The sequence below is a fragment of the Numenius arquata genome, chromosome Z, assembly GCF_964106895.1.
Source record: "Numenius arquata chromosome Z, bNumArq3.hap1.1, whole genome shotgun sequence".
Taxonomy (NCBI): domain Eukaryota; kingdom Metazoa; phylum Chordata; class Aves; order Charadriiformes; family Scolopacidae; genus Numenius; species Numenius arquata.
The window spans coordinates 560,962-703,973 of record NC_133616.1 but is presented as its reverse complement, the minus strand read 5'-3'; the positions used below and the strand labels follow the sequence as shown (position 1 = coordinate 703,973).

At 45.7% G+C, this 143,012-nt stretch overlaps 2 protein-coding genes across 4 annotated transcripts in view; one reads left to right on the top strand and one right to left on the bottom strand.

Moving 5' to 3' along the window:
• LOC141477016 (thioredoxin-like protein 1) overlaps window positions 1-13,382 on the bottom strand; it is a 15,940-nt gene extending 2,558 nt beyond the window's left edge. The window contains exons 1-7 of one of the 2 annotated variants that reach the window (XM_074166028.1): window positions 13,158-13,382; window positions 11,283-11,379; window positions 10,071-10,244; window positions 6,556-6,678; window positions 6,097-6,166; window positions 5,308-5,480; window positions 3,839-3,943 (exon numbers count right to left, since the gene is read on the bottom strand). In XM_074166028.1, the coding sequence (XP_074022129.1) occupies window positions 3,839-3,943; window positions 5,308-5,480; window positions 6,097-6,166; window positions 6,556-6,678; window positions 10,071-10,244; window positions 11,283-11,379; window positions 13,158-13,255 (840 nt within the window). In that variant the 5' untranslated portion in view covers window positions 13,256-13,382. The remainder of the gene's footprint in view (window positions 1-3,838; window positions 3,944-5,307; window positions 5,481-6,096; window positions 6,167-6,555; window positions 6,679-10,070; window positions 10,245-11,282; window positions 11,380-13,157) is intronic. The other variant, XM_074166027.1, reaches the window with a different exon arrangement.
• An 11,312-nt stretch (window positions 13,383-24,694) lies between these two features.
• On the top strand, window positions 24,695-111,528 carry LOC141476903 (WD repeat-containing protein 7-like). 2 transcript variants are annotated; one of them, XM_074165810.1, is made up of 27 exons: window positions 24,695-24,853; window positions 26,018-26,124; window positions 26,437-26,515; window positions 27,061-27,235; window positions 27,674-27,750; window positions 30,520-30,639; window positions 30,817-30,962; window positions 31,815-31,917; window positions 32,515-32,656; window positions 33,170-33,418; window positions 34,765-34,985; window positions 35,700-35,895; window positions 36,089-36,303; window positions 39,967-40,736; window positions 40,994-41,082; window positions 44,599-44,688; window positions 46,579-46,697; window positions 47,971-48,094; window positions 52,416-52,529; window positions 68,923-69,144; window positions 79,938-80,124; window positions 87,008-87,125; window positions 88,152-88,301; window positions 88,480-88,562; window positions 92,358-92,457; window positions 109,322-109,426; window positions 111,325-111,528. In XM_074165810.1, the coding sequence occupies exons 1-27, from the start codon at window positions 24,695-24,697 to the stop codon at window positions 111,526-111,528; spliced, it is 4,464 nt and encodes a 1,487-aa protein (XP_074021911.1). The 2 variants fall into 2 exon arrangements, with proteins under 2 accessions (XP_074021911.1, XP_074021912.1); XM_074165811.1 differs by lacking the exon at window positions 44,599-44,688.
• Window positions 111,529-143,012: the final 31,484 nt, after the last annotated feature.

Below are 143,012 nucleotides of genomic sequence, written 5' to 3'. Positions count from 1 at the left end.
CCTCATTGTGTCTGCCCTGAGCAGGTGCCCAGTGCCACCAGAGGGACAATAAAGAGTACCACTTTGCAGCCCATTCTGGCTACATGCTAAAAGGTGACAACCAAGAACACTAAGCTCCGCTAAGATATTAAAAAAAAAGTCAAGTCTAAAAAAAGACTTTTCAAGAGTATTTCACAAACTGCAGCTCAAGCAGCTTTACAAAATTCAGTATAGGCTGAAAAAGGAGTTACAGAAAACAATTTGTAAGAGTACTATATGGCATGCCTTTAAAAGATAAAGTTCAGGGTAGCAGTGGGACAGCAGTTTGTAAGACTGGAAGGTAAAGAGAAGTGTTTTAAGGGCAGGTTTGGAGCAGGGAGCAGAGGGGGAGGATGAGTTGCTGAGTCAGAAGGTAGAGAAGGCTCCTCCTGACGGTGGAAGGTGCAGAGAAGGCGGCTCTTGCGGCAGGGCTGAGATTGCGGGAAAGGTGAAAGAGATGCTAGGTGAGCAGAGGGAGCAAGGGAGGGAGTAGTGCAAGACCACTTCAATCTTATTATTGCTTTTTAATTTCTTCTGCCTTTTTAGTTCTTTAGAAATGGGAAGTTAAGCTGAAAAACAAACAAACAAAATGTTACAAGAAAAAAAAAAAGCAGCAGCATGTAGTGCAAATAAGTAGCTCTGAGTAGAAAGAAAGCCTTCATTTAAGAGGGGACATAGAAAATATTCCACAACCCGTGGCTATTCATCTATGCCCCAACCTCAAATCTGAGCAGCAGTATGTTTCACTCAGTAATACCAGAAACGAACAAGAAATCTACTAGGCATCAACAGTTGCATGCTCTTCCAAAACCAGACGCACCTTTACAAGCTCACCACAAGATTCACCAGAACCTACCCAATACTAAGCTATCAGGCAATACTAAGAAACCCAGAACCGCACCTTTCCTCTACTCTTTTAGCTGTCTGCCCAAAGGATTCCAACTAAGAAATGTCTTTGTGCATTGGAAAAATCTCAAATACAGTCTCCTGTAGTCGTTTGCATGATCAGTTACACCTTATTTCAGGCCTTGTGTGGCCCAGAAACATTTCTGTCCCCCTCTGTCACTCCGAAGACTTCCCTCCTCCCCAGAGGTTAAAATCAAGTTGTGCAAGGAACAGGATACACACAACACGTTAAAACAAGTGTGAAAGCAGCTTCTATAACTTTACTTGCTCACTCCATCAATACCAACTACATGCAACAAAGGGAAGACATTTTTTCGTGAGCCCAATCAATACTGGGAGAACCTCCGCAGGGATGTGGCAGCCCCATTGCTGGAGGTTTTCAAAATGGGACTGGAGAAGGTGCTCAATATTCTCACTCAGGCTCCCTTTCCCATCAAAGGTGAGACCAGATGATCTTTTAGGGGTCCGGTCCAACCTGGGCTGTTCCGTGACTCTATCTACATCCAAACTAATTTGAGGCCAAAATCACTAATGAAGGACTGACTTAACCATACCTGCTTAGGGTTTCTGTTATTTTTCAGAGTAGATGAATTTTAGCTTTGTGTTTGGTAGCATAATTAACAGAAACAATGCCTCATTTATATTAAACACATGAACCGACTCCCTGATCAAGAAGAGGTGATTCTTCTTACAGCCCTGTTGCTGTAAGCACAGCACTACACAAGCAACTAGGAGTTTTCCTTGACTGTTTGAAGGACACAGGAGCTGCTGTTCTGCACCTCAATCATCAACTGCTGAGCACTAAGTGCCTGTACCTAAGCATGCCTTCAGATCCAGCCCCAACTGGGAAGCAAAATACATTAGCCTGATCTTTAGGAGAAGTCATTCAAACTAATGTGTTTGGGTTTTTTTTTTTTTTACTTTGAAATTGAACGTGCATACAATCAGCTGAGCACCACCAACGTGATCAGTGATCAATCACAAAGACACAACTGGAATCCCACCCATGTCCACTTCTTATTTCAAGCCCTTCAAACCAACAGATTTTACAAACACTCCTCAAAAACTCGGGGCTGGGGGGGAAGCATTCCCCCCTCTTGTTAATCATATCACAACACTATTTCTGTCATAATTAGAAGAGGAACATGAACAGTAGAGACAGTGAGATGAGGGAGCGAGACAGATGAAAGCAGTGAGGAGTAGCGTGGGTAACTACTCAAGGAGATGAAAAGAAAAATAAGGTTTCCCAGTTAATCTACAAGCCTAAATATAATTAATGCCCAACGCTATATTAAGGTTTCATAACTGACAGCATCACTGGAAGAGAGGAAACAAAAGTTAAAATTCCTAAGAGCGCTGCAACTCTGCCAGACTACACATCCCATTTGTTACGGTGAAATATTTTAACAGCCTAATATTAAAACTACATGTTCAGGAAGCAAAGCAGGAGTACTGCACATAGCATTGAGGAGTATTTGAATTGAGACAGGATCAGCCACTTCATAGCCCAGTAACGCCTGCTCTTCTATTTAAGGCCGTCCTGACCAGCTCCTTAACACCCTGATGCTCCCAGCACAATGCTAACACCACAATTAAAGAGAAAAAAAAACAAACAAAACACTACTTTAACAATCAGAACATCAGGTTTAAAGAGTGCACTTGTCGACAATAAACTTTCAGTACTTTTGAAAGCAAAACTAATTTACAGAGAACTGAAAGCGACACAGAGCTCAAAATCCCACCCCCCTCACAAAGATACCAGGAAATACCACAGATCACGATATTAAAGTAGCAATTGCACAGCTCATTGCAGGGGATGCCCTAATACCGTAAATACTGACAAAAAAGCTGTATAAACCAAAAAATGTAAGCAGATTATAAATCAATTAACATGTTTCTAGTTTTGGAAAGGAAGTTCTAAATATCGGTAGTTCTAAAAATGATATCCAGTTAATTTTAGTACATTAGAAAAAGCTTTTTCAAATACTTCGTTTCATTGAAAAGCAGCAAAACCTGTAAACTTTTATTTATTATTACCCCCAGAGATATATTTTACATGTAGAAGTTAAGACCAAGTTTTGACATGAAAAGTTTCAAGTACGTGCATGTTGGTGAGCATTCGTGCTTTTAACCTTTTGAAGTTACAGGTAATTTGTGCAATACGTTCTGTGGTGCTTCCGATGTTTCTGGTCACCCACACAGTAGGATTTGCCCTTTTAGAAAGGCTACTAAGTTTTAAAGCAGTTTATTTTAAAAAGACTTACTACATTTTGAAAAGCTGTAAGTAGCTTTAAAGTTTCAACCCTTTCAAACGCATTTCACATTCTCAAAAAAAAAAAATAATCACGAACTGAGAGTGCCTTTTTGTTCAGCGCTAGAGTGTCTGAAGTCACACCGTAACAAGTAACGAGTGGTTTGCTTCTTCATTCCCTCTGCAGATGTTTAATATAACAACACCTTGTGAGCAAATATTTTTCAGCTCTCGAGCTGCATGTTGCCCCGTGAATCAATCTTTCAAAGCAGAAGTCAAGTCAATCACGAGTCTCCCTAACTTGTCCATGCCATTGCTTCTCTACTTCCTGAAAGCCACCAGAAAGCAAGTTTCGAAATGCAGACGTGAATCTCACAGCTGTTAAAAAACCCCCAACGCTGTCTATAGTGTGTATAACTTGTCAGTCCCTCAACTCTTCATACCTACATTCTTACCAGTTGTTTTTAAAAAGCTGACAAACTAAAACTTTTAAGGAAGACCGAACATCTGCAAGATAAAGCTACACATTTTCTTTTGGAAGCCAAAACTACCTTAAGTTGTGGAATTGTAGTAACAACCAAGTGTATTTGGTTTTTGAGTCAGTTTAAGTAATTTTAAGTCAGTTTAAAACATTCCGAAGTGCTTTTAAGAAAGAGGACTCACTCGCTTGAAGTCATTCATATTTGTTGCTTGGACTGGAGTTCCAATAAATGTGAAGTATGTAATTCTTGTTGTCTCTTCATCACCATGATTGGATTGGACAAACAACTACAAAACCACCAAACGTAAGAGTTAAAACAGTCCATCCCTGAATTAATAAATAAAACATCAACATTTTGGAACTAACCAAATTAACACACTTTCCAATTATTAAGGCTTCTGTAACCTTTAGAGAAGCTACTGTCCTCCTATTTTAAATAATGATTAAATAGAATGCTGTTATTTCCCTGGTAGTTTGTTAAAAACCCCACAAAGCTTGGATTTTCCCAGCTTCTGCTTCTGACCCGAGACCACATTCAGCAAGCAAAAACAGGATCTAAGAAGTCAAAATTCACTATTCACTGGAATCTGACCTGAAGTTAAATACTAATTTAACTGTGCTTGCTGAAGCTCCTAAGACTGTATGGTTTACAGTTTGCATAATTATGTGTTTTACAGCATGAATACTAGGTCTATGAAGTTATTTTAGGGTTTCAAACAAATATCAAAGGTGTTGGGTTTTTTTTTTGAAATATGAACTAAGGAATCATTGCTGGAACCACTACACCTTTTAGTATTAGTAAGGAACTTGGAGCGAGAAGAGCAATGAGGTGTTTGTGGATGTTTCCGCACTTCATTGTGAGTATGGAAAAAGGACTGAGTTTTGTGCAAGAGGTGAACTGCAATGCGTTCAGAGATTCTGTCTCAGGAACCATATGAAGAGTTCAACAAGTAGAGACACAAACAAATGAGGTCTTAAATCCCAAATGCAGGTTTAGGTAGGAAACTAGGGGAGTGCTACTGCAGTGCCCACACGCAGAATGCAAACAAACAGAACATCTATTTAATCACCTTATCACTTGTCTGGTGTTTGCACATCATCCTGCCTAAAGCTGACACAGGATTTCATTAAAGAACAAATACGTAACTTGTACTTGTCAGCACAGCTTTGTAGAATATAAGCCTACGTGACCCATCTCTATTTCATTTGGGGGGAGATAAAGTTGGTTGCAAAGGTAATGCCATAGAAATAACAGACACAAAAAGGAGGTTTTTTAGGTTCACCTCCCATTACATTTAAAATAATTGCTAGTAAAATATCGCTAAACATGAAAGCAGTTGACAGATCTAAAATGCAGTCCACAAACAGCAATTCAGAAATTCACCATAAACCTTTTACAGAAGAAAAAGCATGATGAATGAGAGTGCATCAATATTTTGCAGTTACCTGTAACTGATAAACTGGTGATTTCTGAGGCCAGCCCACTAAAATTTAATTTAATTCAATCAACTATATTGCACTTAAAGAGTCAGAACACCTATGGGAAACCTTTCCAAAGTCATTTGCAATGAAATCAACAAGCATGCACACTGTTTTAAAAGCCTATGAAGTTTTCAGCCTGCCCAGAGCTCAGGACAGAAACTTTACTTACAGTTACACTGTTAACATTCTGAAATTTTACATAGCGAAGCTGGACAATACCATCTTCTTTAATATCATCTGGGGTCAGCTCCAGGGCTTGAGTTGGCTCACTTCTTTCCGCTTCTTCAAAATCCATAGATCGAGGAAGGTTGATAAAGATTTTTATGTACTTTGGACCCTGCCCTGTGTTAAAATATAGGAGTGGTGTTCCATTGTTTAAACATATTCTCAAAATGCTGCTTGAGAAGCCCTCGCTTATCCCAGTCTCTAGATATCACTCGAGGAAGGCAGGAGCTTCTGTACTTCTAGTGTTTCTCTGCCAATTCCACATCACCACCCTGGACATTGAAGGACATCCAAAGCTGCACTACTCGTCGACGAGTAGTCAGGGACAGAATCCCACAAAAAAGTCCAATAAAATGTCTAAAAGTAATAGTTTTGCACACCTGAACATTTTATGTCATTTTATAATGTAAACTGAGTTACTGTAAAAACTAAGCTATGCCTCTCAATAGCTCTCACATTAATTCTTGAATTAAATGTAATTTCCTCTTTGCAGCAAATCAAACTATAGTAAATATTTATAGTTGCAACACACCAAATACTCATGCACCAGGGCAGTGAAAAGTGAATGAGATCATTTGTCATGTAACTCATTAACAACAAATTTACTGAAGCTACTGTGGGATTCTCAGGAGGTAAATGGTTCCAGGGACAAGAGTGACATTTTTAGAAAATTCAGTTAAACACGGGCAAAGCTTTGGTTTCAAAGATACGATTAAACAGACACTTCACTCACCGTTATCTGGCCCCTGAAGTTTCATAGAATAAAGCTTGACAGGTTGACTAAAAGCTACAGTAATAAGCAGCTGTGGAGAAAAAAAGTTGCTGTTAAATACTGTTTTCATCATTCTTAAACACAAACATAGCACAATAATTAACTAGAAATAAATCTGAGCTCTGAAATAAAATTAAGTACTATATTCTAGGATTCACACATGCACTAGTCTGTCACTTCAAAATATCAGCAAATGCTACTCTGCTTGGAATTTTTTTCCATACATAGAGGGATGTGAAACTGGAAATGCTACAATGACCTTTGTATGCTAATTTTAATTATATCCTACTGCCTTCTCCCACTCTTACTTACACTACCATAAAAATATAAAGTAGGTAAGTTCTTAAGAAAAAAAACAAAACCCAAAACTTGCGGACCAGACCATCACTGAAAATATCACACTTAAAGTATCTACTGTACCTGCTCGTCACAGTCTGATTCCAAGTAGGTAGAGTCTTTACGTAAACAATTATCAAATCCGTGCTCATCGCTCTCATTAAGACATTCACAGCCGGCTTTATTGATAAATGGCATTAAATCCATCTGAAAGTAAAAGCAAGAGCATTGCCGAGTGCATGATAAGTGCGCCATGAACTCATCGGGGATTAGTAAGCATTGGAATGAATGAAATTCTTCATTCAACAGATTAAAATAACAAGACACATAGAAAACCTCGGGGGTTTACATCAAAAGACATTACAAACAAAAGTGACAAACACTAGAGCACTTGGATGTGTCCTGTTCATAACAATATTATTTCCCCTCCATGCAAAATCCTGCGCCCCTGGAACATTGTGCTTGCCATTCCGAGAGTAAGAAAATGGGCACGGGGAGAATTTTCAGATTACAGCATCCTAAGTCACACCATGGCACAGACAAACTGACACTAGGCTAGAGCCATCATCAACTTCACAGGAAAAAAAAGTAGACAGAAATGGGTCTCCTCAAAAATATACTATATATCACAGAACAAATTAAAACACCACCACTATAGTTCTTACCAGGCTTCATATGCAAAGCTAGTCCTACTTTACTTCTTTTTCAGTTTAACGCTCAGCTCTTTTGTAAAGGGTCCAACTAAAAGCTTTAAGATACACACATTCTCAGATCAAAGCAGAATGCTATGCACGGTCCAAGCCTCAGCCATTTAAAAGGTGTCATTATTGCAGAGGCAGAATAATGTGTATCAATTTCCAGATAATCAGAATTTTTTGCCTGCAACTAAAGTAAACCAAGTCCAACAGAAGCACAGTAAACCAGGCTAAAAATCAAGTATTTCAGATGTTAAGGCCTGAAGACACAGTATCAATGTCTCACACTGTAATAGTACAAACTCGAGATCAGTGTACAGACAGCAGTCCAGAGGTAAAAATGTGAAGGAGCTTTTAGGATGACACTTAAAGGCAGATATTAGATCCCAAACAGTAATATCTCACTCTTGGAAAAAAAGCATACGCTAGCTCAAAGATTACTGCATACAATTCAGGCTATAACTTCATGATACAAACAGAATCTGAAAATGGGCTGCTGAGAGAAAAAAACCTCAGTTCCCATACCCCACTTCCCTTAGCTCTTGCAACTACGTTAATTCTGAGCAAAAAATACTTATCCCCCTCCCAAAATCCAAATGAAAGCTGAGCCTGCAACTCCAACACTTGGTAGAGAGAAGGAACGCACAGCTACAAGAGTATGAGGATGCTCTCCCAGAGCCCACAGCAGTCCAGTCTGGGTCAAGCATAACCTAAAATAGCATCTCAGCTACAATGACGGGTCAAATGGAGCTCCTGCTGGGCCCATAGAGCCTGGACATACTCAGGACGCAATTCGTGGGGGTAAGACACCACCTCTTACGAGATTAACTTTTCATAGAAGATGGTGTGTTCATCTCAAAACCGATCTAAGCAGACCGGTGCTCGCTACTGGAATGATTTTCAGCATGTTTAGGGCTCCAAAGCCAACAAGCCAAACTTTCCTCTTCTGACATTCCCATAGTTCCACAGAGGATTTCACAATAATTATAAAAGTAAGCGTTCACACACAGAGTGAAGCGCAACACATGCCATGGAACAGCCAGCAAGTAGCCGAACTGCTAGAAATTCAAGCAACCCGTGCCCTTGCAGTTGATTCAAATGAGAAATACTCATCTGGATTGGCACTCTCCTTACTTGGCCTGACAGGATACGACCAGCTAGGAATTTAAAACACTCAACCTCCAAAAAACCTGGTTTTGCATTTAACAACAGAATTTGGGGTTCTACAGATTACTCATCACAGCTAAGTTTAAGGCATTAGATTTGCTAATGCAGAGCACTATGTGCACTACAGCGACGAGCCAAGCACTCAGCTGTGACATACGATTTAAGTGAAACGTAACACACCACAAAACTAATTGTGCTTATACTTTGGGCAGAACAATAGACAATCCTGTTTAAGGAGTAATATTACACCGAGGGTTGCTTGGAGAACACCACCTAAGAGGACAGCTCTAGGAAAGCGTTTTGTCACATCAGAGCTCTCATTTACACGCATTTGTCAGTGCCGCTGGCAGACAGGCTTAGGATTTGTAACGCACAGTTGCCTTGAGGAAACAGGAAAACAGGCATAACACAGTGAAAATCATTTCCTGAGAGCACCAATATTTCTGGTTTGCTGGTATTGCTCCCTTATGGAAATTTTGGCCAAAAATTCAAGCATCCCTATAAAGTTTTGATTTACCTAGAAGACATGGGCAAATCACGCAATGATAAAAAAAAAACCAAACTTTCATGAACACAATTTTTAAATTCTTTGGAAAAATTTTAAAATCAAGTTTTAGTTATGAGAGATTTTGATGCGAGGTTTAAAAACTATTGCATCCGAGAACATATATTTAGAAATGTTCACTTTTCTTTTTTACAAATTACTAAAAAGTTACAAGTTATTTGCTTAATTTAGATTATTTGTGAATGCCTGATCAGCAATTACTGGAGTGACACGCAGTGCCCCTGCAGAAGCAAACCCATGTACATTAAGCATTAAATTGAAAGCAAATTCACAGTCAGCAAGAAGCAATTCTTGTACATTGCTCAGACAGGGCACGCAATCCTTTCCAAGTATGCCTGCGACATATTTTTTACTTTATGTATTTTTATATCCTTGCCGTGCTTTTACAGGCAAGAAGAAATCTAAAGAGAACACTGTATAGCACCACCCACTTTTGTAAACATTAGCAATTAGGTGAAAGAAAATATACCATGAGATATCGTTTATCTAACAATCCCCTCCCAAAAGCATCCTATTTTCAGGGCAAGCTGCTAGAGAGGAAGATGGAGCTGAACGGTTCTAAAGGTTAATTCCTTTGGCAACATGGCAACAGAATCTCTGCCTCTCTCTTTTTTTTAAAAACAAAACAAAACAAAAACAAACGATGAAATAAAGAGGATTAAAGAAAGGGTAGGGAGCAAGAAGAAAAAAAGGAAAAATATAAATGATCCTCCCACCACATAAATAAGAGAGGATTTCTTAAGGAAAATCAGAGCAACTTTTCAACCACGTCTAACAATGTCTTTTTCCATGGACGTTTTTACACTTTAAAAAACATTTTGGGAAGACACACTGGGATGTCTGAGAAAAAGAAAGAAGCAGAATACGCAGCTACAGCAAAAACTTAATCCAAAAACCTGAAACTCACGATTTTCATGACTAAGGGCTACACATGGATATTTTTCTTAAAACATTCTACAATTCTATAACCATACGTACTACATACGTATATGTTAATCATTTAATTTTGGCTGAAAAAGGAAACCCAGACAGGTGATCTTCTCAAAGCCATGGGGACTTGCAGTTTTGACTGAAGTACTATTATTTGGCTTAGGGTATGTTTAAAAAGCAAGAGATATTTTGTAAGTGTTCAAGTTACACAAACAAACAAAACCATGTGAAGAGATACATACATATCCTTTTGGGATATCTGTATCTTCACTGTTTCCAGGATCATTCTCCAGGTGCTGTTTAATTTTTTCTTCTAAGCCCACAGCATCTGCTCCTTGATATTGGTCGATTCGCACTTTGTTTCGGAAAAACAGAAACGTCGGCGTTGCTGATATATTATTGGTAGCAGCTGTTCCCTAGAAGGCAGAGATGAGTTACAAGTGTTACCTCACAGAGAATTACCAACAGCAGACAGAAACATCAGATTGCTTCACCTACATGAGAATGCACACACAAGATATTAATCAAACTACATCACCCCAAACACCACAAACAATATTTGTTGTTTTATAAACGGCTTTAACTCAGACAACCATTTCAAATACATTTAAATTCTTCAGATCCTCCTAAACCTTTACATATTTGGGCATTCTTTGAATGGACTTCACGTTGTTGGTAGATTTGTTGGTACACTCACTTGCTCTCAGAAGTGGAGAATGGCTTATTTTAACACTTCTCTTTTACAAGCTTTCTTTATGCCTGCAGTCCTTCCTCTCCCAAGCCACAGAGATGCACACCCAGGAACTGCAGCCATTCGATTTCTACCTGTATTCATACCTGGTATGCACCCGTAATAGTTTTTCCCCAAACTTTCCATAATTTACTGTCATTTGCAAACATTGTTGCCATTTTTATATTCATCTCGCGCCTTTATAATTTGTAGTAATTCAAGACACTTCCTTTCAACACACTATTGTTAATTTTTGTTAACAACCCTTAAGTCAATCAATAGCTCATCTGCAACACAGTTGTCTGTTAAAAACAGCTAAGGAGCACTTGAGAGGAATCTCGTCCCACTAATCAGATCAGTTTATTGCATTTTTCATTTTGCTCAATAATTATGCCACTATATGTTTGGAAAGACTTACTCTTTTTTATTCATACTGGTGCTATGCCTACATTTATCAGTAGTATCTAAACAGTACAAGCTGCAGGAACTGTTAAACCGTCTGTACACTGCTTACATGAAGGACATCACCACTGCAACTATACTTCTCAAAACAAAAGTGTTGTCTGTTCACATCTTTGTGCAGATCCTGACTTTGAGAATTTCACAACACGGCTATTTGTGATTCACCAAATGTGTGAACAGCCACAGTTTTTCTTCAAGTTTCCCATCCACTGCATTACCCGCTCCTTTTCTTACGACTGAAAATATGTTTTTGAATACCAACCTGGCACTGATGTACATCTACTTCCAAAAACGTTGCCTGGGGATATTTGTTACTCAGAGCATTGAAAGCCGGGGCTATCCTTAAACAAGGGCCACATCTGTGAGAAAAAAAAGTAAAAATACAGTTTAAGTTAACTCAGTCTTTCTTTGAAAAACGTCTGCCCCGAATAGAATTAGCACATTCATCTTCTTACTGATATCCTTGGTACACGTAAAAATAACCTTCCTACCTGGCTGACAGATGGCGAGCAATCCTGGTGATACAATTAAGAATGACATTTAGAAACACATTATGAAGTGTTAATTCCCACTTCCTCAGACAGCTTCGATGTCACATGATTAGCGTCACCTATTAATTAATACTAACTTCATATTTTCATCTAATGGGTTTAGCTCCTGCATCTTTTACTGCGAGCCAAGTCCTGCTAACCAAAGTGACATAAGGGAGGGCAAAGAGTTGCCTGCTTTTCCTGAAACAGCAAAAAATACTCTTAAGAGAAAACTAGTCCTAGCTCTGCACGCTACCTCCTGTGAAAAAACAGTATCTACAGGAAATACGACTTGAACTATTTAACAGCAATAACGTATCAAACCTTTAGCAGGAATCATGCAATTCTTACTATGTTAAATCTCACCTACTACAACTATAACCAGCTCCTACCGTACTTTTTTGACCCCGATAGAACAGACCTGGCTTCTGCTGAAAAACACCTATTTATCATTGTACCTTTGCTGGCGTAGATGAAGTGTACACAGTGTACAGTGTACTCCATTCCTGCAAAGGAGTATTCTCACTTTTCCAGTGACCACTCAGACGCACAGCTAGTGATTCTTGTGGCCTCTTCTACCCAAATACAACACCTTTCACAACACTAGACCTGAATTCTTTCAAGCTCCCAACAGCCATTGAAGTGGAATGGTTCAACCGTACATATAAATAAGGAGTGGAAAGATAAGGGAAAAAAAAAAAGAGCATAGGCACTAAGAGCAAGGACTTTGACAACAATAAGGTGCACTCTAAAGCCCGGGACACCCAACACTACCGCTGTTCTCCCCAATTCCGCAGATTACTGTGAATAACCAAATTGCTGAAATTTCCTTTGGTCACCAGTTCACTACACCACAGCCATACTTCCAATCCCTGCAGAGTAAGGGGGAGGGGGGGAAAGAGCATATCTGCTTGCCCTGGGCAAGAAGGACGAGGACCTAGCTAAGTTTTATTAAGGTGGAAGATCGTTTTTAACAGAGACCAACCTAGATGAAGTTTCCAGTGCCCTCCTGACCTGCAAGCAGGTTTCAAGGCAAGGCAGCGCCCCGTCCCCTCAGAGCACCCGCAGGATGACAGGTCCATAGGGCAGGGGAAGCCAGCTCTGCCGCAAAAAGGTGAATTTAACACCAGAAATAGGACATACCATTCCAATGCCACGGCTACATCCACGTGCTACAGTTAAGGAATGTCACTAGTGCTCAAAAAACCCCAATTAGTTGGCAGGTCTTACCTGCAGCAGCTGGCCAGGGACCAAAAATGATACAGCACTCCGCCACCTAACTGCACGGCACAAGTTTGAAGCTTTGCCTCGCCTCAGAAATAAATAAATAAATAAAACCACCCACCCAAACCCCCCTCAAGGCCCCACACGGCGGTTCTCGAGTCTCCTCAGCCCCAGGCCGGGGTGACGAGGAGACGCCTCCCGGTGGGCCAGGCCCCGCTCCCTCTCTCCCTCGCCTCAGCGGGAAGGAGGCCGCGGTGAGGGACATGGCGGCAGGGGCGACGCGGGGAGCGACCCGGGGCGGCGTCCGCCGCCCCGGGTCGCTCCCCGCGCCGCCCCTGCCCCCCATGAAGGCAGGCGGGAGCCCGCATCCCGCCCTCACTCACCCCCGCATGGTGAACTTCACCACGGCCAGGCGGGAGCCGGCAGCGCTGAGCTCGGGCTGGAACTCGGTGTCGTTGGCGATCACCTTCACCCCCACCATCCTCACCGGGCGGCGGGGCCCGCGCTGAGGGGGAGAGGCGGCGGCGGAGCCGGCCTGCTATCTGCAGCGTCACGGCGGGAACGGGGCAGCCCGGCATGCACCGCAAGGCGCAGGCGCCGCCCGCCGCGCCCGCTCCCCGCCCCGGTCCGCCGGGCGGCCATCTTGAGGGCGGGGCGGGGAGCGGGCGCCGCCATTTTGAGAGAGGGCAGCCAGGCCGGCAGCCATTTTAGTTAGGGGCAAGCGCGGTGACTGGTGGGAGCGGAGGTGCGCCATTTTGGTCTAGGGCAGAAGGTGGCCGAGGAGAAGAGGAGGAAGAGAAAACGAAAAAAGAAGGAAAAAAAAAAAAAAAAAAAAGAATAAAGAGGAAAGGGTTGGGCACCGCAGCTGGAAACACCTACAGAGCCTGGCCGGGCTGGTAAGGGGCTGGGCGCCACCCCCTCCTCAGAAACAGGAAGGAGAACCTGCGCTTGGCCTTCCTGTTGTGGGGCCTAGGTCTTTGCTTTGGCCAGAACCGGTTCTGGAAGCATAGGAATTCAGAATAAGCCACGTGTTATCCTGCGGGTCTTCTGTTAACAAGAATTAAAACAGTGAAAGTAGGTCTTTCCGCTCTGCTGTGATTTTTAAAGATGAGTGGAGCAGCACTGACCAATGTTAACTGCTGAAGCTGCCTCTGAGACTGCTAGCACCAGATGTATGAAATCGGCAAGGAAACTCAGTTGTCAAAATACCCCATCCCGCCTCCCCGGCAGCATCCAAAGCTCGCTAAGGTGTGTTTCTTGCTATTAAGAGGTAGAATCGAGGAGCTGCTGCTGCTGGTGGCCAGGCAGTTCCCACCACCTCCACAGATGGCGATGCGGAGACCTCTCTGGGAGACGTGGCCTGGTCTTTGACCACCCTCAAGGTAAAAAAGGTCCTCCCAAGCCTTCTCATTAATGTGTGCATTGGTGATGCAGATAAACCAGCACAATTAATGGTTAAAGTAACAAAATGAAAAGGTTTGATGTTTTTATTAGTACTGTATTATAAGAAAACTTAATGCTTTCTGTAATTCAAAAAACATCCATGAGCCTTTTATAGCAGCTACTTTAAAACAGTTTCTCTAAACATGAGAGCAAGGGAAATACACCTACCTCTGTTGTGATACGATGCCGCATGGCTTCCACCAACATGGGCTTCAGGAATTTATTATTATAGGACAAGTGGAGACTCTCTGTTCTCCCAGCTGAAAGTAATTCTCATGGTAAATAGGCTGCTGTTGCCGATGGGCATCTGTTCCTCTTGGATGACAGGGATTCGGCACTCACTTGCCAGGAGCCACGTGGCTGCGAGTAATTCCTCTCTACAGATATATTGATTTAGCTCGGTTTTATCATCAAAAATATATCAACGTGGTAGCAATGTTTATCCCTACTTCTCTACTCCACAGTTGAACTGAAATTGTTTTCTAATTCAACAGCAATAAAAATTTGGACCTGTTTTGTCTTTTGGGAAGTGGTGGTATGGAACATACCGGATACTGGTTCCCATATAGATAATGTGTTCGGTGCCAGCACGTAGTTGTGAAGTAATTTCACTATTCTAATTACCTCTGGCTGAGAGAAAATTATTTCTGCAGCTGAAACCAGAGAGAATAATTTTCCCTTTCTGTCCCAAACAGCTGTGATGTATTGATGTGCCCTGTTAAAGAGCTGATAAGAGAAAAGGAATGCACCACTCACCTGCTGTTAGGTGATGCGTATGTAGCTAAAACTAATTGTTCACAGATATAAAAAGCTAAAAGTATTGTTTTGGTTAAAGAAAGAAATAAACCTTCTTCACGTGCTCCACAGAACAAACCCAGCCATCTCCAAGCCCTCTCGGGGGCTTTCACCTGAATCATCTGGGGCTGGAATTCCCTCAAAACGTGCTAACTTAAAAACTGACCTATTTTAGTGTCACCTGCAATGCCGGGGGTCGGAATTCCCTCAAAACGCGCCAACTTAAAAACTCTCCTAGTCTCGTCGCTATTTTTTGTGACATTATGAGGACGACCATTCCCTTTCGCAGGCAAAAAATTGGATTTTGGGGTTTTTTTACCTCAGGGAACCCACCTACAGGCGCTCCCTCTCCCGGCCGCCCCCCCCCCGCGGCGCCGGGGGTGGGGTGGGCCGGGCGAGGGAGCGCCTGGTTTCCATGGCGACGCCGGTTGCCTCTGCCTGCCGTCAGTCACGACGGCCGGGGGCTTTGCGACAGCGGCGGTGAGGAGTCACGGCAGCCGGCGGTGTGTCAGCTGGTCGCCGCACCGGGCGAGGGAGAGCGGCGCCCGGCCACCCTCCCCACCGCCCTGGCGGGGATATAGGTGAGTGCCCGCCCGCTACCGGCAACCTTCGGGTAGCGGGTACCCTCCCCGGGGGCCGCCATGTTGTTATGCGGGAGGCGGCGGCGGCACCTGCCTGGGGGCGATGGCAGCGGCCCACAGCCCCGGCCGCATCCGCACCGGTGGTTCCTTGCGGCGGGAGGCTTCGGTGGCTTCATCTGCCTGGGCAGTGCTGGGTACCTGCTCTCCACCGTAAGGCTTGCAGGTCTCGGGCTTGTCATTTTAACAAGTTTTAACCCAAAATGCACCACCCTGCTGCGGACACTGGGCTGGTGCTTGGATGTGTCACGGGAGTCAGTAATAAGTGACCGATTATTAATGGAATGGAGAGCTCTTCCTCTGTTAATGGAAAGTTATCTGAGGAGAAACTCTTCATACAGAAATAATCCTTTGTGGGAACTTGAATTTCTTTTAATCCCAAATTTTCATTATGTCGCGGCCTTCCTAATTTATTTCCTTTTTTTGTGACAGCCATGGTATTATTGGCAGCCAGGGATATGATTTAGAGTTTGCTTTGCAACCGCTTTGGGTAACTGTCCTTCATGTGATCGTGACAGCTTTAAACAGGAAAAATATGTGTGGATTTTATGTGTCATCAAATTAAGTGCCAGAAAAACCTGCAAATGGCTTTCAAAAGTATCTCTTAACTATAATGAAGGATTTAGAGTCCCAAATTGTTAATTCTTTTTCGTGTTCTATAACCTTCTAACTATATATAGGAGTTGTGGTTTTTTGAGGGAGGTGGGATAACCAATCTTACCTTCATATGCTTTGAAATGGGGCTTTTGTAGTCATTCACGCAGCTGGGCAAGGGGCAAGCACTAATCATTCATTTGGGTCGTCGCTGTTATTACCACCTAACGATTAAGGAAGAGCTTGCATCTTAACTAGTTACTTCTCAATTTCTGTTTTGGAACACAAGTTTGTATTTGTTGAATTTAATTTTGGTCCTGAGTGTGTTGGGAAGGTTTGACAGTAATGTTTATGATTTTTTTATTTAGAACACTGTAATATGTAATGGCCAATTCAAGACGGAGCCCTGTGAGAAGTACAGTCTCGGAGTGCTTGAAATACAGCTATGTTAATGATGTAGCACTGCAGTTTGGAGATAGATGTTACGGATACCTTGACTAGGGAGACCTAGAGGTACTGGCTGCAGAGTGTTACAGGAAAGCTCCCAATTTAGGGAAAAAGCAGAGAAGACTTGAGATGATGAATTTTGAATCAACACAGTGCATGGGGATAAAAGAAGGTCAGGTGCCCATAATCTTTTAATCCTTGATCAGCATATTGAGAAGAACAGTCTGGTTTGCTAGTCGTTATTACCTGGATTGAAATCACCTTTTCACTGCACATAGATTTCCGTGTAGCCTAACAGTTTCAACCAAGTTCAAAATAGTAGGTTAGTTCTCTCCTGCAGATATGCTCAGTTCTGTTTTAATGAGTAGGGTTAGCGAGAACAGTGTGAATATTCATAGTAGTAAAGTGAAGTGTGTTGTGTTTATGAAAGTGGGGCATTGGGAAGTCCTTGCACCTCTTGCTTGTGCAGGGCTACATCAGTTCTCGCTGATACCTGTTGGGAGCTTTTTGAGTGTGTATCGGAACAAGAAAAGTTGACTGTCAAAATGAATGTAGTCCTAGTTGAAGTCCCCAGCTGCTGTCCCATTGTGTGTGTATTTGTGTGTGCATGTCCACGTGCACGGGGGTGGCACTAAAACTGCTGCTGCTGGCATCAGGAACAAATTGTTTCTTGACTGTACAGCTAAAAAAATTGATGGCATTCTTCACCTGTTTCCTTAGGATACTCGCTTAGTGGAAATAAAAAGAAGTATTTGAAAATGTATTATAAGTAGTCTTCAGCATAGTATTGCAATAATTCTATTTTTTTTATTGATAATTCAATGTTTATTTACTCAAAATTGTTTATTTCTTGTTTAAATATGTGGGTTCTGATAGTGAAAGATTTCTGCGACTCTGGCTAAAGTACTTGATTTTCTTTTCCCTGCCTCATTAATCCTTTTTCTTCATCCCCAATGGAAAAGTTCATTTGTAATTAAATTTAAAATCATCACATTTTTATAAAATGCATTGGATTATTCAAATGGAAGCCATGATGTAACAGAAATGAGCCTTTACCATAAATGTATGATTGTCTTTATGTAAATGGTTTAGGAGGGGTGTTACAATGCTTAACTAATGTCTTTTTGAATGAAAGGTTCTGTCTGTGTGAAAAATATTAGGCATAAAAATTGCCATTTGCTTGAAAATACGCAATCCACTTAAAAGGTTTGTCCTGATGTCATGGATGGCAGCCATCTCTGTACTTATTGGTAGCAAATCTGAATAATAACATAATTTAAATTCTGCTGAAAATACAGAAAATGGCATTAACATGTGGTAAACATTGATAGGGAAGGGAATGATTTATTCTTAACCTTTCTGAGTTGCTTTGAACATAAGCACAGTTACGTTTATTTAAAAGCAGATGTTTATTTGGCAGCCTTTAATGGTTCATTTTGGAGCTGTTACATACCAAGTGCGTATATGATAAAGAAACAGTCAATTCATAGATGTGGTTTTTTGGGGAGGTTCTTTCAGTGGCCACACATATCCTAAGATTAATTCTTTATGCATTTGTTCTAATTGAAATAAAAGTGTTTGGGAAGAGCTCGTCTTGGCTTTTGCTGTGCTCTGTTAAGGCAACTTACTTACCTCTTTACCTCTTCCTCTGAAGAAGCGTTCCCCGGCGCTGTGACAGAACATGGCACTGAATACTTCAGTATTCCAGGATGTTCTCAGTCTGTCTTTGGGAGACACCACTGTGACCTGCTGCATAATTTTGGTTATGCCTTTATTTATTAATTTCGGTAATGCCTTTTGGCTCTCTCTGCTGGAAGCATCTCCAGTCCTGTGTGCTTTTCTTCCTTCCTCTCCTTTAGCTTCGTTTTCTACTCGCGCAGTCTGCAACATCATTATCCCTGCTTCTTTTTAAACCTTTCCCCATATGTCTACGCACTGGGATATATGAGGGCAAGGAAATCTACCTACGCATTGGCCACAACTGCTTCTCTTTCCTGGCGCACAAGGCATGGAAATGGTACCAGCTAGAGGGCTATCTCCACTTGCTAGTGGCAGGTGTTGGAGGAAACTGGTTTTATTGTCCCAGGGCAACACGGAGGGGAAAAGTCACTCTCGCTAGCTGCTGGGCTTCCTACCGTAAATTGATTTTGTTTGGGTGCTTTTTCTGGCTGTAAAAATCCTTGTTACGGATGCTGTTGCAGGGTAAATAACTTGAGGCTTGCAAGGTTTAATGATGTCTCGAGGCTTCCAATCATGACTGAAGGTTGTTGGAAAACTTGAGGAAATTGCAAATAGAATGTTCCTGTTTCAGGAACAGTTTGTATACAGGTGGAGGAAGGCTTCTGGATTTTTTTGCCTGTCTCTTGCTGTCACTTGGAAAGATAAAAGCATATGCAAAAAGCAGACAGAAAGGAGTGCTAATCATTTTCTGAAATACTGGAATTAGTTTCCAAGCGTAAGTTGTGGCAGAAGGTAATAACCTATCTGATAAAGGCTTAGAATCCTGCTGTGGTTTGTGTGCAGACTCTTTGTTCAGGTGTTATTCTGACTTGCTGCACATGAGGTTTATTTTGTGGGCCAGATGAGGCAGAAGACCAGAAATATTACATGACTCAACCTTTAATCTGTTACAGAAACAATTGTCATAAAGCTCTCTGACCGTGCACCTGACCTCTGTTTTACACTGTCCCACCTGGTCATTCCCCTGGTTTATCTTGAACAGTGGCCTACTGTTAACTCTACAATTTTCTGTGTATCTGCCTTGTAACTTCATCATCAGACTTTGATTTGAGGTGACTGTTATGTTTGCTGATTGTAGTTTGGTTCAACAAGTTAGCTGTGAATAGTTTGTCATCACTTATTCGTCCTGAAAGTGCTAGTTAGTGTACAGAGGACTGTGGCACGATAAAAGTGTTTACGTGAGTCTCTTGGTTCAGTATTTAATATGTTGTACTTAAGAAATCAGTTTAATAGCTTTACTGAAATAGGAATTTATCCCAGATTATGAAACTTGCCTAAATACCAGCCTTAAGCTGTGCAGTCGAAGGAGTCACTCAGCTATTCTACCAGATTAGCATATTATTTTTAATTTTTTTGGATCATCTGCTAATCTAAAGAATCGCTGTCTCTTTAAACACAAAGAAGATAACTGAGATGTACATATATAACTCTAAACGGATTATATTTTGATGCTACTGCACAGAACTGTGCATGGTCTGGGGCTTCTCGGGCCAAGGGAGACACGGACTCGTCGGGATGATGAGCCTTTCCACCTGCGGTTTGGTAAGGGTACAGCGGCAAAAAAACAGACAGCTAAAATTCTTTAGTTTGAATGAACAAAAGAATGGGAGAATAGGAGACTGCGTGGGTTTGGGGTACGTATGGCATCTCTCAGGGTGCAAAGGGCCTGAAGAAGAGGGGTTTCGCTTCCACTCCTGTCCTTGGTGTCACAACTTTGCGAGGCACTGCAGGGGATGGTGGTGCCGGATTCTATGTGGCAGCTCTCGCCTCAGGAAAAGCAAATGCGAGGGTGAGAAAAGATCTTTTGTTGTGGGGCAGAGAATGAAAAAGAGCCTTTGCTTTTGTCAGGTCTTTTCAGGAAGGTCTTTTCCCATATCCCTGCATCATTTATTTATTGGCTCTTTTAAGAGAGGTAATCTGAAAGTGAAGCAAAATAAATAGAAGTGTGCTTTTATACATATATATACACACATACCCACACCCCTACAGGCATGCGGTAACACAAACTCATCCTTTTATTGTGTGTTTGGGGGAAGGAAACTGGGATTGTGGCACTTCTGGAAGTGACAAGATCAAAACGGAACGATCCCAATGAAGACAGAGGGGTATTAACTGGGAAGAACTCGACTCACTTTGACATCTCCATGTTCCAGTTCCCTTTTCTGTAAAAATAGTTTATTCTAGAGAGGTATGAGTAACTAAAGTGTGGGATTTCATTTGTAACGGTTCACAGCATGCTTTTTGACTATTTGTCAATGGCTCAGTGTGTACTTGCTACTCTAGTTTGTCATCAATGATGTAAAAAAAAAAATAAAAAAATTATTGATTGTTTACAGACAATAAGTGAGTTTGGGTTTTTGCAGGGGATGTATTCGGTGTTCGCCAGTGATAGAGGAGGGTTGTTCTTTGTAGACTGAATTCTTCAGCTGTTAAGATGAGCTTCTGGTGCTTTCTGAAAATGAAGTTTTTAATGAAGGCATTGCGGTACCATAATAAAAAACTAGAAGGAAAGAGGTAGCTTTTCTTTTTGCTCTCTCTTCCCCTAACGGTTAATATGAAATATTCTAAGAATTGTGTTTCTCTTGGGTAAAAGTTTTGAAATGTGAGTACAGAGGCCTTTAGAAAGTATTTTGCTGTTACTGTTTTTCAGTGCTTTCTCTCATGTTTTTCTGCATGGAAATATAAAATACAGTAGGTTACTTGTATGTGCTGGTACTTTTGTATGTTGTAATATTCTTCAGTTTAAGTATATATCTATAGTGCTGTCAGTTTTAAAGTACTTATAAGTAGTTTGGGTGGAAGAGCATTAAGCTGACTGAAATATTTCAAGGAACACTTTTGTGCAATTTTGAACAATTTTTGAATATTTATTCAAAACTGCAGCCATTTGCATCAGTGAAACAATCAGGTGCCACGGAAATACCGTGACTTGGTTCCTGACCTGTGAGCAATAGGAAATGAAAGGAATGAGAGGAGACTTTTTGGTTGCTTATCAGCTTTTTCAGCTTTGAAAATGTTGATGGGTTGCTCTATTAGCCGTTAAAACTTAGTTCACAGGTTGCACTGATGATCAAATGGCATTTACAGTCATGATAAAATCCCCTTGGAGGAAGTGTGGTCAAACAGGTCCTTTTGAGCTCTCTGCTACCAGCGTGACCCCTGGGCAGGGGGACCTACAAAAAGTGGCTGGTGAAAGAGTGAAATGGGTGTTCTTGTTTGGTTTGGCAATTTTTTTTTTTTTTTATTGCCTCTTTTTTTATATATTACATCTAGACACTTTATTTCTGGTTTTCACTATATTTTTATGATTATTTCGCTATAAAACAAGACTTCTTAGAGTCATAGCTCTTTAGTAAGGTCACTGTATTCTTTAATTTTTTGTACTTTTACAGTTCTGTGTTGTGGTCACCCAGACAGAACAATTGATCTCCCATTGCATAACAATTAACACTACGTTTGCAGGCATGTTTTACAGCTGCTGATTCCAGGGGAGCTCACAGTATGGTGCAGTAGATTAAACGTTTGATTGCTGGTCTTTATTTATACTTGCTCATTAAATAATAACACAATAAAATAAATAGTTGTTAATAAAGATAGTCCACTTGGATGCAAGAAATGAGTTGGCATAAAATGGCACTTGATAGTAAGTGATATTACTGTTTTACTGATACGGATTTTGTGGAAAAAATTAAAAAACCACATTCTGTGTCTCTTCCTTTCCAGCAATTTGAGGCTCGGTGGGTCCCACCGGCCCCGGGAGCGGTTTCCCAGGCAGTAACACTAAGCTGTGCATTATTCTGCTCCTGCTGCCTTCCCTTCCCCCATTTTTCCATCTACGTTAGCGGGTTCGATTGCTCGGGCCACGGAGGTAGTTCGCTCTAGGAGTACAAGCAGCATTGGTCAAAATTTAATTAAAAAAATACTTTATTGAAGAAGTTGCTTTGTAATTTTTATATAGATGAGAGATGACGTTAATTTCTGTTGAACTCCATAGCGTAGTTCAGGTTGGAGGTACAGTAAAAAGCAGTGTTGTGAAATAGACAGTATTTTTGATGCGGCAAGCACTGGTGTCAGTGTGGGAGTCACCACTGGGTAGTGTAAGATCAAAAGTCAAATCCGTGGCTGGCGTGAGGAAGATTTTTGTAGTTGCCTCGGCTTATATGGACTCTTTGTCTCAAAGGGGAGACTAAGGCTCGCGGGGTCGTTTTCAGTGGAACTGAAGATTACTCAGTGAAATTCCCACAGCAGCGTGAAGCTGGTGCTTGGGCTCCCTTGAAGAAGAAGTGGTTTGTGTGGGTTTGGCAGCGGCTGGGGTCTGATGGAGCATCGCAGGGACGCAGAGCGGGGACTGTCCTTATCGCAGCAGGGAAGGACAGTTGTAGCAAGGGCTTAGCATGACCTTTGTATTTTTTTTGGTCATAATTCATAATTTTTCCACCTCGTTTGAAATGCTGTAAACTAGGTTTACGTGTCTGAACAGATGCAAATATTGCTGGATCACTCAAGCTAGAAGAGTATGTATGTATCTATAGAAAGACAGGAAAATACACATTTTAAAAAATATTTCTTGAGTGAATTCTGCCTGTGTTTGGTGTGTTTATACTCTTCTAAATTAGAAATTCTGCTCTGGTTTGAGCCGTGGTAAGTTCAGAACATAAACCTCTCCAAGATCATACATATGGAGGATTTATTTTATTTATTTAGCACAACTGTTTTGCCCACTCGGTTATCACAAAGTGCTCCAAGCAATAACTTCCCATAACTCAAACTGGAGAGAACTGACAATACATTGCCAAGCTCAGTATAAGCAAACTCAGCTTCAGGGATCCTACATTATAGAAGCACTTAAGTGGTTGGCAAACTCAGAATGTTGCTAACAAAAACAGTGGTTTGTTTGGGTGGTTAAGTCTTGTGCTAATCTCCCTAACTGGTTTTTTTATTAGGACAACATCAGTTCCTATGATGTTTTTTTTTCTCTGTGAAGTTATGTTTCAAACATGTCTGTTGTTCTGTATTTCCCAGTCACCAAGAAAATCTTGGCTTTGTGACAGATCAAAATTTCACCATGTTATTTGTGTCAATATATTTATAAGATACTAAATGTTGCTGTAAAGATAGTGGTGCATCTATTTCCTGTTGGACAGTGGCCAGAATCTAGTTCATATGGCAATTCATGGCGATTGCTGGATTTAGTCCTTTCCCAGTTTTCTTTAGTTCTAAATAGCGTCGATAAAGGTAGTAAGGATGTGTTTTTTCCCCTCAAACCACATCTTTTGATACTGATACTCCAATTCCTTTTCCCTCACCCCAGCTTTTGCTGACGGGTGTCTGCCTCCATGGAAGGCAAGGGTATAGGAGTGAATCGTGAGCTGCCGACATGGGAGAGGTGTTGCTTTGGAAACATTTACCACTTGGGCTCAGAAACCAGAAACTGAAAGGTTCAAAAATAACATGTATTTTTAATTAGGCTGTTTCTAATTAGCTTTTGTTTGTTTAGTTAGCCTCTTTAGCTGAGGGTGTGAGGGGGAAGGAACTGTCGGAGTAAGAGTATGAATTAAGGAACGGCATTAACCCTGACAATGATTTCTACCTCTAATTTCACCTAATGCAGGGTACTGCACATTCCAGCATAAATATCCATTTGACAAAGCTATACCAATGCAACACTCCTAACAGAACTGTATTTTTGAAAAGTGCATAGTCATCTGTAGAAAACTCCGGGGCCTGTTTTTTTGAATAAAAGTTGTTACATTTGCAAATGGGGATGAACTCTTCCATTGGGCGTGTAATAACTGCTGCAGCCCCAGGACTCAAAGCATTCCTGACTTCAAAATTATTGTAAAAGGAGTGATTTTGGCAAAAGTAACTGTGTGCATAGGGAGATGCTATTTGGTAAAAGTATCTATGTGTGTAGGAAAAGACCACTTTGAAAAGCGTCTTTTGCAAAATGTGTAAGAAACCAAAATTGTGAAGTTATAATACTATCATGGTTCACTGTGTTTTTCAGGCGATTGTTAGAGAATGTTATTTAATTCATATATGAAAATAGTGCGTTCCCTGATGAGAGATGATTGTACACTGTATTTTATTTGAAGAATGGCATATCTAGTGACTGTTTCTTTTGTATAAAATATTTATGAAGTCACTTCAGACTAGTATTTTAGGATTTTGTGAGGATAAGAACATGCTAAATGCGGGACTGGCGTATCTGCTGAGACGCAATATTTGTTAACCTTGATTAAATTGACAGGCGTGAAAGCAAAATGGCAGGGAACAGCCTGGTTCTGCCCATCGTCCTGTGGGGCCGCAGAGCCCCCACACACTGCATATCCACCCTGCTGCTCATGGAGGACACCTCCATGATCGTCACGGGCTGCCACGATGGACAGATATGTCTCTGGGACCTTTCTGCGGATTTGGAGGTAAGGCTAAAGTCTGTAGGATCTGCATTCTGTGTCTAAAGTGCGTATTGTAGTTGCCAGTGTGATTTTATTCTTTGATAGAGCATCCATTCTAGTCTTGAGTTCTTTCTGTGCCCTCTTCACTTGTCCTTCCTTCCTCCCTCTCATGAGGCCTGGATTGACACTTAGAGACGGTTTTGCTCTTGAACTTTGTTGCTGCGCCTGCAGTAATTTTTGGAAGTAATTACTTCCTCTTTTGTGGAGCTGCTCTAAACTAGTTGGCACTTTCGAGTTTAGCTGCTTAATATTGTTTTGTGAAAACAGATTCCAGTCACCAGAGGACTGTACTTGGAGAACTTTTTAAGGTTATTATTTTAGCCAACTTTTTTTTCCATGAAAACTGAAAGAGAAGAAAAGCTAGTAGCAGAGATGAAGGTTGATGATTAATTGTTTAATGCCAGTGGCTGCCCTAGAGTTGAAATCTGCAAATGTCTATTTGGAATATAGTCTTGTAGTTTGCCATGTTATAAAGGGTTTTAAACTCTTGGAATGGAATAGCAAAGCAGTAATCGCATGTAAAATAAACAGCACGCTTCAGGAAAAGTTTATATTGAATACCTAAATATTTGAAAGTCTGTGAGTTACCCCCATAAATTATGTTTATGTCTGGTATATTTAAAGAAAAGGAAAAAGCGACTAGTTCTTTCTAGAAAGGAGAAATAAAGGACAGTTTTCTTTTTTTATCTTTAATCTATGCATGGGCTTTATATAAATTTATTTATAAATGTATCAGGTTGTGGTACATACTGGATTTGGGCGGGAACTATTGTTGCAGTAGAACACAATTTTTTTTGTTCAAGTTGGGCCAAATTCAGCCTATGATTTAAAATTATTGATAGCATGTGTTTGATGCAAAATGCATTTCTTTTCCACAAATTTGCATTACAGCATTAGGTAGACGCCATTTTTTTTCCGTGTACTAGAGCAGCATTCTGTGCAAAACTCTTTCAAGATTATGTATCTGCTGCTATGCTAATTAAATGTGTGTATATATATATATATATATATATATAAAAACACATGTATTGATATAATACAAAAAATGGAGATCTGCAATATGTATGTTCTGGTTAAGTAATAGTGCCTCTGTTATTTTTACTTGACATTTTATTTCCCTGATTCTAGATTAATCCCAGAGCTCTGTTGTTTGGTCATACAGCCTCAATTACTTGTTTATCAAAGGCTTCTGCTTCCAGTGAAAAGCAGTATATAGTGAGCGCATCAGAAAGCGGGTGAGTTCCCTGAGGATTTATTAATATGCAGATGTGTTAAAGAATGGAAATTGAGGGTAGAGATCACGTTTGCACATGTGGTATTTTTCACTTAAACTAATGTCTATAAATATTCCAAATGGTGGGACTTCTCCACTGTGATACCGAGGAAATTTTGGATTTGTGTCAGGTAAATTCAAGAGGAAAAAAAAAGTCACACTCTGCAACTTTTAAATAAAATACACTTTGTACGCTTACATTTTAGCCTAGATGATTTAGCTTAGAAGACTGGAATATCTTCCCTATAGTTTTAATCTGCTTTTTATATTTTAGGGAGATGTGTCTGTGGGACGTGAACGATGGGAGATGCATCGAGTTCACTAAACTAGCCTGCACACATACGGGCATCCAGGTTAGTGCTTTGTGTATGCTTTACAGCTCCTGTTCCGTATTGCAGAGCGTGGATGGCTATAGATCAGTAACAAAGCAAGGCTGGTTTGTTTCTTTTTAGGCTTAATAATGACATTATATGCATACTGGAGTATCTCTTGGTTTATGCTGTGTCGTCAGATGCCCTAGAGCTGGAAATATGTGCTGTGCTTCAGTATTGGGGGGGAAAAAAAAGCATAATTAACGCGAGAGGCTGGAAAGAGAGGAGGAGAAGGAACAGGTTTCTGGAGGAGTACTGCTGGGGAGGTGGGAGCATGAGGATGATCTCGGCAGGGAAGGCTGAGGAAGGCTCCGTCAGGTCCAGGAGCTGGGTGTGCAGGGTAAGGGCTGCCTTGGGAAGGGGATAGGAGAGAGGGGGCCTCTGCAAAAAAAACTCTCCTCAGCAGTGCACAGTAGTGATTTTTAAACATTAGAATATACTTATGAAATCGTGGTTTTGATGAAAAATGAAGTAATTGGTGCCTCACACGGAGTATAACCTTCTGTATTTTGTTAATATCCATGTAGTTCTATCAGTTTACAGTTGGGACTCAGCATGAAGGGAGATTATTATGCCATGGACACTATCCAGAAATTCTTGTCGTGGATGCTACCAGCCTTGAAGTTCTTTATTCTTTATTATCAAAGATATCTCCTGACTGGATCAGCTCCATGACTATCATTCGATCCAATAGAACGCAAGGTAATTAGTTTTGTTGCTTTTGTTATGGTTTTGCCTCCCTGTAAGAGAAACACTATTTTCAACTTTTTCAAGAACCTGGGGAGGAACTAGAATGTTGCTGCTTGTGATTTTGGGCAGCACCCAGCAAGTACTATGTCTGAGAACAATACTAGAATCAACTGCGTGTCCTCCCTATTTAATTTAAGCCCTGGAATTAATTAAGAATGATACTGTAAACACAGACCCATGGAATCTGTGTTTGTGCATGGGTATATGTGCTTCTGGAATACCACTTTGCGAATGAACGTTTGATTTTTTTGAAGCAAACACTTCAGGAATGTTTTGATAAACTTTAACGTTGAGGTACTCTCGATGTATTTTTGTACTCGGATATGCACAAGTGTGCAACAAAATGAAGACCTCCTTGTACTTATCAGCCTAATGTTTGTTTTTCCCCAGAGGATACCGTTGTAGCGGTTTCAGTGACTGGCATCCTGAAAGTGTGGATAATAACCTCTGAAGTTAGTCGCATGCAGGTAAATAAAAGCTTCTGAATTAATGATATTTCCTGTTGTGATGAAGGGAGAACTTCTGTTAATGGTGTTTCCTGCTCTCCCAGCTCCCTAATAATATTATGTTTTTTTTCCTCTTTGCCATTTGAAAATCATCTTCCTTGATTTTGCTTTACTGATTCTTCAGGTTACCAGCAGAACTCCTAATCTTTCTCGTGTTTGGCTCAGAGAACTTATTTCAAAATTAAGAGTAGGATAATCTCCCAATTTCTACAAGTCTCCTGTAACGACTGTCACAGTAATATTTACCCTTCAAACTGATGTGGATGCTGTGCTGCATCCATAACTTTATTCAGTACAGGCCAAACTTCTATGTGCAGGAGCTTGCAGTGTACGTACTCTTTAGTTGCAATAGGTGATGCTAATAATTACATGTTTACTCTGTCTAGTACAGGTAGAAGAAATAATTCACAGAGTTAAAGCTTGACCTGTACTGCATAGGAATCGTGTGTCTTTGAATCCTGTGATGGCATTATCGAAGTGACTTCATTTTTTTTTTTTAAGCTTAAGTTCTCTAGCTGCATTTCTTATGCTCTTAAAGATATCTGTACTTAATTTTTAAAAAATCTTCATTGTATTTTTATTGTATCATACTATATTACAAATATTATTGAATTTAGTAGTAATATTTTTAGTATTAAATTTAATAATAAACATAGTATTTTATTTGAGACAGATAAGTGCGCTGTGGAGATGCCTGAAGGCTTGCTGAGCAGGGAATATGGTTTTAGGAATATTTGTTATTAGGGGTTCTCCACAACTCTGTTATTTGGCAGTTCCTGCCTTCCTGTGTACTAATCAATAGAGGTCCTAAAGGAGGTTTGCTACAGGTCTCGTAGACCTCTGGCAAATCAGCTATTTGCAGAAACCTCTTGCAAAAGATACACCTTACTGTAGATGTTTAGCAACTGTGGAAAAACAACCTTATGATACATAAATGAACTATTTTTTTATGGACTTGTTTATTTCCAGAATATTTATAAGGCAGAATCATCACAGTTTGCACTAGCTTGGAAGACCAATGTAATGGATTCCTTGCTTTTCACCCCATCAGGGGACAGGGATGGTATTCCCTTTTTTTTTTTGTTTCGTGGTTTCAAACTTGCTGAGAGTATGTTTGCTCTCACAGCATCTTCTGGAAGCCCTCATCATGCAGCGAGTGGTGTTTTAGCAAACATCTCAGTTAACAGTTACCCTTACAAAGGCAGCTGGGAGCAGCGAGGAGTATTGGCTGTTATGAACTAAGAAACACAAAGACATAACCAAACAGAAGCTTATCAGAGTCTGGTCTGTTTGGGCTGTGGGGAACCTTGAGAGAAGGAAACGTGAGCTGAATCTGCTTAGTTTTGCTGACTGTCTGGGCGGAAGGTAATTCACTGACAGTGATGATACTAAATAGGCACCACTAATCTGTGCAGCTGGGCAGTGTGTTACACTTAAGTGACAAAAAAGGATACCACATGCTCTTGCAGATCTTCTTATAAGAAATAATAGAATAAGAACTGCTACTAGTGTTTGGTTTTTCCTTTAAAGTTGGCCATCTGGTGTCTTATGAAATGGCATCGGCCTGTTTCCATCACGTGGACTCTGTCATGTCCCTAAGTTCAGTGTGAGCAAGAAGAAAAATCAGCTGGGTATTTTCTGATTCCCATCTGTATGTCATTCTGTGTAGAGACTCTCAGCTTCAGACGCTGCTGGCTGTCACACTGTCTGAGCACTTGAATGATTTCTGTGTAGGACAGAACACTTTCTGCCCATCTTGAAGATGAGGAAATAATATTTCAGTAAAATAATATCTTGCCACAGTGATGTGTAACAGAGTAAGGAGTTTTGATCTAGAACATCTGAGTCTCCGCTTCTGCCTTCCTTGCCTGGCTATCCTGATTGTCTCTGCCCTGTCTCAATAAAGAAGGTGTGTTTTTATGACAGTAGAAGCTTGGGAGCTAGTTTCTGTGTGTGCTGGGTCTGGACAGGTTAGCAGTGACCACCAGTCAACCAGAAGAGAAGGTTTTGCTTTGAGGCGGGACAGGTTAATCAAGGCACAGCACTGATGTGATAGACCAGTCTGAGACTCAGACTCAGCGCAGGGTGTTTGGCCAAATGGTCACGAGCCCCTGCTGTTTGACAGGGATGGGTTGAATCTCAGAGGAATGTGATCAGCAGTGACTGAACCTTCTCCTCTGGCCAAGGGCAGTCTCCAGCTGAAACCTTGGAGACTTGCTCGTGCCAGTGGACATAAGGAAGGGAAGGAGCTCGAGTATTCAGTAGTTCAGATCTGTATTTGTTCATATACATAATGCTCATATTCAGTACGTGTGCCTGATTATGGCTATATCCATGTGCTGGCTGAATAAAAATGACAACCTCCTGTTGGGGTTGGTACTTTATGTCTCTGCAGCCAACTTCTTACCTAGCGCTTCCTCAGTTCTGCTTTTCTGCTACGCTTGTACTTGGGACAGTCTGCAGACTTGACTCTTATATCACGGGAAAATTGGTATTCAAGATATGATAAACCCATGGAAATATCGAAATAAAACATAAATATTTATTTCAGTTAAAATTTACAGAAATGTTGACAAGCTCATGACTTGAGCAGATTTAAAACTATCAAGAAATGCCTTTTTTGAAGCTGTTATTACAGAAGGTAATATGGCTCTATTTAATTTCGGATTGAGAAGTTTAAATAAGATGCAGTTAATTTAAGGTTGGTTTTGTTTGTTTGTTTGTTTTCAGGATACAACACCGGTATTTGAAGAGGAGTCAAAACCTATTTATTGTCAGAACTGTCAAAGCATTTCTTTCTGTGCGTTCACCCAGCGGTCGCTGCTGGTAGTGTGCTCCAAGTACTGGAGGGTAAGCGCTGCCTGTTTTTCACCCAAAAACTGATTTCATTAAACTGCCAGTAAGACATTTTGATCAAGATGCTCTAAGTCCTTTTCGTGTGGCTGTATTGAAACTGAGATTAGCTGCTCTCTGGGTGTGTTAATCTGGAATTGGTTAATGACAGCAGACTTTTCTGTTCCTTTTCAGGTTTTCGATGCTGGAGATTATTCCCTCTTATGTTCGGTCCCCAGTGAAAACGATCAGACCTGGACTGGGGGTGACTTTGTGTCAGCTGATAAAGTGATTGTGTGGACGGAAGATGGGCAAAGTTTCATCTATAAATTGCCAGCCAGGTAGTCAACAGGGAAAGACTCCATTTCGTTATTTTTTGAGATAAAAACACAAGCATATTTGAAGAAATATTGAGTATCTTTGGCTTTGATTTTGTTAAAAAAAATCATACGGATCTTGCAGAAACTAGTATTCCGTGAGCATATTTTAAAGCCCCTAAATGTATCGTGTTGGAGCAATGCTCAGTAATTTAGATTGCCTTGACCAAGATTGCCTCACTGTTTTCTGAGATTACACTAACTCTTTTTCACTTCCTGATGGAGTTGTGTGATGGGAAGAGGTGCATTTTGCTGTTGGACAAGTGTCATAAATTAAAATAAAATAAAATTTCAATATTTCCTTAACCAGGTCCAAGTACGGAAGAAATAGGATTTTGCTATATGGGGTAGAATGTTAAAAATGATTGCATTATTGTAACAGAGTACTCTCAGTGCATTGAGGGAAGGCATGAACAGCTGAGTTTGTGTATGTAAATGTGAAAATACCTAATTTTAAATTAATTTTATATCAAAGAGGTTAAATGCATGTAGAATGACAAAAGTAAAATAAAAAACTACCCCAGTTTTCTTCTGACATCTTCATGACACGCAAACATCTCTCTGTTCTGGGTAGGGATAGTTTTATCTTGGACATGAATATTCTCACGTTAATCAGCTATTAATTGATGAAGCATACCCTGTACTTTAAAATTAATGATCTGCTATACACTCTATAAACAATTGGGGGGGGGGGGGGGAAGTATCGTTTAAGGACTTGGGGGTTGTTTTTGCTTAGTATTACTTAGCTAGTGATGTAGTAATCACTCTCTACTAATATAAGGCTTTTTGTTCCTTTCTCTCTGTTCTTAAACCCAGCTGTCTACCAGCTAGTGATTCATTTCGCAGAGATGTGGGGAAAGCAGTAGAAAATTTAATTCCACCTTTACTGCACAGTGTGTTGGACAGAGCAGATAAACAGGTAAAATCTTTGGGGTTTCTTTTACAGCCTACATCTCTTTTTTAGAGAGTTGAAACACACATACATCATAACCAGTTTTTCCTCTTTCAAAGTAGACCTTTAGGATTTCTTCTTTTGCTGAAGAAAGTAGACAGATGCAATTTCCCTGCTGTTTGGGTTGGCTCTTGTTGGTTTTCAGATAAATGCAGAGGTTAGTCTCCGGTTAAGTGACTCTTCAGTCCCTGTATACTAACAGTTTATCATTCGTCAGTGCCTGGAGAGTTGGAAGTCAGGTTGTGATGTGCATGATGATTAGGCAATAACTGAGCAAGAGCTTTAGTATCTGAAAGCTTAAATTCTTGCAAAGTAAAGAAAATCCAATTTTGTGGGGCAAAGTCCTCTTTGAGCTATACTTCATTTTATATTGTGCTGTGAACTGCATCTGCTATAAATTAATGCATCTAAGACTGCTGTACGTTTAGTACTTAGACCTATATTGCTAGGTATAAGTAACTATCTGATTTACAAATGCTGTTCTTGCAAATCTATCGTAGTAAATTTTGAGGTTAGTACATGGTTTGCATGTGTTCTGAAGTGTTAATTTACGTTTTTTAACAGCTACTAATATGCCCACCAGTTACTCGCTTCTTCTATGGACACAGGGAGGTTTCCTATAAGCTGCTAATCCAAGGGGATTCTTCAGGGAGACTCTGTATTTGGAACGTGCCTGATACTCTTGAGCAACAGGAGAGTGCAAAAGGTACACCTAGTTAACAGTTTTGTTGCCAAGCCCTTTAATGGGCATCTCTATTTTTTGCTATGCGTTTCAGTGCTGGATATAAAGCACTGCTGCTTTTCCTACTAATCCTTGAAGCTGGGTTTTTTTTAATTGTTAGCTTCTTGTAAGAGTTACAGTAACTTAATTTTTCCATATATGATCAAAATCTTAATTTCTATTAATATTTTTCAGGTATTAAGTTTTAACTGTTTTTTTCCAAATATTAGCTATGGTCGTTGCTGTCTGCCTGTGTAACTTGTAGCTTAGATCATATACTTATCCAGTTCTCACATATGTTGTTTCCGTGTTACCCAGTTGGTATATTAATCTCCAGTGTGTACTTTTTACTGTGTTGAAAGTATTGTAACATGGTGTGTTTAAACTTTGAGACCTTCTCAGAAAAGCGTTTCTAATTTCTGTTCTTGATTTATTATTTTATTAAATCCTTCTCCTGCCTCACCCCTTCCTTTTTTCTTTTTTTCCCTTCTCAAGCAGGACTGCAAACAACAACTTCAGTATCCCTCCAGGAAGCTTTTGATAAACTGACTCCTCGCCCTGCTGGGATTATAGACCAGTTGAGCTTAATCCCAAACATCAATGAACCACTCAAAGTTACAGCCAGCGTGTACATCCCCGCGCACGGGCGCCTGGTCTGCGGGCGCGAGGATGGAAGCATCGTCATTGTGCCCGCAACACAGACCGCCATAGTTCAGCTGCTGCAGGGAGAGCACATGCTCAGGAGAGGTAGGAAAAGAAGGCTGGGTTACAGCGTGGGCTTGGCACTTACCAGAGGACACTTAAGTAAGACCTTTCTGGGATGCAGGAGCAAAGACGTGGCAGGGCACATCTCCCGTCTCTCTCCCAGACTGGCTGTGGCACCGGGTGTCAGTGCGCCGGGGAAGGTGGTCTTGGGAAAATACCGCCTCTAACAAAGCACTCCTCTCTGTGTATTCTGTAGTTAGCTGGGTGTTATACCTTGGCCTGCTGTTGTATATTTTGGTTCCAGATAACATTATTTTAATTCTTTTGTGATCATAGTTTCAGAACAAATATTTGGGGTTTGATTTTTTACAAATGCTGATAAATGTAAGAGACACAAATATTTTTCTGTAAATATACCTACGAGCTTGTCAGTTATATACAAGGCTGTCGGTTGCACTGTTTCCTTTCTATAACTGATTTACGTTATATAATTTTCTAAAAAAATCATATTTTTTTTTCTTAACATGAAGTTGGATTGCCTCAAAGTTGCTGCATTATTCCACAAATAAGCATTGGTGATTTTTATACTCATAAAGTGCCCGTGTGTCTTCTACATAAGATTTGCTGTGCTTGCTAGAAAGCATAATCATGTAGAGGAAAAAGTTCCTCTCTGTCGTGCAGGTACTGCCTAGAATACCTGATTCTGGGATTTAATTCATTGGGCCTGTTTTGTCAAATTTGCCATCTAAAAAGATGGTTTTTATAAGCATCTTTTGCAGTAATTAAAAGGTTGGAATGAGCATGATTTAACTAATGTATTTAATCTCAGTGAACAGAAGACTCGCCATTCTTGCTGTGTGTTCACAAAAAATATTTTCTTTTTTACATTTAAATGCGATGTCATGAACCTATTCTGCACAAGCACCAAATGCATAGCACCGCAGACTCTCATGCCACTCTTGTGGCCAGTACAGAGTAAGATTATGCAATTTTCCTGGTACTGGTCCTTTTCATTATAACCTTGGATAAATTCATGTTTGACGGAGAAGGGAATTTATTTTTTCACATCTTTGTGGCCTTTTAAATTATTTTTTTCGGGGATTTTTTTTGGGGGGAGACAGAAGCTGTTTTAAGACAGCTGAATTGCATTAAAGGGAGGTTGTACAGCAAGACAAAAAGAATTATTCAGTCCATGTCCAGTAAAAAAAATTATGAACGTTTTAAAGAGAGGACTAATTCTAAAAGAACTTCCGTCAAAAATTGCAGTATGTCTGTATTTATTCTTTTAATCAAGAACATTGTTTTGAATTGTTAACTGTTCTATTGAATTATGTTTTTTCTCTCTCTCTTTTTCCACCCCTCCTTTCGTCCCTCACCTGATTTCTCAGGTTGGCCACCTCACCGGACTCTCCGAGGCCATCGAAACAAAATTACATGTTTATTGTATCCTCATCAGGTTTCTTCTCGTTATGATCAAAGGTATTTGATCTCAGGTGGTGTGGATTTCTCAGTCATCATATGGGATATATTTTCTGGAGAGATGAAACATATCTTCTGTGTACATGGTGGAGAAATTACACAGCTTCTAGTTCCACCAGAAAACTGTAGCGTAAGTTCTACATAATACATCTGATAACCTGTCTCACACTTTCCGTAAATGGTACAGCTCCTCAGACCCTCCTTCAGAATGTGAATGGAACATGAAATACTGAAGATTTAGCACTGATAAATGTATACACCAAAGAGTTTAATTGTTCTGTTGATCGTGGTTTTGTTCCCATCATGTTTTAGCTATGTAAAGGATTAAAAATAGTAGAAAAACCGGATATGAAAGCCTAGCTAGCTAAGGAAATGCTTGGCATTTTATGGTATAGAGCAGGGGAGGATTCCCATGACATGGAAGCAGCCTTTCCCCTGAAGGTATTTGGAATTCGTCATAGGCAAGCGTCCCCCACCAGGTAGCTCATAGGATTTAAAGGCAATTTTGACTTTTGTAACTTGCATGAGTAGGTAGAATTTAATGAACAAAATGACATTGACTTGCTTAAAAACCGTGGTTTCTATTTTGGCTCAATAAAACAGGGTCTAATACCTGTTTGCTCATTGTGGTGTGCAAGAGATTGGATTCAAGAGAATTGCTGCAAGTGAGATTGTGTTTCTAGTGAGCTCAGTGAGTTCAGCCATAGACTTATGTGCCTGGGTATTGCTTATAAAATAGGCTGTTGATTACCACGCTCGGTCCAGTGAAGAAGAGATTAAATGCAAACTGTCCCCATTACAATTAAGATTTATTTTCTTTTTCTTTACTCTTTCCCTTTGTTAGGCAAGAGTCCAGCACTGCGTTTGCTCCGTTGCCAGTGATCACTCGGTAGGTCTCCTGAGCCTGCGGGAGAAAAAATGCATCATGCTGGCATCCCGGCACCTCTTCCCTATTCAAGTCATAAAGTGGAGGCCTTCCGATGACTACCTGGTGGTGGGATGCTCAGATGGCTCTGTCTACGTCTGGCAAATGGATACTGGTAAGGTTCAGTTCAAAGATGTTGATTAAACAATTTTAGGAATATTAGTTCTAAAACCAGCTGTTAACACAAGGGAAACTTTTATGCATTGCATTCTGTGCTGTTAATTATTTTCACCTGTTGTTGTACTTGTGATATTTTGGACATTCCAAACTGGTTTTGCTTAAACTCCTGCTTTTGAAAACCTCTGTAGGTGCTCTGGACAGGTGTGTGATGGGCATAACAGCGGTGGAGATCCTGAACGCGTGTGACGAGGTGGTGCCGGCAGCGGTGGACGCCCTTAGCCATCCCGCTGTCAACCTGAAGCAGGCCATGACTCGGCGCAGCCTGGCCGCTCTGAAGAACGTGGCCCATCAGAAACTGCAGACCCTGGCCACCAACCTGCTGGCTTCCGAAGCCTCTGACAAGGCAAGTGGCGTTGCAATTTGTCTGGTTTTAATGCAGGACCTGAAATGTTTATTCATAAATAATTGATTAAAATATGGGAGGCCTTCATCATTGTAACTGAAAGGATCTTATCCAATGCTCTCTGAAAATTGAATAGAAAGACCAAAACTGGCTTTACCTGGCCATGGGTCAGTCCTAGGAGTTCGCTTGGCTTGAAAAAAAATTATCAGCCTTTTTCAACGTCATTCAACGTCACTGCGCAGTTTCCACTGCAGGTGGTGTTATTTAGAGTTATGTTTCTCTTAATTTTTCTCTATTTTTGTGCTCTCAGGGGTAGCGCTTTTCTCACTGGAGTCTAATGCTTTTAAACTTCCTCTTTGCTGTCTCTAACTCTGTGCTGCTTTCACTGTCACAGAATCACAGAATCGTGTGGAGTTGGAAGGGACCTCTGGAGATCATCTAGTTCGACCCCTCCAACCCTGTCTTTTTCCTCAAGGTTCAGTAAGAACAGAGGTTATGCACCATGTAAACTTGTCTCTTTCTAGCTGGGAAGTAATATAGTTTTAATATCAACAAACACAATCCCTTCCACTTATCTCCGGGTGCTGTTCCCCAGTTTATCTTACTGCTCATGATGCCACCTCCCATTTCAGTGTGCATTCTACTGTGGGTTTTGGAGGTTGTGTTTATTTAAAATCCGGATTTAGCAGCATTTTGTAGAATCTGGCATATTTGCTCGATTACATACATTTTAATTATGTAGTTAATTTGTAGTACTGCTGGGTAGACCAGGAGTCAGGCTGTGATCCATACCTATCAGAAGCGAGTCTCACCCTTTTGGTTTTGTGCCAACTTTGAGGAATGGAATCGGCATTGATCTGTTCCTTCCCTCTTCCCCCGACATTGAACATGCTTTATACGCTCCTGCAGATCTTGCTAAAGGTGGAGCTAGAGCTTGATTTTATTTCAGTTTGGTAATTGCTGCTGTGTGACAGTTCAGAGAAGGTATTACTGAAATATATTTGCAAATAGATATAAGTGGAGCCAAAGGAACTTAAATGCTGAAAATTAATTACAACTTGAAAAAGGCTTTTTTTTTTTTTAAGTGTTTAATGCTAGAAGATATTAATGGGCTTAGTTGATTCCTAAATATTTCAGTGCTTAATGTTTAAGGAGTTTTTAAATTATGTTTTGTGGTTTCAGTGATAAATTCAAATGGAAGTGTGTGTAGTAACTCGTGAAAAGCATTCATTAGCTGTTCAGAGCGCTGTGTGTCTGTGTATAGAGAGCGCCCAAGCCACGGCGGGTTCGTGTGTGTTCATTTAGAGACAGAACTCCAGTTTACGTGGATGTAACAGAGTACAGCAACAGGCTTCTTACTGGCCTAAGCAAGAAGGAAATGCTCGTAGTAAGATCTCTGCACTTCTGGAGTCAGAGGGTGATTTTTCTCCATCCTGGTTATTATTGCACAAGTTGGAAGCACCTTAAATATTTTGAAATGTGGGGAAGTTTCTTTATTAAGAACTCGTAGTGAGTTGTTTTTCTGAATTTATTATCTCACAATAAGAAATAACTTGGATTTTGATATGTGTAAAGAGTAATTTTTACATTTCAACGTTATTTTTATTATTCTGAAGAGCAAATAGAGTACAATATAGCACGTATCCCAAGAAAAGCTAGTACAGTGTTTAAAAAAAAAAAAAAAAGTTAAGAAACCATGACAGGAGGACAGAACGGTACAAGAATTTGTTCTGAATATCCCGTCAATTTTAACGTGCCTAATTATTACTCAGTCTGATGGATTTGGAATGACTGTCTTGAAAGGTAACATGCAGCTAACAGCATCAGCTTGCAGAGGTGGAACAAAAAGGCAATCAGTAAATTTTAGAAACAGGCTTAACTGTCGCTGGCAGTTCAGCCGGTGGGCTCAGTGGCGTGTCACTGCTGATCCCCAGAGCAGAGCCCGAGGGAGGAGCTCTCTCGGGGGCTTCGGTTTGGCCAAACACAGAGAAAAGATACGTCCTGACCTTGTGAGGGATTTATGAACTTTGTCACAGGAAGACTGTGACCCCTGGCTTACATCTTTATCGTTCTGTTAAAGATTAGTGGGCAGAAGTGCAAAATGCTCTTGAAGGAAACTGGGAAAAATACCCTTGGAGTTGCGTGTTAGTCTCGGGGGGTGGCCACCTTTGGCAATGCCGTGACTGCCCTGCTCACGTGTGCTCTCACTGGTGAGTCCGGCCCTCTGCCACTCATCATAACTGGTTCCCTAATGAAGGCCTGTCGGCGTGGCCAGCTGTTACGGTTGTGTAGTGTGTTGGTGCTGTTCAGCAGCGTTCCCAAGCCCTGGCACAAAAAGGTGGTTGGTGTCCCGCTGCCGATTCCCAGGCCGTGGCCGGCAGAGAGCAGCAGAGCCCTGCACAGGGACCGGCACCGCCTGCACCTTCCCGGCTGGATTCCCTTTGGAAAGGGAATGTCACTTAAAGGGAGCTTTCCTTGGAACAACACCAGCTTCTCTCTACAAATACACGTGTGTCCTGCTGTGTCCCGTCCGGCCATGCCCATACGTGCAGGTTCCTCACACCTAATGAAGGTGTTGTGTAGAATCACACAATTGCCTAGATTGGAAGGGCCCTTTCAGGTCATCGAGTCCAGCCTTCAGCCCAACACTGACCAAAACCGCCGCTATACACAGCACAGCAAAATGTGTTCTATACCAGCAGTCAATGATGATTAATAGCTAAAATATTTTGGTTACATTGTTGGTTTTAGCTTTGCCATTGTGACCCTTACCAGAGACCGTTTCATAACAAGTTACCTACATTACATTTTGAGAAAAAAAAAATAGATTTTCTAAATAAATGAAGAATATATCAGTAAATCAGTGCATTGCAGAACACAATTTGCAGCTATTACTTATTGACACTTAATTATTTCTATTCTGTTTTCAATTATCCATTATTTGCTTCTCATGGGAAGTTTATTTAATCAACATAGTTTCTTCATTCTCGGAGTTGAGCACAGAAAGAGGAGGAGGATTTGGCTGTTTGCTGATTGTGGTAGGCTCTGGCTGTTTGCTGGAAATGTGCTTTAAAAAAGACCGCAGAGAAAGGAAATGTTTAGAGACTATCAAACTGAGAGTTCATACTAAAGTTAAGGTTGTTGAGTTATTGGTGAGAAAAGACATAGGAGCCTTGACTGTCTGGATTTTATCGGTGATAAATATTAAGAACTTATGGGTTAATTCTACTTGGTTGATGTTTTCTAAACAAACCGTTCAGCCTGTATCAGTTGTGGAAAAAACAGTTTAATAACTAAATATTGGAATTCTCTTTTTCCTTGGCATGTAACTGTTATCTTTCAGAATTCACAGGAAAGAAACGTGAACTTCTGTCTTATCTAGAGAGCTCTATTTATCTGATAAACTTCTGTAAGTGAAATTTATGTATTTTAGGGGCATAACACTTGATTGCAAGTCTGACATTCCTGACATTGTGAAGAGTGCTGTGAAATTCTTTGCTGATACTTTCATAATGCTTGTCGTAATATGTTTTATACCCCAGAGTTTTCAAACTTTGATCATCCACAGCTTCTTCAATTTGTGAATTATTTTTGTGAAAAGTGTAAAGAAAGGAATCCAATTGACACTTCGATTTTTTTTCTTTTTTTTTTTCTTTTTTTCAGGGGAATTTACCTAAATATTCCCATAATTCCCTGATGGTTCAAGCTATAAAGACTAACTTAACAGATCCCGATATACACGTGCTGTTCTTTGATGTGGAAGCCCTGATTATCCAGCTGCTGACAGAGGAGGCCTCCAGACCCAACACTGCACTCGTTTCTCCCGAGAATTTACAGAAAGCCTCTGGTGGGTCTGATAAAGGGGGCTCCTTTTTGACTGGTAAACGGGCAGCCGTCCTCTTCCAGCAGGTCAAGGAAACAATCAAAGAGAATATCAAAGAGCATCTTCTTGATGATGAAGATGAGGATGAAGAATCACTAAGACAGAGAAGAGAAGACGGTGACCCAGAATATCGCTCCAGCAAATCTAAACCATTAACTTTATTAGAATATAATCTAACCATGGATACAGCAAAGCTTTTCATGTCCTGTCTTCATGCCTGGGGCCTGAATTCTGTTCTAGACGAGCTTTGCCTGGATCGTCTTGGGATGCTCAAGCCACACTGCTCTGTGTCCTTTGGCCTCCTGTCTAGAGGGGGCCACATGTCCCTGATGCTTCCAGGCTATAACCAGCCTGTGGGCAAACCCCCGTATGATGGCGTGGAGCTGGGCAGGAAAATGTCCATTACAGAAGGCCTGGGCAAGGGGACGTATGGTGTATCACGTGCCGTCACCACTCAGCACCTCCTCTCCGTCATCTCGCTGGCCAACACGCTGATGAGTATGACCAATGCCACCTTCATTGGAGACCACATGAAGAAAGGTCCCACCAGGTACGGCAAATAGGCCCTTGAAGTTGGGGTGACTTGCTTTCCCAGTCTCTGCTTTAATACAGCATTTTATTCTGTCTAATTTTACTCTGGGTTTTGATGTATTAAATAACTATGAAAACCTTTGGTACCTACATGAAACTGAGTGTATTTCTTCTTTCCAGACTCTGGTATTTTTTTTATGCCAAGATAACGATGTTGGGTTTTTTTATCCCCCCTATCCTCCTCCTTCTCCCCCTTCGTGTCCATTTTGTGTTTAGGCCACCTAGGCCAGGCACTCCGGAGATGGCAAAAGCGAAGGCGCCCCCTTCAATTTCAAGTCATGCAGCCCAAGGACAAATTAAACAAGGTAAAAATCGCTTCCTTTGAAGCAATTTGATATGTCATTTCAGATTCTGACACTGAAGTTATCACCTTGCTATCAAGTGATAAAAATATTGCTAGCTTTTGTGTGGGAGGAAGAAGTAGTGTAATATTCTAGATAAAAAATGTTAATGACTGAAGTATTTCTAAGAGTCAATACAAGGTGCAGATACTGTCATGAAGTCATTCCCTGACAATGGATTTTTTTGCATGTTTATGTGCTCCCAAACATGCTGGTGCTGAGGTGTAAGAGGTTTAAAATCTGTAACTAGGGGCTAGACAGACTAATACAAAAAGCGTTATGTATGTTATGATCTAAAGCATAAAGGTAAACACATGTAAGTAGTATGTATATATTTCCTCTCTTTTTTATGAAGAAATTATTCTATTTAGCACTACTTCTACCACTGCTGCTATTGTCATCACTTGCAGTTAGGAAAGATGGCAGCGGGTGACACTGAAGGGTCCTTTAATAGTCTGCGTTGTCTCTTCCGTAAGTGTAATAACAGTTAAGTACAAGGTATAGAACCTGTGATGTAGAAGAAGGATGTACACAAGATTAGACATTACTTTTTGCTGGAGTGGAGTGGGGACAAGAGCTTCCTTGGAGAGGTGACAGAGGAAGAGGAGGCTTGCTGTCTAAACTAGAGCTGCTTTTTGATGGGGCAAAATGAGCTGCCACTCTTAATACCAAAGGTAAAGTAAATGTAAACCACCACGTTGGGGCCAATTCTGACTCAAGCTCAAAACTAAGGAGTAAGGAAACTGCTGGGAAGAGTGTGGGGCGACTCAGGGGGGCAGGTGGGGCTCGTGGGGCAGGAAGATAACGCAGATGCCTGCGGTGCCCCAGAGAGGAGGGGCAGTACTTACTTGTGGGGGCACCAGGGGAATGGAGTCTGCAGGGCACCAGCTGAAGATTTCTAACGGCTTGGGGAGAACATTGGTGTGTAACCTTTGTCATACGTGTTTTGCTATATGATACAACAAAGAGGAAAAGTATACGCATCATTTGGTTATTTTTTTTAGTTAATCTATAAAGCAGATATCCTTCAGGACTTAATTGCAATTTTCAGAGGAAATTTCAAATATCTTTCATTTTTATCTTCTATGAAAACTTTGTCTTTTCAAGCTATATGAATTCAGAGAAATTTGCAATGTGTAAATTGATTGCATTTTGCAGAATACAAATACTTTGCCACTGTTATTTACCACCATGTGCAATCTTTAAATATGTACATTAAAGATATATGTACATTTTTAAAAATATCTTTAACTTTGGACCTGCTCTTGTATTAGAGAGTTAGGAAGCACAACAGGTAACTTATACATCAACTGTGTGATTTTCTTCACTCGTGCAAAAAAAAAAAAAGGGAGCTGTTTATATTTGAGGAGGAAAGTTGCCCATCAGCAACATTTGTGTGTATTCTTTTCCTAAATATAAATATTAACTTACTGTGATCTCGGGTTGCAAAGGGAAAATCAGTTTCAGGAGTGATACGCCTCTAAGCCTTTTCCACGATCGAGTGTGCTGTGTAAATAGAGAAGTAGCGGTCAGTAACAAAGCTGAAGTAAAAAGAGAAATCAGGGCTTTTATCCCAACGTGTGGGGCTGGTTTGGTTTCTCACTTTGCTTTGTTTTTTGCAGCCATTTACTTTTCCTCCTTGAAAGAGAATTATTTGAAAAGTCAGGATTTCTCAGAGATGGTGTGTATATGGCAAAGTCAATGCAAGAAAAAACGTAACTAGGCATAGAGAGGGTTTGAGTTTTGTTTTTAAAGCTGTAGTTCCATTATGATTTTCTTTCCCAAATGACAGCTATGTCATTATCCTTTGAAATAGCTTTGCTGATTTTGGGGGTAGACATAACTTTAGTTCCCCAGTGGAAGTATTTATAACTTCAAGAGAAACAGTTGATAAAAATGAAATTGTGTGCTTTCAAAAATACAGAAAAATACTCCTGTTCCCAAATTTGTCATTTTTTTCCTGTGCCTGGTGGCCCATCGCACCCTCTCGGGGAAGGTGAGTTTGGTCCTTAGTGCCACCCTCGGGCCATGAGTTCCCTCAGCGTCTTACCTTTACATCCCACGTGCTCTCCTTGCAGTATATCGCTGCTCATGTATTTCCAGTGCTGCCGTTCTTACAAATTAATTAGAGACACAATTAATGACATGCCTGATGTCCATCCGTGTGACCTGTATTTGTGCCGGGATGAGCAGGGCTCTGTGCTGCTCAGCCCCAGCTGCTCCCATTGCAGTGCTTTAATTACCGACGCTGACTGCAACAAAACCAGGCCAAAAAGACTTTCGAGTAAGACTTTAGTTCCAGCATGGGATGGGTTTGTGTTTTTACAAGCAATCTTTTTCATAAAATAAATAATTTTTTTAATACATCTACTGGAACTAGGTTTTGCTGCCATGCAGTGATTTACGCTGGTCATCCCGTCACTGCACACGTGCCGTCAGGATGCATTTGCGTGGGAAGGATGGAAAGAGTAGTTTGGATGCAGATGTCCCCCAGTGACAAAAGAAGTCCACTGCATGAAAAGCAAACAGACCCTTCGGGAGACAATGCGGAATGGGTTCGGGAGCTTGAACCCATTGTTGTTCCGCAACGGAATAAAAGAGGGGGATTAATTTGGAGATGCTTGTGCATGACATATGGTAATCTCTCTATAGGAAGGAAGTGTCAGAGAGTGACCTCTAAATCTCCGCGCTGACCTCGGCTTGTAGCATGTGTATGCCATAAGGTCTGCGCGGCTTTTCATGTGGTAATATTAAGTCATGAGGCATTAGTGGGAGTATAATGTTTAGAACTGCTTTTAAATTACATTTGCAGCAAGAAATGCTGCAGTTTACAAAATAAATGTCCCAGACACCGCTGTGAGTCACACGCTGGAACCGTGCGCTCGCCCACGGGACACTTTGTCTGCTCCTGCGTCCTACTCCCAGCCCTTTCTTTGCTACAGGGTTAAAATTATTTGAATGGGGAGACATTTAAAGCGAACCCGCGTTAAAACTAGCCATCAGGAATACGTTCTGGGGCATTTTGGAGTGACAGATGGAGCAGCCCAGGCTTAAAGGGGGTTATTTGTGGGGTAATGAATGAGTAGTGCAAATTCCAAATCTACCAAAACAGGGGGAAAGCAGCGAAAGAAGCAGCGAAACTCCTGTTTTTAAAAATCATAGTAAAGCGTGCTGTCAACCCAGATCTAGTTATTTAAAAACACGTTTGTAATCGCTTTCCTTACAGGTACTTGTGTCCTTTCCAAACGTGCCGGTTTGTGTCAGTGTGTGTGTGTTCTCTGCAGTTGCATGTCCTCCTCTCTCTGGCATCCTACTTCCTGTAAAACCTAGACTTCTTTTTAAGTTTAATATTATCACAGTTTCCTCCAGCTTTGTTTTTCATTCTTCAGTGATACTAATCTGTTTTTCAGAAGCTGCTCTCCTCACTTTCCTTTGTTTTTGTTTTTTTTTCTCTTTATTTCTTCTTCTTTCCTCTGCAAGTCGCTCCTGCTGTTTCTTCTAGCACTGAAGCTGGGCACTCTGGCTCTGACACTGCTCCTGCTTTACATACCTGTTTCTTAGTCAATGAAGGTATTCTTTTCTCACTTTTTCTATTTGTCTTTTACTTTCAACTAATGTCCCTTATCATTGTTATGACATGACTTTAATTTGATCTGTGTAGGAATTTTTCTTTGCAAAGAAAGAGAGGCGGAGGGGGGGGTTGTATATTTTGCATTAAGGCTGGTAGAGGGTGCGCAGATCCCGTTTGCGCGTCTCAGGCTGTCTGTAAATTCCATTCTCAACTGGTGTGTCAAAGATGACATTTCGGATCTTGGGGGGGTTTGCTGTTGTCTTTTGACGTAAAAATCTCAGCCCCTTGTAAGAAAGGGAAATGCCCACGGGCAGCGTGTGGCGTGTCCCAACTCCAGCTCCGGGAGCCGCTCCTCGGGAGGAGGCTCAGCCCCAGCTGGGATGAGCGTGGAATGGGGCTTCTGCTCCCGAGAGGAGAGAGCACCAGCACTCTCTAGGCCATGGTACAAATCCAAAGACTAAAAATGTAATGCTCCTTTCAAAATGAAACAAACAAATCAGTTATGTGCCATTTAAATATATATTTTTTTTTGTGTGCTTCTGACAACTTAGTGTTTATTTAAACTACTTGAGTTTTGTGCTGGGGTTGATTATCTTTTCTAATAAATATTTATCCATGTTATTAGGAATGTTTTCTGCCAACAAGATTGGCACAAACAAACGAGCCCCCTTTGTGTCCCTGTTGGCAAACTGCTTTAAATCAGGATTTTTATGCCTTATTACTTAGCTATAAATTCCTGCTGTCATATATCTCAAGTAGTAGAAATGTGCTCTCTTAAATTGGAAATTCCCCTTTTTAATCCACTTTTCTTTAAGGAAAATTGACTTAATGATTTCTTTTCTTGTAGCACCATGACGAGCTCTATTAGTTAAAATATTTAGATTTTTCTGCTCAATATTGCTGACAGTCTAAAAATGTAGATCTATGTGCTCACCTGAAGCATTTCTACGGTTTCTCAAGTCAACGTAGAGCATAATACTGGAAGAATTGTTTTGCGTAGAGTACTTTGCAAGCATTTTTAGAAGCCGTGTTGTTTGAGCTTGACACGCTTGTCTTTCCTGGGTGTGACTCCCCCCGTTGCAGGCTGGTAGGAGGGATGCCCTAAGGTAAGCTGGGGGAGTCACGCTTAGATGCAGAGACAAGGGGAGCAGGCAAACACGTGCTTCTACGTATTTCCATACCTGTTAAAACAGACAGAAAATTCTATGTAATCTTTCCTGTAGTAATTCATATGCTAAGTTTTTGTAATTGAGTTATATCACACTTGCACTTAGGACATGAAATATTGTGATAAATAATGCTAATCATGGTTTGAGCAGGGCTTCGAAGTCTTGAGCTCAGAACCATGGCTTAGGCTTTTTCCAAAAATTAGCCATAATGTTTTGGGGATTTTTTTGGTATGTAGTGTGTACGTTGAGTGTATTCTTAAGGATGCAAGTTTAAAATCCAAACATTTGACTAGATGCTCAAGTCCTTTTGAGAGGGCCTGGGGAGGAAGAGGGATGTTTGTGTTCAATCAGGACTGATTTAAGGCTGTCTGCTGCTGTCTCATGTGCCCCTTGCATGTGTTTGAGATCTGAGCTGGAAAAGCTCATTCCTGTCCCATACGGAAGGCACATGCACTGTACATTCCAGCCACTGAGGTCAGCTGGAATCTGTAAAGTCGGGGTGCAGCCCATGATGGGGTGGGCCCCAGATTCCCATGACAGAAAAGACAGTTCTCTTGCTCTATTGGTTCTATTTTTATTTGTCTCCCTCTTTGTCCCACCTTCTCCTGAAGATGTCCTGTGTACCAGTGGCCAGTGTGAATTTACTTGATGGCATTTTCAGACTGAAAATTGCTTGGGTGTTTGTTGTGTTTATCTCCCCGTTGTGGTGTGTTTTACCAGGGTGGAGCCAGCTCGCTGCGATGCACTGCGTGATGCTCCCCGACCTGTTGGGACTGGATAAATTCCGCCCTCCTCTGCTGGAGATGCTGGCTCGCAGGTGGCAGGATCGATGCTTGGAGGTGATTGCAGTAATAATTTTGTACGGCTAGGTTTTGGGAGGTTTATGTTGTCCTTTACTGATCACATTTTCCCTTAATACAAAAAAAAAATCTATAATTTGGTTCAGACACAAGTTCCTGCAGCTTTTATTTCAGATCTAGTAAGTTAATTTTCCAGTTAACCTGTCAAAATGTTGCAAAAGTGATCGTGTCTAAATATACATATATATTTTTACCTTCTGGATGCTGTATGTATTTTTTAAAGAACTTACTGGATTAAAAACTTCCATGATTGCATTAAGAATCTTATTAGGATTAAAAGACCATACCCTGTATTTTTTCAAGAGAGTGCTGAATTGCTTGATTTTTTTTTTTTTTTTTTTGGAGCATGTGTACAGGAGGCAGTAAAAGGTTTGTCACCGGAGTGTTTGATAAATGACTAGTGGGCCTTAGGACTACACCTGTGCTGGTCTGGCAGAAAATGTGCTGAGTGTGCAACTTTCCACGTGGGAAGGGAGCAACGGAGCAGGGCCGGGGGCTGTGGGTCCTCGGTGGTCCTGGAACTTAATTGGGAATAGGTTTTTTGCTACCTGATCACCTGTTCTTTAGCTAGATAGGATGTACTGGGAGGTGGCTTCCTGGGAGGGTAATTACTTTGAGACTCATTAAAATTATTAAGCAACAGGAGTCCAGTTGCTAGGCATCCTTAGCTGTCAGGGCAGCGCGCTTATATTCCGTTTGTCCACAATTTTTTATTTTAGCGTGATCAAATCACTTCCTTGTGCATTAAATCTTTTAGATGAAAATAACATGTCTATTGATGAATGTATTTATATATTTTCCTTTGCTTTCATTGTTCAGTCTTCTGCAATACATAGTAAATGAGTACGTCTCATGGGAAAAAATCCTTTAAGATTGATTGTTTTGCTTTCATATCGTAACATTCATGAGGCTTAGAAAAACTTCACTCATTGACATCTGGAATTTTGGACCCAACTTTGGGAATGCTGTAGAGAAGGGTGATTACAAACTGCTTCTAGAGAACTAAAATTGCGGTGGCCTGTCAAACAAACAAAAGGTTCAGCCTGATTTCCCCGAGGGAGAAACCTTCTTGGTGGTTATTTTGCTTCTGTGCGTAAGGTGGGGAGGGGTGGGGGAAAAATGAAGATCTGATAAAAGCTCGGGTTAGTTTTCTGTAGAAGTTTTTTTCTTTTGTTCTTGCTAAATTACGCCGAAAGCACACTGATAACTATTTGATATTTGAGTCTGCACGACGTTGCTGTTGGCTTCGCAGGTGAGAGAAGCTGCCCAGGCCTTGCTGCTCGCGGAACTGAGAAGAATCGAGCAGGCGGGGCGGAAAGAAACCATTGATGCCTGGGCTCCCTACCTACCCCAGTACATTGACAGCGTTATATCACGTAAGTAACGCTGCGTCAAACCAAAATAACTTGGTTGCTAGATAAAGAAAAAAAAAAAAAAGGCATTTTGTACCCAAAATTATGAACAGTGTTACAATTTGGGGCAAAATTCTGGGGGGAAAATCTAGGGTTATATAGAAAAGGCTGTAGTTGAGAGGTTTTTGGGGTAGAAACTTGCAATGAAGAGGGCTGATAAAGTACTAGTGGTAAAACACTTGTGTTCCTTCTCAAAGAATGTATAATTAGATTATAGAAATTGTTCTAAAGAGATCCCTGGGCATCCCAGCAGTACAAGAGGATGCTGAGAGGGTCCTGCAGTGTATGGTCCATCGCAGTCTGTTAACCCTTTGATGCAGCGCCTGCCCCATCGGGGTTCAAAGCCAGTGCTTGCCAAGTGCTGCAGGGAGATGTTGGGTAAAGATTATTCTCCAAATAAGTTCAATAGCTACTGACCACTATTTAATCTGTTGTATTTTTCTCCAAAATATAGCTATTTTCATTGTTATTAAAGCAGAGGTTGTACAGACTCTAAGGGTATGTTCTTGTAAGACCTGTCAGCACCAGGAGATACTTTTACTCCATTCAATTATCCATCGAGAAACTAGCCCTTGTAGAATGATGCCCAAACAAATCTGCCTCGTGTAATGCCAGTAAAAATGCATATTTTCATGAATGAGAATGTTTGTTTGTTTGTTTGTTTGTAAGTTGTAGGTGTTCATGTCTCTTAAAATGAGATTCTTTTTCCAGTGAAGAATCCAGTTTCTGTGCAGAGAAAGATCTCTATTAAATGCCAATTGATTTTTGAGAGATGTGTAATAATCTTATTAAATCTAAATTGAATGCATAAATTACATGGAGCGCAGTACTTTCAAGTGATGTTGGGAATTTGTTGGTAAGACTAAGCCACTGTTAATTACAGCCTTCAGCCATGTAGCATTTGCCTTATTATGGGGATGTTGTTGCACAGTTAGATGTGCAGCCGAGCGGGGAATAATAAGTGAATGTATGTTGGATATACGTGCCAAAGAGCCTTGATTCCTCTTGATATTTGTGCTGTTTTGTATATTAGGGTGGATTTTTTAATTGTTCTTCTTCTGAGGCTGGTTATACTTGGTTTGTAGATACAGCTCTAGCTGCGGAGTAGCTGCTGTAGCCGCTGTTGATGATTACTGATTTCCACTCTCTGGAGTGATACCGAATGACCTTGTTGGGTGCAAGGTTACGGACATAATTGTGTCGGGGAAGTATATAAAAGCCACTCTGCAGCGCCTGCTTTAGCTGGCTGACTGCTTCCAAAAAGGGAACTTATTAAAAATAGGTTAAAAACCTACTTGAAAACAACTGGAAATTCATATTAGTTCCAATAGTTTGTTATTTCTGGTACTCCTTATTACTTAAACAATTGCATTTGGAAGTTTTAGAGTAGAGTACGCAGTTCTATTTTACACGTGCATCGGTTGGAAGCGTTGTATTTTGTTCTCCCTCTTGTGCTTATGTTTGTGCTCAGGTTATAAGCACAGCAGGCGCTTCTACAGCCATAGGCAGGAAAAAACTTGAGTATTTTGTATGCATTCACTACAAGTAATTACACGTACAGCCGTGCTTTGCCCTCTGTCAGTCCTTAGCAAATCAGAGCAGGGCATTTGTTTTAACGCTAAATTAGGATGTGCTTATCTAACAGAACAATAAAAGCCTTAAAACACAGGAAGAAAATAGAAAATAGAGGGATCAGCTGAGCATGGCTGAATGAATGACCTGAATGTAAATGCTCGATATGGGGAAAGCGCCGATACTGAAAACCTTTCAAACAGGTCATGACTAGCAAATTGGAAATTTTTTGTATATTAACAGTGTTGAAAACTGTGAATTCAGGTTACAGAGTTTGTGCTTCTCCTGAATGGCAGGACTGAGAAGGTATTTAATTGTGTTGTCTGTATGAACATACACAAAGATGCCGACACTCTGAAGGAGAATAATATTTGTGATATCAGAAAGGAGAAACAAAATAAGGAGCTACAAATGTTGCTGCTGTGGGTAAAGAGTAAAATATATATATTAGTTACACTGTAAGACATGATTAAAAATTGACATAATTTTTAAAGGTCTGGGGAGGAATTGAAGGGGATAAGGATTATTTAGGATGGCCAAAACAGATGCAATCAACTTCTGAAAAGTATAGTTTTATGCTAGAAAGGTAAGGAGAAGAAACATGAAAGATAAATACAGCTTTGATTCCTTCATCTTCCACTTTTTCCAATTTCACCTCTTGATATATGGGCATAAACTATTATCAGCATATTTCTGTGTCCAGCACATTACTGCTCCGCAATAGTTTTTACATGCGTGATGTAGAAATAGTAGTTCTCTTGCACATTAACAGGTTTTGTTTCAATTAACAGACATGGTAATTGCTAATAGAAGGTTGCTTCTGATATGAGATCCTTTGCCATTTGCATTTAACCGGCTCTTGAATGAGTCGAGTGGGTGCTACTAACAATGAGAGATGAAATATTTTCCCCATATCAGTGCTCAGATCCAATACCAGTTCTGGGACATGACCTTGCTGGTGCAGACCAAGCGACTGGCGTGTGTCCCAGTGTCTTCGTGCAATGAAAGGCAGAGAAACTTGCACAGGCTTATCTTTTAATAATCTTTTAACTGATGGAAGAGAGATGATTGTCCCCCTGTGCATGGTGGGGCGGGGGAGCAGGGAGAAAGCCAGGCAGATCTTCTTCCCCTGGTGGCCCTCACTGCTCCGAGCCATGCGCTTCCAGCTGGCGATGCGGCTCCTGTGTCACAGGATTTGCAGTTCAGAGTGTTGGGACACGTTAGGTTTCATTTCACAACGCCTTGTTGGGGGGAAACAATAAATTTTTGTTTTATTTGGGCCTTCAAGTCCAAAATGGGCACGTCGGCTTGTTGCCCCTCCATGGAATGGGAAAGGACATGTCAGTGATGCTCCGAGTTAAACTTGCGAGGGATGTTGCGGGTGTTGGTGTTTTTCAGGCTCCCAGAGGGAGGAAAACAGTTAAGCTTTCAAAGCTTCATCCTGTATCTACTAAGATTGTCATGCGACTGTAAATATTTGCCATGGCCTTGTCTGCTCCTCCCTTTCACAGTGTTCGGTTGTCCCTGAAATGCCGCAGAGTCTGGGGGCGTTTGCCACGAGGACGTGTTTGCAGGGAGGGTTCAAAAGGGGAAAAACCCTACTGCCTTTTTCTACCTGCTTATTTTTAAGAACAAGGGCCATCTTTCAGTGTCAAAGGCATTCCTCAGATTAAAGCAGCCCTTGGTGGCGGGTCTGTCTGCTGAGCCCTGGGGGGACAGAGATATCTTTAAATATGTGACGTTACTGCAGAGAGAAAAATGGCTCCTCTAGCTTTAATGGAAAGGAAAAGGTTATCTTGCCCCAGCCTTTGTGTGGGAGTGGGATGCGGATGGAGCCGGCAGCGCGGGGCGGCTGGGAGCTGCCAGCATTGATCGGAGCGGGGCGGTGTGGAGTGAATTAATGTCAGGCAGCCACGCTGCTGTCACCGGCTGCTGTCACCGGCCACCGGCACCACCACTCGGCCTCTGCAGAAACCTCCTCTCCGGCATCCTGCCCAGGCACTGACTACAGGCACTTCTCTTACTCCTAAAATCCAGTTCACTCAGTAAACATTCCTTCCACGTTAGTTTCTTTTTAAGTAAAAATCTTAAATGTGGCAGCAGCACGAGATGACACAATTTAAGGATATCAGCTTAAATTTCTTTAGCTCTGAACCTGCTTCAAATAATAATCTGTGTTATCACAGGAAAGCAAAATAAATATGAAAAGTCTATAATAACAAATATGCTGTTGTCAGGTTTTACAAATGTATTTCTAGTCGACCTATATCTCTGTTAAAAAATTTTATTTAAAGCCAGATTAATTGAGTAAAACTTAATTAAACTTCCATCGATTTAAATGGGAGTTTTCATTGAGTAAGGATAGGTTGATAGGACCCCAAAGACTTTGCTATTTATGTGTGTGGCTAAATAAGTTGTTAGTGTGTACTATGTGTATGTGATGTTTTTAATGATGCTAGAAGATGGCAGAAAGAGAATTAAAATACAGAAGAGGTATTTACAGCGTGGAAGAGCTGTTTAAAGGCTAGGCTTGTGAGGAGTCTGCCTACAGTATGGAGGGAAACCAGGAATAGTTGCTCCCTGCTTTATCTGTGTTCCATAGTGTTACAGTCCATGGTTCACTGTACAAAAGGATAATGACTTTTTTTTTTCCCCCTGATCTAAGAACATTCCCTACCGAAATCACTGACTTTGGTGTTCGGTTGTTTTCTAGCTGGAGTAACCTCGGAAGCCATTCAAACCAGTAGCGCCAGCCCGGATACACTGGGGACAGAAGCGAAAGTGCAGGAAGAGGAGCATGACCTGGTTGATGATGACATCGCAGCAGGTGAGCATTAACGTAACGAATCTGTTATTTCTCACCGTATCAGGTACTGTGCAGAGGAGGTGGAACACTTTCTGCCAAATAGTGTATTTTTCATGGGAAAATGAAATACCAAGGCTGCTTTACGAATATATATGGTTTGAGTTTCTAAGTCTGCCTGCGAACGACACGTTTAGTTTGTAGTTCTTGAAGAATAAAGGCTTTATACGAACCTTTATAGTTATCCCTTAAATTATTTACCTTGGTGAAAGATCTGATGTAAGGTGCTACCATCACTCTGCTTGATGGAATTGAGGGGTTTTTTTCAATAAGTGCTTGCTGCTGGTTTGTTGCACATCGAATTCAAGTGTGTTTCATTTCTGCAGTACTTGTATCGCTTTTTACTTTGCTCTAGTTTATTCCAACCTGGCAGGTAAAGTCAAGAGTTCTGGTCCATCAAGGCACATTCTGAAATGGCAGACCGTACAAAAATATGCATTTAATTATAAGCAGTTATCTTTTGATTCTTTTTTCCTGCTTATTTATAAATGTCCTAAGGAGAATATCTATCTGCTCAATGTCAGCATCGTTGGAATTGGAATGATTGTGGTATGTATTTTAGCAGAGCACACTGCAGATTGTAGAACGTGAAAGCTCTATAAAGTCCAAGGTATTTTGACTGAGCTTTGTATAGATTTTTGTGAAAGTCTAAAAGCAAACTCTTTATTTCTGTTGAGCTGAAGACAGTTAGTGTGACAGATCCTGTTTTGGGTCAAGTCTGTGGTTGAAGGTGCTTGGGACAGGGTTACTGCTGCTGAAGGAGGGAGCATTCACGCAGGTTGAGGGTAAAAGGCAACTGGAAATAGGCAGGAGGGAGGAAGGATGCTGGGAATGCCTTTAGCAGCCAGGAGATGGTGCAGGACTTGTCAAGAAACAGCAAGGAATACAGGATGGACCCTGGAAAAAATAAAAATAAAGTAATGAGTGGGCTGGGCATACCCTGAAACACACATTGCCCCAGCAGAGACATCAGCTCAGCATCTCCTTCAGAACATCCACCATCTCCTTGGCTCTCAGAGACCTCCTACGGCTTCTTCTGGAAGCTTTAGCACCAACAGTGTTAGAAACAGTCACGTGTGGGATCTGGGACCCTTTCTGCCCCTTCCGTGTCCCATGTTCATTTCATGGGAAAGAGACTGAAGATGGGATGCTCTGGTGGAGTAAGTTTCAAATTATGTATGGTTTTTGCTGTGTGCCAGACTGGTGAGTTCTGAGGCTTTCAGAAAGCTGTCTGCTACGCTGCTAGAGTTTTGAGACAATTTAAACTTAACCTTAGCCTTAAAAAAAGACGCAGCTTCTTTCTGTAGTGGTCCTACTCAGGCTAATATTTATTGATTGCACAAAGTAATGCTGCTGTGCAGTGGTCAACGGGATTTTTTTCAGTTCAAATTGAGATTCACCAAATACTTTCATTTATCCAAATAATTTTTTAAAAGGATCACTTTCACGTCAGTCCTTTTAGAGATGAAAGCCTTTTAGCTTAGCCAGCTGAAAAGCACCAAAGCCTGTTGCTGGAAAATACTTTGGTAATACACTTTGGTGCCTCTTCAGCGTTTCAGGACACACACACAGGAGTTCTTTAGAAAATTGGCTCCATCTTCAAATGCACTGAAAACACATGCAAGAATAGCGTTCCGATGTAAGGGTATTTATTGCTGTCTCTAATGCCTGAAAGGCGCTTCTGGATAACTAAAAGTAAAGTAAATGTTTTGCTTAAATAATTCACATGGGGACAACAGCATTTTTTTCCTGATTGGGCATAAAATCTACTGGCCTCAGTGGTCAAAATTTTGCAATTCATAATGATGGTAAACTGGCTTTTTCAATTTTTGTTTCAATTTTGCAACTTGTATTCTATTCATATTTTCAGTGTTATTTTAGGATCCATGATAGCATTTAAGTTTTATTTTAGCTATGCAAATATGTTTGCCCAATAATTAAAGGAAGAGCAAGATACTTTAAGGAAAAAAAACCACACCACCAAGGTAGTTCTGGTACGTATTTGGGAAGAGGTTGGTGCTGGGGCTCATTGGGGCCCATCTTTTGCCGTTGTTTGAAGCAATGGGGCCACGTCCACGTGTGCGAGGGGGGTACGGACCCCAGCCCAGAGTTCTGGAGGGTTTGCTCCCGTTTGGAGAGATTTGGAGGAGTTTCATGTAGGGGACAGAGCTCGGGGGGAGAGAGGGTTAGATGGCCTTGGCATCTTCTTCCGACCCTAGGCAACAGATTTCCTGCCCCCTAACTTGTTTGATTACAGAATCTGTTGTCTGCTATAAAGCACTAAACAGTTCATGGTTTTTTACTCTTTGTTTTGAATAGCTGTATGAAAATAAAATGTCAGTGGGTGGGAAATTGAAGGCACAGGCTGCTGTGGCTGCTCCTGTGCCCGCTCCCAGGAGGGGACACTGCCCCGGGGAGCAGAACCATGGCACTGACACCTTCCTTAAGCTGTCTTGCTGGTACAGTGACAATGCTCCAACAGGTGGCCTGACAGGTAACAAGGCTAAATACACTGTAATTAGAGCAATTACTCTGTTTTGGTGTTTTCATAAAAACAAACAGTAACAGGTACAATTTTCATGCACTTTTACTTGAGCCAACATAAACATTTACTGCTTTAGGAAACGCTGTGATATAACATAGTCAATTGCTGCTCGGGATAGTAGGAAATGGATTGAAATGCAATTTATTGTTAAGGCTCTGTCCTTCCAAAAGGCTGGAGATGGGGCACTGCTGTAGCTACAGAGACAAGGGTTACTGTTTGGTCGGGTCTGTTTCTCCTGCTGCTGCTGCGACACATCGGTGCACGGAGCGGGGAGGGCTGCTGGTCAGCCCTCTCCTTGTCCCTTGGCGATGCCTTGCACAGAGAGAGAAAGGGCTGTTTGGAAATGCCTTGTGACAGTGAAAGGCAGCAAATACGTGCTGTAAAAATGCCCTTTGTTTTGCTGTGAAACCACCAGGAGTCTCGGTGAAGCAGACCGATTTGTGCATTGCACAGACACTCTCGTTTCTGATACGAGAGGTCCAGCAGTTACAGTAGGGAACATACAAAGGGTTATATGGAAAATAAAATCTAGGAATGCTCCTGAAAAATGTCCGTAAACTTGAAAATTTAATTTTTTAAATCCCTTCTCTCAATATTCACAAATCTGTTTTTGTGCATAATGAGTAGTATTTTTTTAAAGCAATAACTATCCTTTAATTGGTGAAGTCAGAAGCAAGAAATATTGCTAGATTAACCCACGCTCTAAACTTAAAAATAGCTCTTTAATCAGTGAAGCATTTGTCTGTGTCGATTTAGAGGAGTAAGGGCAGGGATTGTGTTTCTTGTGATTGGTGGTGTATCTGAGCCCACCATCGCAGCCGCTCAAGTGCAGCAGCTCATGGGATGCATTTGCAGACATTTCTGACTTCCTGCATTTGCTCATATTTTGAGCAATGTTTATTTACCTGCACTGTCTAGACATTCTGATTTTGGTCCCATCTGACTATTTGAAGTAGTTTTAAATTAGTTCCTGGGTGATGTATTATTTTTCTCCGTGTTTATTATAATTTTTTACTCGAAGGCTTACACTGTAAAGGAAGAAAATATTCCAACAAACTGAAAGTTGTGGACAGTCATCTGCTAAGTCATCTACTATGCTTTTTTTTTTTCCCTTTTGTTACATTTTTAATAACATATTGAGCTTCTGGACTACTTTGGTGGTTCCTCTTCGTTTTCTTTCTTACTGCTGGAGCTGGAGTTCTTTGAAGCAGGAGCGCCAGGTGCCATTCCCAGTGCGTCCCTCCCGTTACCAGCCAGAAAATTGCTGAAAATGTGGGGTGCACAACAAATGGAACCATCTGCCGTCCCCAGCAAAGAAGCCAGCGGCCCACTGTTCCACACAATGCGGGTGCCAAAAGAGTCAGGCTCTGGACAAAGTTCCTGCTGGGCTGCTTTTTAGTAGGTTGGTCTGGACCTGGGCACCTTCCATGGCCCCTGTCACACAGTTTTGTAGCTGCAAAGGCCACCACCAAGAGATCAAAGCAGCTTTTAATTTGTGTTTAGTCACTCATTGGAAAGCCATCTACCATATCATGCACTGGCTATTGTGTAAAATACCAGAAAAGTGAGCGTTTATCATCTAAAGCAAAACTTCATCCCTTTCAGATGCTAATGGTGATAATAGAGGAGATACACCCTGACTCATCTCTGTCACTTGGTCTTTTCTGTTACAATGAAAAATGGAATGTGAAGTCACAGACACAGGTTATTTAACATGTAAAGGTTAATTTTTAGTGTTAATTTCAGCTAATTTTAATTTTTGAAGTTAATTTTTAATGTGTGTACTAACAGGATTTCTGAAACACCTTGAGAAACATGTCTAATAGGTAATTGTATACCAAGCTAATTGAGAATCTAGGTTCCTACGGTTTGCAATTAGCTTTCTACAAGGAAACATGAAATTACGGGTAAAATTCTGGGGGGGTTTTTGGGGTTGTTTTTTTTTTTTTTAAGGAAGCATAATTCATGTAAAAACACTGGGTTTTCCAACGAAGATCCGTGGGCATCTGCCAGCCAAGCAGATGTCGCCCCGCAGAGGCCACTGAGCTCCGCTCTCTGCAAGGGGTTCTGGGCCTGACATCTGGCTGAGCGGCATCTGTCAGCCTTGGGAAGGGGTTCGTTAAGGAAGTACTAATGCAAGTAAATGGGTTTGCTGGGGGGCTGGCGAGGTGGTCTGTAATTAATGGAGAAGCATTCATGGAAAGTAGCGCAATGACAGAGCTGGGACCTGTGGTGCCCAGCGGGAGGAGTGGGCAAAGGGCAGCCCCAGGGCCAGGGACAACCCACCCACCAGCCTGGTGTCAGTTACTGTGTTTATATTGAATTTAAAATAACTGACATTCCTAAAATTAGTGTAGATTTTTTAAAAAATTAAAAGTACTTTGGCTGAAAAAGCTAGTGATACACATTTTTATATATGTATGTATTTAATAGAAGGCAGTATGCGTAGGTTTTAAGCTGTGACTGGCTTTGCAGCGTTGTTTGCCCTCTGTGGGAAGCAGCATCAGTTTTTCTTCAGGGTGTGAGCCCGTGGGGCTGTAGAAAGTGGAAGCTGGGGGTGAAAAGTGAAAGTTGGGGGTGCGCAGAGCTGGGGCTGCAGGGCTTGTGTGGCTGGGGACGAGCGCTGGGGCTACTGGCGGGGGACACAGGACAGCCCGGCCTCTGTCCCCTCTCTCGTGGGCAGCCGTGCCACCTGGGGCGAAATCAGGCAGAGGGTGGGCATTCCGGTGGGGTAATTAAGTTCAGCGGTCTCTCTATGCGTTTACATCACAATGTACTAATTAGGAGTCCACAACTTACATCACAGGAGCAAGGAACTTTTCAAATTTGAAAATATTTACTTTATCGCATATTTCATGGACTCAGTGTAGTACATGAAGGCCATGATCTCGCACAGTACAGTTTTGAATAACGGCTGTGTTAAATATTGATTTCTTTAGTGTAGCAGGAGAAGCAGGTTTTAACATGCATTCATCTACAAATACCTGCTTTTGTAGTTGAAAACAGAACTTTTTCATTTAGTTTTGTATACTGTCTGATATCTGTACTTATTTGATGGTACACAGCTTAATACTAAACTTCACCTAACGTGTCTAAGTGGTATCAGTCCTTAGACTGTTACATTTTGTGTGTGAAAGTGGGAATTTGGGGCCAGTGTGTGCTTTATACCTCAGTACTTTGGGAAAATCCATCTGGGACTCTTGTCTGAAATTCTTTTGTTGGTTTGGTGACAGATGTCTTCTTCCAGCTCTGTGCAGCGCCCCTTTGTGCCGCAGTTACTCTGAAAAATCCTATTAACTTGGCCAAAGTTACTTCTCTTTGTCTTAGGAAAACGTCTACTCCTTAATTGTGTTCATCTGGCTGCTTGTCTTCTCTGTGACGGTGGGCAGAAACGCTCCAGCGTAACGGTTTCTTTAACGTGGTCATATGCTTTTGAGTGAACATTATAGTCAAAAGAAAATTATTTAGAATAATCTCTTAGGTGTAGAAGTGGAGTTTTAAAGAGGCATGGGTTATAAAAGGAATGTATCAAATCTACGTGCACGAATTAACAATTTCCAGTCCTTATTACTGTCATGGTAAGAACTACTGGAGTCCAGGAACTTCCATGGGAAGGTTATTTTCCCAGAAGCTCGTGCTGGTTATTATTACATGAATCGTTTACTTGATGACCAATATATTGTTAAATGTCACATACAACTTCTTTAAGATTTCCTTTAGCCTTGGAAGCAACTCCTGAAATTTGGGAAGAGGTTTGGATTTTGGGTTTTTTTTGTTTACTGGACGTGTGTAGTTTGAGATGACTGTTTACCATTTCTTGCAACACATGAGCTGTTTCCCGTCTGTACCCCAGGAGGGTCATTGCAGGGCAGGAATTCACTGCAGCAGAGCAGTTCTGAAGGCCTGTTCCTGTGGGTGCTCTCTGGTGTCATTTCATTCTAAACAAAAGTTTTTTCAGAGCAGAGAGAGCTCTGGTAGGAAATTTAGAGCAGTTATTTTATAGCATTTTTCTATACCTCCTTCTGGATAGTCAGGGTTTCAAGCTAGCAGGTTCAAGACATTAGTTATCTACATAGAGCATGAAAAACCTGCTGGAATTTTTAAAAAACCAACAAGGCAATGCCATATTGTTTTGAAAATTGCTTGTTTTCACATTTCAGCTGTACTTTGAACAGCTGTAACTACTCTAAAATATAATGCAAACATATCGAACTGTGTTAAAAGATTATAATTTCAACAGTACTTTTCTATAAGCACAAATTTAAATTTTACCTACTTGGGCAAGAGAGAAGATGATTAGAGTTCATACATTTCATTCTTTTACCAGTCTTTGCACTTTGATAAATAAATAGATCATCTAAGACTCAATAGGCCAATTGCAGCATAAAATAGCTATTCAGAGGCAATTAAAGTGCCTTTTTTCATGCCGGCATGTGAGCGTGCCCTTTCACAACCTTCAACTTGATTTGTGGTGATTCAAAATTAACTTAAAAGTCTTGTTTGCTGACAGCTTAAAGCTTAATTGACTGAAAGCCAAATAGAGTGTGTTCTGTATTCAGCGGCGGAGCCCTGGCTAAAGCCCTGTGTAAATGGCACGTGCTGCACGGCAGCGCGGGTCCCTCCACTGGGGTCCTGTGGCTCCCTGGCTACCACGGAGGGCCAAACTTTGGCTACTGTAGGGCCAGCGTGGCACTGCCCCGGGGCTTCCTCCCACCTTGCTCCTGCGCACACTGGCACCCGCCTTTCAAAGGGATGCTCGTTTTTTCAGGTCCGGCTGTATGAGGGGATGGAGAATCAGAAAATGAGAATTACATCCTGTTGGTTTCACTGTTTGATTCAGATGATCCCACTGAAAGGTAAACTCTACTGTAGTTTGAATAAAATTTTTATGACTATTGAATGTTGATCTAAAGACTTTCTCTGTTGCTAAACAAGCAACAAACAGATATGAAAATATGTGTTTCATAGTATTAGTGGGATTCCTGTCTGTGCGTAGGTACAGGGGTCGATCGGGAAGGTGTGTGCGCACCTCCGCTCTCCTAGCGGGACGAGCCCGGGGCGCAAAGCCTGTACGGAAGGGCTCTGAGCAGCGCTGCAAAGCGCTCCCTGCGCCTGCCTTTGCAGCTTAACTTGGGGGGAAAAAAGTCCTGATTAGTTATAACCCTCATCTCAGTCTAAATCCTCTTCGTAGCGCTGCTAGAAGCTTTCCTTTTCCCCTAATATTTTTCTATATACAGACCGGTTTTGCTGTGGGGGGCTGCTCACCGCTGCCTGCCTTCTCCCAGCCCCGCTCCCACAGCGCAGGTTCACACGCGAGTCCAATTTTAATATGTAAAAGTTAACGTGGGTTCTGATGTTGCTCTATCTCTTATTGATTTCTTGGCAAATCATAGCTATCTAATTTCTTCTGCTTTCCTATTGATTTCCAATAGGAACAACATCTTTCCATAAAGCATCAGGAAAGTTGCCATTCGGTTTCAAAATGACTATAATGTAAAATAGTTTTACTCTTAACGGTAACGTTCCTTTCAATAAAATAATAATCATACTTCAGAGCGTGAGGTCCAGCTCTACCAGTTTTATGGAAGCCTACCTATGTCTAGAGAGGTCTGAACCCCAACAATTTCTTTAATGGTCTCTTATTAACAGCTCATTAAATGATGTTGAAAAAATATATCAAGTACATTTTGCAGCCACATTCCCATCTGCTGCAGTTCACTGGCATTTTCTCCTCTGTTGTCCCTGTTCCAGGGGAGTATTTCCCTGCTCTGCAGCCCTGGGAATGCCACCTGGGTGAGGATGATGCTTCCCAGCAGGGCCGAGAGTGGGGAAATGGAGTCTCTGCTCTTCCCAGCGGGAAACGTTGGGCACGGGCTGCTCAGGGCAACGGGAGGGTTTTAAGGCACTGACTTAATGCTCCAAAGACATTAAAGCAATTCTAATCCAAATTTTGAAAAGTTAAACGAGCATTTTAAATGAACATTTAAAATTTAACATTTAAAAAAAAAAATTAAAAAGTTCTGACTCATTTATGCAGATGGTAATGATGAGAAATAACAGATTTCCGGAAATTACAGCCCAAACCTGCATCTAAAAATTGCAACAGCAAGGTAAAGGGACAATAATTACTTCCATAACTGATGTCTGTGGTTCTTGGATGTGGTATGGAACAACCAAATGCTGCTGTGGTAGAATTAATTCTCAAGTTATTAAATCCTTTGGGCTATATGGCTTAGAACAGAATTAACGTAGTTTAAGGCGATGCTTGCTTAGTTGTACCTGGTAGTGGAAACACGTGTACAGAAGAGAACAGCTAATTTTTTACTTGCTTTTTGAAAGCAGACATTTTCAGCCCAGAGTTCACAAAGCATTGGTGAAAAAAGGAACATTTATTGCAAAGAGAAAACAGGTTAACCTCTGTGTCTGTGTATTCCAAAGGTGAAGTTTATTACTGCTTCACTTCAGGTATTGGGTAACTATTAAATGTGGTTTGGTTTTTATTAGTATGTTGCAGACAGACAGTGACTGACAGCAGCAGCCTCGGTGTTTGCAGTTACAGGGATGAAATCAGTTTGCTGTTAGTTTCATGTACCCCTGTTGTAAAGTACTAATTGGCACGCATGTCGGTGTTTCCTACTGCAAAAATAAGTGAGGCCAGATAAGAATCTATAACTGTATGAGAGTAATTAATACATGTCATCTCACTAGCGTTAGTGGGACCGCGTGGGGATTTAGGCAGCACTCTTCAGCTTTGCGGGGTGCAGAAGGGCTTTGGTGGATCCTAAGCACGTGAGAGAACACCGATAGAGCCGTCCTACACCCTGCTCTGGTGTTTTGTCAGGAGATAAAGCCAGGTAGGGCGTGCTGGCAGCATGGGCTGCCCTTCCCGGTGCCGACGGGCACGGGGGCTGCGCTGGTGCCTGGTGGTACCCAACGCCTTGGGGCGGCAGCTCCTTGGGAGGAAGGAGTGATGGCTAATGATAATTTGATGCCCCAGCTCTGGGCCGAAAGGCACTTGGCGCTCGGGGTGTACTGCAAAGGCGATTCCTCAGCGCTGCCGACAGGTTGATTGGGTCTCACCTTGAGCCGAGCAGTGCCGTATCGATTGCCGTGGGCTGGATTTAACCACACTATTGGCTTAAAATAGCACCACCTCTGCAGAGGAAAATCAGCGCCTTAACCCTTCAGGCTGCCAGTCGCGCCTCTGGAATGCTTTGGTTGGAGGCGAACGGATTCCGGAGAGCTTTCCTTCCCCTGAAAACTACCATTTTTAATCAACAAGTCCATTGCTGGTTTCCAGTAGCGCATGTTTGGGTGTTCCAGGTGGATAACCTGTGGGATTTGCATGTGGGCTCTGACCCTTTGATTTGAGATAGGGTCTTCAATGGAAGGTTTAACAAAGATGAACTTTTTTTTTTTCCGATTTTTGTAAATCTGTTGGTGGCTGCAACAATCTTTTTCTAAAAATAACACTCCGTCCTCACCTAATAAATATTACTATTGACCAGGAGAGGTTTAATAATTCCCCTCTCTCTGTTGCAGCTGGCAACCGGCATGGGGCCACAGTACTGACATCCCACAGGGAACGTGGTATCAAAAAGCAAACCAGCAAATGTCCTGCTTTCAGTAATCCATAGCTATGCGACTTGCTGCTATTTAGTTATTAGACTTGTCTGTTATAAGATGCCCTGTGAAAAATTAAGTTTAACACTTCCAGTTTTTACAGTAGTAACGATGCTCCATTATTTCAAATTCTTTGCTGCAGCCAGGAAAGAAAATAACAAGGTGTTATCAGTCAATCAGCTCCTTGTGCCAATGGGGAGGGAGGGCCTTTGGGGCAGGGAAAAAGCAAACTAAACCAATGAAACAAAACAAAACAAAAAAAAAGAAAAGCCAAAGAAACAAACACACACCCAAACCCCAGCTTTTGTTTTGATTCCAGGGCAATTCTTTTGCACATCCTTACCTGAATTTATTTTCAAGTGGTGTTGTCAAGTCCTCTTTCATTATCTAAACATACACAGATCTCATTTTGAAACACACGTACCTGAGCAGCAAAAATGATAAAAATATACAGGAAATTTTCATAAAATATCTTTATTTCTTTTTACGTGGATGTCTTCCCTGTCTGATGGTTTGAAAGCAGAGATCTTTATAAAATACAGTAAAATATTTAATTTCAAAATACTAATTGTTATGAGTAAGGCGCTTGTACTTCTCTTGAGCAAATTTAATTCAAGGTGTGTATTTGAACTCTCTATAGATAACGCTGCAGTCTTTTAGTTTTTTTCGTTGGAAGATAATTTTTTTTATGTGGGAGGAAAAGAAAATAATTTCACAAAATATTTGAGCTTTCTGTCTGCACTAAGGTAAATATCACAAATATACACATATATATAGAGAACTTGAGATGTAACCGGATTGGACGTGGCTTTGAGCATCCTGGTCTAGTGGGGAGGTGTCCGGGGCTGGAACTGGATGGTCTTTAAGGTCCCTCCCAACCCAAACCATTCTGTGACTTACCAGAAGTGTATTTAGCAAAGAATTGTGTCCTGAAAACCTGTATCCAAAACCCACATTGTCTTTTTGGGGTGTGGTGGGTTTTTTGGTTGGTTTTTGTTGCTGCTGTAGTTGTGATGGGAAAGTGCTTAATTTTCTTTAAAAAAAAAAGGTGTTTATTCCAAACTAAGCCACGCTGCTGCGATGAGAAGAGACTGTACGGAGTCACTGTTTTTTCAGTAATGCATTGAAAGTACAAGCTGTGAGGAGCTGGCTCGGGTGCGGGGGCTGCTGCCCCCCCGGCCCGGAGCATCCCTGGCCCGGTCCCTGCTGGGGAACCCTTCTCTGCGGGGCCAGCGGAGGGAGCTGTGGATACAGGAATGGCTGCTCTTCCCAGTAATCACGGTACTTTTAATGACGTGGGGTTAGTAATGAGTAACCGCGCTTTTCATAAGGTGAGATAAAACACATTGTCTCCTGTCTTTCTGCATTTTCCTCACGGTTGCTCTCCGTTATTGTTATTTTTTCATAGTATTTTTCAGTTCTGATTTATTGTGAGCTCTCTGGCTTTATAAGCTTTCAGGAGGTGCTGAAATTACTGTAATTATTCTTCTGTATATAATCTTAAAACCGAGAAATGTAGGCAAACCTGTAGCATGGCTGGGACTGGTTGAAGAATGCGGAGCGGTTGAAGGTAAGGATGGGTATCTCTCCGGGGCACGTTTAGTGTGTAGCTTTCTTAAAGGCTTTTGCTATTTCCTGCCTAGCTCACAAGCAGAGCGTTATGTAAATGTATTTACTTGTAAGGAAATAGTAGACTGTGATCTCCAAATCTAATCTCTCTAAATCTCCAAATTTAACTAACTATATATTTTTTCAGGCCTGAAAGAGAGAGGAAAAGGAAGAAGGATGGGTGGAAACCCTTACCCCAACCCACCCACTTATAAACCTCCCCTTCATAAATTAACAGAAAAGCAATCAGAAGTAATGCAGAGAGAGGGACCTGGCAGACAGGAGGGACAAGTGACGATGGCAGGCTGTCATCTCTAGACAGTGAATTCTGGCTGTGGGCGGTCAGTGCTGGGGAACAGGAACTGGGACAAACATCCAGAGGGCTTTGGTTCTCGGTTTCCTTTGTACCCTTATATTTTAAGGGTACAAGATTGGGATGCAAGGTCTGAGTTCTCTACCACATCTGATTGAAAGTGCGTTTGTGGTGTTGAGCAAGCTGTTTTATTCATTTCAGATATATATTTTCAAAATACTGTATGTTCTAACGGACTTACTGCTGCAAAAGCCCACAGAGCCCGGTGCTGTGCCTCTGCTGTATTTGAGCTCCGATGAGGACTCTCTCGGAGCGTGGGACAATGGAAAAGGGGCTGCTGCAACGTCCCGAGGTTTTGTCACTTTACTGAATTTTATGCAGGTTAAATGCTGTGACTAAATCTTAGTGATTACATTTAAATTAGGGGACGTGATGGCGGCCACATTGTTAGTTATGTTGGGTTGTCCCTCGCTGGGCTGTGGCCGGGTGGCTCTTGGTGACGGTAGCCAGGGCTGATGGAGCAGGGCTGGGACACGGTTCTGTTGGACAGGGGCTGGTCGGTGACACCACGGGTGCAGCCGGTGTGTTTAATCATAATAAATGGGTCTGGCACCTACTCCGGCAAGGCTTTTGTACCCGGTACGGCCCGGGAGTCCCACCAGCACGCTCCTGCCGACAGATAGAAGGGATCTGGTAACAGGCCATCTCTCATAAAACTGCCTTCAGCCTTAATTCAAATCCATTGATTCCTATTCCAGTTAAACCTGGAGAACTTAATTTGTCTTTTAATCCTTTTATTGTAAGCTAGGATAAAATTAATTTTACCCAAGAACTGTGCAAAGCCAATTAATGTGATCTTTAGAGTTATTTAGTAAAGTGCTTCAAACTGTTAAATTTATCCTGACCTCGTGGCTGCACTCTCTGACTGCTTTTTAAATGAAGTAATCAATATCTTGCAGCCTTTTAAACAATTTAAACTTCTGAAATGTTTTACCTATATTTTAAACACTTCATAAATATGCTCCGTGCTATCCGTAAAGCTGTCTCCTCTGAGCGGCTGGGGATGTTTCGCTCTCAAAAACTGAGATGAGATATTTTGCAGTATTTAATGTTGGTGGTTTAGTCTCAGGAAAGCCCGGCCGGGTGAAAGCCCAGCCACGATAGGCTGCTCGGGTGGCGTGTGGGTCCGGAAGCCTGTTATTTTTACAACTGAAATGTAGAAGGTTTTTGTCCTTTCACCGGTGTAGCTTCTGTTTTCCACGTAGGGCTATTTGAGGTTATTAATTTTCTTACTGTGATAGGGTGATCAACTGTCCTGTCAAGAAAATGGATCTCCGTGTCACCCTTTAGCATGATTAAAGGGAGGCACGTCGCTGTGAGAAAATACCAAATTTTCATGAGACAAATGAAACTGTAGAAAGGACTACTTTTAGAGACGTTATTTCATTTTAAAATCTCCCAAACGGCTGTCAGTTTATTTGTAGGAAATCATTGCAATTAGTGGTGTGTTTCTGCTAGTAATCAAAAAAGTAAAGGCAAAAATATTTAAGGGTTTATTTTTCCCTACCTCATCGAGAGGCTTGGGGGAGGAATATTGCTGGGGGGAGGGTTGGGCTGTGGTGGTTTGGGGGGTTTTTTGGTCTGGTTTTTGTTTAGTTTCCTGGGTTTGGTTTTTCGAGGTAGCAGACCCTGCGCTGCCGCAGGGAGCGGGGTGAAGCCTATCGCACCCCGGATTGCTCAGGAAACACCCAGAGCATTTCCCGCCCCGTCGTGGCTGGAATTTATTGTTTGGCTAACAAAGAGTTATCTCCTGGACATCTGGGTGCTGGGGCGGCGGGGTCAGTGGGAGCGATGGGCTCAGCGCTGGGCCCGAGAGCCTTCCCGATGGATCCCCTCTTCATCGCTGAGGACTCGTTACCGTCGCCTGCCGGGTGATGCCGGTGCTCTGGCCCATCCGAGGGATGGGACGCAGCTTGTGGGTGCCCGTTGCTTCCGTATTTCATAGAGGTGTTGAGATTGGAAAGGACCTTTCAGATCATCCAGTCCAACCTCCAACCCAACACTGACAAAACCCACCACTAGCCCATATTTCTAAGCAAATTTGCCGGTTTAAGCTGCGAGGTGAGAGCCCTGTTGAGCCAGGATGGGGGATGCGCCGAAGGGTTAACTTCATATCGCCGTAATCAATGGCGAGGCGGCGGGGGGGGAGAGCCTTCTCACCCAGTGCCCCCGCCGTTTAATTTCCTACTGGAAGCGGCACATGTGTTGGCTCTTCCTCTCCGGGTGCCGGGAGCGGCGGCGCGGGCCGGGGGCCGGGGTCACGCCTCGCCCATCGATCCGCATCCCCCCGCCCCGGCTCCAGCATCTGCTCCGCCGCCCGCGCCCGCTCCCGCTGCAGCCCATTAGAATAGAAATCCATAACAGAGCTGTGCTCAGCCAAGCAGGGGAAGAAACTAAATTAAATGGTATAAAACAATCTTGGATGGGGAGTTTGCGCCAATTCGTCTTGATCTGAGATGTCAGGGCGGGCGCTGGCTGAGCACCTGGGATGGGGGCGGCCGCGGGGAGGGAATGGGGTGCCCGGCACAGGAATGGGGGGCCTGCGGCAGCTGCAGGGAGCAGGGCCCTACGTTGGGGTGCCTGGCAAGGAACGAGGGGGGCTGGGGGGAGAGGGGAGGGAGCAGTGCCCTGCAGTGGGGTGCCTGGCACAGGAATGGGGGTGCTGGGGGGGCATGGGGAGCAGGGAGGGTGCACCCCTGCAGTGTGGTGGAGGGCACGGGAATGGGGGGGCTGCAGGGAGGGAGCAGTACCCTGTGGTGGGATGCCTGGGATGGGAACGGGGGTGCTGGGGGGCTGCAGGGAGCAGGGCCCTGTGTTGGGGTCCCTGGCATGGGAATGCGGGTGTTGGGGTGCCATGTGCAGGCAGCCCCTATGCAAATGTTAATGGGAATGGGGTGTCTGCAGGCGATCAGAGCGGGATAAGCGATTGCCCAACAATTAGAACTGTTACATTTTTTGCTTTGTCTGTTACAGCCCGTTTCCATCCTTCTTCCTCCAAAGGCAGTTACTATTGATTTTCTTCTTTCCCTTTTTTTCCTCCCCTACCATTGTTAAGCTTCCTGTTGTTTTTCTCTCCCTCTCGGCTGGCACATCGCTGTCACCGCGCCGTGGTGGCCTGGACAGGGATGGTCTTCTAACGTGGGCTCTAAATCTGGTCAGATTTCTCGTGGGTCCCGTTCCCTTTCCTAGCAAGCCGCCTGGATGTCACTAGCAGAGAGAGACGTACGGGCCAACTCATTAATTCTCCCTTCATTAATCCGTAAGTCTCATTCAGGGCCAGGTGGTGCCTTCCGAGTTCTTGGCAAAGGTTTACTGGCGGCGTGCTGTAAGGAGGAGTAAAACTTCAGTATTTGTGGAGAATATCTGGTAGGACGTTTCCTGGAATGCTGGGAATTAGCGCTGTAGGTAAAAGCGAACTGTCCTTGTCAGGGTAAATGAATACGGGATTTACATTCCAGTCCATTTCTCTAAGATTTTCTTTCTTTACTCTAAAGAAAACAAACTTCATCTGCTTAGTGAAATTAAACATCCCCGGGGCTACATTAGGCTGATGATGTACATTTCAGTTTTATTTAAAATTGATAATACAATGAGTTTTTTTCACTGTTGGTAAGAACGTTTGCTAAAATACCGTGTGTTACATTTTAGTGTAAAAAAAAAAAAAAAAAAATTAGTAGTTTGTTTAATGTTATATACTGTTAGCTAAAATTTAATAAGAATCTGAATGTGATGATGCATTCTAAAACAAAAAGAAGCTTTTATATAATACAAGTGAGTTATCCTAAAAATATTTAAAAAAATAATACAGCCTTATGCAAATTTAAAGTTAAGCAAACCGAAAAACACCTTTCATGAAAAACAGACAAACGCAGAATTCCACAGATCTCTTATCAGCTGAACGAGTAAAACTATGAAATGGGACAGTTTTCTGCTGGCTCTATTTTTCTGTGAGAACTCGACCGGTTTTGAAGGGTGGGTTTCATTGAAGACAGGCCTTGCATGGGTGGGATTTAGACTTTTGTCATGCGTTAGAGGTTTTGAGAAGTAAAATGGAATAATCTCCAGCAGCTGAAAATCCTGGCAAGGGCAGTAACGGTCCTGAAAATGTGATTTAACCTTTTTTATTTTCTCTGGGAAACACAATGTTTGGAGCATTACAGAACAACCCTGCTTTGGCTTTTTCTTATGTTTCTTACTTTTCATTTTAGGTTGTCTGTCTGGTCTCCCCCAAATGAAGAAAATCTCCACGTCCTATGAAGAGAGACGGAAGCAGGCCACGGCCATCGTCCTGCTGGGGGTCATCGGGGCGGAGTTCGGAGCCGAAATTGAACCTCCCAAACTTCTCACCCGGCCACGTAGTTCCAGTCAGATTCCCGAGGGGTTCGGTTTGACCAGCGGGGGTTCGAATTATTCCTTGGCGAGGCACACGTGTGAGTAACCCAGGGCGCTGGTTCCCTTGCTCTGCTGTGTGGGGCAGGGAGGAAGGGGTGGTATTTACATCTCGGTACAAACCGGTTAATTTAAATTACCCTTTCACTGGAAAAGAGAAAGCTGAGAAATTTTGAACACAATAAGCAGCAGCACAATATGAGGCTGCCAGGAGAGAGGGCCACAGGCAGAACCAGTCCGGCGCTGGTTCCAGCTCTTCCGCGGGAATTCCGACATCCTTTCTTCTCCCGCTTAAACCAAAACACGTGCATTTACAACTGCATTTATGTGATTCGTTCTTTTATTTTTTAATCCTGAAAACACCCCTTAGTAGAGAAAGAGGCAGATGAATTTAATGGAAAGCTGTGCTATATGAAGTGTTACGTCTGGACCTGTATTACAATTAGTACTGCAGTGGTGGTGTAATTATACTTAGTACGGACAGTAAAAGCGACCTTATCGAAGATGGTTACGTATCTATGCATTGACAGTTTGTTGTTAATAGTGCAAAATCTACCAGAAGCAAATGTGACTGCAGCACCCTAGTTCATACAATTATTTTGGGCAGGTTCCTGCCCGTGCTGCTATTTGTTTGGTTTCTGTGGAGTCTGGCAGAAGTCCCCTTGGTCGTCTCTGTAAGGTCTCTCTGCGGCGCTACAGACTCGGTGGCAATATTGCTTGAAAATCCATCCACTCTCTGCTTAGCCATAAAATAGTTCCAGCGCAGTGGATTTCTCCTCCTCCTCAGCTTTATCTCCTCCAGTGAAAGGATACCCACGAAGTAGAAAGGTGTTGGTGTGATGTCCCAGCCTGGTATTTGCGGTCAGGGTCTGCTCTGGTCTGTGCGAGCCCAGTCCCCAGCACAGCGTGGGGATTCACCCCAGCAAAGTGGCCCCAAATCGGGACAGGACAGGTGAAGGTCACCGAAAATGGAAATAGTGCTTGCCAGGAGATGCTGTTCTCAGAAAAAGCAAAATTCCTACTACGTGCTTAGACTTGTGGTTTTTCCTTTTTGATGTGTGTCCTGTTACGACTTTCAGACACCATACTACAATACATGCAGGTTAGTTCTCCGTCTTCCAGTGACACAGAAAATACTTTTGGCCCCTCAGAACAGTTGGGGAGCTGATAAGGTGTAGCCTGGTCTTGTGAAAACTGGCGGTAGGACATAAGTGACGGTGTGAACCGGAACTCTTCGTTACAGAAATTACTGGGTTTCCTCTATTTCAAGTTGTGTGTTTGACGCGCTGGTGCTGCAGCAACAGTGCACGCTGACCAGAACTGCCCAGTAACCCCCAGAGCAAGATGCCAGGGTGGGGGACACCAGGGACCTGCTACCACCTTCTGCCACCCGTCTGACAGTGTTTCCGTATTTTCTATTTCAAAATAAGTTATCAAAATGAACTACTTCTTCATTTATACTGTTAACACATGCAGCATTTTTGCTGTATAGATTGTGCACATTGTGATTTACTGTATTTAAAAAAAATAATAATAATGGTGATAATGCCTTTTTGAGAGGGTGGAATTCTCTAGAAATCCAGGCGGTGACCTTGCCTGACACCCTGCATTAATCTCTGTTGACCTTACAAATAGTTCATGAGATATTTAATTATAAAATGCCACCCAAAGAATTTCTCATTACAGATGCACCACATCACACTTAAACTGCAGCTAATGCTGTGTTTATAAAGTTAATGGGCTGATAAATCTGACTGACTGTTCTGGCCTGAATATGAAAATGCTTGATTCTGTTGTTAACGCAGTGTATTTTCCAAAGCATCTGCCATCAATATAGTTATTAATGATAAGCGTTTTGCCCTTTAACTCACTCAGTGTCATAGGCGCCAGTGTGTCCACAGCATTGAGTTATTTATATTGTTTTTGCAGGCTGCGTGTCTGTACTTCCTTCCAGTTTTAGGGTTCCCACCTTCCCTAATCGGTGGCAGTCACTCCGGATTTGCTGGTTTTGGGAATGATAAGGTAGCCAGTGGTGAGGTCCCTGATGCAGACTCACGGTACCATTTTTCATTTTTTAATTATGATGTCCCAAATTGGTCGCGGCTGACCTTCTTGCCTGTTGGGCAGGAGGGGAAGCAAGTGAAATTCCTGGGCAGAAATAGAAATATCCTTGTCTGTGTAATTGTGATGGGCTGTGCCGCCTGCTCCTCAGACACTTTCTCCATTACACAGCCCTGGTCGTGAAATGTCTCACCTTCAGGTGGCTCAGCCCTGTCTCTGGAAACCCTCAGCCAAAACAATTAGGTCATTAGGTTGGGATGAAGAAAATATTTATTTTTCAAAGTAAATACAATTTCAGTGCTGTCTTCCAGGCTGGGAGAGGACCAGCAGCATGTGGTGAGCACCACAGCTCAGGTCTCGAGGTCTAGTACAGAACTGTTGCCATACAAAGGGCTTCAGGTATTACACGTTATTTTCCTCTATTTTGGATTTTTACTCTTTTGCGTTATTTGCTGCCTGATATTCAGGCTTCACCGCTCAGTAGTATCTTCTAAAAGTCCCATCACTGCAGCCTCTGAATGCCTTTTCTAAGCAATATATTCATCTTCACAATATTGCTGCTGGAGCTGTGTCTGTATATGTTAGAGAGGGGTTTACCTTTCAAGACGTGCTGTGGCTTCTTTACACATTTGTAGGCACCCAAAAAGTAAGCAAGCACGAGACTAGTCGGGGTGTGCAGTCAAGTATTTCCTGTGTTTTGTTAGTTTGGGGGTTCCAGCATTACGGACTTTTGTATGGTATCCCAAATGTATTTCATCTGAAAATGGAATTTAAGACAGGATAAACGTGAGCCTCTTGGTGATGGAGTTCATCTGAAAATAGAATTTAACGCAGGATAAACGTGAGCCTCTTGGTGAACATGGGGTTTTTTGCTCCATCACCTGCCTTGAAACCTTTTCTAATGTCTTTAGATCCGTTAGTTCTGTGCTGTGAGAATATTTTAGTTGTCGGTCCAGCGAGGAGGAGCCGGCTCCGGGAGAGGCGGTGGCTCCCCGCTGATGGATGCACCTTCTGCCAAGCCCATGGGCTGAGCTTGCAGCCGCAATTAGCACAGACGAGCGAGCGCTCGGGCTCCTTGCGTCCAGGAGCAATAAATCAGTTGAGCACCTGAACAGCAGCCTTTCACAGCAAATTAGGCAAACGGGCTCAGTAACTTAATTTGAACAAGCCCAAAAACACAACAGCGTGATTAAAGCAAATAACTGGTTTTATTGTTGATAAGGAGCCTGCCAGCAGCACCGGCCGTTTCCTTGGCTGGGTTTTTAGATCAGTTATGCAGAAAACTACCCAGATTTGTACGGATCCCATGGTTCGTGGCATTATTCTCCTCATTTGGATCCGTACATTTGGGTCAGGATGCTGTGAAATTCAGTGTAGGGCTAAGTCCAAAGTGTGCTTTTCTTCCTTGAGCTGGTGTGATTAGATCTGTGTTTCCAGCAGAGTTTTGTCCCTGAAGGAAAAAAAAAAATGGAAAAATGGTGGTTTATGAAAATCTATATCTTAGCCTCAGAGATAATATTTAGAAAAAATAGTCAATCCGTATGGCAGAAAACGGTCAATCTTTGTGGCAGATATTATGCCCTAATTTAAATCTGGTTTTTGGCTTGAGCAGCAAAATCAAATCTCAAAAAATCGTATTTGCCTTTTTCCCCAAATCCTGTAGGGGATGAGTGATTTGCATTATATATATTTTAATCAGAGGTTTCTTTTTTGAATATTTAATATATTCTGGCTATTGTCATGGCTGTATCTCAGGAAAGTAAAATCTCTTTGTGCTTGGACTATGAGGAAGCCTGAGCACCAAACAAGTCCCCATCAGTTGTGTTTTCTACTGGTCTGAACGCCTCCGTAGGTGAAGGCTCAGCTTTGAGACTGTTACCCCATTTGGGGGTCATTAAAATTCAAGATCCTGTATTTTTTCCTCCCCCTCCAGCTTTGCAGAGTCCCGCATGCTGCTTGGAGGAGCCCCGGCTCCTTCCCAGGAGGGTGTCAGACCAGTGTCTTGCCATCCCTAACCACCTCTGTGTCCATGGACCTTTCCTCTTCCTGCTCTCTGTTTGCAAACGTTCAAGCACAGGCTCTTGCATGAAACACTGGGCAAAATGCAAACAATTCCACCAGAGAACACTCATGTTTTCATCTAATATGAAAAAAACCAAACCAACCTGTTTTTGCAGGCTGCTTATGGGGCTACTTGGGTTGTTCTGCCGGCAGCTGAGCCTTTGCAGGGCCAGCTGCTCCTGCGGGAAGCTGCTTTAAGATGAAAGGCTTGGTGCAGTGCCAAATATCCTGAAAAATCTGCTCCTCTAATGTGTCCGATATGAGTGGGGACAATATTATCCCCGTTTTGCAGCCATCCCCACTGCTCCTCGCAGCCCCTCCTGGAGCCGGGTGGGATATGCAGGAGTGGAACATTGCCAAAAAGCTCACAGACTTTGTGAGGGGTAGAATTCCCGATTTAAGCTCCTGTGAGTTCAGGTGCACAGCCCTGTGTTTGGATGTCCCGAGGGAAAGGGATGCGCAGGAAGCGGTTCGAGAGGAGAAAACCAAGTAAAGGTAATATCGGGGTGGCAGGATGTGCCACGATTGATTGGAATGGTTTTCACTTCCACGTGTTTGCAAGTGTATATATGTTTGGACTCCTTAGAAACAGCGTTTATGTGAAGGTCTCAGCCCAGTGGGGAGTGTTCCTGGGCACTGAGCAGCTCTGCCGGGGCAGGCGGTACCCGCTCCATCGCTGGGCTCTCCTCCCCTTCCCGCCCCCACAGGGGCTGGCGTTACCCAGTCCTTGCCTCTGAGCATCTGAGGATTTAAAAGCAGTTTCTGTAATATCAACTTCTGCATTTAAGTGGGAAATTCAGAAAAATACTCTTTTTTGTTTGTTTCTACAGCCATTTTGCTTATTTTTTTATTAAGAAGTGTGCTGTCAGAGGAGCAGAACTGCTGCTGCCAGTACCACGTGTATCTGGAGGAAGATGTAGCTTCCGCTCTGGCTGTGAGGGAGACCAGGGAGCAGGGATGCTCTACCTGCATCATTTCTAGATTTTGCAGCCGTGGTTCATCATTGCCAGAGATGTTTGTTGCCAATACAGAGATGTATTACCTGAGAGTTGTTCTTTCCTTCCCGACGCGGGTGGTGTAAGGTCCTCTCGACTGGAATCTGGTGACGAGCAGCCAGGCGGGTGGGGGGCTGGAGAGATGCCCCGAGTCCCATTGGTGGCACAATTAGCAATAACACTCTTCAGTGAGAGAGATCGTGCACAGAGGCTGCCTTATCCCTCCATGTTCGTCACACACGTGTTGTGCTAAAGGGAAAAGAGGGCTCTCTGCCTGAAAAACATCTCAAAAAATGGTGGGTTTATTTTGCCGTGTTCTCTCTGGCTGGTACCTGCTCTGTGTTACATTCAGAGATGGTGTTTGGCACAGCAGGTAAGCTGCATTTAAATATTACACCTAACCAGCAAGTAGCAGTGTGTTTGAGGGTTCAGTTACATTATCTACATGCAAGTATTGCCAACTGGAAATATGTATTCTCTGTGTGTCAAACAGGAAGACCAAAGCTACACGTGCTTCTTGCTGTTCAGTGTCTGTATCGAAGAAAATAGTGCCCAAACGTTGTCAATCGATAGTTTGCATGTTTAAAAAGAACACTTCAGAACAACTTCTTTATGAACTGCTGCTTCATAAGCTGTGACAAGTCAATAAATCAGCCCGTGCTTGCCTTTGTAATGAGTGAGATGAAGAGGAACCAAAACTAATTTAATTCATCATACAAATTAACATTATTCCTTCATTAGGGTTGCAGGTGCTGAGCCAAGCATCCCTACCTTAAAAGGGATGGAGACCCCTAAAAAAAGGAGAGGAGTCGGAGTTTTACTGTCTTACAGATATGTGTGATAAGAATAATGGTGAACCCAGGACAGCAGTTGAGAGATATTATGCTTACTCATTTTAGGAAGGAGAAACGTGGGAAAAAATATACAAAAATAATTGGTATAATATTGCTTTTGAGGCAGCTAGAAGGGATTTGGGTTTACAATGGATGGGTTGATTAATGCTTAGTATTATAATTATTGGAAACAATTTCTCTTAACTGTTTTGGAGTTTCTCTTGACCTTTTTATTTTTTTAATTAATAGTCTTTGCTGGGAGCTCTTGCTTTCATTGGGAAGAAGGTGGGATCTGCTGAGTAAGAAATGTGTGAAAATCATAGTAGTCTTTTTTTTGCTCTGTCCAATTGCATCTTGAAAGCCTCCAGCGATGGGGACTCCACCATGTCCTTGGGGAGGTTGTTCCAGTAAATGATTGTTCTCACTGTAAAAAAAAAAAAACCTCTTTCTGATGTCGATACGAAACCTTTCACAGTGCAACTTGGACCCGTTGCCCTTTGTCTTCTGCATGTGGCTCCTGGTGAAGAGAGAGCCCCTGTCCTCTTTGTAGCTGCCCTTTAAGTACTGGAACACTGTGATGAGGTCCCCATGAGCCTTCTCTTCGCCAAGGAGAAGAGACCCCACTGCTTCAGCCAGTCCAGCTATGGGTGTGCTTCCCAAATCGAGGGGACAGGCACCTTGGGGAGAAAGGAGCAGCTCAAAATAGCCACGTGTTGCTCTCCTGGCTTTGCGGTAGCTGAGAATAAAACACGTTGTTGGTAGGGGCACGTTGATGTATCAGACACCAGGGCTATGGAGAAGGTTAAGGTGGGATCCCCGAGTTCCTGTGTTGACTTGACTTGTTCCGTTGATGTGGTGCATCCTCCACTGTCCTGTGTGTCACGGGTTGTCCAAGCTGCTTAAGAAAATTCCTTACAATTATGTGTAATGAGAAAACCTCTAAGATTAACATAGACTTTGGTCAGGACTGTGATGGAAAAAAACAGCTACTTCCTATGAGATGATGATCATTTTTATGGAAATAGCTTTATTTAGAAAACATTATATAATTTAGATTAAAATAAATAGTGTGGTTTAATGGAATTATGCAATTAACAGGAATGAAAATACAAAGTTTAATGCACAGTTATGACCCGAGCCGTATTGGCTTTCTCCTTCCTGCTAGATTCTAAACAAATTTTGGATTAAAATAATGATAGTTTACTCTTTCTATAGCACTGTAATATAATTTCATAGTTAGAGGAAGAATGCATTTAAGGCAGCATAGTTGAGTTCTCTCCATAAATTGAAACAAGTCTGATCTAAACCTCATTTACTGTCTTGGAAGAGAATTGATCTTGCTTTCACATTTGATTCCCCCACTGCAGCTTCTGAGAGGAAGAAAAATGGCATTGTTAGGTGGGTTTAACCGGACCAGGCTTAGAGTGAAAAGACTGGGAAACCGGCTGTTAGAAACGTTTTCTTCTTTTGCCTTTGTTTCCCTTTCTAATGAATGATGCAAAATCTTAAGGATGCTTTAAAATGACTTGGGGGCAGCGTTCAGCCGGGCCCACGCAGGAATGTTCTTTGCTGTCTGTTTGCTTCATATAGAAAGCAATATACATTATGCTGTTTAATAGAAACGCTGGGGATTTACTGCGTCTAGGATTGATTGTTTTCACCTGTTAAACCTCTGTTAAATTTCCAGAACTTACATGGATAATTAACACGGAGGAAATGTTCCCCTTAAGACTAAATAACATTTCTGATGTTTTTAAGTCTTCCAAGTGAATGAGAAGACTTGCCTTCTGATCAGATATAAGGGAAAAAAACCTGCATATTTTTTCTTGTATTGTTAAAAAATGAAATCTTAACTGTGCAGTGAAGCACTGGGTTATATATGCACTGCAGAAACGCATTTGGTTAGGACGTATTTGATTTTCAACCCCCTGAGAGGCTGTTGCAAGTCTCGGGACCCGATGGTGTCCCACCTCTGCTCAGCTCCGCTCCCCCAGCTCTCCTGCAAACCTTCACTTTTTCCATAAAAACAAGAAAAAGGACTTTCAGCAAGTCACAGATGTCGTAAATGTACATTTTTGCTAATCCCAACTTCTGCTCTATTTTCAGCCCAGGGGAGGCTGCAGTAAGAGTTTAGATTTCCTGACGAGCTAAGCAGGGCCTGCCTTCCTCTAGGTGGGATTGCGGGGATGGGACTTCAGTTCCTTAGAGATCACCAGCAGAAAGGAAAGCTCTCCTCCCATAAGTTCAGAATAAATGGAAGTGTCAGAATTACATCAAAGGCCAAAAAAATGCTGAAAATGAATTCTGTAAAAATTAAGAAATTTGTCATTGTGTGTGATTGAAAAAAAAATAATTAAAATAATCTTTTCATCATTACGTCTTCAGAAAAAATTCTTCAAATAATATGACCAGTTAATTTTTAATTTGGGCCTAAAAATATCCTCTGGTTTTATACCTGTCTGAAAGAAGAGAGAAGATATGTAATAAAAATTCACTGCACTAGAAGTAGGAGGGGATTAAGGGGTATGGATTTTTAACCCAGCTATCCAAATTTATATTTCTCTCTTTCGGTGGACGTTTCACACAGGTATATGTCAGATCAGGAAAATATCATCCAGGAAGGGTCACAATTTGGTTTAATTTCTTGTAGAAAAACACTGTGCCCATGAACAAGGGGAGGAAGGGCAGATGGAAAGAAATTAGAGCCGTGATTCTTCGCTTTGGGGTTTTTTTTACATAAAATCAGAAAAAGCTGCAAAGCAGGTTAAATCATACTCTTGGAGTCCATCGTTTTTATTTGGTTGGAACTTGATCTCGTGGCAAATTATGAGAATGGGAATCAGAGTTATCAGTGTCTCGTTCATGCTAGTGCTATTGATTTTCCTGGGCAAATTATTTAATTTTTTTAAATCTATCGGCAAGCTGGGGTAACAATGCTGACTGATGGAACGTGCTTAAAGCTCCGGAGACTCGGCAGGGAAAGGGATTTTCGCAGTCCAAGGGGCTACACACGCTGGAAATAACTGATAAGTTTTAGTATTCAGGTCATATTTTCATTACTAGAAATGACGTAAGGATCAAAGACTCACACCTTCATTTTAGCGTTGAGGTAAACACCAGAAAGCGTAGGCAGGTGTTTGGCAGGGGGTTGGACTAGGTGATCTCCAGAGGTCCCTTCCAAGCCCATGTCATTCTGTGATTCTGTTTGACTGTGCCCTTTGGCTGGGTGTAGCTGTTTGGGGGGGTGTCCGTGCTGCCGCACGGGGTGTTTCCTGTGAGAACACACAGAAGTAGCTTCAGAGAACTGGCAGCTTTGCTCTCTCTGCCCTAGATGCTGAAAGCACTTCAGTGCTTGTGGCCAAAATTGTATCCTTCTCTACTGGTTGAGAAGACTCCTGTCTGGTTTTGGTGCTCCTGAGGACTCCTGACGAGGGGGGAAGTTCTCTCCAGGGGCAAAATCACTGCCTTCTCACTGGATTTGCCTCCTGTGCTGCTCTTCATTGCCCTACGCTTGTGCCACACATCTGCCACTGCAGAGTGAAACAGCTGGAACAAAATTATATTTCAGTAGAGATGTGTATAGGAACGTCATTTACATTTCTGTCAAGTTACTGCTGGGAGGAATTCTGTCTAGTAACTCGCACCCTGATTTTTAATGAAAGGAGCTTTTGTGGATTTGTTTCTTAATGACTTTACCTAACAGAAGGTACATATATAAGTCATCAAAACTTTTTTACTAGGGTAATCTTTTTATTTTTTGTTGAAAGAGCCTGATGTTATCTGGATTTCCAGCAGGAAAGACATTCCCCCTGCTTATAGTGATTTCATGGCCGAGCCCTTGGGAAAGCTGGAGGAGTGAGCCCAAGTGCCACCACGAGCTGCGTTCTGGGTTGATGGGACCTGTGCTTGTCACATCACCACCGTGGCCCAAACTTCTACTAAAACACTGTTGACTGGCTGTTCTCTGGCCTGTTTGGTGGTTCCGTGTGGGTTCAGGACCTGCCCGGGCTGTGGGGGGAGGCTGCGGGTCCCAGGGCTCTGCGGCAGCTCAGAGATTCCCAGCGAAGAATCTCCGCAGCCACAATCAGCAGAGCTTTTCCAGGGCTAATTACCTCTTTACTGCGCTGACTCTAATGTGACATGTTTATTGCCTTAACTAACAACTCATTAGCTTAGTTGATGTTTTTGTCAATATTAATTCGTTCATTTAAGCCAAGTCAAAGCTTAAACAAAGATGTCCAGGCTGAGGAACGGGCAGCAGAATGACTTTTGTTTAGTTCATCTGTTTCTTGAGCTCCATTTCCCCAAGGTAGGTGTCAGCAGGAGCGATGCTGGGAGGGGTCCTGTGGAAAAGGCAGGAGTATTTCATTGGAGTAATGTTTGAGTAGTCGTGCTTTTCAGTAAGGTTCTTGGATTTGAGACATAAAACTCACACAAACTAGAGCTTCGTGGCCTGCTAAGAAGAAACTTGGAGTTCTTTTGTTGCACACGTGTAAGGGGTTAGTGTGAACAGACTGGAAAAGCATGTCTGGTGGCTTTTCCGAGCGCTGAAGATGAAGGCAGTTTATTTAAGAAATAAAACAGCTAACTCGTAGTGAACACTTCTGAAAACTAAAGAAAAAACTCGTAAAGTCAATAGGTGATTGTAATAGCAAGCTAAGTGAATTTTATTAAGGGGTAGCAAATAATTATGTAGATATAATGATAAATTATCTTTATCAGGGGTGTTGCTTGTTTTGACTTTCCTTTGCATTTATATATGTGTAATTATTTTTAAAATAGCATGCTAAATTAAATTATTAATGGCGTTCCCTGCGGAGAATAATTCGGGCACGTTGAAGCTGTTTTCTCTCCTGAGGGTGGGTCTCTGGCTCTCTCCCGCAGGCAAGGCGCTGACGTTCCTGCTGCTGCAGCCCCCCAGCCCCAAGCTGCCGGCCCACAGCACCATCCGCAGGACCGCCATCGACCTCATCGGCCGTGGCTTCACCGTCTGGGAGCCCTACATGGACGTCTCCGCCGTGCTCATGGGCCTCCTCGAGCTCTGCGCCGATGCCGAGAAGCAGCTGGCCAAGTAGGTAGCCCCTTTAGTCCCTTAGAAACCATTATTTCCGACCTGAGGATCCTGGTTTTGCTGCCATTGGGTCAAATCCTGCTGGCGGTGGTGCTTGGCACGGAGTAACTCCTTGCTTCAGGTTTAACATGCAATATATCTGTCTGCCTTTAACGTATTTATTTTTTTTTTACGCTTTCTTAACTGTAAAAATAGTATTTTTGGAAGGTATTTTCCACCCATGTGTCTGAACACATGGATAGTTTTTTCCCATGGTTTTACAAGCCATCCCGTCAGGATGGGAATTGTTTCGGAAAGTGCGTTTTGGAAAAGGTGGATATTTTATCAACAGCAGCGCTATTAATAGCATCAAGGTAACTTGTAGGTTTAAGGAAAGAAATCATAAACTCAATAGACCACAGCCCGTCTCCGGGGTCAGAGAACAACTTATTAAGATGTCCTAAATCAAGATTTATAGGGAATGCTCCCTTGTACCTCTGCTCTAACCTCCTGCAAATAAAATCTTCTTTCAATTAGGGATTTGTAATTGGGGTTGAGGGGGGGCAGATTTCATAAGGAAGTCTGACACTTGGACATAAAATGCACAGCAAAAATCTAATATGTTTGTAGAATACATTTACAAAATAGAAAATGTTTATATCTTTTTTTGTGCGAGGAACTCTAAGTGCGTTTTTGTTCCATTTCTTAAAATTGACTCTAATTGTACACCTTCTCGTTCTGTATACACAGGTGGGTGTACGCGTTGTTACGCGTGATAGTGCCGTGTACTGTCAATCTCTCCATCAAATAATGATGGCTAAATGCATCAGGGAGGTCATTCAGGTGACCTGGGTAACAAGGGTAGTGTCTTGCCTTTCTTTTTAATGCGTTTTGTGTTAAGATAATGGGATTTTTGAATACTGGCATTCGGGATTTATTTAATGTGTGCAGCTTTGCTGGACACGAGTAGCATTTTTGTTGAGTATCTACACATTTTATGATCTGAGGCCTGAAATATATTAAATTTCAACTCGGGCCCCGATTCTTACAGGAGCAGTCTGTACTCGCACCGTTAAGCTGATTAATGACAACAGGACTATTCGCGCAGGAAAGAGTTTTGCGATATAGTCCTTCTATTTATTTTTTTTTTATTGTTTGTTGTAAAATTGATCATCTCATCTGAAATTTATTCTAAATCTCTATCTGAACAACTTTTTTCTCTATGAGGTTTTTATTAAAAAAAGCAAAGCACTTAAAGGTGCCAAAGGAGAGGCTCTGATTTCTATGTGTAAATAGAGCAAAAATCGGCAGGGACAATAAGAAGCACCCACCGTAGGCTGCTTATCCGAAATAAAGCAGTGCTGGTGGACTTCAGGTAATTGGCTCTGAAAGCTGTTTCAAGCTTCCTGCTTTTAACGGAAAAACCTTGAAAAATGTAAGAAGGTGTGCGTTAGTGGCACTGAGACAAAACTGTCACTCCTCGGCACGGGGCTGTGGCGTAGGGACAACCTGGTCCCCATCAGGACAGAGGGAGCAGGCGGCTCCTGCGCCGGGGGGGTTCCCTTCGCCAGGCACAAATCTCAGTTACTTGGTTGTTACTGTCAATTAATACTGTGGTAATAAAGTTCTGCAGGCATCCACTTGGAAAATGACTGCTACTGAAAATATTTAAATGTAGTGATAATTTTCATCACGTAAAATCCAGAAATGGCTGATGTTTTTCCTCATTAAACCCGGTGGCGTTGTTGCCGTTGAGGAAGTTAAATGCTGGGGCTGTCGGCAGCACTGGGCTGGGGGCTGTTTGCAGGCACAGCATCCTCTAGTGCTTTCTGAATAATACTTTAATTAGTGCTCTTCCTCGAGTGATAATTTGTAAGCCATCAGATAAACTGTTCCTGGGAAGCAGTTTCTCTCCTGCAGGAAGGGGGCTGGCTGCTCTCTGTTTTCTTTGCGGGATCGTTGCTTGGGGGCGAGGGAAAACCTAGTGTCTGAAACTGCCGAGGTCGTCATAATTGATTGTTTAGGAGTTAATTGTACTGTATTTCCTTCCCTAAAGCGCAGAGGTTTATTTTCCAGCAGGTAGTGTTTTGCGGGATGGCATTGCTGATGTCTCTCAAGCTTTCTGGGAGTATCCCAGGGCGGGATGTGTTTCAGCTTTACGTGAAAGGGGAAGGAAAGGTCTGCAGGACTTTCAAACTATTTTAAAACTGTGGCAGGGCTTCAGTGGCGCGGTGGATGTTCATCCACGCGAGAAGCAGTGTGCTTAGCTGACGGAGGGGGTTGTTTAGCTGACGGGTGTTCTTGTTTACAGCATTGCAGTAATAATGTTACTTCAAGTATTTAAAAAAATCCTGAAACAATTGGCCGGTTTTCTGCTTTATTCTAAAGAGTTTGCTAAATCAGAGTGAACGCTGCTCTTTTATGTGTCGCTGTATGAACCTGTGGAATACCCTTCTAATTAGAAATTAGCCAGGTGTTTAAACTATGTATTTATATTTTTAGTTACTTTTCTGGTTTAGTGCAGAATTTCTTTTGCCTGTAGCCATAACGTTTAATGCTGTGGGCACTTTTACACACCCGTAGTAGCATTTAACCATAGAAATTGGTTTCACATCATACAGTTCTGAAAACTGCTCTGTTAGGAATGAATTTTACTTTACAAATTTGTGTTTACAAATGTTTGTTTATAAACACACACATTTTAAATGCTACATGCAATAAGGAACTGACCGGGGTTGTCTTAATACCACATACGCACCTTATCATCCGTCTGCGGAGGGGGTGAGGATTCTGGCTTCCTTTTACGTTGTACTAAGGCAGATATTAGGCATTTTATGTGACAGTTTTAATTTCCTCAAGATTTAAAGAATGAATGTGTTGGGGGGAAGGGGAGGAGTGTTAATGCAGAAATACGTATAAACTGGATTAATGATGTTATTTGTCTGAACGTCAATGACTTCGGGCAGTGTGACAAGAGAAGCCCCAATGTTTTGCCTTCCCAGAGGCTCTGCGAGCCCTGCTGTATGTAAATGCAGGCTCGCAGCGGCCGGGCCAGCGCGCCTCTCCGGAAAGGCATTTCCATCTTGCGATTACATCCTTGGCTGTCACAGAGATTAGTCTGGCTCTCTGTCCGCGCAGCTCTGAAGAAATGAATGGATCAGCATGTAGCCTTGAGGAGCCCCACGCAATTTTCATCATGATAAATTGCATAATAAGCGAGAAAGTGTTTGCTTATTAATCCATAACAAGGTTTAGATTGAAAATGGCCTGTTACACTCCTGACAGACACCGAGCCGGCTGCGGCCGGGCGGAGAGGGAGAGGAGCGGAGCAGCGGCGTGTGCGGGGGGTTAAGTGTGCATCTTACCCTCCTGCTGCCCTGCTGAGCTGCCCCTTTTTGTGCCTGATTTACCGTGGACACAATAACGGCGCGCAGCTGCCGGGCTCCTCTCCCTCATGCTAAGGACGTTTTATGAAAGAGCTTTTTATGGCAGGCTTCTGCTTTAAAAAAAAAAATCACTTCACATTTATTGACCAAAAAAAATAGCAGTGTTATTCTTTTTTCCCTTCTGAATTAAATGAATATCTGAAGTGTTATCCAAAACTCTGGTGTTTATAACTCCTCCGCTCTCCCAGTTCGTCCTGGTCCCCAGAGGCTGTGCTGTGCTGGCCATGCTGAAGGAAACCGCTCAGTTGGGAGGATCCAGAGTATTTCTCTAGCATTTATTCGGCTTTGGTTTCTCGGCATGGATGGTGGTAGGGTCATTGCTGTCCATTGGTTTTGCTCTTTGAATTACAAGCTACAGTTTGATATAGGTTGTGATATAATATACTCAGATTACCAAATTGCATTCTAATTGATCCGTGTATTTTTATATGCATGTGCGCGTACTAAAATAATGAGGCTAAATCTCTTTAGTTTTGATTGTGTTTAGTGGAAAAATTTTACTATACTTTTATATTCTTATGGATTCCATCTGTGGAGCCGTAGGAAGTCTAGCAGGGTCATCCCCAGCTTTCAAGTCCGATGGAACGTTTTTAAAACGTAGCCTAAACGATTGCTGGAACTGAGGGTTTTACAGGAGAAACGTGAGCTGGGATCTCAGTCCGGAAGGTGATGTGGCAACATACAGCACGCTGCCACCACGGAAATGATTTAAACTTGGAAACCGCCGGATTTGTGTCCGTGTCAGTTCTGGTTTAGAGCTTTGATTCCCAGGGGATGGAGCCGAGGAAGAGGACCACCATGCTCCCTGGCTTTGTGCCGCGGAGGGACTTTGGTTCCTCCCCTTCTCTTGGCCGTCACTTCCAGGCTGCCCATGCAAACCCGAGCAGTTCAGAGGTGTGCTTGATTTGAGGGTTCTGCTAAGTGAGATGAGATATACCCACCTTCCCTTTTTCCCCCTCCCTCAGGGCATCAAAGGGAGGTCTCCAGCCAGAGGAGAGGAACGGAGCTGAGTGTCCATCATGCAGAGCAGCGGCTTTCCCTGGAAAGCGAGATGGCCCCATCCTGACACTCTTCCGCAGGTCCCTGTGGAATCACCCCACCTCTCTGTGACCAGCTGGGACAGTGCCAGGCTTCCTTCTTTGGGTCCACTTAGCAGGGATAGCAGTCACGGTCTTTACCTTTTATGCTGAGATTTCACATTCTTGGTCCCCTGAAGTTTTCGTCTGGCATAGCTTTATGGACGTCAAGAAACATAGAGATCTGATTGCTGCATTTTTCTGGTCATTGCCATCAAAACCTTTTCCATCTGCCTTTTTCCTTAGTCTGACCTAGAGCTCTTCCCGGGTAGCTGCTTGTTTTCCACTTGCTTTAAGAATCAGCTTTTTAAATGCATCTTCCTTATTTTATGTAGCTAGCTAAGTACATAAATATTACTCTGAAGCTGTGATAACTTGTTTATATGATTAGCACAAGTTGAAACCGTTATTCAAATCGCATATTGGTTGCCCAAAACCTCAAGATGTTCAGATTACTGGCGTGGGGGAAGTTGGTGATGGATTTGGGAAAAGGGAGAGCATCGTGCCCTGATGAGGAGGGTCCTGGCCACTGAGAATCAGCCTTCCAGAAACCAGCTACAAGGCGCAAATCAAAAGCACAAATAAATGCAGTAATAGATCCGGATTTTTTTACTGTGGTTTGCAGGTGAACTGTTGTCTCTGGCGTTAAAGGGACCGGCTGCATCCGTTTGTCTGTGTGACATGTACAGAAATGATTCCTCGGATGTCACTTAACGGTGCGGTGGCAGGATGTCAGGGCAGGATGAGGAGGAGAGGGACACCACGTGCTGCCCGCTCTTGCTGGCCGTAGGGAAGCCCCACAGCCCATCCATAGGGGAGCAGAAGCCTGGTGTGAGAGGCAGCTTTCCCCCGTACGTTAGTCGTGCATCCGTCTTGTGTGGGGCGGTGTGCCATGAGCCGGTCCCCTCGCGGGGGGGCTGGAGCAGCTGGCCTGGCCCGGGGGGGCTAATCTCTGCCCACATGCTGATGAGTTCACAAAAAGCCTGTTGCTTTTGAGGAAAACGCAGGCTTTACCAAGCAGCCTGTAAGGAAAAGGGCTGCTGGCAGAAGCACCGAGCCTTTGTAGGGGAAAAGGGGGGCTGAGGGTTGGGGGTTTGATTGCTTTTGGGAATAACGAGCCCCTCAGAAAGCTGGACTTTGATCCCTCCCTCTTCCTGCTTCATCACCTTTGGCTGTGACATCCAAACAGGACTTTTTAACTTGTATTCAAATACAGTTTTACAAGTAAAAGGCCGATGGGACCATCTTTATTGTTGCAGAGGCTTTATTGGCATGAGCAAAGGAAACTATCTTTTGTGTTGTCTTTTCTTTCTTATTTATTTTTTATTCTGTATTTATTATTTTCTCTCCTTGCTGCAATCATCACAGCGGAGGAGGTTTCCTTTGCGGGGTGGGCTGAGTGTTTCAGGTTAATCCCAGCACATGCTGGTTCCCAGGTGTCGCCTCCCCTTCTTAAAGCCAATTCCATACAGGAGCACGTTCATCCCTGCTTTCCCGGCGGATAATGTACAACCAGGCTACCGCAACTGGACTCTGCTGTGCTACATACAACAGTGATAGCTAAAATAGCACAGCTTTAAGAAGGGAAGCTCTCAGACAAAAATTAGCCAATGTGTGGTCGTTGTCAGGTATTACCAGATTTTATTTTTGCTTAATGTACTTATTGGCTGCTTACTACCTTTTTGTTTCTTGCCTTTATCTTGTCATGGGAAATATGAGCATTGTGTGTGGAAAATGTAGATGCCAGTTAATCCCTTACTGTTACTCAAAGAATTGCAGTTAAAACCTCAGTGTTAGAAGTTCTGAAGAGCCTTTGAATAATTTCAGCGATTAGAAGGCATGAGGTACAGGGCTGTCTGTCATCCCATCGTGCTGCTGCCACTGACTCGTGTGGTAAAGAAAATCAAACCCAATAGATTTGGTGGGTTTAGTTCTTCAGGAAGCTCCTTGCTTTTCCCTCCTGTAACCAGTGCTTAGCTGAATTAAGGGGAATTGCTACAAACAGGGTATTTTTCAGCCTGCCTTTAAAACGTTGTAAAAGAATAAACCATAAATTCTTGGGCAGACATCCTGCATTGGCCTCATCCTGGGTTGGGTGATATGTATTCAGCACATACAGATAATTTGTTAACAAGGCCTTTTTAACACTTTGGACAGATGCGCATACTGTTTTCAATCTTCATGGTTAATTATTCGATTTTGTATTTGATGATAGAACACCCTGACTCCTAATCACTGCTCATTGTTGGGAGTCCATTATATTCTAACTGTTTGAGTGCTCCCGTTGACCTTGAACTGACATTATAAGCTGTTTCTAATCTTTTCACTCTATATTTCTAATGCTCCTTTTCTCTCTCCCCTCTTTGTCTGGTGCCCGTTTAGCATCACAATGGGGCTGCCCCTCAGCCCGGCCGCCGACTCTGCCCGCTCGGCGAGGCACGCTCTCTCCCTCATCGCCACCGCCAGACCACCCGCCTTCATCACCACCATCGCCAAGGAGGTGAGCAGGGCACCGGCAGCTTCTCCTCCCACCTCTGGGGCTCCAGCCTTGCCAACAAAACCCAGTGTCCCTCCCCAGAAAGGGGGACAGCGAGTATGATGTTTGTGTGCCTGCAGGAATGGCTTTAAATGAAAGAGGGGAGATTGAGATGAGATCTGGGGAAGAACTTCTTTGCTGTGAGGGTGGTGAGAGCCTGGCCCAGGTTGCCCAGAGAAGCTGTGGCTGCCCCATCCCTGGAGGGGTTCAAGGCCAGGTTGGAGGGGGCTTGGAGCAACCTGGTCTGGTGGGAGGTGTCCCTGCCCAGGGCAGGGGGTGGCACTGGATGGGCTTTAAGGTCCCTTCCCACCCAAACCATTCTATGATTCTGTGGATCTGAATAGCCCATCATTTATGACAGGAGCCGTATTTTACTGGGTCCAAAGAGTTGTGTCTGCCTTAATTTTTCAGAACCTGGTTAGATGAACTTCCAGTAGCTGTGTATAAAATGCTGCTTTCTTTATGCGATGCACACGTGAGCCTGATAAGTCTGAATTTAGACAGAGTGTAGGTGAGCCCTGGGGTGTGGAGGGCAAGGAGGAAGGGACACGGCTGTGGGGTCAGTGTCCTCTGGCGATGGTCTGAGAGCCAGCCCAGTACGGGCTGAGCTCAGGCAGTAGATGGACCATACTCGGGCCAAAAAAAGCCCCTTATAAAGCAGCTGCCAAATGCCCAAAGGTAGATGTTCCAGTATGTGAAAATCATGTAATCCAGACCCAGGCATCTGCTTATCTTGACCTTCAGTTTTATGAGATTAAGAATGACTTAAAACAGGTAAACCCTTGTTTAAAAGCTACCTCAAGGATAATCATTAGTGGCTCTGCTGATTATGAGTAACTGAGCAGGGGAAATAATCCCTATGTCTCAAAGTAAAGCAAAACATCCTCCCTAGGATGGGTTTTCTTAAGGTAACATGTAAAACCATAAGCACAGATGGAGAATAATATTTAGAGAGTCGGCGTTTCCCCGAGTAACCCCGCTCTTTGGTAGGTGCACAGACACACCGCCCTCGCGGCCAACACGCAGTCCCAGCAGAACATTCACACCACCACGCTGGCCCGGGCGAAAGGGGAGATCCTGAGAGTCATTGAGATCCTCATCGAGAAGATGCCAACCGACGTTGTGGACCTTCTGGTGGAGGTAAGGCTGGTCTGCCCTCTCTGCTGAGGGGTTGATGCAGCAGTGAGGAATGTGGTGGCCTGCAGTTAAATATCAAAGATGCAGTCAAGCACAGAAATTCTCTATTTTTGCCTGTTAGAACTTTTATTATGAAGCATAAAATACGGAATGTCTAATGATTTTAACTTTTGTTTCCAAGGTTATGGACATCATCATGTATTGCCTGGAAGGATCTTTGGTTAAGAAAAAGGGTCTTCAGGAATGCTTTCCAGCCATCTGCAGGTGAGCTCCTCCTCCAAGAATACGGTGAAGAAAACATTAGGGTCACCAGAAGGGTATATTCCATTAGGAATGAAGTTGCACAAACGGAAGGGGAAGGAGAAGCATGGTGGCTGTCCTGTGCTCGTGCAGTTTGAAGGACGTGGAGCCACCGGCTCCCACTGCCCGTCAGCGGGAGTTCGGCATCATCCATCGTCTTTGTCTGGGCGAGTTCTGCTTCACTCTTAAAATGGGACTTTTACATAGTAAAATGTGATTTAAACAGGAACACTTACAGTATCTTTAGACTGTGATAAATATCCCAGTTATAATATTACACTGGTGCAACCAATGAATTATAATAATCATCTGTCAATTTAATAAGCTATTAAAATATAGAGTAGTTTCAAGAAAAGAACAGTTATCCTGTTGACAGGTAGGATACCGATAGAGGTAATCTCTCTTCTTCCTGATGCTTTAAAAGGCTTACTTTAAAATATAAATGCGAGAGTAAGTGGGAATTAGTGCAAAAATCTCCCTATTCCTGTTGTATTTTTATAGTGCTACGTTATCTCAAAATTGAGTTAAATTACTAGTAGTATTTCCTATTCTACATAGTTATAGCCATTGTAAAAATGATACAGCACCCACTGATGTGATCGTTGAGCCCAATGGAAATTGTCATCAGATTTTAGCAAGTGGTTGAATCTCTGGAGAGATTCCAAGTGGAAGCACTTGGATGGAATCCTGCTGTTAATTCTTCTAATATCTCGGCGCTCTCTGCTGCCCTGCGTTACGTGCACCCCTGCTGAGGGGAAGTCATTGGGGTCTCTCAGTGCTTACGGGGGGACGCTCTTCTTCCTCGGAGGGCGTTACAGAAGGTCCTTAACTCCTGGCTGTGATGGCAAATACCTGTGGGTGCCTCTGCCGTCCCCAGGAAGCGACCTTGCTGTCCCAGCGGAGCGTTAAGCTCAGTGCTGGGAGCAGCCGTGGGTTAAAATCCGTGATTATGATTCCTCCCGTGTTTTTGAGGTTTTTCGCTGTGGTACAAATGCAGCAGTCACGCCGCTCGTTGCCGTGAGCGTGACTCAGTCCTGAGAGATGGTGAGGAGGGGGGTATTTTTGGATATCATGTCTTAACAGCGTGTGATTATGGTGTCTGTCTGGTTCTCCTGTGAGTGTTATTCCTTATAGAGGCTCGTAACACCCTTTGGCACGCTCTGTGCAAACCCATTGCTCATCAAAATTAGTATTGAAGCACATTGCAATGAACATGAAATATGTCAGAATTTCTTTAAAATTCTGAAGGATAATCCTGGAGGCTGCAAAATTCTCTTTGACCTGAGTATGTTCCGGATTCAGCAGTTGCACCAGAGCTGAGTGGTCCCTCATGGGCTCTGCTTGGTCGTGTGTTTAGTGCAGGCTGCTGGGGTAAGGCGGTCTCTGTAATGGTGTAGACTCACACGGGAGGAGAGATCCAATTTAAAACAGCAAGTGTTTAATATGGCTGTATTTGGGTTTTTAAACAGTTGGAGGCCTTCACTTGAACCTCCTCTAACGGGGAGGGTTAGCTGGTTCCAGCAGAGTTCCTCCTGGAGATGGAGAAGGGATCTGCTGCCCGAAGGAATGTTCTCCACGGAGCAGCGCGGGGCCAGCCCTCGGAGCAGGGGCTCTGTTAAGATGCCGACTATGGATGTGGATGCCCCAGCATGCAAAAACAAATTTCTAGCATAGTCTAAATATGTGCTGGCATGTCGTTCTCCATTGAACCCCACCACGCAGGCATTAGAAAGGGGTGCAAAGGATTCAAATATTTAAATCTACGTGTGGTTTTAAGAGTGCTAAGCTCACTAAAGATAGAGTGAGGCTAAAGAGCTGACAACCGAATGTCAGTTTAAGGAGTAACCTTTTTTTAGAAAATTAAACTCAAAACCATCCATTTCCTTGAAGCTTTTTTCTCCCCAAACCCTCTGTTGTTGTGTAGTCTGATGGATTCTTCTTTTCAAAGAGAAACACTGACTCAGCGCTGTGTCTAAACGGGCATTTGAATGCCGTAAGGAGGGGAGTGCTGTTTGCTTCCGTACAGCGCTCGGTGATACTCTCCTGCTGGAGGAGACAAGCGGACTGTGCCCATTCAGTGGTGTAACACAATGCATGGGGATATAGAGCATTTTATATAGAAACTTCCTGTTGTACTCCATTTTACTTGTAATGTTCAAGCGGGGGGGGGGGGTGGGGGGGGTGGTTGTAAATTTATACATAAATCCCGAGTTTGCTGGTTATATCAAATAGGCTTAAAACCGGCCCCCCCACCTGGGGCACCGCTTTAATTGTGCAGGTGTTTGCAGTTTGACCTGAAATGGTGAAAAATGGGGATGCTCTTTTATTCCAGTCCCGTGCCTTATTCACGGTGTATGGCAGAGTTTGGGCCCTGCAGGTACCTGTTTGCCCACAGCATCAGCCCTTTTCTCTTCGTTTTCCTCCTGCCTGGCTCCTGCCTCCCCTGCTCCCACGCTATTCACCAGCAGCTTTTGATTTTTATTTTTTTTCCAAACACTCCTTTTTGTCTTCTTAATAACAAATGAGAAACTATTACTATTATTCACTAATGAATAAGTAAGTTGCGTGGCCGCCACTGACCAAAGGAATGTGGAAAGCAAATTGATGAGGCAGATGCTGGCTGCAAAAGAAAGTAACAGAGATGGTCTGTGGCCTGGGAATATTGGAATATCTCTAGAAAAAGGCACGTTAAAAGGCTGCCCGCCATCCCAGTGGTGGGAAGGGAAGGGGCTGCTCACTTGTGCCCTTTCTCCTGCACAACAACTAGCCATTTCCTTCCTTCCTTCATTTTTTTTTTTACCCCTTTTTTTCCTGTAACACCATGTTTGATGCTGTTTTTCTTCCCGACTGCCATCCTGCGCTGCAGAAACAAGTGTATCCCACCTGTGTGAGAGCAGTTGCTATGGCACTCCAGGAATCCTCAAGAACAAGGAGATAGATCATTGTAAGATTCGTTGTTTGAAGCCATAAATATGGTCAGCAACATATTTTTATAGACTGATTCTAGAAATCTCTGGCAGACGTAATAGTAAAATTTAACTGTAAAATTAAAATGTAACGGGAAATGCAGTTTTCACAGGTCTGCTCTCCCTTTTTAGAGAAGGGCACAGTGATATTCCCAGAGATTTTAATTTGAAATAAGGATTTTGACTCTTGTGTTTCAAGGTGTAGAAATTCCTTGAATTTTGCAATTGTTTGAATTCAAATCAATGCCTGAATGCTAAGGACTATTTCATGCTTTCCAGTTGTAATATTTTAATAGACTAGAGAGTGTTTGATAAATTTATGGGGTTTTTCCCCCTAATTCCAAACAACAATTTATGAGTTTGGATATTTTTCCCTATGCTTTCTCTCATTGTCTCATTTGATTTTCAAGGAAAAGTTCAGGGTGAAATCGTTCAGGGTGTTCAGATTGTCTTGTTTAACCGTTTGACATCCAGCGTTGTTGTGGTGTTCCACTGTAAACATGGCCGTTCAGGGACCTGGTGGTTATCGCAGAGCTTTCTCCCAAACTCCGTGGAAGTGTTCAGCACTGTGTAATAGAAAGGAGTAAATCTGATGGGATTCTGCGGTGAGGTATCAAACATCAGTTGGCTTTGTTTGCCGAATGCCAGGGATGAAAACTGGCAGCTGATGGATTTTCAAATCAAATCTCTGCTCTAGCACTAATGGTAATTACCCAGTGGCATTGCAAATTAATTTTAACATCATGCAGGCAGGTCAGATCTCACCTGTTACTGGTTCTAATGTTCAATTCAGGTTCTACATGGTCAGCTATTACGAGCGGAGTCACAGAATAGCAGTGGGAGCTCGCCATGGTTCAGTGGCCCTCTACGACATCCGGACCGGGAAATGTCAGGTAAATAAATCATTGTGACTTCCTCCCCATAAAGTGTGGAAGTTATTGAAAGGCAAGAGCAGCGAGCTCTGCATCGGTTGACGTGCTGAGCTGCTGGAACATTATGGATAATGCTGAGGGGATCAATAGTTTAATGAAGGACTCAAAGTATATAGAGCCCTACTGTCTTCATCCACTGGAACTGAACGGGTGCCACAGATGGGTTAATAATGGGAGCCGAAAGTTAGGTGATGCCCCTGCTCGGAAATACATGAAAAAACTGATTTTTAAAAGTTAGGGTTTCTAGCAGTATGCTTATCTACTATAGAAGTCGCACAAAAAACCCACTGAGTTGGTTTGTTTGTTTTTTTTCCTAAAACTCCTCTCTATAAAACGCCATCATGCTTATGTTTGAGGTATTTACACTTCTCTGATGTTAAATAAGATACGTGTTTTCTTACCACTTACCAGTGACCTAGAAGAGGACATACTTAAGGGTAACATTGAAACGAGTGCTTGGATTTAAAAATGTTTAAATGAGAAAGTGTTTGCCTTATCTTTTCAGAAAACTCCATTGGTAATGTTCTTCATTATTCCTTGTACTATGTGATGAGCTGTTAGTTCTCATTGAATTTCTATAATCTTTATGTAAAGCTTGGGTAAATTATCTGTATATTGTATCTGCCTTATTCTTTTGTGTGTGTAAGTATAATTTTGTTGTTGTTTCTACAAGCTGTTATCTTTAGTCCTTCCAAACTGTGCATTATAGAGAAGGTGGTGCAGATTTCCTCCTGCTGGATCTGCAGTGCCGCTCAGTCCCGTGCTGGCAGAGCCGCTCGCTCGGGTATACCCGCCTGGTTCCTTGCCTGCGCTCAGATCCTGGGCTTTAGTTCCCAAATCTAGTAGCTGACAGCGTTGTATGTTCCGGTATTTTTTTGTTTAATCAGCCATCCTATGGAAGCTAAGATGGCCAGATTTATTTTGTAAATAGCTATACAATGTAGGCAAATGGGAAACGTGGATGCTCTGTCTTGTTTTTGCTGAAGTCATTTGGATCATGATTTATTAATTTAGCTATAAAATGGGTCCAGAAGAACTGCAGTATATTGATACATCCGATGTCACTGCACGTTTTTGCTGTCCTGCGCCGTGCTGCGGAGCTGTGCATGTCCCTCTTCCCACAAACAACTCCTCGGTTGTCTGTGCAAGGAGTCTGCGACTGTTGCGGGACTTCTCCCCACCTCTTCAGCAGCCAGGCCAGCGAAGAGCCCAGCATCTCCTGCTGGAGGGACACTGGCCGCAATCCCCGGGAGTGGGCATCATCCCACTGGAAATTCAGGGTGCAGAGCCCAGATCAGTCTGGGAATTCTTGGCATCTCACACTAACGGCTAATTCCTGCTGGTGCTGTTGAGGGAGAGGTGAGGAGCACAGCTGTACACGTCTGTCCTTTGCAGATTATATTATTATTCATGAGATAGAAAAGTGTGGCCGATGCGTGCATATGATGATTAGGTGGCAACGCCATCTATTGGATACAGGTTTCTTATTCCAAATCTCATCTTTTTAAGTTATTTCTCACAGTTGCAGATTTCAGGCTGCTCAGAAGATGTGAAATAACTTCAGGATTGTGTAGGTGAAAAAGTTAGGAAATTGGAAAAAAAGCTCAAACTTACTAATTTACTTATTTATGAATAAGTTAAAGCCTTTCAAAATGTTTATCAGAATATTTTAATTGCCTCGGTAACTTCGAACCGGAAACCAGCTTTTAGGGACAACATTTTTCATTGCTGAGATCAAGAAGGCCAGCTCAGGTGAGCCTGTGGGAGCCTTGTTTGCGAGGGGGTGTCTGCTTCAGCTGCCGGGGGTCCCTCTGCGACGGGGAGCAGTGGTGGGAGCAGGGGCCGGGGCAGGAGAGCTGGTGGCCCCAGGGCTAGCGGCCGCAGGGCTAGCCCGCAGTTCCTGCAGGACCTGTCCCAGGAGGTCCTCGCTGCGTCCCTCACCCTGCTCCGAGATCTTGGCCCACAGCCCCATGGGGGACGGAGCAGGCGGGCAGTGGGGGTCACTGCCATCACGGTGTCACCCCCCTGTGCTGGAGCCGCATCCTTCAGGGACGCCTGGAGAAAATAGCAGAAATCCTCGTAAAAGGGAGAGATTTCTTTGTTTGTGGCTGCTTTTGATTTGGGGATGTTTGCAGTGAATAATTCATGAAAATATAATCTGGTAGCTTCCCAGCGTGCATGCTGGCGGGCTTATGGGGATGGACATACAGCTTCAAATGGTGGGGCTTCCTGTCTCGCAGGCACGCTAAAAAACCAATCCCTTGTAAATTCAGTTGATGGCCAGATCTGAGCGGTGTGGGGCTTCGTGTCACTGAAATTGTGTCACAGATTAAGCACAGTTCATAGTTGGTAGAAGATTTTGTAGTAATTATCAGCAGCAGAGCAAACTGCCGGCCTAAATATGCACTCAAAATGAGATTATTTTTACGCTACAGGTGGGGTAGGGTGCTAATGAGAGGAGTTTTGTGATCTGCTTGAAGGAAAAAGGGAGGTGTTTTAACTGTAATAACAGGAAACAAAACCATTTTTGTATGGTTTGGTTTTTTTTTTCCTTCCAGCACATTTTTATTTTGTTTGGAAGAAAGGTGATTGTATGTACTGACCCAGAAATTACATCTAATGATTAATAGAATGATGGATGTCAAGGATCGCCTTTTTTAACAAATAATAAATCAACATTTATATATGATAGGTTTTTTCCAGTAAAATCTACAATATTAGTATCACTTATTTAACAAGGTGTCAATTATTAATACTACCAGTAAAATGTTGCCTCAAAGCCAAAGTTACCTGCTTTTCGGTGGTTTGCTTTTGGTTTGCATGATGGCTGTTGGACAGATGTGCTTAGTAACACGTGAGTTCTTCCTAATATTTTTAAGAAATAAAAATTTTAAATGTTATATTTAATAAATTAACTGTTCTACATTTCGTCTTGCTTTCAAGCAAATATCTTATTTCGGGGGTTTTGAATTTTAGTTTATTTTTAAAAGGTTAAATCAGCATGAAAATTGCAGCCCTTCTGTATTGCATCATGAGAATTCCAAATGCATACCTTTTTTTACCTATTTTTTTACCACAATTGAGCCTAGAGATTAGTTTCTTTCTCTCTTTCTCTGTTCTGTTACATTATTTATTGTTTCCCGGGTGCTGCTGGCTATTCCCGGTGTCGGACGGGAGCGGTGCCGGAGTCGCTGTGTGTTTCGGGGTGCGTTCCCGCAGCGGGAGCAGGGCCGTGCCCGTCCTTCCCACGGCGGTATTGATCTGCCCTTCAGCTGTTTGCAGCGCCAGAACCCGGGGCCGCGCTGCTGATTATCCACACAATGTCTCGGGGAGGAGTATTGACCCGGCGCCGCTCACCGCCTCTGCCTCTCGATTTTTCACGCCGTCTCCATGACGCTGGTAATAAAACAGACTATGGTGGTGCTGCGTGCCCCGGAAGCCCCCCATCCGCCATGAAACCGCTGCCGCCCTTCTGGAGAGTGTTTTCTGAGCCAGGTGTTGGGTTCGGCTTGGCAGAGGTTGGGGTTGACTTTGTCCTCGCAGAGGGGGACCCGTGCCCCGGGTGTCCTGCACGGCGGCGGTGGCCTTGCGGGGACAGGGCTCGTTGGGCTGGGCTTTGTTACTGCCAACCGCAGGGAAAGCTCCATCGGCACAGCTTCTAGAGTCTCTCAATAACCAAAACAAGTCGGGAGGCTTTCAAGGGAAAGGAAAAAAAACTCCAAAACCCAAACAAAAAACCCTGTTATGAAAAGTGAGATGATACAAAAATGTCAAGATCAGTTTAAAATTTTAAATCCTTTGATACTAAGCTCTCCAATAATTCTGATAAACAGAAATATCGATCAGCTGCTTTGTTTTTCAAATTCTTTACGTTCTAATTTACTATTAAATAGCCATGTCTTAGAGGAGATTATGGGGAGGAAAGCTTTCCAATAGTTTCCTCTCTTTCACTAATGTTATTTTACACTGTGCTTTAGACTATTACTACAAACTGCCGCTTTGGGGGGATTTTTTTTATTTGGAAAAGCAGATGATTCTGTTGCAGTTCATTCTTTTGTCTGAAGAGAAAATTCAGCAGTTTTACACCAGGTTCTGAAAGTGTCTGGTAGTGGGTTTGAGTAAATCTTCGATCTTGCATGTCAGTTCTACTTTTGCCAGGAAATAGATGTTAATTATCATTTTAGTCCTCCAGTGCCTTAACGTGTCTCTTGGAGGTTGAGATTGAGCCCTTGAAATGGGCTGGTGATGTAGGGTTTGGTGTAGGAAAGGGGCCGCAGGTTTGGTGGTTTGACGATAACGTGCTGAATTGAAATGTAAATATCCTCTGATCTGGTTGTTGGTTTGACATCCGTTTTCATGGCCTGATAACCCTGAGGAGTTAATGCCCAAGAGGGGAAAATATTCCTTTTTTTCCTACTGAGGCCGAATGACTGTCTTTGCACTGAGCTGCGGTTCCGTGCGGGCAGGCAGGGTGCCTGTCTCTCCACCTGGGGTGGACGAGAACTTCACGCCTTCTCCCATCGGGCGTCTTGTGGTGCCTGGAGGTTCATGACCAGCTTCTCAGTGATAATGCTGGAAGGTATTGCCAGATCCCACGGAATTTGTTGAAGTTTTATGGAGTCTTTCCAGCTGTCTGATCAAAATACCAGACAGTTTTTGTGTTTCTTGCTCAGCCTGACCAGCAGGGGACTTCCAGAGTTGTCCTGAGTGCAGAGAGGGCTGGTTGGGGTGGTTGGGTTGGGTTGGGTTGGGTTGTGTGGGTTTATTTAAGGTAGCAAATATAAACCCAACCATAACTTCGTGCTTGCATGTGGTTTGGCTGGTGCCCTTTCTGTTTCCGTGCTCTACCTAAACACTGCTCCAGCCCAGAAAAATAGAAATGGATGTTCTTCTCAAAATTCCCATTCTGCTTGTTCATGTGACTTCTGACAAATTCCCTCCAATTTCTATTTCTAGAGGAGCTGATGGATAGCTGAAAGGGAAAATGTATGGCTGAATCACCCCTCTGTTGGGCGCAGCGAGGTTATGTTCAGGGTGCAGTTACTCATGCTATGCTCAAAAAAACGAAACCCGGTACAAAATGTTTACAACCTCATTCTGTGCCGTAATTCTGTTCCGAAAAGAAATTACCATAAGAAAAGGGCTGAATTAGAATAACAACTTTAACAAAAGGGCTGCTACACGATTAGCCTAATGCATGTATGTTTTTATACTTCTTTTTCCTTCTTTATCTGTGTGATCTCATCCCGCTTTTATTCTGGATAACAGAAAGCTGCCTACATTTAAATAGACAGATACCTGCTGGCAATTTTTCTCTTGTTCCTGTTGGGTTATTATGCACAGACCGTGCTTTTTAGGCTGTATAAAAACCCCCAAAACAGGTTTGCGGTGGTTCTGTGTCCGCCGACTCGCTCAGGACCTGAGGGATGTCTGGTGGCCCGAAGATGCTCTCGGCTCAGCCCGGCGGCTCCAGCATATGCAGAGCTGCCTTTAACCGAGTCACACTCAGCAGGTACTGCAAAGGTTAAGCTTTATCAGCTGCACGGAAAAAGGTTGAGGTTTCATCAAAAACTTCCATCCTCACAACCTGTCGACCACAATTTGATGATGATTATTGATTATTTCACAGCCTTTCACTCACTCTGGCACCGCGGCCAGCCTTGATATACAGATAGGGCCGCAGCCCGGCTAAAATAAGACTCCATCTTGATAATGGACTGAGATGAGATACTGTTATTTGATAAAGATAATTGATGTTTCACGGTGAATTGGAAAACAGCTCTGAGTGCAGCGGATCCACGGCGGCTCCATCTGCAAATGTGGCCTTTGTTTACAAAACACGACTGAAGAGGCGCTGTTAAAGACGTGCCACCCTCCGTGGCCGCGTGGCTGGCGATTGGTAACCAGAAATGAACCGCGTACCGCCGAGAAGCCTGATTTGTACGGACTTTTTCAGGCAGGATGAAGTTTCTCGAGTGGGTACGTAGCTTAGCGTGCGTCCGCTGAGACACCCTGGAGATCTCGCGTCTTCGCTGGAGATCTACTTGATAATTTATTTCAGGTGAGCCGAGGTCCTAAAATCCTGCTCTTTTGGGGTTTTTTTTGTATTTATACATGGCATTTGAATTAGGCAAAATGCTGCTTGAAAGGGCTGGAATTTGCCAAGGGAAAATAAGGCATAGTGTGGGTCTGGATTCCTTCACCCTCCCGAGGTAAAACCTCGTTAATTTAAAGCACAAGTCGTGCTCAGGGGCTCCCACCTACGCCGCTGTTGAGGGCGACACGTGCACAGCCCCCGGTTTTGCACTGATTGAGGTATCGCTCACCGCAAGTTCCGCTCGCCCAAGTTCTTTTAGTCCTACTATAACCTTTGTAACCCCTAATTAAGCACTAGGAGGTGGCAGGGAGCGGGGTTATCGTGAGCTAATGACACCCCAAGTGTGTGCTGCGTGGCACAGGGTTCACCTCGGCGCTGCTAATCCTCCGGGGGAGTGATTATCTCCCGATAACCGTGCCCCGTCACAGCGCGGGGACGCCACCGCCGCACGCTCCTGCCCGAGTTACCCTTCCCAGCCCAAACAGCGGGCTCTTCCCAGTGATTTTACAAACTGGCAGTTTTGAGGTTTGCTGAAGGGACTTACAGACTATGCGAAGTCATGACCCAGGAGATGCTGCTTCATTTTTTCATTATTTTTAAAGAAATCTATTTATTAAGAATATGCTTACCGAAAAAAATGCGTAGTAATTTTTGCCAGGCTAGAAGCTGTCTCAGCAGGTTGAATGCAACTAAAGGGTCACGTTAAATTCAAAACAAATAATATTTTGCATAAGATTGCAAATTATTACCAACATACCATTGAAATTCCTTTCTTTAGAGGTGCGCTAATACAGAAAAAGAATGATACTCTGCCACGTTTTTTCCAAATGGAGCCCTAAATCAGTGTTCTCAGACTGGATGTATTTCTGGTAACTAGATTTTAGAATACATGATTGTTATTGACTCCGGAGTGATGGGAAAATGTTAATGTCTGAAAATTGCTTAGTAATATTTTGTTTCATTGGAGTCTCTAGCACTATTTTATGGCCAAAACACATTTAGTGTCATTATTCATTAATTATAATCATGTTAATCCATAAGCATTCTTTCGGGGGTGGCTTTTCCTCCTCGTGTAGGCGAGCAGCAGGCATTTCACCTGGCTTTGTAAGGTGTCTGCTCCCTCTGAGAGGGCTCAAACTCAACTGGTCCGTGAATTTTATGGGAAAATATCCCTCTGCCTCCTGCACCGTTCTCATTTCTTTAGGGGAGTTTTGGCCGTTGCCTTCAGGCTGGGTATTTTGTGTGTGCCTGTTGGCTGGTGGCTCTAGTCTTGGAACATGGAGAAGTCCCGCTGAAGACAGAAGCTCTTCACCAGCGTTGAGCTGGAGATGATGCAGGGTTGTACACGTGGCTGTATATTTTGATGTGTAATTTATGAAAACTTTGTCTCCTGTAGAGACACCCGCTGAAGCCAGTGTCCTTGCTTCTGTACATAAAAACTCTGTCATTTTCACCACAAGATTAAAGAGAAGCCCGAGTTCTGGATCGGTTTGTTTCCAAGCAAAAGGTGCTTTTAAACGTTGGTTCCAGTCGGTGCTGTTTGTTATTTGGCTCATTGCAGAATTCACAGCAGAGCTTCAGCAGGCAGAGCCGGGAGGGAGTTGTGCATCGGATCATTTCACTGCAGTACCTACATGCCTTTGCACATTTTTATTCTTACGTAAGGCAGAAAATGATTTCATATTACACTTGGAATGAATAGTTGCCGATGCCAGATGGCTTGGTTTAGTTAAGTTTGATTGCTGAATAAAAGACACTGTGGTGTTTTAAAGGTAGAAGCAGCAAGATTGCTATCCTGGGATCTTGAAGCTGTAAGGGCGTTTGCTGACACCGTCACACTGACAGGTTCAGACGAGGCAAGAAAACTTGTTAGTAGAAACACGCATCCTCAAACTGCAGATAAAAGATAATTACCGAATATAACCTTTTAATTTTATAGGCCAAACTCCTCTCACTGGAGGCGGGAGGGGAAGGGAAGCTGTTTCACAGCAACAGGAAACGGTCTTATCCTATCAACAGCAAACCCCACCGACATTAGGGGTACAACAACAAAACAGCCCCTTTTTTCAAGTTTCTCAAATGTCTTTTAAAGCGGGTGTTTAATTATGTCCAGTTGGTTAGCTGGTGGTAATTTAGCAGCAGGTTTTATGGGAGTAAACTGTGCTGATACTCTTGCACACGGGAGGCTGGTGGGGATTTAGCCAAGGTGTGAATTTACAGCACACTAACTCCTCTGCATTAACTCTCCACTTGGATATTGTCGCTCTGCACCAAATCTGCCTCTCTGCATCGCAGATAAATCTACTTTGCACGTATATATATATGCGTTAAGTTCCAAGTAACAAATGCAAACAGAGCGCTCGCACACAGCCTGGCGAGTGCACCATAAATTCATTCCCTACCTCCGCTCCACCTTCCCAGCCCCGGGAGGCGAAGTGATGAGGCCTCAGGAATCACAAAATTTGCTTTTTAGGTCCCGCTGATCAGCAGCGCCGGTTTGCTAAAAGACAGGCTTTTTTTCCTCTTTCTGTACTTTTGTTCTAGTTCCTTTGGAAACTGGTTTAAAGGTGCTCGCCAAGTCAGGACTGGGAGTCCGAGCACAGAAATGCTCCTGAATAACCAAAGTTGGTAAAAACTAAATCAACAGTTGATTCAGCTTCGGCTTTCTACTTAACTCTTATGCCTCAGCCAGCATCCGTTCCACTAAGGATTTTTTTTGTTTTTGAAGCGGTACAATTCAGTACCCAAAAGCCAAATAGACTGGAAAAGGATCTTAAACTTGCTGATCAGCCTCAGAGGCCACGAGCCCCTGCTGAGTTAGATTTCTTACGGCATCCCTAGGAGCGGTGACAGAACAGTAGGTATGCACAGATTTTATACCGAGCTCTGCAAAGAGAATGGAGTTTATCTAAAATAATATCTAATTTAGCTGTTACTTCCTATTCAGACACTATTTCCCACACAAAAAGGGACCTTGGCTCTTATTTTTCCTCTTTACAAGAAGCTTTTTTTTTCTTCAGGTGCTGCTAAAGCAGTTTTCTGGAGCTGGGAAGGGGAAGAAGGATTTTATTTTTTTTTACGTTGTTCTATAACTTTCATAGGCAATAATTTCTCAGAAATGCTGCTTTTGTTAAAGAGAGAATCCCTGGATTATCCCATGCAGATTTGGCAGATCATTGTCAGTCACCTCGGTGCGTAAGAACCCTCCTCCTTTTCCTAAAGGACTATCACTTCCTTTAAAGAGAAGCTGAAACAAGACTCTGTGCAAATACCTTTTAAAACCAAAATCTAACGTTGACGACAATTGATAACTTGCAGAATCACATTGAATTTTTATTCCATATTTGAAGTAGGAGCAGAGCGCTAACAGGCATCGAATGGTGGTGGTCAGTCTGGGTTTCTCCCTTCAGGGCTGCCCGTGGCCAATAGGTGCAGATTTAAACACCGCTCTCTCTGGAGATGTGCAGAACTGTTTCAAATCATGTTGTTAACACATTTATTTTTTTTTTTAACTGCCCTATTTCTCCAATCTAGACACGACCTTTGCGACTGCATTTTTGCTTTGGGGGGTTTGTTCTCTGTTAGGGAAGAACGTGGTCCTGAGCTGGGGCTTCGTGCTCTGCTTCTCACATCCCTGAGAGGAAGCCCCAGGGTATCCCAGCACAGGGAAAGGCTGGGATCCCGCTGGAGCAGGGATGGGTGAGAGATGCAGAACCTTCTGCCAGAGCTGTGTGTTTCCTGGGGGCACCTGGGCTTGCGGTTCAGCCACCCCAGCGTGGCTGCGAGCGGCTGCAAAGTGGCTTTTCAGATAGAGGGGGACTTGGAAAATCTGCGGTGAAAGTAGAGCTTTTAATCCGGATATCAAAGTACCTTTTGGAAGGAATTGAAACAGTTAAGCAAGGAAAATCTCTATCCCGAATATATTTAATAACTGATAACCAGAAAAATGTGTGAATATTCCATCTCTTATACTTTGGCAATTATTGAGTAATTACTGATCGCTAATTTGTTCTAAGGTTTTACAGCTGTACAGTGGCATCACTGGGGGATATCACTGGATGTGCCTATTTGCATGTGGGGGCCCAGCCAGTGCTCCCAGTTAGGTAAAGGGGGGGGTGTCTCGAAACAAGCATAAATTATTCAAATTTAAAAAAAAAAAAGTCGAAAAGCTGCTGTGTTTTTCAAGTGCAATGCCATCGCATGGCTAAGTGTAAACCATCTCACGCAGGCAACTTGTAAGAGACACTTAGGCTTGTAAGAAAATATTCTCCAAGAATTTTAAAATTGAGGACTGCATTTCCAAGTTTCCATCGTTTTGATGATCCCGATGCCGACCCTTGGAGAGGATGTGTGTGGAAGTGTGGAAAGAAGAGGCAGCACCGGGGAGTTCTGCGGCGGGCGACAGTTTGCCCAGGAGCTGCAGACGATCTGCAGATATGGCCGGTGCTGATGAGAAAATGAGAGCGAGGAGCGGGGGAAATCAGGCGGCTGGCTTCAAACCTGACAGCAGAGTTGCTCTCCCTGAGTCCGCAGGGCAGGAGACACTTGGAGAAGGATAATTAAGTCCCCAAACCCCAGCGTCCTGGCGGGAAGCGCTGATCTCGTTAGCTTTCCCCACGCCGCTGGAGCTGCTGAACGCTTTTCTTTAAAGTCTGGGGTCACTCGGGAATGAGGGATTTGTGTGTTTTGCAAGCGCATTGAAGGCTCTGAAGTCAAAGGTTAAAAACACTCCGGTGCTGCAGATACGACTGTGCCGCTGGTCTAACTGGTTCCCTTTAAACTCGGGTGAGTAAAGCTGGAGCTGAACGGGAAGAGCCGCATCCAGCAGAACTGTTTGGGGATGAGTGTCAAAAATCCCACCGCTCTCTCGGTTTCACCCGTACTGACACAGCACAGAACGAATTTTAGCCAAAGGGTACCTGAATAAAATGGGCTTCGGCTGGAAAAAGGGAGAAAATTATGGGAAGGTGGTGGCGGGCTGCGGATCTCCTGGCGGCTGCTTGAATAGGAGAGGGGAAGCCGGGGCTGCTGCCACCACGTCTGGCTCGTCACTGGAGAAGATTTAGAGGTCGGAAACGCTTCGTGCTCCGATGATCAGCTATCAAATAGAAGCCGGCGTGTGTAGGCAGGTGAAACGCAGATCTTTGATCAGTTTAACTCTTATTATCAAGCAGCGTTTCCCTAACAGTAAGTTAGCGCAGGGAGAGGGGGCGTTCCACATATTCCCCTCTCCTGTTAACTCGCTGTGGGGCAGCACTTCATCCTTCCTCTGCTTAGAAGTTTTAATGGCTTTTTCTTTCAATAGGGACTGATTTTTAATGAAAATTATGAGTTTTGGAGAACGGTATCTGTAAGAGAGCACCTTCTCTCTCTGGTCACTCTCTGGTGCTGTGAGCCCCGCAGGGTTATCCAGGTGACACTCCGTTGCTTTACCCAAGTTTCTTCTGTTTAAAAAAGACTCTGTTGTGTGAACCGAGTTGTTTCAGCGCAGTTCACAGGTAAGAGTTGTATCAAACTTAGGTGTTTGCCATTAAAATAACGTCACCTGTCCTGTCTGCTCCTGAAATCTGTTTTAACGATACTTATTTTTACTCTCACTTTTTAAAATTGTGAATTGCGCCTGAATCGTGGAGCCAGAATCCGCAGCTCCGCTCGGTTTGTGTCCGTGGTGTTCGGGTCCTGCTCAGAGCCCTTGTCCTGCCGTGCAGGAGCCTTGTGCTGGGCTGGGAGGACCGGGAGCCTCCACGGGCTCCCTTCCTTCCTTCTGCCAAAGCTACTAAAAATAGTAAGTATTTTTCCCTGTAGTCAGTAATGAGCTCGCTTCGTTGCCTTTAGAGTTGGAGACCCATTAGGTAGAAAGTTTCTCATGCTGCATCCCACCAGCGTGCTCCTGCCATGGCCTGTTTGTCATTATTATTACACTTTAAATAGTGATTTAATTAATTATTTTATATCTTACAAAATACTATTTAAAAATATGGAAAAAATGTTAAGGACTTTCCTCTTCGAGTTTCATTGGTAGGAATATCCTAGTCACACTCAGAATTCATACTTCGAATGATTTTCCTAAAAGTTAAAGCTTAAAGCTTAGAGGATGAGCTGTTGCAACCTCTTTTATAATGGTAACTGTCAAGGAGACAGGGATTTCAATGACAATACCAAGTTGTCCTGCAGCTGTTCTGAGGTTACACTGCAGTACTATGGACCTTTAGATGAAGTACAGCGGCATTAGTTTCAGAAGTCCCTGGTGGTATCTGGAGAGGCTGGTTTACGTGTTGGGAGCAATTCATTGCCCTGTGGATTTTGATGGTCCATGTGAAAATCTCGACCTGCCAAGTACCCTCCTAAAGCCAGAGCTTGCGTCGAGCGTCTGTGGACATTGTGGGGTGTTTGAAAGGCAGCCTGGGCTGGGTCTGCACATCTTTTATTGCAGCCACGGTTTTGGGGAAGAGGCGGCCAGTTTGGGGAGGGTTTTAAAGCATCCCGTAACACTTGGGTGGCTGCAGCTGCCATCTCATTTTTTCTGGATTAAGTTCGGTGGAGAAAGAGGCCGCCTCATTTTCTGGTTGTCATTTGCCCAGGAAGTAAAAGCAAATTGTAATGAGGGCCTCCCAGCAGGAGAACCTCCTAACAAATGAGAGGCAGATTCTGAGTGACAGCCGGCTGCCGCCCCAGTGATAAATGTATTTTCATACGCGGCCGGCCAAGGGCACTTTCTGCTCCCGCGGAGTGCTGCCGCTCAGATCGGCACCCCGCATTTGAATACGGAGTAATGGTAATGGCTGATGCGGAACTCTATTACTGTAAGGTTAGAAATTAAGTTAGAGATTTTATTAAGTTAAAAAAATGTAGTACGTGCGCTTTGACTTTATCTTGATATTATTGAGAAGCCACTTGAAGGACAGGAAGAAAATTAATTTAAAGATGCAGATACACTCTTTTTCTCAGTACAGTCCTGAAATTTTTACTGCAATTGTTAGTATTCCTGGAACTAGCATAGAAATTAAATTATTAAAGATACTGAAACTGTTTTAAGTTAATAGTATTTTAGATATTTCCACTAAATTGCTTGGAAAGTAGCGGTTTCTTTTTTTAAAGTGCTCATAAAACCCTCTGAAGGGCCATCTTGAAAGAATTCACTTTTGGTATGAAAAATGAATTTCAGATAGCAGGTGAAGCCGTCTAGTTTTTTATGACTTTGTACCCCGTTTAAGTGCGTTTATTCTGAAATAAGTATCGTTATCTCAAAGGCTGATATTTATTCCTCATCGCAATTTGGACTCCATATATGTTCTGCAGTGTTTTGCACCCTCCATTAAAATCCAACTTTTAATTTTTGATTAAAAAAAAAAGAAAACCAGAAAACTTTTGTTTGCGTGCTGTGGAATCGGTCAGTGCAGGCCGCTGCCGGGGGAGCACAGACACACTGGCACGGCCTGACTAACCGGGATTTTCCTTGGGGCTCATTTCTAGGAGCGACTGATCGCTCAGACCTACCTCTGTTTGTTAAGATCTATTCTAAAAGTGCGTTATTTTTATTTCGTTGGGGAGGAAAGTAGAGGGAGAGTTACTTTTTTCATTAGTGCCATAAACACCAGTGATTCTCAGCTTAACATTTCAGTTGTTCGCTGTCTCTTATTAATCTTTGCCGTTAGCATGACGAGCTTTAGATTTCTGATTTCTTCCTGTTGTATAAACTGCGTTTGCGCCTGCCTTGGGGGGGCTGCTGGGGCAGATCTCCCCAGCCTGGCTGCTGGGTGAAATCACTGCCAGTGACTCCCCGCCGGTCCATGAAGGAGTCGCAGAGTCACCTCCTCCTTAATTTTCCGATAACCATCCTCGCGCAGCGATGGTCTGTGTCCCGTGCAAAAGCTGGAGCTGATAATTTCATACTGCTCCGTGCTAAGAGCGGGCACGTCATTCTAAGGGTATTGCTTATCTGTGGCAAACCTCTGCTCTCCTGTGTCCCTCGCGTGATGGGCGCTGGAAGGGCAGTGTTCTGGGCACGCCTTAGGTACGCTAATTCTCAGTAAGTGAATGTTTTGTTCTGCTTTAGTTATGGCATCCGTAGAGATTGGGGATATAAATATCTAATAATAAAGGTGGTAAAACATTAGTGTGTCTCCATAGCAGTACATAAGTTGCTTTATCAATTTAAAGTATGCATTCCAGTATATTTATGAAAATAAAATTGCTGCGGTGATACAGTGATTATTTTTTTTATGTCACCTTTTAGCAGAATATTGCAATTCAATGTAGAGTTTACCAAATATTGGACTTAGAATTAGGTTGTCATAGCTTCAGTATATCATGTGTTACAGGACAGCCGCGGCAGCAGGTGCAGAAGTCAAATAGTCTCCCAGGAGCATCCTCCCATTAAAAACCAATTGCTGGGGCAGAGGGAAGCCGCGCACAGCTGCTCTGCGTCCCACCGCCTCCGCGCTAATTCTCTGCCCTCGTATAACTGATTTGGGGCCGGGAAACTGCAAATGGGAACCGGGAAGCCCTCCCCAGGAAGGGGGGTGTGCTGGGTGCTCTCTGTTTGAGGCATTAGTGCCGTAATCCATTAAGGCAGCGCTCAGCGCCGGCTCAGCCGCCGGGCACCAAAGGGATGGCACAAGCAGAATATTTGGAATGAGCAGCAATAAATTGGTGGTGTCAGGCTTCCTCGTTGGCCTGGGAAACGGGAGATGAGCATTGTAACGCAGGCGTTCAGACAGCACAGTAAAAAATAAATCTTGGCTTGAAAGGATTAGCATCAATTAGAGAAGCACTTCCTTTAAATAACAAAGCAGATTAATTCCCTTAAGGATTGTACTTATTGGAACACATTTTCAGTAGTAAAAAGAGCAACAAGTGTGCTAGTACTATTGATTTTCTACCTTTGAATTACCAAAACATATTTTATTGACAAGTATTACTTGCTTGTTAAGTGCTAAAGAGTTTGATGGGTCTAAACATGGGATCATCTAATTAATTGCCCTTTCAAACTTCCATCCTAAGCTGCGGTGATTACGTTAAAGGGATAGGTTTGGGGCTCCGTCGGAGTTCGCTCGCCTTTTCTGTGACGAACAAGAAATGAATATATTAATGGGTACTTAATACGTAAGGCTAACTTCAGATGCAGTATATCATTCTGAGTAGGACTTCATCTTTTAACGTCCCGGTGATGGGTACAGGAGCACTACTTTTATTCTTGCAGCCTAATGTTGCTCAGTGAATATTAGAGAGTCTTCTCTCCGCGCAGTTCATCCCTGCCAATTTAGCGTTGGCCCAGAGCCTCTGAACTCAGAGCTGCTGTTACAAAGTTTTGAAGGAATACTTTGTGGGTGCTGGGGGACCGCGCTTCCCTGCGGGATGGAGAAGCCCCTCGGTGCTGCGGGAGATGCTCTGGGGGCTGTACCCCCAGGGTGCGAGGGGACGTGAGCTGAGCCACCGGGGTTTGCCCTTTGCAAGATCTCCAAAGCGTTAGAGAACACAAAACAAACGAGCCTGTCTTGTGTAAAGCCTATTGTGCAGTTATTAAACAGTAACCTCAAGTAACGAGTAAATAACATCTTAACGGTGACTCTGGCCGTGGAATAAGTGAGTAATTTTTCATGGTGTTTGTTGTACGTGTATATATTGTTGGATATTGTGAAAAAGAAGTGTTTGATGCTGGTGAGAGCACAGCTGGGATTCGCTGAGTTCCCAGAGTGGCCGGCGGCACAGCTGGGGTGGAGTGTGGGTCTGCCGTGGGTGCGGGAGGGTGCGCTGCAGGGGATTGGGATGTGATGTTAAATACCCTCAGAGATCGGCTGGAGCTTGGAGTCTGCTACTCGGCCTCAGAAACATTTTTTTGATGGCAAAAGCTGTGCGTGGCGGATGTGTGGTGCAGGGCTGTGCATAGACGATGCTTTGCCATGAGAACTGTGTGGTTCGAATAGTGGTTCGAGCTCTCATCTGAGGAAATACTAGGTCCTGTCCTCTGCTGAAATGAAGAGGGGTGTTTCGGTGAAGCGGTTCTTGCCCTCCCCTGCCCACCACCTCGCCAGCCGGAGGCTCCTGACATCCAGCTTACAGCCTCCTTTGCGGGGTGTGAGTATTAGATTTTTTAAAAAAAAAAAAAAAAAAAAAAACTGTTAAGGGCACATTTATGTTTGTATTCCTGACAAATTACTCTGGTTTAAAAACTGGATTTGGCAGGGAACGTGTTCGTATGATGATTTAATTCCACTTTATTGGCTAAGCAGCTGTTAGAACGCTTAAAAGGAATTGTCGCAGCGTTTAATACTGATCAGCATGTGCTTAAGTCCCGCCTGATAAGACATTTCAGTGGGGTGCTTTCGGATTTTGGGTTGGTCAGAGGCACTTAAGCGCCCCAAGGAAAGGAGCACAAGTCCCGTGTGGGGTTATGTCTCTGCCCTTCCTTCAGGAGCGCATGCCGCCCTCCTAAAGCCCTCTGCAGAAGGGCTTGGCTTGGCCCCTCAGGGGTGTTTGCCAATGGACACAATGACACTCGGAAAATGAGTGCTAGAATAACAGAAAATGCAGGTGAAAATGAAGAGGTTTTTCCACATAGTATTTAATTTTTACTGATGGTAATGGTGTGCCTCAATCTTGGAAAAAAAAAAAAGGTGTCTAGAAGTTTATATACTTGTTCGTTTGTGTTTGCTGAAGTCTTTTAAGCATCATCATGGTGACCGGTAATGAATCTCTGCCATTCCTGTTCTCCCCCCATCTTTCCAGACTATCCATGGCCATAAAGGACCCATAACGGCGGTGGCTTTCGCCCCCGACGGCCGATACCTCGCCACCTACTCCAACTCCGACAGCCACCTCTCCTTCTGGCAGGTAAGGACGCGGCTCCGTCCGTCTGTGCGCACATCGTTAGCGAACTCAGGTTTGGGACTTCCTTTCAGCATCCTTCAGTAATGAACGTAAGGAAATGTGTGTCGGTGGCGTCAGGGAGCCCTGTGCTGGGCTGTGGAGCTGCCTCCCGGCTCCCTCCTCACACCGAGGGCAGGAAAGCTGAGGTAGAAACAGTATAAAGGGGTCAGGAACACAAGGAGAAACTGAGAAACGGGCCACCGTTCTGTGGAGCGCCCAGAGGTTTATTTTCTTTAACATGTCAGTCTTTTTCTTTGTAATCTCGTGTCGGGAGGAATGGTTTTGTCAGCTGTAGGCTGCTGCCTACGTTCCCCAAGCAGGATTTTTGTCTTCCTTCAAACGGCTTTAGAATTTAAAAATTTGTTATTTGAAAGCAAGTTGTCTGGTCAAGCAACGTGCGCTATCAAAGTCACCGAGTCTTCCAGCAGTCAGGCTGTAGAACAGAGCTCGCTGTGCCCGTAGGAACCCGCTGCGCTCGTTAACACACTGCCCCAGCTTTCTCTGGCAGTCAGTACTTCACGGGTGCCATAAAAAATTGCTAAATTATTACCCATCGCTATACTGTGTGCTTTCTGAAACAGGAAATGAGAACAGCGAGAATCTTCATCCATTGGTTACATTTATTCAATTTAAGTGCTCGGGGAAGATCTGGAAAGCAATCAGACCAGATCTTTTGGAATTGGCAGGGGAAAAAAAAAAAGAAGTCAGGCAGGAGTTTTAAATTGTGACCTGCCCCACTCTTCCAGGTGCCTAAACGTTCACGTTCAAGTGGCTCTTACATAAAGAGTTAAATACACCTACACATTTAGTTTTAAAGTGTGACCTCGTGCACTAGTGATTTTTCCCTTCTGTGTTCTATTTGGCACTATTATTAATGCAGGAAAATCAGTAACATTAGTCATCTTAAAAGGGTTATTACTCAAGATGATTTAAATTGTGAAAATGTCAGCGGTGCTTGCATGCTCCCTGCTAGAGATGCCATGATTTACACTCTCTGACACCGCTCTGCTGCCGAGAAGAGCCGGGAAAAAGTAATGGCTTGTACTTTGTCCTGATCAGAATTCAGGACGTGGCATCAGCAATAACACGCCTTAAATGTCCCAGGGTTTGCCAAGGTTTCACGGGGCACGTCTCAGGGATGCGGCCGACCGGCCGCCGGCTGCTGCTGCTGGAAATCCCGGGCTGCCACGCAGGAGGGTGGAAGGGTTTTGAGACTAAAGCGGCGTCTCGGAAAGTGGAGGGTTCTGTGTATCTCGGTGGGTTAGATCAGAGAATCTCGTGTTTAAAAACACGGGTGATTATTGGCCTGCTCTCCGAAGAGCGTAACTCCACAGATGGCTTCCGAACGGCCTCTTCATCTGCCAGACGATAAAAAACCTCATGCTCTTGGGTTTTTTCTGTTCGTACCTATCGTGACAACTGAGCTTTCTTCTGCATATCTTCAGTTCTAGGGCTTTTATAGGTTAGATAAATAATATTCTAGCATAAATATAATCTTATTAATTTTTTTCCTTACATTCTGAATGTGTATGCTTGTGCTTAGCATGCCTTTATTAATTGCCCCCAAGGAGCACATATATATTAGCGTGCCTTTATTAATTGCCCCCGAGGAGCACAGTGAGACATGCCGCCGCTGGGTTCATCGGGTCTCCCGTTGCGCACAGTTGTGTGTGGTGGCCATTAGCCACCATCCAGCCCACCCGCCCCTCCGCTCCCCTTCCGGTACAAAACTAATTAATCGGGGTTTGAGCCAGCACTGGTGCTGGGAATGGCGGGGGGGTTGGAGTTTGGGTGGTGGGGCGGGTTGGTGACCCTCCCCAGCGTCCCTGGGCAGGGTGGGTGACGGGCGGGTGTCCCCGCAGATGAACACCTCTCTCCTGGGGAGCATCGGCATGCTCAACTCGGCGCCCCAACTCCGCTGCATCAAGACCTACCAGGTGCCCCCCGTGCAGCCGGCCTCGCCGGGCTCCCACAACGCCCTCCGCCTGGCACGGCTCATCTGGACCTCCAACCGCAACGTCATCCTCATGGCTCACGACGGCAAGGAGCATCGCTTTATGGTCTAGGGTAGGTCCCCCCATGCCACAAACCCGTTCCTCTCAAACTTCTTCCTAATTCTCCTTCTCCCTGCCTGCTCCTTGCTCCGGTGGGTTTCTGCCCACCCCTGCGAGGTGGCCACGCTGACGCTGGCTGCTTTTCCCTTGCAGCCGGGAGGAGGAAGGTGGTGGCGGCGCTGGGGAAGGTGCTCCTTGCCTGGCACAGCAGAATCTGGGGACCGGTGACGCTGACGGCGTTCCCCGGCCAGCCCCGCGGCAGCAGGGATGCCACCGGGCTCTGTGGGGGCGCTGGACTGGCCCCCGCCTCGCTGGCAGCCGGGTTTGCCCAGCAACCCTCATTTAAACGCGTCTTTTCCTTTGGAGACTCTGGGGAGACTCTGGCAGAATCTCAGTGTTTACCAAAAAGGCTCGTGTTTACATGTACTTTCTCCCAGTGACCAGTGAATGATGGCGGGGGATGCCTCTGGGAGCCCCTGGGGGTCGGATGGAGGGGTGGGGAGGGTTGAGCTTCGGGGGGGTGGCTGGCCTGAGTTCTGACCCACAGGGCATGTTCCCTCATACAAAAAATGTCCCGGTTTTCAAGTGAGGAAGAAGACCATAGTCCATGTGTAAATATAAATGAAAAAAAATCTGTTGAAGATGGAGTAGCAAACTTGAAAAAAGGAGTATTTATATATAAAGGTGTTTTTTGCTACCAGTGCAGGTATTTATTTAAAAAAAAAAAAAAAGTCAAAAAGCTTTTTTCTTGCACAAGCCGTTCCCATTTGTGCCGGGCAGCGATTCCACGCACCCTGCCGTGCCACCCCGCGCCGGTGTCACAGCTACCAGAGGGGAAGGACACGGGCCCAGAGGGAGGCGGCACAAATGGCATCGGCGGGGAGCGATCCCGGCAGGAAAAATGCTGGAAAGCGTGTAGGAGGTAAGTTATTTGAATGGAGATACTGAAATGTGTTCTTCAGTGGCAATATTCCTGTGTAACATCAGCTGTGACTGTGTTTCCCTCTTCTCACATATCTAATTTTGTGAAATATTTAATGGTGTGAAAGTATGCTGGTTTATGCTCACAGTAAAGAAAAAAAAAGATCTATAAAATGCTATTTTATTTAAACATATTGATGTATATGTTTGTATAGCTTTTTCTTTGCCATTTTTGTCTGAAAGGCTCACAGCAGTAAGCAGGCTGTCTTTACATAATGAAGTGAAAATGGTACTTAGAGAATCTTCCCTTCTCCAAAAAGGAATAAATGAATTTTAAAAATAGCTTCTCAATATAAAAAGCATTGATTTATTTTTTTTTTCGGTGGTCTGTGTAGTATACTGTACATGGAAGTGAGATTTACAGTCCACAAGCTACATATCTGTTTGCTGTTTAAAAACAATTAAAAAAAATAAATAAATTAAAAATCAAGACGTTAAGACCATTAGGAATGTTTAACACAAACTGCCGTAAAGCGGATCTCTTCTCCGGCGGGAATGTAGTGTAGAGTGCAGAGCTCTGTAGTAGAACATCAGGGTCTTTTCTAAGTGAACTAATGCAGCGTGCATGTACATGGTGTTTATACAGATCTATATGTAACCCTGGAGATCAAACATAAAATAAAATTAAAATCAAAAAAAAGAGGGAGCGCCGAGGTGCTGTGTCAGCGTCCCGTCCCCCCCCCGCCGTCCCAGACACACGTCGGGTTCCCGTAGATATTACGTGTATGTGTGCGTTCCCTTGGGAAATAAAGCAGGGCCCCGGCGGGGACGGGGAGGGTGTCCCGGCAGCGACTTCTGCCTGGCCCAGGGAGCAAACGGCTGGAATCGCCAGCGGTTAAAGTGTTGCTGTTAGTGCAGTGGATCTTCCGGAATGCAGGAGAGTTTCCCTCCCGGCCCCGAGGGTCAGGACGAAGCCCCGGGAGCGAGAGGTGGGTTTGCTGGGGAGTCGCTGGCCCCCGAGGGGTCTGGGGCTGGGGGCCGTGTCCCCCCACTCCCATGGGAGGTCCCCTGCCCTGGTTAACCCCAGCCTCCCGGTGACTCCCGAGCCCCGTCCTGGCCCGCTCCGCGCTGCCCCGGGATGCGCTCTCGCTCCAGCGTAAGCTTTTAGTGCTTTATTGATTTGTTAGTGCCGCGTTTGGACTTGTCCTTGTAAATGTGGAGACGTATGTGGCTTCGCTGGCAGTTTACAAGCAGAAGGTGACATGATGAGACGCCCGTATGAAAACGTTGCCATGATTGAAGTCCCCACGTCTGGTGAGCGCTCCCGGGGTCTGCTTCTCCAGCAACTCCTTGAGGAATCCGCCCCCCGTCCTCTGGATGTACGGAGCTTCCCGCTGTACGTACGCTCCTGGAATAAAAGCGGGTTGTGCTGGGGAGCGTGGGTTTGGTGGTGTCAGCCCGGTGGGGTGTAACCAGTTCCCTGCTGCTGATTGACAGGCGGCAAGTCTGAGGTCTTTCCACCGTCTAAGAAACTGCATGCTTGGCATTTGGAAACCAGCCTGGACGGGAGCAGGACGAGTCCCCACCAGAGCAGGGGGGGGGACACGGGGAGGGGTCTTCACCCTTCCTTACGAGTGACGAAGGCAGGAGGGCGCTGAGAACAAAGTTCTCTTTGCTCCCAAAACAGCGTGCCCCAACCAAACTGGGGGGTATTTATTCCCCCGCCAGAAGTTCCCCGCCACCCGCGTGTGCCAGGCGATGATGCGCCTTCCCCTGGCCCGCGTTGCCCCCCAGCAAGTCCCTGAAACAAATCAGAGTTTGCGGTGTTTCTGCGGCGCGGTGCAGGAGCGCTAGAGGCGTTCCACGTGACCTGCGTTTTGGGTTGGAATGGGCCGTATACGTTATTTTTAAACCGGGGTTGTGTGTCCCCGCAGGGGCAGCCCCGGCACCCGGGGCTGAGCCGGGGGCAGCCGGAGCCGGGTCAGACACAGCCTCAATCGGCCTTTAAAGTCAACCCCCCCGAGGGAATTGTGTTAGTCCTCGAGTTTTGAGGTGCGTGAGTGCGTTAAAGCGCGGGGGGCTCCGGCTCTCCCTTGCAGGGCAGGCGCGGGGGGCACGGGCAGAGCCTCACCTCTCCCCCCCGCCGGCGGGCAGAGCCCAGCCTTGGAAAATCAATACGTGGGAGCCAGGAGGGAAATATTTCCAACCTCTAACTAGAGAATGTATTTTGACAAGGCCAAGATAATCCAAGCTGCACAGGAGAAAGAGAAAAGAAGACTCATTTTTAAAGCTTGACACTTCAAGGTGTTTTTGTGCGACGGTTTAGAGAGAGCATCGATACCTACAAATACCAAAGGTCAGAAAGAAAAGCCAGAAGAATTTCAAAAATCAGATGTGCCGCTTTTGCTGTTTACTTGGCAAAATATAAACTGTTTGATTTGTGCAGAGCTGTGGTCAAACGCAGTGAGCTCCCTGTTCCCGGCCGTCTCCTCGTTTAACAGAAATGAAAATATACTAAAGCCTAGATTATACCTTAAGCAATTTACCTATAAGAAGTGCGCGCCTGTTTCCTGCTATACATCTGCATTCGGGGACATTAATTGTTTTTGATTTGGCCTGATTGCATTTTGATGCAAAAGAGATCGATTCTTTCTTTATTTATTTTTCTTTTTTATTTAGGCAGCATCATTTTTTTGATAATTGAATATCTGGCTGCCAGCTCGGCTACGGCACGGAAACGCTCCCCAACGCTTCGGCCCTCCTCTCTGCTGCCCCACCGAGGGGGCCTTGGCCCCGGGCACCTCCTGTTTCTGCAGGGGGACTTGGGGATGATGGTGATGATGGTGCTGCTGGTGGTGATGATGGTGCTGCTGGTGGTACCCGCGGTGCTGCCGGTGCATGGCAGGGGCACCAGGAGCCATGGGGTGGTCGGGAGGTCCTCAGCCGACCTCCTGTGGCACTGACCCAGCCCCGGCTGTGACTCTGGGCAAGAGGAGCCACAGAGGAGGTTGCCCTCCTTGGCTTAAGGCTGCGCTGGCTGGGGGTGGCCGTCCCACCTGTGGCCAAGGGGTATAAAATCATATCACGGCTAATTTTCCCTAATGAGCAATTAGGATGTTGCAAAGAAAACTGCCCTGGAGTGTCACATAAAGCCAAGCAGCATCTTGCAGGGCCTTGGGAGGAGGAGGAGGAGGAGGAAGAGGAGGAAGAGAAGGGACGCGGTGCCCGCACCATGGCTGGAAGGGTGAAGGATGGAGCGGGATGTTCATAGCAGCAGAGAGGAGCTCCATGGCCAGAGGTGAGGAGGGGCAGAATTGGCTGGAGGAGATGTAGCCTGGTCGGGACATCCATATAGGGATGGAGCAGCTGGGCAGCGCAGGGGGGATGGACGGAGGGATGGGGGGATGGACGGAGGGATGGGTGGAGGGATGGCTCCTGGCACAGAGGAACGGAGGCAGAAGGAAGGGTCAGACGAGATCAAATGGGAAGGTGCTTCCTTCCCCGGCTTGAAAGAGCATGCATTACGGCTGAGGGAGACCAGCCAACCTGCGAGAAGGTGATTGAGAGACAGAGCCATGGACTTGTACATTATTAATTGCGGAGGCGCGATGGTCTCCCAACTGTCACGCAGTGTTCTGCCTGAACTGAGGCCATGGAGATTGGCTGTCCACTAATTAGTGTTACTGCAAGTGCGATGCGGGAAATGAGAGGTCACTGAGATCTATAGGAAGAAAAAAATCTAGAAAAACTATACCAGGCACTTCAAATTTGCTGTTTTCTGTTACGTTAGGCAGGAGAGAGGGCTCCTCTGCTTTCCCACCTCACGGCTCCCCAACTGGGGGCTGGCTGGGGACACGAAGGGTCTCTGCCGGTGCCATGTCCGCGCTCTCCTCCGGAGGAGCGGGGTGGAGGAGCCCCGTCCCACCAGCAGCACGGCCGGCCGCGGCAGGAGCCCGGTCACGTGTGAAGTGTGTGTGTGTTCAGTGGACGTCTTCCTCAAAACACGCCACTCGTGCCTAAAAGCGAAGCTATTTGAAAACGCAGAGCACCGAGGTCAGTGAAAACCCATCAAACGTATCGATCCGAGGGGTTTCTCCCCAGAGAGCGCGATGCTGCGGCTGCGCGTGGTGCGTGTCTTGCCGAGGGTCAGCATTTCCTCGCAGCTGACTCAGAAGCCCATCCTCGGGCATCTCCCTCCCTCCAGCCTGGTGGGAAGGGGGGGGTAGGACCTCTCCTGCGGCCTGGGGGAATTCCTCCCCGCGGGGAGGGACACGGCCGTGAACCCCCCAGCGCTGGGGACGTTCCTGCTGCAGGCTCCTGGGGTGCTGGATGTGCCCCCTCAGACGCCGGCGGGGTACGGCCAGCGCCCAGAACATGAATTGTTTGTGACTGGGCTGGATTGGGTTTCAACTAGTTGTTTTTGTAGCCAAACTACCTTTTCAAATTGACGTATGTAAGCGAGGAAGCGTAAATGGAAGACTGTTAACGTACTTAGCAGTAGCTACATATTAAAAAGCCAACGCGTTAATAGCAGGAATTGGAGAGGACCCAAAGGTATTTTGTGCCCTGGATGCTGCAGGGACGTCCATGAGCAGCCAATGTGCAGAAGGACCCAGAGTTGAATAATGTCTTCTGAGCATCACCTCGCAAGCTCCAGAAGCTCTGTGGGTTACTTCTCCCCGTAGAGAAGAGGGTTCCGGGCCACCTGCAGCCCCCGCGTCTCCCCCTCTCGCCAGCACCAGGAAGGAACGAGCAGGGAAAGGTTCCTCTTCCTCCCCGTTCCCTCCCGGAGGGGCAGCAAAAGGGACGGGTTTGTCATCTTGGGAAGGTGGGGGACTGCTCGTGGGAGCTTCAGGGAGGTGGTGGTCACCGGGGCACACACGTCAAACCGAGTGGGGCTGTGGTGGGTGTTCAGCCCCCGGTCACAGTTTGAAGGTCTATCAGGACCCTTGGTGGGACCTGGGGGACGCAGGCTCTGTAAGAAACTCCAGAGCATCCTGGTTCGTAAATCAAACCTCTCAGATGGTCCTTCCTGTCTCTTTGGGCACAGGTAGGAGGAGCACACATCTAATGCCGTCTGTGCCACCCTGATTTCAGCCCGTGTTCCCTGGCCTAACACGCAGCGAGGGATCTCGGAAGGTCCCGGTGCCCAGCGCCGGGCAGGGATGGGGCTCAGTGGGGCTTCCAGGGAGCCCAGGAGAAAGGAAAACTGGGATTTCCTCTGTTCTCCCAGCAAGTTCTCCGGGCTGTGCCCAGCCTTTAGCAAACCCCAAAACTTCTCCAGCCATAACACTTCTGTCTGAACAAAAAAAATATCAGTAAAAATCTGCATCAGAGCCTTCAGTGTGATAAATTGACACTTGATGGCAATAGTTGCCTGGAGTGCTCTTTGAACAGGAGGGCTCCTGGGGAACTTCCCTCTATCTCTGATGTCTGAAAATTAAAAATTAATCCTGTATGAAAAATTAAAAGGTGAAACTTTCTGCTGCAGCAGCAGAGCTTTTTGAATGTTGATTTTGTTTTTTTAAAACGAAGGCGGAATGACATCTACGGGAAGATCACTGTTGGTTGTTACATCTAGAATATATTATTTTAATTGATTTTTGTAAATTGGAAACCTGTTTGCGAAGGACTGGGGCAGCTGAAAATGGGGGGGAGTGGGGTGTAGATATTTCTTTACTGAAGTCGCTGACTTTAAACAGGCATTTATTCACTCCTCTAGAGCTACTCCTAATTTACAATACGGTAAAAGAAAACAGATGGGTTTGTCATAAAAACGGTGATGGAATCTTCACGTCTTGCAAGTTTAAATTTGATTATTTTTTAAGAAAAAAACCCCAAACCGACCACCTTCCGATCCCAAGGAGCACTCCTGCCCCTCGCTGCTCGGGCACTGCTCGGGCGAGGGACAGAAGGTGTTTTCTGCCTTCCCGTCTTGAAGGATAACGTTGACCCGTTTTTCACGATCTTGTTACCCCGGAAGGATCTCCAAGGTGGACTTTATGATCTTTCAAGTTGGAGATCGTATGGTAATGAGCCGCGGTGAAATGCAAAGCAGCACGGAGCCCAGCGGGAGCCTGTTCAGCGATGCAGGGCGCTGCTGCCGGGTGGCAAAAAATACGTATTTCTGCTTTTGGGACAGAGGCGTCATTAAGACAGGCGGCGTATCATCACCGCGTTTGCAGCTCAGCCGGAAAGTGGATTTAAACCCCCTTTTAGAGCAGTCCCAGGTCTGTTGCAGAAAGAAGTGCGACCGGGGTTCCCCCACTGCCCGGCTCCAGGAGGAGGAAGGCGAGAGGGAGGAGGATGAGGGGCAGAAGGGACCCCGGGAGCCGAAGGCTGTGTGCGATGGAGCCCAGCGCCCGGAGAAGGGCGTCTGAGGCTGAGCAGGAGCCCTCGGAGCCGGCAGCAGACGCAGCGGGGCCAAGCCAGGCCCCAGCCGAGGCAGCCGGAGCCGTCCCCGGGGCTCCCCGTCTTCAGCCCCGGGTCATGTTTATTTTATGAGAGCGGGCTGCCAGCCCCCCCCGGCGCTCCCAAAGCCCCCGGGCCGGGCAAAGCCAGCTCCCCACGGCCTGCTTTTTCTGGAAAAGGCGGTTCCGTGCAGCCGGGCTATCCGGAGGGGGAAGGTGACGCTGGCAAAGGGCGCTCACCCTCCGCCCCGAGGGCAGGGAGACCCCCGGCAGCCGCGGCGTGGGGTGCCTGTGGGGGCAGGTATGGGGCTGGGGAGGGATGCGATGCTCTGGGCTGGGGCAGGTGCTGGGAGACGGGAGCCCTCGGCCTCAGGGGGCTGCAGTGTCCCATCGGCAGGGTGGGAATGGAGCGGGATGGGCTTTCACACCTTTCCCGTGGCTGGAACGTTTTCAGGAGAGCCAGGTACACCCTCTCAAGGAAACCTCCTCGCCCGGTGCTCGCTCTGAAATACAAGGCAGCCCAGCGTGTCCCCTCCCCTGCCCCGGGGGACGTGGGGGTCTGAGCCGGGGTTTCACATTCAGGAGAGCTTTCTGGCCCGCACAGAAGGGAGAAGGGGACGGAGGTGGCTGCGGGGGAGCTCAGGTCCCAGCACAGGCTGCCCTGGCAGGCGGTGCCCCCTCCATCCCTGGAGATGCTCCGAACTCCACTGCGTGTGGCCCCAGGTGGCCAGCCGTGCTTCTGCGGGGGTCACACCAGGTGGCCCCGGGGCAGGCGGCTCTGGGGCCTTGGGAAAGGGTCTCTGATGGCCCCCAAGGAGCTGGGATGGGAAGGTAAAGGCAAAGGGGCCATGGGAGAGGGCAGGCGAGGGCTGCCCGTGGTCCGGCAGCGAGAGGGCAGGAGCCATGTGAGCCCGGGCAGCGTCCGGTGTGGAGGGGCGAGCTGTGGATTGGATCTCAAGGTGATGGCCACCTCTGACCTCCCCCAGGTCCTCTGCCACCGCTCATCCATCTTGCGGCCGCTCTCCCGCAGCCCCTTCCCCGTCCCTGCATCCCGCGAGCCTCCGCCATCGATCTCATTGATTAAAATCTGCATCTGCCCCGGAGTGAGGGAAACCATCCGCCTGCCCAGGGACTTGGGGCCGGGGTTTTCTTCCCCCTCCCGGTGGGTTTGTCAAGAACAGGTCTGCTTTCTGCCCGGAGGTTGCACCTGCAGTAAATTCGTTTGGGGGTGTGAAAGTTGTGGTACATCTGGGGGACTCCAGGGCTGAGCAGAGGCACAGCAGCCAGCGGTGCCCTCTCCCGAAGGATGCTCGGTGGGCCCCCAGGAGCGAGGGTCTGCCCGAGGGCTGGGGAGGTGGTCTTACACCCCAAAACCATCATTGCTAACTCTTCCCAGCCCATGCTGACGTTTAGCCGTGCGTGTGTCCTGGGCTTCACCCTGCTGTGCCCGGCCAGGGACAGAGGTGGGAGCTCGTCCATCTGGCTCTGTGGCAGGAGGTGGCCCTAGAAAAGCTGGTTAAATCCCCACCAAGGATCTGGCTGAGGCAAACCGGGCAGGCTGGGTCAGGAAACCCTGCTGCTGGGCCAGGGGTGATTTGGAAGGAGGCAGAGGAGGTGGGAAGCAGAGCTGAGGGAGCATCGCTGGAGGCACAGCATCATCTGCCTCAAGAGAATGCAGCGCCTCTCCCTTTAACTTCAGGGACCTGGAAAACGAAGCTGGGTGTGCGGCAGCGACGGGGGAGGATGAACGAGCACCTGAGAGTCCTCTGGGCTGGAATGGGGACTGGGGCGGTGGAGGGGACGGGGGCAACACGGGGGTCTGCAGGGTGGGAAGGTGGAGAGGCTGTGCCCAAGGTGGGGGCATCTCCCTGGGGTTGGGGTGCACCTCTCTGCACGTTGCAGAGCCGGAGCTCTCAGTGTCTCTGCTGCCTCTTCCTTCAAACAGCTTTCCTTCCTCCGTGGCTGTTTTCTCCCCATCCTTCCTCAGGAGCAGCGGCGGTGGCAGGGTCCCATCCAGAACCCCAGAGGGGACGGAGGCAGGAGCCATCTGCCCGCGCACCATCACACGTGTGCCCGTGAGCGTGTGCAACGCTGGAACAGCATCTTTTAATCACAGTTATTTTAAAGAATGAAGAGGACCAGAGCAGAGATTAAAAGCTAACCTGACACGAAACCAATCAAAGTTATCAGCAAACCATTAAATTGCTTCCAGAAATAAAACTCCGCTCGCCTCGGCAGGGAGAGAGGTGAGATGGAGGTGCCTCCCCGCTCCTGCCCTTCCCGCCCCATCCCTTCCCACCTTCCCACCGGCACTGGAGCCTCAGCTCCAGGCTGAGATGGAGGTCATGGTTTTGGCAGGGGCTCGGTGTGATTCGCCTCCTCGCAGGCAGCATCCCCGGCTTCCCGAGGAACCATTTGGAAAGTGATTTTCCCCAGGTAGCGCTTGAGCCTCCGTGGCCCCGGCGCTGGGTGGCACCGACTGATGCTCGTCCTCGGTGGCCCCGGCGCTGGGTGGCCAGGGCTGGGCTTGTTCGGGTGGCCCACAGCCCGACGGGAGCAGGGACTGAACCAGGGAGAGGAGGAAGCGGAAGCGCCGGGAGCGGGGTCTGCCGTGGCCGCCGCGGGGCTCGGCTGCCCTGCGAGCCCCCCCTCCAGCCCCATTGATCGTTCCCGGGATGTCAGGTGGCGCGCAGATGGGAACACGGGCCTATTGATTTTTACTAGCTCACTAAAAATGGAGAAGGGGGAGCGAACCCCCTTAAAAAGCTGGCGTTAAAGCTCCGTTTCCTCAGCGCTTGTTCCCCGACACGGGTCTGTTTTAGAGGAAACACAATATTTGCATCCGTGTCTTCCGCGTAACACGGACTGGCATTTATTTCCCAGGCGAGGTGTCCTGCCGAGCGGCCGGCAGCGGGGACAAGGACATGAAACCCGGCGCCCCAACCCAAACTCCGGCTCTGCGGAGCTGCGCCAGGGAGAGGGACTGGGCCGCGGTCCCAGCCCGGGCGGTCCGTGGGGCTTGCGATCAGGGGGAGAGCAGCGGGATGAGTTCCCATCAAGTGCACTGGCTTGGAAAATGGGGAAAGTTTAGGGTCAGGCGCACGCGTTCCCGGGGGAACGCTTACCATGGGAAATGGGAAGAGGAGCGAGCTGCAGCCACCGCCGCCGTGATTACTTGTTTCAGCGTCAATTTTCTGCACCTTCCCCTTTACTGAAGACACCCACCTGCTCGGGGAGTGCTGCAGAGCTCTGGCTGCGAGGGGGGGGGCTTCTTCCCTTTCCATGAGCCGAACGATAATTAGCAAAGCCTGCGCGCCCCTCGCCGTGGTTAACCGTGGTTATGCCACCCCACGGTTAATGGGAGAACATCGCACCATCCAGGGATAAATTAAAGCAAAGCATGGCTCCGTGCTCTCATTTTCCTCTCTTGTATCCGGGTGTAGTTTTTCCCGCAGAAGAGATACTTTGACTACGTACAGCGACTCACCTCGGCGTATGAGCCTGCAGGCGAGGCTAATACCAACTCCCTCCCGGCCTGCTGTCTTACAGATGATGTAGGGTATTCGGAAGGAGCATAAATGGAGCTCGTGAACTTGGAGCCACAAGCCGCCTATCAGGGACAGATTATTTATTCCATGGGCAATGGTGGGTAATTATTCCGTTTGGGAGGGGGTGATGGCTGTGGCTCGGTACCCCCCTGCCACCCCTCTTGCAGCTCTTCAGTGCCCCAGCCCTCGCCATCCCCAGTGGGTCGGGAACGGGCCAGGCTCTCCCAGTGGCTTGGGAAGAAATCCCCTTTCCCGTGACTTTGGATGGATGCTCTGGTACCAAGAGGATGCAGGAAAAAACGTATGGAAAAAAACCCCACCAGATTGTACCATCCTTTGTTATTTTAAAAGAGCTTAACCGAAAATTTGAGTGATTTTTCCAGATTTATGTTGGGGCATGGGCATCCAGAGCTTTTGCAATCCTTTATCAAATCACAGTGACAAACAATAAGGCCCTGCCCTAGCTCTTCAGCCTAAGTGAGCCGAAGGCAAGCAGAGGGCTACGCTGGGAAAGGCGCCGCAGCCCCCGCTCCAGCGTGTCGGGGTTTGTCCCGCACGAGGTGATGGCAGCTTTGAATTATGCGGGTGAGGGAGAACAGAAGTCCTTGGAGCCGGTGTCAATAATTCGGCTGATAACACGCCGCGAGTGGGGTGTAGGCGGCACCACACCATCAGCTTCCGCATCCTCCACCGGGGTTCGGTGCCCTAGAACCAAAGAGCGATGCCCCAGCCCCATGGGAGCCCCGGGGCTCAGCCGGACGCAGGATGCTGCAGGTCACTGGCTTCCACGTTACACTTTTACAAGCCCATCTTGTGAGGCAGCCGACAGCAAAGCTCTCCCGGGCAACGCTTCCCGGGATTTATGGGGGGGATTGTTCACAAAACAAGGGTCCTTCTCCCCTTCCCTCCCCGGGGAGGTGGCGTGGGATGCCGAGGGATGCCGAAGGTCACGGTTCCCAGGTCAGAGGTCTGAGTCACAAGGGATTAAAAGAGATTAAATATCTCCTCCAAAACTGGAGGTTTGGAGAATTAATTGCTCCCTAAACGTGAAAGCGTTAAATGATTGCCCTCCGAATATGCCAGATTCGTTCTCCTGCCCTCGCTATTTGTTTCTGCAGGGGAAAATATATGCAGATGTTAAAAAGTATTTCACTTTTTGTAAAAGGCGGTCAGCGTTAATCAGAGCAGGGGCCAACTCCAAACAGAGTTGGGGCTCTGAGAGCCCCCACAACTTCGCCTCCGAGCAGCTCGTCCAACTCCGCTAAGGATTTAAACACATGTTGAAATTAATCTGCTGGATAAAACCTTTTCTTCACAGTCTTTCATTAATCACCCGTCCTTCCCATACTTCCTTGTAGGAAAATAGATTTTTAAACCTGTCAGATGTGGTTTTGTGGGATTCGTTTTGTGCCTTTTCTGTCTGTTCTTCTGCGCTGCCAGGAGGGAGAGAGACAATTAACTGATGTTTTAAAAATGCAGAGCACTCATTACTGTACTCAGCTAATAGATGTGAATTATGTAACTATTGGATGTGCTTAGGGTATTAAATATAGATTTTTATTTTGGGATATTAGGCTTCCCAGCAAGGCAGGGGATTGACACGGCTGAAAATTCAGTTCCCGGTCCTATATAAAATAGGTAGCTGCAAAATCTGGGCCCAAATTTGGAAAAAAAAAAGAACAACTGGCAGTAAAACTGGTGTTAGAAAGCTGTGTTTGGCTTTTTTGAGCCAGGGCAGCCTGCGCTGGGGTAACTGTGCTGGGCATTTGCGGGGGCGATGCTGCTGCGGGGAGCAAGATGACGCCCCGTTTCTGGGGGTTCACCCTGGCTACTTGTGCTCTGGTGACCCCCGGGGACTCCCTGGGACCCCCCAGGACCCTGCTGGGGTTCCTGCCGGGCACTGGGGGCAGGCGCTTTGCTCAGAGAGCTCAGGAGCAGGAAGATCCCTGTGAAAGGTTTGGGGTGCCGACAGAGAGGGGCTGGTCTGCCCAGCGTGGGGGCTGTCATCCTGGACAAGTGCCTTCATTACACAGTTTTTAGAAAAAAGTTTGCAGTTTGCAGCTAAATGCCCCAATTTAGTGCTCTCATTATGTCCACTCTTCTTTTCTGGGTTAATCTAAATCCTGGTGGGCTTAAACTGCCCCGGCCAAATGCCGTCTGCTCCGCTCGACAGGGCTTCAGCAGGCACGGCGGCAGCAGCGGGACACAGAGGGGCACTTGTCCCCAGGGCCACCTTCCGAGGTGACCACGGGGCCGCTGCCAGCCACGTGTCCTGGCGTGCAAGAGGGCGAGGGCAGAGCCAGGAGGGGCTGTGGGGAGGGTGGCACCGGGGGGTGGGTCGAGAGGCTTTCGTTTGTCAGGAGCGTGAAGCCATCCCTGAATAAGTTGCTGGTGGACGTGCTGCGGGGGGCCAAGTGGATCCCGGAGGGGGCAGAGGGACCGAGCGGATCCCCGAGGGTGCGGAGAGGGGTGACACAGTGCCTGGCAGGGACAGCAGCAGAGGTTGCCCTTTGCTGCCAGCCCCCGGGGCTGGGTCTCACCCCCCTCGCTCCAGGCCAGGTTCTGGTTTGGGTACTGGGCACTTTACAGTTACCTGTTAACCTAGATAGTTGTATTTCTGCAAAATAAAGTGGAATTTGTATTTTCTAGAGAAAAAAAAAAAAAAAAGGCCCAACTTTTTGGGCTATTAGTAGGCTTTGCTGCTTTTCTGCATCCCTTGCAGCCACCCTCTGCAGGACGTGTGCCCTTGGGGACCAGAGCCATCTGTGCCCGTGGCTTGGGAGATGCCTCATCGCCTGAGACAGGGATAACGAACGAAGACCCTAACGATGCCAGGTAACACACGCGATCCCAGCCGTGCGAGAACCTGCGCCTTTGGAAACGTGAAAGCTGGTTGAATGGTGAATGGTACATGAGGTAGAATCAAGATTTAAGTATTTTTACCCCCCCCGCAGGAAGGGTGGGTGGTGTGGGACATCCCCCAGGCTCAGCTACCACATAGTGAAGGCGTCAAAAAAACAACTGAAAGAGTTTTAACCTAATTACTGTACTTCTGGCACAGCTCTATTAATTGCCTGCTTACTGGTTTAGGTGGGAGAGGGAGCCCGAGTCCTGGGCAGGAGCAGTCCGGAGACAGGACCAGTCAAAATTTGCCAGACAGTCAGGGATTAGGAATTATTTGTTTGGCTTTGCTGCCCACGGTGATGCAGCCTGGGATGATGCTCCACGTGGAGGTTCAGAGATGGGAACCAGAAGGGCAAAGGAGCCAGGAGCCCCGTTTGGGGTCTGACCTGGGCTAACTAGGGAAACTGCAGCAGTTTCTAACACGAGCTGAGCTTTTTAAAGGAAGCAAAAATTTTAAAAAATGTAGATCTTGAATTGTAAATTAGCAAAATAGAGCATGCAGGAGCCTCGATGTATCTGCCCCGCAGCTGTCTTTAGGGCGTTAGGTGTAGGGCAGGTGAGGGTGCCCACGGCTGGTGTGTGGCACGCATTTCCCAGCAGGGGGAATGCCAGGCTTTGCAGGGGTGGGGGACATGCCGTGCGTGGCAGGGGGGACGCCTGGTCCCGTGGGAGCGTGAGGAGAGGGCAGTTGGTGCGTCCACGGCCTCAGCCCTTCCCGGGACCCCCCTGGAGCCCCCCTGCTGCTCCTGCCCGGTGGGCACCGCTGCTGTCACCCAGGGCGAGGGGGACGGGCGTCCCGTCAGCGTTCGGCCAGCAGACAGCAGGGTCACCCCTCGGTGGCCGGGGGCACGGCCGGGTCCAGGCCAGCCCTGCTTTGAGCTGGCAGTTGGGCTGGATACCTCCAGAAATCCCTGCCAGCCTTAATTATTTATGAATCCATTATTTCAGCCGTGCAGCGAGACTGTGCCTCTCAGCAGTTCTGCTTCGGCCGTGGCAGAGGGCTGGGGACGGCCAGCTCCTCCGCTCAGCACTTTTTCCAGGTGGGCACCTCGGGGTAGGGGACAGTCCCCTGCATGGATGCCGGTGGAGCTGCAGCCTGCACCCAGAGCTTAGGTTTGGTGTGCCACCTGGCTCCAAACGTGAGCTCTCAGGTGCACAATGTCCCTGTGCCCGCAGCTGGTGGCTATACTGGGCAGTTCTTGTGCATAAAGTGGTTTCTCCCTGGTGTTCACTCACCAGGGTGGCACCCAAGATGTACACGGTGCCCTGGGAGAATGGCTGGAGGCACAGACCTCGCTCCAGACAGACTGCTTGGACACAACAATTATAAAAGATGGCTTAGATGCTCACAGATCATAGAATCACAGAACTGTCTGGGTTGGAAGGGACCTTTCAGATCATTGAGTCCAACCATCAACCCGACACTGACAAACCCACCACCGACCCATGTCCCTCAGCACCACGTCTGCCCGGCTTTTAAATCCCTCCAGGGATGGTGACTCCACCACTGCCCTGGGCAGATGTTAGGTTACATATTCCACCTTCTGGCACTCCTGTAACCTTCAAGGAGAGGCCTGTGGGCATGGGCCACAGCTGGCAGAAGGCAGCAGTGATGCCCAGCTGTGGGGTGGAGAAGCCTGTGACACCGTGGGGAGCACGAAGGGTATAAACCCATCTCGCTGGCATTGCTGGCGCTGAAGGATAAACAGCTCCGCGTGGTGACACCCATGTTACAATGTCAATTGGCAGAGGGGTTTGGTGGTGAATTGTATGATGAGGAAAGCACCATGATTCAAAAGCTGTCACCACAAGGAACCTCTGCTCTGTGTAAACAGCGCACAAGTCATCCGCTCTAATAGGATGCAAACAACGTTGTCATGGACCAGATGAGACAGGTCGCAAGTCAAGCTGTCATATTCCAGGACAATTGAATTGATTTGTGTTTGCTATCTTGTTTTGTTTCTAAATGGTTTGCATGGAAAAAAATACAAGGACGCCAAAGCTCCCGTGCACTGCAGCGGCGTCGGATTCACATCCAGCAGCCACAGCCGGGCTCGTCGCTCCCACCGAAACCGGGGCGATGGGGCCCTTCATCACATTTAAATTTAGCGTTTGGCCAACGCTAAAACATGGTAGGAGAGCGGGGAAAAAACTGGTGCACAACACTAATCCAGAGGCAGCTGCCCCGCTCTCCGTTCCCTGCAGAATAACTGTAATTCATGGCTTGTTTCACGGGCTGTAACGGCTGGGAAGGGAGAAGACGTGCTGCAGGCGGAGGCAGGCGTTCGGTGAGCACCGAGGAGACCCCCAGTGCCAGTAAAAGCACGGGTTAGGGGCTCCTGGGACAGACTCGTTTGTTTCCCACGTTTTTGAGATGAATCCCTGAACTTCAGCCTTGCTTTAACTGCACTTGAGCTATGCACCAAACCACGCAGGTGTCTGCAGCCTTACCTTGCCCTGCATTTTCTATTTATAACCTATTTTCCACCCTAGGTAAAGACGTGCTGCAAAAATCTGCCGGCAGGTAAGCACCTGAGCACCCTCTCCTTCTGCGGGAGGTGGGACAGGCTGGGATGGCCGTGTCTCTCGTGTCCCTCGCCAGGACTATGGAGGTTCCCGCCCAGGGCCAGGGGGTCCTGGGACCCTGTGTCCTTGGTCTGGAGGACGAGCCTGGGAAGGGCCCCGAGGCTGCTCCGGGAGAGAAGGAGCTGATCGCTGTGCTCATTTTCAACAGAGAGAAATCTATACGCGCACGGTGACATTTTTAGGGCACGCTATTTTTGCCTTATGAGTGGGCCGGAAAAATCAGAGTGGCTTTCAAGAAATGAAAGCACCTTATTTATTCTGAGAAAATAGCTCTCACTGATTAACCTCAAGCTTTTCCACCGTGTCTCTCATGACATAAGACTTAATCCCACGAGACCTAAGGTTAAAAGGACAGGTTTAGGGGGGCAAGTTTGAAGATGCTGTGGTGGAGGGCCAAAATGGGTTTTAGAGCTGAAAGCCTCTTGCAGCTGCTGAACGTGGCGGTGTACTGTGATGCCACAAAATGGTTACCCTGAAGAATAACCGCCCCAAAGCTGGAGTCCAGAAGCTGCTCATCAGCAGAGAGCAATGGGACACAACAGCGGGAGAAGTTATAAAAATACATTCTCCAATGGAAACTAAGTGGGGGTTTAGATGGACGACTGAAAACGGACAAAGGGGCAAAAGGCACAAAATAAATTACCCCAAACTTCTTCTTATACTTCATTTGCTCGGGAGTTTGCAAAATTTCTCATGTGCATTGATTTTTTTTTTTTTTAATGCATGAAATTCCATGAAATTTATGACAATTCTGGGAAGTGAAAAATGGCACGGATGGCCCATCTCTGGGGGCGTATATATGGCGAGGAGAATTTAGCTCTTCCAGCCTTCTCACAATGCAGAGACATACAAACTGTGGTGTGGAGAGGCTCCCAGACTTTCTTTTTCTTTTTTCTTCTCTTTTTTTCAGTGGGGATAATAATAACAGTGTCAAGGACACCATTCAAGTTGATGCCTGGAGAGCTATTCAGTATAGACCTATTTACGGCCATTATAAAATGCCTGTGGATAGTTCAACGACCGATTTTCAAGAGTCTTTTTCTACCTTTTGAAGGATCAGGAAAATCTATCAAACTGGAGAAATTAAGCTATTTTTCTTCAGGGGAAGAGAAACAGAGTAGGGAGCTTCTCACATTAAAATGCTGCCGTAGATTCCCGATGAATGAAAAATTGGTCTGCATAATAATGAGCCGGGAGATGGATTTTTAAACGGCTTAAACCCACTCTTCACAGCTGCCGCGGCAGTGTGGGGGATTTGGGGTGACCTGCCTGGGTTTTGCTGTATGAAGTTGAAAGATCACCCTTCTCCGCATGGCTGGCAGTGGATTTTTCTCCTCCTCCTGCCCGTCGGGGAGCAGGCAGAGGAGCAGGCAGCGCTCCGGGGATGCAGGCAGGCGCAGGCTGGGCTTCAAAGGAGCATCAAACGCCGAGTGCGGTGTGACCGGGGCTGTCCTTCGCATCACCCAGGGTGGATGGCAGCTTCTGCTGCGGAGGATTCCTCTCAGAATCCACCTTTGGAGGTGGCTGAGCCATCTTCCCCGCTGGCCAGCTGCCGGCGGGCTCCCCTGGTGCTGGGGTACCCGTGTCTTAGGAGGTGCGAGCATCCTGAAGGATGGAAAGCCGCTCGGAGTAGAGCACACCTCGACGTGCCCTTGCCACCACCCTCCCTGCCTCGCAGCTCCTCTACGTGCCGCCGCTGTTCCCCTCCGGCTCGTTGCCTGTGCTTCCGGCCGCTAACATGCGACGCTCGAAAATATCACACGAAGCAGTTTGCTTCGGAAGGATGCGGAGTTCGAGTAACGTGTGTTAATTGCTTGCAGGATAAAAGTCGATCGATATGCTAAACAAACAACTCCGCGCTCAAATGGGCTCCCGTCACGATTTTGTTATCACGTGCCTGCCCTCCTGCCATCCCGAAGCCGTAAATGGAAGCCCATTTTCTTTTCCAGTGCCTTAAGTTACATTTAATTGAGTGGGAAAGACATTTATTTTTTCCCCTTAAAGGACACCACCTCAGCCTCGGCAGCGCTGGCTGAGCCTCAGACCCAGCCGCCTCCCTCAGGGCCGGGGCATCGGCTTGGCGTGGGGCTGCTCCCAGAGGAGCTCGGGACATGTCCCTGCCCACATGTGCAGCGGGGTTAGGGTGTCTGTGGTGCACAGGCGTTCCGCTGGTGGGCCAGGATGGTCACAGTGCCCCCACTCATTCATTTTCTCCGTCTTTTTGAGATGCAGCCACCTTGTTCATGCTCAGCGATTCTCTGTCTGTGTTGCTGCTTGTGCCCCCTCGAGCCGAGCAGGGCCGGAGGGGATGGCAGGGTACCCCAGAGCGGTGGCACTTCCCTGTCTCCAAGGGCTGCGTGTGGGCTGGTGACAGACTGCTCCCGTGGCACCTAGTGCGCTGTGATGCTGTGGTACCCAAGTCCTGGTGATGCTGCAGTACCCAATGTCCTCCTGCCCCGCGCAGCTGGGGATGCTGCTCTGCGGTACCCGAGTCCCAGAGATGCTGAGGTACACGGTGTGTCCTCCTGCCCCGCACAGCCGGGTGTGATGCTCTGCAGAGATGCTGCGGTACCCGATGTCCTCCTGCCCTGCGCAGCTGGGGGTGCTGCTCTGCATTGGAGGACCCCCGTCAGGGTCCAGCCCCTCTCCCCGTGCCCATGGAGCTGACTGTGCTGCGCTATGGGGACAAGCACGTAGCGGGGAAGGTACTGTTTGTGGGCTAGGTTTGACCACAGGCTTGGAACAACAATACCAGTTGTTATTATTTTTAATTTTTACAACACACCAGTCATGGTTCACGTTTCTTCTTTTGCAGAAAATCTGAAATTTCACTTTCAGTTTTCAGGACCTGGTTTGCAAGAGCCCGTTGCCATTTCTCCTTCACTCTCCAGCCTAACCCTGCATAGCAGGTTTCCCTTTTTTTTTGTTCTTTATGAGAGGTAGCAATCGATTGTGTCTCTCTTACAAATCAACAGTATGTACAATGTGAATATTAATAAATAATGACGTTTGGATGAAGGGGATTTGGATCTGCCACATGCTCTTTGGGTAAAATTCTTTACTTTAAACATTAGCCTTTGCATGTGCCACTTCTGCATTTTATTTTCTGCTGCGGAGGATATTACTTCCCGTTAGACTGTGTCTAGGAAACATTTTCAAGGCGTTCCTGTGGGACGGTAACTTGGACGGTGAATTTCCACAGCTGACATTATGCTGTAAGTGCTCCAGGACCTGCAGCCTGATCTTCCTTTGCTCGCTGTGCCGCAGCGACGGCCCCGGCCGGGGCCAGCAAACACCGAGCCCCAAGCCCTCAGCCGACGAGGGGCTCGGCCAGTCCCGTACCTGACGGGAAGGCAGGGAAGAGCATCGGTGCCTGGGGCCGCGCTGCGGGGGCGATGCTTCGCTGCAGGGGCTCACTTTTACACCACGGCAAGCATGTGTTTGCAGCAGTGTGGGTAATGGGAACGCCGAGCCGCTCTGCCGGGGCACATCTGGTTGCCCAAATGCTGACAGGGGCAGCGGTTGGGGTAAATGTCACCCCCTGAGGCGGGTGCCGTGGGAAGAGGTGTCTGTGGGAAGGTGCTGCCTGTGTCCTGCCCCACGCCGCTGCCCACACCAGGTGCCAGAGGGATGGGGAGCAGATGGGGAGCGCCTAGGTGGGCAGGACCATGGGCTTCACCAGGCTACAACAGGTAGAAGGGCAAAGAGTTGAACTGGTCTGGGTCTCCCGGGTCCCTGCAGAACTGGTCTGGGGACAGGAGTGTTCCCAGTCCCACCAGACTGGCTTGCTGCATCCCGCACCGCAGGGTCCTCCCGCAAAACAGGGCTCCCGGGGGCAGCTGTCCCAGCCTCGCCAAGGTCACGGGAAGGCTTTTAGCTCCTGGCAAGGTAAGGGTGTCATTACGGTAATTTCTGTCGCTGCTCCCATAGCCTCCAGATGCATTTACTCCAAGAGGAACTCGAAGCGAGGTGACTGGGATGGCTCAGCAGGGTACCCTTGGGAAGCACAAGGCACTACAGCCGAGCAGCTGGTGGTGTTTGCTGATGCCAGGCTCGCTCTGAGCCGAAGCTGAGGTCCCTGGCTGGGCCAGGATCCGCGCTCGTGGCCGGGCACAGTTCCCACGGTGGCACAGGGCTGCTGGGGGTCAAGCAGATGGGTGGGACAGCATCTGCTGGGGAAGATATGGGGAGACGGGGTGTTGCAGCATGGGACACAGGCACGGCTCAGCAAAGCTCTCCCTGAGAGCTGCCTCCTGCCCCACAGGTGCAGATGTCCCCTTGTCTCCCACATCCCAGCTCCTCGGGACCAGGGCATACCTGGGGCACTGGGACACACTGCGCTGCTCTGGGGTTCCCTCCCGTTTTTCACCCTCTCCCAGCTGCCGAGCGGCTTGCCCAGCATCTCCAGTGGCCAGGCAGACACTTATAGCTCACCTTGACCTGTAAAGAAAGGGAAAATCCTTTGCTCCTTGGAGTCAGGCAATAAAATGTCACCGTCACCATCTGCTGGGTGCAGCAGCCAGGGCAGATCTCCCCCCCTCCTTCACACCCAGCAGTAGATGTACCCGGTCCCATCCAGCCCACCTCAGGAGCTGGAGAAACTGAGGCACAGGGCAGGGCGCCGGCTTTTCTGGGGGCAAGGGGGGGCTGAAAAACCCCCGGTGCACCCCTCTGCAGTGAGCTCTGCCCTGCAGGAGCCACGGCTGCCCCCCGGCTCCCAGCAGGATGCTCCGGGGGGTGAGGGCTGCCGCAGGGCAGGGGCTGCACTGGAGGGGAGCGGTTTGGGGGCTCCCCTCCGAGGAGCCTTGTCCCCCCCGCTCCAGCCCGGTGACGGTCCCCGCGGGGCAGCAGCTGGCCGCTCCCGTGGGAAAGGCGCGCTGGCGTGCGGCCGCCCTCGGCTGCCATCCCCTTTTCTGCCTCCCTCCCGTCGCATGACTTTGTTCTTTGTTAAAAGACACACAGTTGAGGAGATGCAGCCGCTCTTTGTGCCAGCAATTTGAATTTGACCCTTTCCAACACCAAAAATCAATACTCCCGTGGAGAAGCAGTGGGTGCTATTTTTCTAAACCCTGTTTACAGCAGTACAGTCCTTTAAGGCAGATGTTATCTGCTCCAGAGTCCGCTGCATACTTTACCAAATTTTACAAAGCATTTTCTGAGCACATAATGACAGTATTATCTTTGTCCACCTGCTGAGAATAGCAGTGGGCTTACAATAAATATCTGCTTCCAAGACGTACAAGTAAGAGTCCATCTTATCTGTCCAGATGGGGAAAAAAAGCCCCTAATTTACATCCCAGAAAGCACTGGGGTGTGACAAAGGTCATCGGCTGACACTGTACCCTCAACTGGGATGAAAAATATATGAGCCAGGACTGCATTGTTCGGAGGGGAGATAACCAACCCCAACTGCTCCTGCCACCTCTTCTGCTCTTCCAGCCAGAGATGCCACCCAACCCAGCCTCCAGTGGCGTCCCCTGTGTGGCGAGGGGTGGGGACGCGTCCCCATAGGAGCATCAGCCTCGTTGAGAATGTGTCCCCAAGACTGCCCTGGCCAGGGTGACCTTCCTGGGAGCCCGTAAAGGGCTTGACCAAACTCGTGTTCCTCCAGCTCGGCTGTAAGCACTCTCTTTTATTCATCCACTTAATTTCTTACCACATGCCGTGTTTGCACAGGTCCTTTCCCCTGAGGCTGCCAGGATGCCTCTGCGTGTCAGCGATGGTGGAGCAGGAACACCTTCCTGGGTACCAGCTGAGCTGCTGGCATCTGCACCAGGCTCAGCTGGCCAAAGGGAGGACCACCCCGTGGACCCATCCCTCCTCAGGGCAGTGCCAACAAGGTACGTTTCGGTTGGTGCATTTCCCTTTCTGGGGGGATAAAACCTTTTCAGTTTTTCCCAGCACATGTGCCACCTCCCGTGGAGCACGTGGGACCTTGCTCCTCCTCGCTGGGGGGCTCCCTCCATTTCCTACATTTCCGGGAAATTTTCTGGGCTTTACCAAATACCTCACGATTAGCTACTTAATGAGCTAATGAGGCAACTCTGGCCGGCTTCCCCCACGTCTGAAAGCCCGGCAGCATCCTCCCTCCCCCGGAGGCAGACCCCCCTGTTCTGCTTCTCAGCGCCAGACCGAGCGAAAACCGCCCCCGGCGGGTCCCCGGAGGCAGCAGCCCATTACGGCGCAGCCAGGTTCCTGGAATTAGTCGTTAGATTAAGAAACGTGGCCCTGGAATTAGCAAAGGCGTGTGTGATGCCGAGGTGGAAGCGCGGGGGCTCCCCCAGGGCCCGGAGGAGCTGGGGGGGTCCGGCAGAGACAGGGACACTGGAGTGGATGCTCAGCCCTGAGAGGGCACAGAGGCTCCCGGCCGCGGGAACGCATCCGGCCGCCCCACTAAAAATGACAAAAGGACAAAGGAAAATGAGTGGGGAGTTGGGGGGGGGGGATATAAAATCATTACCAAAACTCCTAATACAGTGGGAGAAACGTCAATATGAGCGCTGAACTAATGGGCCAGTCTCCTCAAAAATTTTATTATCTCTGAAGTTTTAAATAATGCATTGCATTCAGATCGCTGATGTCCCTCCTGACATTAATCTTTGATCTTCCAATTCAGCACAAGGAAAGTGGTAAATCAGAGATACGGACCCTTGTCTACACATTTTGCAGGTAGTAATTGATCAAAGATTTATTTATTAGCCAAGCCATGATTGATTTATAGGAGTTTTGCTTGATGGACTTAATTACAAACAGTAAGTTACTGTCCTGGCTGCATGGGAAGCCCGTCAGCCCGGTCCCGCTGCCGCCGTTTGCGGGGGGGTAACGCCGGCAAAGCGATAAGATACTGGCTTGCGCCTGGCTCCCCCCCTGGTTTGGGATCAGCTACCAGCAGCAGATAAAATAGTTATCACCATCAATCATCAACTCGAGGCGGAGCTGGAGGATTTAGCAAAGCCAGAGCTAAAGCGTTGCTTCCTCGGGATGGGCTCGGTCAGGACTCCCATCGTCAAACAGCAGGAGGAGGTGGTTAAATGGTGACTTACTCGTGATGCTACAAAAGGGAAAAACGTTTGCGTCGCTTTCCAAAACCAACACAATATAGAAAAGCGTTTGCATCATCTTCTTGCTCTCGCATGAGATTTTCAGCGTAACTTTCCAGCAAAGTCAGCGCTTTGGCGAAGCACCCAGCCCTGCCTCGGGCATTTCATCCCGGCTGCCATGGAATGGTCAGTCGGGGTCAGCTCTCCTGCCTGTGTCCCCTCCCAACTTTTTGCGTCCCCCTCCACCCTAGTGCAGCCCCTGGCAGGGTCCCTTCCCCGGGAAGGGGAGGCAGGAGGCAGAAGAGAAGGAACCACTTTGTTTCTGAGCCAACACACATCTAAAAAATTAATTTGGGGCTGGGATTTTCATGATGTTGCGGGAGCGAGGCACTTAACCCAAGTGAAATGCTGGCGGCTTTGACATCTAAAAGCTCTTTTAAAGATCCTAGTCTTAATTGTTCAGGTTTTTTTCCTACCTCCCAGCTGTAGTTCAGGCTTCCAGCCTTTTCCAAACAAGTTTATCCATCCTTAATTACCGCTAAGAAAGTGACCCCGCACGAGCCCCGCTGCCGCTCTCCTCTTGGCTGACAGACAACTGCCAGCCAGGCAAGAGCTACTAATTAGTAATTGATAAATATAAGTGTGCTGTCTTCCCCGAGCAGAGTCCCGCCTGACGACAGTAATTAATTGTCCATTGATCCCCCCAGGTTGACGGCAGCTCTGCCGAGGTGCTTCTCAGCCGCTGCCGCTTGAGGTGAGGGATGCTGGCAGGGGTCTGGGGGGCCAATGGTGCCCGGCAGTGCCATGGGAGCGGGGATAGCGGCCATGCCTGCCCTGCCTGCCCTGCCTATGGGGCTCTCTGGCTTTAACCAGAAGAGCATTGGCCGAGGGTAGCGAGGAGGAGGGCATCAGGACACCCCCCCCGCCCCGGGGCCAGCCCTGCATCCCCCTGCGAAACAGTGATGCCACAGCTCGGTGACACAGCTCCCCGGAAAATCTGGGTGTCACGTTAAAGCTTAAACCGAGCACTTATTTTAATTCTTCGCCTTTCTCCTAGCCCTTCATCATTGCGTGTATTAAAGCAATGAAAAATTAAAACCACGCAAAAAATGAATAAATATTAGAAAGGATGCAAAAGGCCCTGGGCTTGCAGAGGTTTCTGCACAGTTTGCTTTGTCCCTGTGAGCAATCCCGGCATGTTCACACCTTCACCGGCTCTTGTCCCTGTGAGCAATCCCGGCATGTTCACACCTTCACGGGCTCGGGACCTGCGGCGGTGGCACCCCCCTGAGCAGGAGGGAGCAAAGCGCCTGTGGGAAGAGGAGCTATTCTTGTGCCTGCAGCAGTCAAGGAGCATCTGCCTTCAGCAAGAACAAAAAATGAGGACTAAAATGCTGTCCTGAAAATAGATTTGCGTTTTGTCATGACCCAAACACAGTTTTTCCAAGAGGAAAAACAATCAAACCACTTTTTTTTAAAAAAAAAAAAAAAGAAACAACCCGTCTTAACTAGATCTTTAAATTACATCTCCCAAGGCAAATACTTGAAACCTTCACGTGTCAGTCCCGAGGTTTTTTGAGGCTCATTATCACCTTATAAACTCCCTGCAAGAGGGGTTATTTCCTGCCCCAGCGGTTGGTTTCTCATGGAAAAGCTGACCCAGCCCAGCAGGAGCGGGGAGGACAGACCCTGCAACGTGGGAACCATCTCAACGTGGCTGCTGGGGACACAGCTGGGCTCCACAACGGCTCAGCTGGGTGGTGACACTGCAGGGTGCATGGTCCTTTTCAGGAGGACTTCCATCTTCCACCCCAGGCCCAGCACCCCCTCACTGCATCACCGAGGTGCCTTGTCTCGGCCTGGGACCACCCGAAACATGCCCCAGGCGGCCCTCGAGAGCGGCACGTGCACAGCCACCACGCCTGGGTCCGTCCCCTCCCGCTCGCTCTCTCCCGTTTTAATTAATTGTCTTCCTATTTTTTTTTCCACCGTTTGGGTCAGGCTCCCCAGCGCTGATCTGTTTGATAGCACCCCGGGGAGCCTTTTGTTCTGAATAGGTGAAAAATTGTACCCACAAAAAGAGTTCCCCCTCCGATCAATTCCCTCTAACAACTTTATTGATTAGCTGCAGTAACATTTTTCATTTATTAATTATGAAGAAGATGTTCCAGTGATTTCTTAAAGTTAACTGTTGTGTTTTCCCCCCCTCCCTCAGCCCTCCCAGCCCAGCCAGGAAGGCTCTGCCATGCGGACCCCAGCACTGCGGGGACGGACACCTCTCCTCCACGTGGACCTGCTCGGTAAGACCTCAGCCGGCTCATCTCCTAAGAGCAACGGGGACTTTGGGTGCTTTCCTCTGCCTGGCACGAGTTCCCCAATTCCCCCTCTTCGGGAAAGCAGCCTCCAGCAGCTCTGAGCATCCCCCTGGCTTTTTGCTGGTTTGGGAAATCCTAGGCTGGGTCAGGGAGTGACAAAAAGCGGCACCAAAAGAGGAGCTCCACCCTGGAGTACGTACCGTTACTTGGAGAGGGCAGAGAGAGTGGCTGGCACCATAAATTAGGGCTCCAGAAAGATGACGTGCTTTGGCCGGTGTCACACAGGAGGTCTGAGGCAGAGCTACAGATTAAAGCCGCTGCCTCACACCTGCCAGCCTAATGATTTAATTACCACACCATCGCTGGTCAACCTTGGAAAACCAATTTTGCCTCCGTGCTTTGAGGGTTTCCACTGGATGAACACAGAGGGAAAGAAACTCATCTTGATAAAGCCAAGCAACTCAGTCGGCATCGGGGGAGAGAGGCAGCACTCCGGCCATTTGCAGCCAGCACAGGTGTCCCCACCGTCCCTGCACCCACCGAGGCCAGGAAGCCATTTACACACAGGAATGGGAGGCCATGGTGGTTTAAATGTCCCCAGTGAGGGATTCTCCACGTCCTTGCTCAAGCATCGTGCCCGGCTACAGCTCCTTGCTCCCTTCTTCACTCCAGCCTGGGGAACACACTGACCGTCCCCATCACTGGGGGGTTCGAGGCCATTCATAAACCAGGCTCGGGCCGTAAATTGACAGAAGGAGTCAACGGAGGGCAAGGAAGCCCGAGAGCAAGTTGGAAGGAGGAGTAAGGAAGGGAAAGGAAGGTTAGAAAGAGGGCAATTAAGGAAATGCAGCACAGAGAAATTATACAAGAGAGGATTAGAAATGTACAATTGGTGTCGGTACCTGGGAACATAAATCACAGGGGGCTGGAAGGAGATCACACATTGCTGAAGGAAACCTAAGGGTGATAGTGGACTGATTATGAGTTTGAAATATGGCATGTTGGCAAAAAATCTGCAATGATTTATCTCCTGTCACCGGCTATCCCGGGAAGATGGCAGGCCTTTCCCATATAGCTCTTCCGAGACTGAAACTCCAGCGCTGAATTGATTTCTGAGTCTACCAGCCTGTGCTCAGCTGAAGATGGCAACAAATAACACAGAGAAGAGAAGGAAAAATTAGGAAATCAAAAAAGGAGGTTACAGTCACGGGGAAACAAATGCACCAAGCGCTCCTCCAGCACGAGGGATGGAGGACAAACAGAGATTTGGGTACCGGTTTGTCATTTGCACCTCTATAAACAAACATAACCCAGGTGATTACCCAAAATTAGCCTTTAATGTGGTACCATGGGTACAGAAAGGTTTAATAACTCAGTTTTGCAGCCCTACCCAAACCCACTAGTGATCACCAGTCCATGGGAAAGTCCAAGGTAAAATCTATTCTTTTTGCAAATACGTATATCTAAAAATAGAAACAGAATACAAATTTAAGTAATAGCGATACAGAGGAGTCAGAAGATGAACTGGATATCTGGGTTAAAATATGGAAGGCTATCTGAACATGTGCGATGCGGTAATTACAAACCCAAGGCTGGTAGCAGCTCATTGGCATGGTTTGGGGAACCAGCCCCCAGATCCAGCGTGGGGAGCCAGCAAGGAGGACCTGGAAAGGGCTATTAGACGCTGCAGGGGCTGTGGGAGGAGAATCAGGAGCCTGAGGAGAGCTTCAGAAGGAGCTGCTGGCAAGAAGCATAAACCAAAGATGCGCAGTGGCAGGAAAATGGAGAAGATGATCAATACCTGAAAACCAAGGGAAAAAAAAAAAAAAAAGAGAGCTGTGAGCAATGTTTATTCCTGAACTGTGCAGCCAGGGGCCTGAACTGAACTGAAAACCTGTTTTCTCTTAGAGAAAGTGTAGGCGTAGTCAAAAGATGAAACAGATTTAAATGAGGGCATCGGCTGCAGAGTCTCTCCAGTGCACTCAGCACTCCTGAACCCCTCACGCTGCCAACCTGGATGGAGATCCTGCCACAACAGGCACGTGTCCACATCCCAACGCAGTGACCGGCCGACGGCTGTTGCTGCTGCTGCCCTGGAAGCGGTGAAGGCAGCACGACCCCCCCGAGCTCTGGCAAGGTCTGGGGTCCCACAGCCAACTGTGACCATCGTGTCCGCCCAGCCCTTGCCCATGAGCCACATCACAACTATGTTTCCACGCCACGGCGTATCGGGAGATACAGCGCTGAACCGATCACATCGGATGGATGCAAAGGCAACAGATATATTTTCATAAAACGATATATAGAGCTCAGGTTAAAGAAGCAGTGCCTAGAGATGGTGGTTGTGGTTTGCGTGTGGTTCATCACCACTAGTCTGAGGGTTCATGAGGTCCTGAGCATCACCAAAGAAAGTGGATGGGAAACAACCACTCTCCATCCCTTCCACAGTAAGAGCAAAACGAGGAGGGGAGAGCTCAGACCAGGAGGAGATGTGTCATCACACAGTCTATAATTACAGTGCAGGACTTGTTGCCAGGTGCTGGGGCTTTCGATCAGACCCCATGCTGGTGGGCAGGCTCCAGACTTCCAGCTATGGAATCCCACAGCCCTCCAGGAGACCCGCCCTGGTGCTTAGCCAACCTCGCCATTAAGAAAATTCCTGACAGTTCCCAGAAAATTAACCTAAATCTTCCCTGCGTTTCATCAGCGGCGATGCAGCACCTCAGCTTTCGTGCTGTCCTACTTCCACGCTGGCTCCATCTGGGTGACCAGGAGGTCAAGGGACCGGCTCGGTCAGCGTCACCGAGCGGCACGCTGGCACAGGCAGGATTAGAGCCAGGGAGTCCCAGGGTTCATGGTCTTCTCCTGAACCAGCCTAAGCGCAGGACTCCTGCTGTAAAACAGATGGTAAGGAAAAATGATTGGAGGAGATTAATAATAATACTGATAGAAAACCAAATCGAAGGGATCAGGACATAACAGAGGGGGCTGAACAATAATTTGATGCCTCTGCGGTAAATGAAGGGGACAGATGCTTGCTTAAATTTGGGGATTAGATTTTGTAGACTAAAGAAGATAATAAACGAAATGATTACAGTATTAAAATGTCGGTCCTCCAGTGGACAAGCAGTTTAGAAAGACCCTTGTCATTAAGAGCCGGGGACGAGGGGACGGCAGGTCCTTGGGAAAGGCAGGGCTGAGTTTTAGGGCACTGCTGGCCAAGCGCGGTGACAGTGCTGATGTCCCCAGCCCGGTGGTGTCCCTCTCACCCCCTGGCACTGCCTGTCCCTGCCTGCAATGGTGGCAGAGCCATCCCTGGACCCTCCTTTCTGCCTCCTCCTGGGTCCCCGCCACAACATTCCCATCCAGAAATGGGGAATCTAGGCCCAAGGTGGGGCATCTCCGCACCTGGAGGATGCTCGTGCCCTGGGCTGCCATCAGGCGGGGCCAATGGCCGGTAAATGCTTAGAAGCGCGTGAGATTGTGGGAATGGCTTGAGCTGAATGTGTAGAACTCTGAGACATGGGCTGGGTTCTGCAGCTGTTTATTTAGCGACTTATTTGAATGCTCATGCAATTAGTAAAATAATAAATAAGAGATGTGAGAGAGGTACTTTAGCCCAGAGAAAACTCGTTCTTCAAGGGTTCCCTGGGGCATGGGAAGAAGATCCTTTTGCCACAATTTTCGAAGTAAAGTTTAGCACAACCTACCTCTGTTCTTCTTTTTATCTGGCTCTGGTGCTATTTGGGCTTCGGTTTTGGTAAAGGTCATGTCATTTTAGTGGGGCAGTCTGGGCGTACGACTAAGGCAGAGACAGGAGCACCTTACTGCAGTCATTGGAAGGGGGAGAACGCAGGAGACCCCAGGGTTGCCCCGCTCCATGGGCAGGCTCAACCCGGCTTCGGGCAGGCTCTGGGGCTCCCCCTGAACCCCCTGCTCCCCGCAAAGCCAGGGCACCCTCAGCTCGGCTGGCCGTCCCTAGGCTTTACGCTCAGAGATGTGCCCTAAAGAAATAGGTGCTTTGGGGCTTTTTTTTGTTTATTCTTTGCTTTTGTCACAAGCTTTGGGTGAGGAAATGGCCTGAGTGGCACCACTTGTCCTCAGAGCTAGACCCAAGGTGGGAAGCCAGCCCCAGACCTTTAGGGGTGGCGATGGAGGTCTGGGGAGGCTCCCGCCGGCTCGCTCTTTCTTGCCGTGCTTGGAAAGGTTGGCGCTGCCCCCGGGATCCAGAGGGACGGCTGCTTAATCCCTCTCTTGTTCTCCTTTTTGGCTCTCTGCTCATTGTTAGTCTAATTGGTACATCGAGGTTTATGATAAAGATCAAGCCCACCGGGTAATGGCAAGTACTGTAGCTGCCTGGGGTTCATTTGCTGCGGTTCCTGTGTTTATTATTGCTAGAATTAAATAGTTTCCCATGGAGAAATGGCTAATGATGTCACTAAAATATGAGGAGGGAGGAGGCAATTACAGCTGCTCCTGACCTAGCTCTTCTGGCTCAGGCAAACAAAACAGCCTCCTTGGCTGCCCGCGATGCAAGAGGGGGCTGCGGCGGCTCCTGGGGAGCCCGGCAGGAGGAGGAGAGGGAAGTGCTTTACGAGGGGAGAGGCTCCTCTTCGCGCACAAATATCTAAAAACTATTAATTTCGAGCAGCAGCTAGGAAGAAATACATGAAAGGGAAATTGATTTCTATTTAAATGGTATGTTTTCATCACCTTTTTTCAGAGCATGAACATTCATCTTTGAGTACCTGTGCTAATTGATTTCAAATGCAATTCAACACAATCACTGTGGAATAATAAATCTAGGGGCGAAGAAGTAAAAGGAGGGATATCGGCTGGAGGACGTGGCTGGGGAGAGGGGCGAGAGGCAGTGTTGGGGGGCAGCCCCCGGTCCCCGTAGCCCCAGCAGAGCCATGTCCCCATGCCAACAGCCCCATATAGAGCCGGGTCCCCACGCCAACAGCCCCATGGGCGCAGGGGGCAGCTACATCAGCCTTTCTTCAAGACAAAAGGTAGGCAGTCAGCCTGCAAAAGGTGGGTTCAATCCCATTAGAGGAGTCATTTGGGGATCAGGGAGGTTTAGGGCTAATGCGAAGTCTCCTGCTAATCCACATAAACTCTGGGAGAGAGAGGACATTATGAGGGAGATGGGGCAGGGCACTAAAATTGGGAAGTGGAGCCCGAGCTGAAGACTGAGATGGGATTTCATCGATGCTTATCAGTATCTAAAGGGCAGGTGGCAAGAGGATGGGGCCAGGCTCTTCTCAGTGGTGCCCGGTGACAGAACAAAGGGCAACAGGCACAAGCCGGAACACGGGAAATCCCATCTGGACACAAGGAAAAACTTTGCTGTGAGGGTGGCAGAGCCCTGGAACAGGCTGCCCAGAAAGGGTGTGGGGTCTCCTTCTCTGGAGACATTCAAACCTGTCTGGACACGCTCCTGGCCAACTGCTCTGGGTGGCCCTGCTGTGGCAGGGGGTTGGATGAGATGGTCTCCAGAGGTCCCTTACAGCCCCTGTCAGTCTGTGATCCTGTGAGCACCCCCGGGCGCCGCAGCCCCCCAGCAGGTCCCCAGCACAGGACCTGGCTTTGAGGGGAGGCAGAGGGGACTGGCAGGTGACAGAGAGGGTTGAACCACCGCCAGCTCCTGGCAGCTGTCTCTCTTTTATTAAGGGTTTTGTGTGCTCCCACACGCTCCTTGGCCGTGTGGCGCCGTGTCCCGCTGGGTTCCAGCACGCTGGGATGTACAATGCCACGATGCCAGGCGCTGCC

Bases quoted from the DNA above. Each gene is read 5' to 3' on its own strand.
- LOC141476903 (XM_074165810.1), top strand. From the start codon at position 24,695: ATGGCAGGGAACAGCCTGGTTCTGCCCATCGTCCTGTGGGGCCGCAGA. The intron at 27,751-30,519 runs GTAAATAAAAGC...GTTTGTTTTCAG, and splicing joins CTGAAGTTAGTCGCATGCAG to GATACAACACCGGTATTTGA. The intron at 88,563-92,357 runs GTGAGCTCCTCC...TGTTCAATTCAG, and splicing joins TGCTTTCCAGCCATCTGCAG to GTTCTACATGGTCAGCTATT.